Source organism: Populus alba, chromosome 14 (assembly GCF_005239225.2).
Source record: "Populus alba chromosome 14, ASM523922v2, whole genome shotgun sequence".
In the NCBI taxonomy this organism is placed as follows: domain Eukaryota; kingdom Viridiplantae; phylum Streptophyta; class Magnoliopsida; order Malpighiales; family Salicaceae; genus Populus; species Populus alba.
The window spans coordinates 9,550,116-9,666,560 of record NC_133297.1 but is presented as its reverse complement, the minus strand read 5'-3'; the positions used below and the strand labels follow the sequence as shown (position 1 = coordinate 9,666,560).

General features: G+C 34.0%; 13 protein-coding genes and 2 long non-coding RNA genes across 20 annotated transcripts; 6 read left to right on the top strand and 9 right to left on the bottom strand.

Annotated features, from left to right (window-relative positions):
* Positions 1-4,343: 4,343 nt before the first annotated feature.
* Positions 4,344-5,702, bottom strand: LOC118041864 (uncharacterized). The gene is made up of 2 exons (XM_035049380.2): positions 4,931-5,702; positions 4,344-4,786 (listed from the first exon to the last, which is right to left on the bottom strand). The coding sequence occupies exons 1-2, from the start codon at positions 5,700-5,702 to the stop codon at positions 4,467-4,469; spliced, it is 1,092 nt and encodes a 363-aa protein (XP_034905271.1). The 3' UTR covers positions 4,344-4,466.
* A 3,764-nt stretch (positions 5,703-9,466) lies between these two features.
* On the bottom strand, positions 9,467-10,910 carry LOC118041865 (uncharacterized). The gene is made up of 2 exons (XM_035049381.2): positions 10,141-10,910; positions 9,467-9,990 (listed from the first exon to the last, which is right to left on the bottom strand). The coding sequence occupies exons 1-2, from the start codon at positions 10,889-10,891 to the stop codon at positions 9,671-9,673; spliced, it is 1,071 nt and encodes a 356-aa protein (XP_034905272.1). The 5' UTR covers positions 10,892-10,910; the 3' UTR covers positions 9,467-9,670.
* A 4,790-nt stretch (positions 10,911-15,700) lies between these two features.
* LOC118041506 (ethylene-responsive transcription factor ERF071) lies at positions 15,701-17,110 on the top strand. Its single transcript, XM_035048879.2, has 2 exons — positions 15,701-16,088; positions 16,172-17,110. Exons 1-2 carry the CDS (start codon positions 15,914-15,916, stop codon positions 16,927-16,929), a joined length of 933 nt encoding a protein of 310 aa, XP_034904770.1. The 5' UTR covers positions 15,701-15,913; the 3' UTR covers positions 16,930-17,110.
* LOC140954538 (uncharacterized) lies at positions 16,929-27,108 on the top strand. The gene is made up of 10 exons (XM_073404445.1): positions 16,929-16,942; positions 17,968-18,068; positions 22,626-22,849; positions 22,964-23,935; positions 24,032-24,118; positions 24,614-24,844; positions 25,330-25,428; positions 25,585-25,969; positions 26,039-26,398; positions 26,654-27,108. Exons 1-10 carry the CDS (start codon positions 16,929-16,931, stop codon positions 27,079-27,081), a joined length of 2,901 nt encoding a protein of 966 aa, XP_073260546.1. The 3' UTR covers positions 27,082-27,108.
* A 2,780-nt stretch (positions 27,109-29,888) lies between these two features.
* Positions 29,889-31,334, top strand: LOC118041014 (protein EXORDIUM-like 2). The gene has a single exon (XM_035048106.2). The coding sequence runs from the start codon at positions 30,123-30,125 to the stop codon at positions 31,095-31,097; it is 975 nt and encodes a 324-aa protein (XP_034903997.1). The 5' UTR covers positions 29,889-30,122; the 3' UTR covers positions 31,098-31,334.
* Positions 31,335-31,782: 448 nt separating this feature from the next.
* On the bottom strand, positions 31,783-33,586 carry LOC118041015 (uncharacterized). 2 transcript variants are annotated; one of them, XM_073404294.1, is made up of 6 exons: positions 33,133-33,586; positions 32,948-33,035; positions 32,761-32,834; positions 32,592-32,648; positions 32,370-32,496; positions 31,783-32,049 (listed from the first exon to the last, which is right to left on the bottom strand). In XM_073404294.1, exons 1-6 carry the CDS (start codon positions 33,238-33,240, stop codon positions 32,030-32,032), a joined length of 474 nt encoding a protein of 157 aa, XP_073260395.1. In that variant the 5' UTR covers positions 33,241-33,586; the 3' UTR covers positions 31,783-32,029. The 2 variants fall into 2 exon arrangements, with proteins under 2 accessions (XP_073260395.1, XP_034903998.1); XM_035048107.2 differs by lacking the exon at positions 31,783-32,049 and having other exon boundaries at positions 32,183-32,496; positions 33,133-33,558.
* Positions 33,587-35,904: 2,318 nt separating this feature from the next.
* On the bottom strand, positions 35,905-41,833 carry LOC118041016 (kinesin-like protein KIN-14I). The gene is made up of 19 exons (XM_035048108.2): positions 41,394-41,833; positions 41,127-41,293; positions 40,893-41,036; positions 40,553-40,792; positions 40,383-40,454; positions 40,080-40,148; positions 39,911-39,988; positions 39,625-39,753; positions 39,458-39,539; positions 39,219-39,314; positions 38,963-39,136; positions 38,773-38,879; positions 38,489-38,667; positions 38,150-38,311; positions 37,798-38,051; positions 37,539-37,702; positions 37,280-37,438; positions 36,453-36,940; positions 35,905-36,364 (listed from the first exon to the last, which is right to left on the bottom strand). The coding sequence occupies exons 1-19, from the start codon at positions 41,512-41,514 to the stop codon at positions 36,232-36,234; spliced, it is 3,018 nt and encodes a 1,005-aa protein (XP_034903999.1). The 5' UTR covers positions 41,515-41,833; the 3' UTR covers positions 35,905-36,231.
* A 9,357-nt stretch (positions 41,834-51,190) lies between these two features.
* Positions 51,191-55,593, bottom strand: LOC118041017 (nicotinamide adenine dinucleotide transporter 1, chloroplastic). Of its 2 annotated transcripts, XR_012167785.1 has the most exons (10): positions 55,181-55,593; positions 54,977-55,078; positions 54,778-54,884; positions 54,051-54,099; positions 53,804-53,913; positions 53,015-53,109; positions 52,834-52,922; positions 52,662-52,756; positions 51,466-51,782; positions 51,191-51,392 (listed from the first exon to the last, which is right to left on the bottom strand). XR_012167785.1 is itself a non-coding variant. In XM_035048109.2 (9 exons), exons 1-9 carry the CDS (start codon positions 55,263-55,265, stop codon positions 51,546-51,548), a joined length of 969 nt encoding a protein of 322 aa, XP_034904000.1. In that variant the 5' UTR covers positions 55,266-55,592; the 3' UTR covers positions 51,191-51,545. The 2 variants fall into 2 exon arrangements, 1 of the variants encoding a protein (XP_034904000.1); XM_035048109.2 differs by having other exon boundaries at positions 51,191-51,782; positions 55,181-55,592.
* A 647-nt stretch (positions 55,594-56,240) lies between these two features.
* On the top strand, positions 56,241-57,131 carry LOC140954485 (uncharacterized). The gene is made up of 2 exons (XR_012167779.1): positions 56,241-56,585; positions 56,686-57,131. It is a non-coding gene; the product is annotated as an uncharacterized lncRNA (long non-coding RNA).
* A 178-nt stretch (positions 57,132-57,309) lies between these two features.
* Positions 57,310-60,807, bottom strand: LOC118041018 (protein DEHYDRATION-INDUCED 19 homolog 6). 3 transcript variants are annotated; one of them, XM_035048111.2, is made up of 5 exons: positions 60,493-60,780; positions 60,199-60,344; positions 59,248-59,325; positions 58,820-59,079; positions 57,310-57,650 (listed from the first exon to the last, which is right to left on the bottom strand). In XM_035048111.2, the coding sequence occupies exons 1-5, from the start codon at positions 60,569-60,571 to the stop codon at positions 57,542-57,544; spliced, it is 672 nt and encodes a 223-aa protein (XP_034904002.1). In that variant the 5' UTR covers positions 60,572-60,780; the 3' UTR covers positions 57,310-57,541. The 3 variants fall into 3 exon arrangements, with proteins under 3 accessions (XP_034904002.1, XP_073260327.1, XP_034904001.1); XM_073404226.1 differs by having other exon boundaries at positions 58,820-59,325; positions 60,199-60,323; positions 60,493-60,807; XM_035048110.2 differs by having other exon boundaries at positions 58,820-59,325; positions 60,493-60,799.
* Positions 60,808-62,443: 1,636 nt separating this feature from the next.
* Positions 62,444-62,849, top strand: LOC140954494 (uncharacterized). The gene is made up of 2 exons (XR_012167805.1): positions 62,444-62,513; positions 62,604-62,849. It is a non-coding gene; the product is annotated as an uncharacterized lncRNA (long non-coding RNA).
* A 2,409-nt stretch (positions 62,850-65,258) lies between these two features.
* On the bottom strand, positions 65,259-68,517 carry LOC118041019 (COBRA-like protein 7). Of its 2 annotated transcripts, none has more exons than XM_073404272.1 (3): positions 67,708-68,517; positions 65,893-67,310; positions 65,259-65,739 (listed from the first exon to the last, which is right to left on the bottom strand). In XM_073404272.1, the coding sequence occupies exons 1-2, from the start codon at positions 68,225-68,227 to the stop codon at positions 65,908-65,910; spliced, it is 1,923 nt and encodes a 640-aa protein (XP_073260373.1). In that variant the 5' UTR covers positions 68,228-68,517; the 3' UTR covers positions 65,259-65,739; positions 65,893-65,907. The 2 variants fall into 2 exon arrangements, with proteins under 2 accessions (XP_073260373.1, XP_034904004.1); XM_035048113.2 differs by having other exon boundaries at positions 65,259-65,729; positions 67,708-68,516.
* Positions 68,518-75,365: 6,848 nt separating this feature from the next.
* Positions 75,366-79,705, top strand: LOC118041021 (cellulose synthase-like protein D5). The gene is made up of 3 exons (XM_035048114.2): positions 75,366-76,441; positions 76,877-77,681; positions 77,770-79,705. The coding sequence occupies exons 1-3, from the start codon at positions 75,522-75,524 to the stop codon at positions 79,543-79,545; spliced, it is 3,501 nt and encodes a 1,166-aa protein (XP_034904005.1). The 5' UTR covers positions 75,366-75,521; the 3' UTR covers positions 79,546-79,705.
* A 5,040-nt stretch (positions 79,706-84,745) lies between these two features.
* Positions 84,746-86,482, bottom strand: LOC118041022 (probable galacturonosyltransferase-like 7). The gene has a single exon (XM_035048115.2). The coding sequence runs from the start codon at positions 85,999-86,001 to the stop codon at positions 84,895-84,897; it is 1,107 nt and encodes a 368-aa protein (XP_034904006.1). The 5' UTR covers positions 86,002-86,482; the 3' UTR covers positions 84,746-84,894.
* A 16,456-nt stretch (positions 86,483-102,938) lies between these two features.
* LOC118041023 (uncharacterized) lies at positions 102,939-103,352 on the bottom strand. Its single transcript, XM_035048116.2, has one exon. It carries the CDS (start codon positions 103,350-103,352, stop codon positions 102,939-102,941), a length of 414 nt encoding a protein of 137 aa, XP_034904007.2.
* Between the last annotated feature and the right edge of the window lie 13,093 nt (positions 103,353-116,445).

Genomic DNA, 116,445 nt, shown 5'->3' with positions numbered 1-116,445 from the left:
GTGGAAACATGATAAAATTAACCGGAGAACAAAATACAAAAAAGACTAGTCTTTAACTCCTTTTTTTTTTAAGAACAAAAATCAATGACCTCGTCGTTCATTAATATTTGGTGATACTGATACATCATTAATCTCCCAAGATTTAAAGAAAAGAAAAATCTTAATTGAAGAATTTTTATCACAAAACTCTCCCAATAATGAAACTGATCATCAAGACAAAAGCCCATAAACAACAAGAAGGAAATCAATCCGTTACAACAGCTTTAAACAACGTAAAAAATAGATGAATTGTAGTCACGGAGAGAGGACAATTTAATAACCAGCAGGGGCTGATGTAGGTTTCGTGGAGGTGTAGAAGAAAGTCCTCATGGAGTACAGTTTTATTTTCTTGTCATGGAGAATGTGATAAGCTGAGAGGGGAGAACCGGTGATCCCATAGTTCATATCTGTTGGAACGTTGCAGGTTTTCAATGGAGAGCTTTCAAGGTAAGCCTTGCATTCTGTGAGCTTTAAAGCAGGCAATGTTTTGAAGTAGTAACCCTTTGCATTGGTTGCTTCTGTCAAGCAGGAGAAAGGGACTTTCTTGTAACCATACTGGTCCACAGCAGTACACGCTATTCTTATCACAGCTCCTACACAAAAAAAAAAAAAAAGTTTTTGTGAGGAAAACATAACGAAAGAATATAATTGATCAGCAGCGTCTGTAAGAATAATAATACATGCGAAACAAAGTATTACATTGAATCCGAGGAAGAATAAAGAGGGTGTAGAAATTACCTTCAATAGGGGTATAGTTAGAGCCTTGTTTGCAGAGGACAAAACCTTCGATGCCGATTGGGCTATACTCATAGTCCAGTTTGTCATTACTTGGTTTTGGTATGTATAACTTTGGTTCCGGGAGATTTGGTTTTTGGGCATACCCATAATGTGGCGTGATAATCTCTGGCTTTGGTGCAGTTGACTTTGGTTGTTCGTAAACCTTCCCTTTAGGGTCATAACCATGATCGGGTTTTGGTACAGTCATCTTTGGTTTGGGAACTTCTGGTTTTGGTTTGTAACCATAATTTGGCTTGGCAGTGTCTGGTTTGGGTACGATCAACTTTGGTTTTGGGTCATTACCATAGTTGGGTTTCGGCATTGTCAATTTCGGTTTGGGAACATCTGGTTTTGGGTTGTAACCATAATTTGGCTTGGCAGTGTCTGGTTTGGGGATGGTTGGTCGGCCAACGTATGGTTTTGAGTCATACCCTTTGTGTGGTTTTGGTTCTGTGATCTTTGGTGTGGGGAGGGCTGGCTTCGGATTGGAGTCGTAATATGGTTTGTGGAGGGCTGGTTTGACAACGTGTGGCCGTGGTTTGGGGTCATAACTATACTTGGGTTTGGAAGTGTCTGGTTTCGATTTTGAGTTGTAAGTATGATTTGGCTTGGTTGTATCTGGCTTTTGGTCATAGCCGTAACCGCCAGCGGAGGCAATCACTGACAATGACAAGAGGAGGAATAAGGTGGCGGAGGAGGAATGGGTTAGAGCCATCGCAAAGAGGACTGGGATATATAGAACTTTAGATTGTTGATATGGGACGCTACCATCATCATGGCCTTTTATAGGACTGATTGCCCGATTGGGTTACTAATTTGAGAAATTATAAAATATAGGAAGGGAAGGGAGACTAATTGTATGCGCTATAGGAGAGGAGGGGTGAGCAACGTGATGAGCAATACCGCTGCACCAAGGACACATTGCAATACGGCATGATGGCTTGGACTTGGACATTATTATATTCGGCATTTTGATTCAGGACGTGCCTTTGCTATATGTCTTGAATTTTGTATACTTGTAATTAACAGTTTCTGGATAAAATACAATTCAATATTTGAATAGACATGACAGCTTAGGATATGCTTATTGCTTTATATAGAGTGGCAACGGATGCGCTAAGGTTTTTGCCTAGAGGTGAACCAAGCTGACATGAATAGTCTATTAATTTAGATTTATAAAATCTATATTATAGACTTAAGCTTCATTGTCAGAATGGTTTTTAAAGTTTTAGTCTTAATCCCCACTGTGTTGCAATCATATACTTCAAGTATTTTGGTTCTCAATGGGACAAAATTCTCTTAATGGTACGGGCAAGTCTGATTAACACTTTGGATTTGGACTTCTCGCTTTTGACGAATAAAACCCAAGGTAGCTATTAGTCTATTACCGATGACATAACTGATGAACAAGTCTCTGAAATGAAAGCCGGAGAGAGGTCAAACATGCTTAGTTTGACGCTAAGGAGGATAATTCCGGCGAACAACATCAAAACCTCTCAATTGTAGATGACAAATGCCAAGGAATTTATGAATTCAGTGAAGGATCAGTTGACAAGTCACTAGCAAGCACTTTTATAGAAGAATTAACTACCATGAAGTATGATGGTACTAGAGGAGTTCCTCATCATATTCTCGATAAGGCACATAAAGTTGCATAGCTAAATGCTTTAAGAATGCATGTAAATGATATATAGTTTTCTGTTTCAATTCATTCTGAATTCACTTCTTTCTCAGCTTGATCCATTCAAAATTAATTATAACACCAATAATTAAGGATCAATGAAGCATAAGTAAATAGATAAACATGTGTCTTTAAGAGCAAGTATGTTTAAAACATGAAAGAAACATACAACATTGCTGGTAACTCAAAGTAAGCAAGGAGGAAGGGAATGGAAAATAAATCCTACTAAAGAAACAAAATGCATCCAGAAAAGTTAATAAAAAATAGAAAGATAATTTTACTATCAAATGTTATTAATTTTTATAATAAGAAAGGACATGTAAAGATGGACTCCAACAAATTAACATAAAGCTTGGTTTGAAAAGAAATGTAATAAATTTTCTTTTATTTGTTATGAATCAAATCTTGCTTAAGTTCCTTTTAATACCTGGTTGGTTGATTATAGTGTTATTGCTCACATGAACAACACAATGTAGGGATTCCTTACAAGCCAAAATCCGAAGGACAGTGAAGGACTCCTCTGTATCGGGACTGGTTCAAAGGTGAAAGTGATAACTGTTGCAACCTGTCATTTACTCATTAAGATTGCTCATGAGATGGATATTAAAAACACCTTATATTTACCTTTGATTTCGGTTGTAACCAAAATTTTGAATTTTTTTTCTCAAAAAATTGAGATTTGGCTATGTCTAGGTCTAGATCTGAGACTTAGACCTGCCAGCGTAAATTGTTTTGGGTTAAGAGTGTGTTTGGTAAAATATACCCTTAAGCATTCTCTTTTTATTTCACACATTTTTGTTTTGATATTTAACCAAATGAATCCTTTTTGGATATCAAAAAAATTTGGAGGTTTTCATTGATTTACTTATGGGTCACTCACACCTTTTTTTTTCGTGTGGTTTTGTTGGTTTTGTTGTATATATGATTTAAGGACTTTTATTGCGAAATATGTATCTGATATGCAATACATGTTTTTTTCCTAAAAAAAATGAAAATAAAAAATAGTTTTCTTTTCTTTTAATCCAAAATTTGCAAATTTATTCATTACCGTCAAAGTTATGAAAAATATACCTTTAGCATTGCGCAATATTTACTAACACTAGAGTTAGAAATATTCATAAGAGAATATTTATTGACATCAAAGTCAAGAATATTATAAAAAGACTATAAGAATAGAACAAAAATAAACTTTTAACAATTTAAAGCAAAATCAGCAATACAGTCTGTCTCAGGTAGGACGCTTAAGGGCTTTGATACAAAGTTGAGAAGAAGTAAGAGACTTAACTTATTAGTTAATCAATCTTTTTTATTTATATGTGTAATGCAATACACAATAGTAAAGATAGAGATTACAACACTAGAGTAGTCCTATAATATTTCTTATATATATATACATTCTATAATATAAAGTCTTAAAATACAAAAACCCTTGAATTATATTAAAATTATGTGATAATTAATTTATTATAATTATCAAAATTAATATATAATTATTTGAAATCAAGTACATTTAAAACATTTAAATTTATTCATTTGTAAATAATTCTAAACAACTTATCAAAAAATAGAAATTAAATACTATAAATTAATTAAATAATAAATTTACTAAGCAAATGCCACGTAACTTAGTATTTCTAAACGCACACATTGAAATGGAAACATGATAAAATTAACCGGAGGACAAAATACAAAAAAGACTAGTCTTTAAATTATTTATTTTTAAGAAAAAAAATCAATGACCTTGTGGTTCATTAATATTTGGTGACACTGATACATCATTAATCTCCCAAAAAGAAATGAAAAGAAAAATCTTAATTGAAGAATTTTTATCACAAAACTCTCCCGATAATGAAACTGATCATCGAGGCAAAAGCCCATAAACATAAACAGCAAGAAGGAAATCAATCCGTTACAACAGCTTTAAACAACGTAAAAAATAGATGAATTGTAGTCACGGAGAAAGGACAATTTAATAACCAGCAGGGGCTGATGTAGGTTTCGTGGAGGTGTAGAAGAAAGTCCTCATGGAGTACAGTTTTATTTTCTTGTCATGGAGAATGTGATAAGCTGAGAGGGGAGCACCGGTAATCCCATAGTTCATATCTGTTGGAACGTTGCAGGTTTTCAATGGAGAGCTTTCAAGGTAAGCCTTGCATTCTGTGAGCTTTAAAGCAGGCAATGTTTTGAAGTAGTAACCCTTTGCATTAGTTGCTTCTGTCAAGCAGGAGAAAGGTACTTTCTTGTAACCATACTGGTCCACAGCAGTACACGCTATTCTTATCAAAGCTCCTGCACACACAAAAAATATAGTTTTTGTGAGGAAAACTTAACAAAAGAATATAATTGATCAGCAGCGTCTGTAAGAATAATAATACATGCGAAACAAAGTATTACATCGAATCCGAGGAAGAATAAAGAGGGTGTAGAAATTACCTTCAATAGGGGTATAGTTAGAGCCTTGTTTGCAGAGGACAAAACCTTCGATGCCGATTGGGCTATACTCATAGTCCAGTTTGTCATTACTTGGTTTTGGAATGTATAACTTTGGTTCCGGGAGATTTGGTTTTTTGGCATACCCATCATGTGGCGTGATAATCTCTGGCTTTGGTGCAGTTGACTTTGGTTGTTCGTAAACCTTCCCTTTAGGGTCATAACCATGATCGGGTTTTGGTACAGTGATCTTTGGTTTGGGAACTTCTGGTTTTGGTTTGTAACCATAATTTGGCTTGGCAGTGTCTGGTTTGGGTACGATCAACTTTGGTTTTGGGTCATTACCATAGTTGGGTTTCGGCATTGTCAATTTCGGTTTGGGAACATCTGGTTTTGGGTTGTAACCATAATTTGGCTTGGCAGTGTCTGGTTTCTTGGCAGTGTCTGGTTTGGGGATGGTTGGTCGGCCAAGGTATGGTTTTGAGTCATACCCTTTGTGTGGTTTTGGTTCTGTGAACTTCGGTGTGGGGAGGGCTGGCTTCGGATTGGAGTCGTAATATGGTTTGTGGAGGTCTGGTTTGACAACGTGTGGCCGTGGTTTGGGGTCATAACTATACTTGGGTTTGGAAGTGTCTGGTTTCGATTTTGAGTTGTAAGTATGATTTGGCTTGGTTGTATCTGGCTTTTGGTCATAGCCGTAACCGCCAGCGGAGGCAATCACTGACAATGACAAGAGGAGGAATAAGGTGGCGGAGGAGGAATGGGTTAGAGCCATCGCAAAGAGGATTGGGATATGGATCGACGATACCATCATCATGGCGTTTTATAGGACTGATTGCCCGATTGGGTTCCTAATCTGAGAAATAAAATATAGAAAGGAAAGGGAGACTAATTGTATGCACTGTAGGAGAGGAGGGGTGAGCAACGTGATGACCAATACTGCTGCACCAAGGACACATTGCAATCCGGCATGATGGCTTGGACTTGGACATTATTATATTCGGCATTTTTATTCAGGACGTGCCTTTGCTATATGTCTTGAAATTTGTATACTTGTAATTAACAGTTTCTGGATAAAATATAATTAATTGAAAATGACATATATAAAATAAAGGCATATATCTTGTTTTGCCTGCTGTTCTGGTTGTCTTGCAATACATTTCTGTCCAAACCATGCAATCATCACAGGTCAGTTTTTCCAAAGTTCAGATTTGCTCATGTCTGCATAATCTTAAGCAGCTGAAGTGATTGCCCTAGTTCAGAACATTTTTGCCTTACACCGTGCTCCATGAGAAGTTATGCCTGGTAGTAAAGCACTGGCTACCCTTTTTGGCCTTTTTAGATAGTATGAAGCATGTTGAAGCACAACTAGGTGTGGCTGGCTTCGAAGGTTAGGTGGTGCAAAAAACTCAATAACGAAGTTAATGATGATATTGTCAAAGAAGACGAGATGCCGATTCAAAACCCGTCTCTGAATTAAGTTCTGTACAAACTAAGATTAAGAGAGAAGAAAAGTTGACACCAGAAAGGTTGCGTACTTGTGAAAGGTTTTTAATCACCAGCCTCTTCTTTCTTCCTTTTTTTTATCCTGTTTTCTGCATTGAAAAGAGGTATCTTTGGAATATTATAAACAACCAGAATTTCAAGAGGAATTACCGTGGCACACTAGACAATCTTGCATATTTTTTATAAATTCGATTTCGTTTAGAACTAAAATTAATATCCTTAGAAGAATTCAAACAGAAAAATTGATTTAACCATGTGAGTTTAATTTAATTTATAGGGTTCAAACAGTCTATAAAAAAATAATTTAAGAGATCATGATAAATAATTAGACCTGATGATTATCTTTTTTACCCACTACCATCCTCTATAAAAAGACACCAAATAAATTATAATAAGTAACCGAATATATATAAACAAAGATTTCTTTATTGGATATCATGAATAATAATGGTATGTATTCGATTTCACTATATATTTTATTTTTGTATTAAATTATAGAATATTACTAGATTATTGGTATGTACGGTGCTATGGGTGAGATTAATTTTTTTAACATAAATTAATTTCCAAGCATTGCTATTGTTTCTTCTAATAAAAAAAATTATTCATAAACTCAAAATAAGATGCATATTGGATGACATCTTTCTAAAATATTAATATAACAACATATTGGATGATATTTTTTCAAATATTATGACGGTGACATATTGGATATGTCTGTGTTAATCTGACAAATCTGTAATTGGATCATGAAATCGAAATAACTCTATAAAAAGCAAATTAAAATAAATTATGAAAGTCAACTCCTAATCAATCTAATGTTAAATGATAAAATTAAAAAAAAAACATATTAAATTAAAAAATGACCCTCGTCAACTCATGTTAAGTCACAACTCTGGTTATAAGATGAAGATAACCTTATAAAAAACAAATAACAAAAAGTTATGAAATTCAATTTTCAACTAACCCAATGTTGAAAGATAAAATAATAAAAAATCACTTAAAAAGGGGGGGAAAAGTAATCCAAGTCAACATGAGCTAACCTATTAGACTTATAACATAGATAATAAGATCAAGATAACTTCATAAAATGCAAATAAAAAAACTATGAAGTTACACTTCCAACAAATCCAATATTAAATATTGAAATTGAAAAAAAAAACTAAATACATGAACCAAGATAACTCTACAGAAATTTTTTTTTTAAAAATTACAAAACTCAATTCCTAAACAACCTAATATTTAAGGATGAAAATAAAAAAAGAAGAAGATTGAGTTATTGGTGGGAGATATTGAAAAAAATTCAATTAAAAAAGGACCTAAAAATAAATCAAGTCAACCCAAGTCAACATGTCAAACCCGTGACTTGATTTATAAGATTGAGATAATCCCATAGAAAAAAAAATCAGAAATTTTTTTTATAAAGCTCAATTAAGAAAAAAACATAAAATAATGAATAGAGTCAACCTACTAAATTTGTGATCCATGATCCAGGTTATGAGATTCTGATAACCTTATAGAAAACAAAACAAAATAAAATATAAAGCTCAAAATTTAACCAATTTAATATGAAAAGATATAATAAAATTAAAAAAAAAAACTAATTAGAGAAACAATATTTGATGGCCTTGCATTATAATGTTGTTTTAAAGTGTAATGAAATAAATGAAATTTATCTTGTTGCATTGATGTATGAGGCATGTCTCTAGGGAAAGGATTTAGATATTAGTGAAGAATGAAGTTTTGGAAAAACTAGATTTCACTTAATTTGACTTGTTTATGGATGCATTACACTAAAGCAAATGAAACAAGGCATATAATGTGTCATAATAACAAATAGATTTCTTGATTTTATTCATACAGACATATATATATTGAACCACTCTCTATTTTATGTTTTACTTGAGAAAAATATTTTATTAATTTTAAAGAAGATATAGTGTTATGGTTATTTATATCTAATGCATAAGAAGTCTCAAATTGTTGACATCTATATGGTATTCATTACTGAAGTCAAGAGATAATTAGATAAAAATGTTAAAATTATTAGATCGAATAAAAGTGGTGAGTATTATGGTAGATACGATGAGTCAAGATAAAATCTTGGTCCATTTGCTAAGTTCTTAAAAAAAAAAATCAAGGCATTCGGGCATGATATACAATGTCAGGGATGTTGAAGTAGAATAGAGTTACTGAAAGACATAATTATGCTCTCATAGACATTGTTAGGTGTGCGATGATTTATTCTGAAGTACCCAACTTGTGACATCTCATTGAATTGCCTAGTAAATGCAAGAAAACCAATTGTAAATGGATTTTTAAGGGAAAGCGTAATGCAAAAAACAATATTTAATATTGTGTTTTTTTCTATAAAGTTATTTTATTTAAGTATTGAAGAGTTTTTGTATTCATCAAAAAAAAAAAAAATTTACAGGTATAGCTACCCTAGCTTACCAGGCAACAACGCACCTAGCTTACCAAATACTATTTACTTACTATCAGCTATTTTAAATTACTACCAGCCAGCCACTTATTATTCATTGAAAAACATTGTCAACCTTAAAACTAATCTACTTAAATCAATCCTCAACTATATAATATTATATTTATATTCTATTTTAACTATTAAAAATCTAAAAGACTTAAAATAAACTGTGAAGAAATATGAAGTCTTAAAATACAAAAACCCTTAAATTATATCAAAATTATGTGATAATTAATTTATTATAATTATCAAAATTCATATATAATTATTTAAAAATCAAGTACATTTATATTCAATAAAAACTTAAATTTATTCATTTGTAAATAATTATAAACAATTTATCAAAAAATGAAAAATAAATACTATAAATTAATCAAATAATAAATTTACTAAGCACATGCCAGGTAACTTGGTATTTATAAATGCACACATTGAAGTGGAAACATGATAAAACCGGAGGACAAAGTACCAAAAAGACTAGTCTTTAACTCTCTCTTTTTTTTTAAGAACAAAAATCAATTACGTCGTGGTTCATTAATATTTGGTGAGACTGATACATCATTAATCTCCCAAGATTTAAAGAAAAGAAAAATCTTAATTGAAGAATTTTTATCACAAAACTCTCCCAATAATGAAACTGATCATCAAGACAAAAGCCCATAAATATAAACAACAAGAAGGAAATCAATCCGTTACAACAGCTTTAAACAACGTAAAAAATAGATGAATTGTAGTCATGGAGAGAAGACAATTTAATAACCAGCAGGGGTTGATGTAGGTTTCGTCGAGGTGTAGAAGAAAGTCCTCATGGAGTACAGTTTTATTTTCTTGTCATGGAGAATGTGATAAGCTGAGAGGGGAGCACCGGTAATCCCATAGTTCATATCTGTTGGAACGTTGCAGGTTTTCAATGGAGAGCTTTCAAGGTAAGCCTTGCATTCTGTGAGCTTTAAAGCAGGCAATGTTTTGAAGTAGTAACCCTTTGCATTGGTTGCTTCTGTCAAGCAGGAGAAAGGGACTTTCTTGTAACCATACTGGTCCACAGCAGTACACGCTATTCTTATCACAGCTCCTACACACACAAAATATATATATATATAGTTTTTGAGGAAAACATAACGAAAGAATATAATTGATCAGCAGCGTCTGTAAGAATAATAATACATGCGAAACAAAGTATTACATTGAATCCGAGGAAGAATAAAGAGGGTGTAGAAATTACCTTCAATAGGGGTATAGTTAGAGCCTTGTTTGCAGAGGACAAAACCTTCCATGCCGATTGGGCTATACTCATAGTCCAGTTTGTCATTACTTGGTTTTGGTATGTATAACTTTGGTTCCGGGAGATTTGGTTTTTGGGCATACCCATCACGTGGCTTGATAATCTCTGGCTTTGGTGCAGTTGACGGTTGTTCGTAAACCTTCCCTTTAGGGTCATAACCATGATCGGGTTTTGGTACAGTCATCTTTGGTTTGGGAACTTGTGGTTTTGGTTTGTAACCATAATTTGGCTTGGCAGTGTCTGGTTTGGGTACGATCAACTTTGGTTTTGGGTCATTACCATAGTTGGGTTTCGGCATTGTCAATTTCGGTTTGGGAACTTCTGGTTTCGGGTTGTAACCATAATTTGGCTTGGCAGGGTCTGGTTTGGGGGTGGTTGGTTGGCCAAGGTATGGTTTTGAGTCATACCCTTTGTCTGGTTTTGGTTCTGTGAACTTTGGTTTGGGGAGTGTTGGCTTCGGATTGGAGTCGTAATATGGTTTGTGGAGATCTGGTTTGACAACGTCTGGCCGTGGTTTGGGGTCATAACTATACTTGGGTTCGGAAGTGTCTGGCTTTGATTTTGAGCTGTAAGTATGATTTGGCTTGGTTGTATCTGGCTTTTGGTCATAGCCGTAACCGCCAGCGGCGGCAATCACTGACAATGACAAGAGGAGGAATAAGGTGGCGGAGGAGGAATGGGTTAGAGCCATTGCAAAGAGGACTGGGATAGAGCTTTAGATTGGTGATATGGGACTTTACCATCATCGTGGCGTTTTATAGGACTGATTGCCCGATTGGGTACCTAATCTGAGAAATAAAATATAGAAAGGAAAGGGAGACTAATTGTATGCACAGTAGGAGAGGAGGGGAGAGCGACGTGATGAGCAATACTCCTACACCAAGGACACATTGCAATCCAGCATGATGGCTTGGACGTGGACATTATTATATTCGGCATTTTTATTCAGGACGTGCCTTCGCTATATATCTTGAAATTTGTATACCTGTATGGGAAAATAACAAATAGAATCTTGCTTTAGAGAGGCTAATAAAAGTGATCATTAAATGAGCATGCAGAAGGACCTAAACAAAGATTTAAAGTAGTTCTTACAGAGAATGAATATTTGGAAATAACTTCAATCCTTCTGTATGCATCAAGTGTTATTATTTATAGTTTAATATTGTGCACATATATTATAGACATGGTATACATTTTGAATTCTGAAATACAGTAACATTTAATGAGGTACAGCTATGGAAACTACTTTCAGCTTTGAATGTTATCTTCTGGAGATATGATTGAGTTCTCATTTGCATGATTCTTGGATGAAATAAATGTCGATTGAGTGGATTCTTCTTGCTGAATTTGTGCGTGATCTTTGACAACATCACTTGCTACGTTTGTTGCAACGTATACTAGTCGGTGCAGTGACTATTGAAATGGTTCCTACTAACAGATAATCCAGGGACGTTGAGCTAAGCAATGACAGTGGAAGAATATTGAATGTAGATTAGAGTAGAGAAGACGAAGAGGCGGAGGAGGAGAAATCAAGAGAGAGGGAATACATCTGGTGCCTCATTCATTCATTCTGTTTTTGCATATTCCAAATTCTATTACAAAACCAGCCTTTTAAGAAGAGCTAGCTACAATATTCTAGGCTCTTTCTCCTACAACACGTGTAATTAAAACAACTGTAAATAACTAAATTAACTAGCATCAAAACGTTGCGTTGGACAATATTGTAACATGCTGCGTTTTGTAGAGTCACAGTAAACTATCTTTGATTCAAGAGTACCAGCTGAGATACATGGATTTCCCTCCTATCAATTTCAATTCATAACATTTTTCCCCTTCATTTTCAGCCTATTCCTCGAGGTCAAATTATGGAAACCCGAGATTAAAGTCCTCGGCAAACTCCCATGTGGCATCAGCAGGAGATTGACTCTTCCAATGATTGAAGATCTGAGTTGCGGCTCGATTAATTCCTCTCTTTACCAATCTTCGCTCCACAATCGCCCAAGTGTTATATAGACAAACCAAATATTGTTGGTAGGTCTGCTGGAATAAAATGTTCTTTCAACAATGATGGTAATAAAGTTATATCGATCATTTGAGAAGAAGGTTTAGATTTTGATGAAGATGATGATGGTGCTAGTTTGGCTTCTGGACATGGTGCAACTACAATTGTGGATATTGGCAAGGATGACAGAAATTACGGTACTAATTCTTAAAGTGGGTGTTGGTAGTTATAATGGAGGTATAGGTACTTCAAATTATAATACGGGTAGTGAAGAATATGAGAAGATTATTAGAATATGGATTCTACTAAAAATGATGAGGATTAAAAAGAATTTGAATTCTTGAATGCAAATGATAGTTTATAAAAAGATACTTGTTTTGGTCAAGTATTGGATGGTGCAATAGACTCGGAAAATTAATGAAAATTAAGCAGTTATGAAGATGATGTTGAAAATTGTGAAACTTCTAGTAGTAGTTATGAAGACAAAAAAGATGAAAGTGGAAGGGATTGAAAGAAAAAGAAAAGGAAGATTGTTGATCCTAGCTCTTACTTTAAGGATAAGATATTTAAGGTAAGTATTGGTGGATCAATTAAATTGGTCAAATGTCAGGTTTTCAATCATATTTCTCATTTTAGAGATGTTCTTATAGAATATAAATTGAAACATGTATATCATCTAAAAAGGTACAATAATTAGAAGGAAAATATTGGAGCTATATGTTTGAGTAACAATTATATGTGGCAAATATATGCTTTTTTCGCTTCCTAGTAGCAAATATTTCATGATTAAATCTTTGTCAGACTAGCATAATTGGATTAGGTCTAGAAATAGAAATATAAAAACAATTAATTCTATTTAGATAGTAAAGAAGTTGCTTTCGATCACTAATTCAAACTTAAACATATTTGATGAAACACTTGATGCAATATTGAATGAGAAGTTTAAGATTAAGTCACATCTAATGCGCGCAGCTTTGAAGAGTTAGGAATAAGGATAAAAATTTCATGGAAAAAAGTCAAGAGGAGTTCTATAAAAAACTGCAAATATATCTAGCTTATGAAAAAATATGTATCTGGTGTGTTTATAGACCCTAACTACACAACTCTGAAATGTATTCATTAAAAAAAATTTAATGGGTGTATGCATGTTTGAATATGATGAAGGAATGATTTGTTAATGAGTGTAGACATTCATTAACAAATTTGCAATTATGTTTCTGGAGATTTTTTGATGATTTTTGGTGGTTTTTATGCACTTAAATGGTTGATGTTCATGGTAGAATGTGTGTCTTAAAGAGTAGCAAATTGTGCGTTTATGCTCCATTCCAGTGTGTGTGTACAAGGCTAGGCACCAACGGTAACATTTTCAAAAAAGTTAGCAACAATAAATAATGGCATCTTTGTTATTTTTATGTATCAGAAGTTTTTTCGTAATTAAATAAAAATTAATAGCAAACTTGTAAATAATTGAAAAACAAAATTAGTCTCATTTAAATGTCATGAGCATATAAAGTTCATGATGTTTTTTATAATTTACAAAACGATGGAAGTAAAGTGTAAAACAAAATAACCTATAGGATGCTCAAAATATATTTTTTCCATAAATAAATAAAATTTTGAGTTTTGTGGCGTCGCTAATTTCAGATTAAATGCTTTCACTGGCATTATTATAGGTGGTGGTTAAACTCTCCCTTGTTGGACCAGAGTTGAGCTTAAACGATATAGTGATCTTGTGGAAAAAATGGACTTATTGTGTAAATGATGTTGGATGGTGAAGGCTACCCTATAACAATCAGAAAAAGGAAAAAAAAATACATATCTACACCAATAATTGAAATTCCAAAAATCATAGGGGCTAAAAAAGAAAAGGAAAGAAAATAAATGGACTAAAAAGTACTTCTTTATGAATTTGAGTTTGGACATGAGACTTCTCTTCATTTTACATTTTGGTCCTCTTGTTTTGGAATGTTCTTTCCTCAACAAATATTTTGAAATTAATTATTAATTTGGACATAGAAAGCAACAATTAGAAAAAATATATATGTTAAAAACCTAATTCTTTAAGTATATATTAAAATTGTAATTGTAATGTAATGTAATAGATAAGAATTATCTTCAAAACGAATAATTTTTCTTTACACTCTCTTTTCCTTTTTCTTTTTACCAAAGAAAACACAATCAAATAATATTTTATTCTCCCTTCCATGACTATTAAGCTTTTCTCTATCTTTTTTATTTTTTTTAATTCCAGGAACAATTTCTAGTCTTTAATTTGTTGATGAGTTAATTTCATTTTATGGTTTTTATCCATTCTATCTATATATTTGTTCTCAATCAATCATATCCCTAACATTTCAATAATTTATCAATTAGATCCTTTTATCTATCATCATTAGCTTGAAATAATAATTTTTTTGTCGTGGAAACCTCAATTTTTTCAAAAAGATAAAAAAATATAGAAAAGAGATTTTTTATAAATAGTGAAACAGCATTTTCCCCCCTAAAAGATTGTATATAATTTTAAAATCCTCGAATTTCAAATTCTCATTCTATAGTGTTTTTACTGTTTATCTTAAGACAACAAGCAAAATCTAAAACTATCTTTCTCGATTACAAAAATATAAAATTTCAGTCTACAGATGGTTAGATAATTGTTTTGGAGGATGTTTAAAAATGTAGTTGTAATTATTTTAAAAGTAATTTTTACTTGAAAATATATTAAATGATATTTTTTTTATTTTAAAAAATTATTTTTTGATATTAATTCATTAAAATAATTTAAAAATACTAAAAAATTTTAATTTTAAGTAAAAAAAAACATAAAAAATTAAAAGAATTTCACGTGTTCATGATTATTATGGATAGATTAAAGTTGGGACTGTAAATGTTCATAAACAGGGGTAGAAGAAACATTATTTGCACCACATTTCCAAATATTTCATTAAGGATTCTTGAGATACAAAATATTGTGTGATTGATTTTTTTAAAATGTATAAATCTTTTAAAACGCATAAAAAGTTATATATAAAAGTCAGTTTTTCTTGTATTTTGTTGTGTGGATTCCACCAAAAAAAATCATACCTTATTGTATATTTATTTCTAACATTTTTGTATTTCAAGAATATTTAAAAAACATTAAAAAGAATATATATTTTATTTTTAGTGTTTTTATATCATTTTAACAACTTAATATTAAAAATATATATTATATTAATATATTTTTAAATAAAAATCAATTTAAAAAACAAACGAAATACTAAAATAACAAAACCTAAATCCTCGAAAAGAACAAAAGTCGCGAAGCTTAATTAATTAATTAATTAAATGCAATGACTCCTTTCTCCTCCCTCCGTCCCTGAAGGAATGACCTTGTCCTCGGCTTTTTTAGATATTTCTTATTTCCTTTATTACCTTTCAGGACCTTGAAAGATAAGCCTCGAATTTAACTAGAATTGACGTCCACGAAAGACCCAAGCAAAATAGGAAGGCGATGCCAGGGGAAGGAAAGTTCCAAAGCCTCTCCACTTGTTCGTACTGCTGTCACCCACCTACCTCATTCCTCACGCTACATATAGTCCTTCCATTTCAGAATCATTCTCTTAAAATCCTATTCGAAGTCGTCTTCATTACTCCCTCTTCCATTGTCTACTTTCCTTTACTATCAACAGATTTCTCTTATTATTATTATTATTTTTATCTAATTGAAGAAAGATGTGTGGCGGTGCTATTTTGGCTGGCCTCATCCCTCGTAACCGTGGCCACCGCGTCGCGGCTTCTGAGTTCTGGCCCAACTCACTCTTCAATAAACCCTGTCCCTTCGACACGTATCCGAGTCCTCTCCCCAAACAGGAGCCATTCACTCTCAAACGACCCCAGCCCACTTCAGGTACCAGTTTCTCTCATTTCATTTCTTGTTGATTTTTATTTTTTAAAAAGTTGATTTTGAATGTGGAATTTATGCAAAAACAGGGGATCATGAACAAGTGGAGAAGCCGAATGCCAAGAGGCAGAGGAAGAATCTATACAGAGGTATAAGGCAACGACCTTGGGGTAAATGGGCAGCTGAGATTCGTGACCCAAGAAAAGGAGTCCGCGTTTGGCTCGGTACATTTAACACGGCTGAGGAAGCAGCTCGAGCCTACGACAGAGAGGCTCGTAAGATTCGCGGTAAGAAAGCCAAAGTCAATTTTCCTAACGAAGATGACCATTACTACACGTCCCAAAACTCGAACACCAAGCCTTTCCTGTACCAAGCCCCCACTTGTCATTTCTCAAAAGGTTATGATTCTGGGAACGCTTATGATGCATACCAGATCGAAACCTTCCATTCAAATGGTTTAATTAACGAACCAATTGTTAGTTCTGGGGAGGATGATTCTAGGTCAGGTTCAGAGGAGGTGACAGGACTGTTGGGCTGTTATCAGAATGTGGAGAGCAATAATTATATGTGTCAAGTGAAGGTGGAAGAGGAGAAACTGGAGGAGAAGAAAGTGATGAACAAGGAGGTGGTAGTGGTGGATTTGGAAACTGGGGAGGAAGAAAGCGAGGTGCAGAAGCTGACTGAGGAGTTAATGGCGTTTGAGAATTTCATGAAGTTTTATCAGATTCCGTATCTGGATGGGCAATCAACGGCACCAAATGGGACAACCCAGGAAAGCCTTGTGGGTAATCTTTGGAGCTTTTTTGATGATGGTGTTGATGCTCCTCTCACTTCCGCACCTCTGTAATGGCGACGGCGCAGTATCTTGCTGGTTTTGTAGATTGGGAAATTGACGATTAATTATGTTAAGGATGTGTTGTTTTTAAGGATGTGTTGTTTTAATTAAGAGGAATTGAACTTCTTGAGTTTGCTGTCAAAATGTAATTTTTACAAGTTAACTGTCATTTGATGAAATTTCTATCCTTCAATTTCGTGTTTTGTTATGAATCTCAATTGCGTTTCAAACCCTTCCATCGTATCAATTCTACTCCAATCATTCTAACACGCGTTCAAGTTTTTATTGTGACATAAGATTATTCTAATGTAAATCCTATGATTCTCTTTTTATTTAGACTTAAAAGGGAGTTTTAACTTGATGATCCAATCAGTTTAGATGAATAATAATGTTAGCGCAACAAGGCCTAGTTGAATACGCATAATTCAGGTGAAAGATTTTAATTCATTTACAATTTTACTAAAATAATTGGACAGTACAAAAAAAAAAAACATAAATAGCACATGCGCAAACGTGATGTGCTCGCGTTACTTTACTGCTGCAAGACGAGGCGTCGCTTTACTGTTAAAATAAGTGAAAATGTATTAAAACAATATTTTTTATATTTTTAACATTTAACATGATTTGACATTGGCGTGTCCAAACATTTAACTAATTATTATATCAACAATGATGAAGTCATATGCTGAGGCAAATTTGAGGACCCTCTGACAACCTTCGAGCGCCACAAAATATTTTGAAACCGTTAGGATCTAGCAAGGTGGTCTGGGATGAATGGTTCGTAAAATTCCCTTCTAAATCTTATGTTTAGTTTAGAGCTAAAACACCGTTTGTTTTTATATTTCGAGAGTTTTTTTAAAAAAATTCAAATTTTTTTATTTTTAAATTAATATTTTTTTAATATTTTCAGATTATTTTAATACAATATCAAAAATAATTTCTAAAAAATAAAAATAAACTTTAAAAATAATCAAAATCATCCATCTGACCGATTCAAAGAACGGTACCCGTGAACGAATACTTAAATTAATTATTGCAAGTGCTTGGAAGGCATCGGAAAGTAGGGGACCAGGGGTCAAAGGGGAGGTTGAGGTTGGGGAAGTCAAACGCGGTGAAGTGGCAGTTGGAAGCAAGCCAAGCGAGCACAAAAGGTGGCATTCCAGCTGCGCTGATGGTTTTGGATTCCTTTCTTTGTTGGTCAGCTAACACTGTGACAGTGGGCGCCCCTTGCTTCTGCTTCATCATAAACTTGTACTCCTTTGCGTTGTTCTCTTCGTACGAAGAAGTACTTGAAGACATAACGCAGTACAAGCTACCAACGCAAATGTCCTCTTCACTCCGCAAAACGCCCACGTCTCAACCATGAATTCTGTGACCCTTTCGTGTGACGTAGAATATTATTAATTAAAAATTTATTAAAATAATCCTCTTTTTATTCTGAGCATCAGACTTTTAAAAATATTTTAAAAAATAATTTGATTTTTTAAAACAACAAAAAGTAATCTTAAAAGCAATTTAAAAAATAGATTAAAATACAAAAATAAACACTTACTAAGAGCATGTTTATTTTTACATTTTAAAAATATTTTAAAAAAAGTTATTTTTTTCTTTACTTTAAATTAATATTTTTTAGAATTTTAAATTATTTTAATATACTGATGTTAACAAAAATTTATTTTAATATATTTTTAAATAAAAAATACTTTGAAAATTAACTGCTGAAACATTCTTGAATATCTTCTAAATTATTATGTGTTTTGTATTGAGATGTAAGGTATTTTTTTAAAATAATATTTGATTGAAAAAGCATTGATATCGTATATCAGAATTATTAAAAAAAATATTAAGAAATATTAATTTAATGTATTATTAAGTATAATGTACTTTTCAAATACATTAAAAATATAAATTATCGCACTCGGAAAACTTAAGTAGCGGACAAGGCAAGCACATTAAAAGAACCGTGTCAGATTATTGACTAAACTAAGCTGCTGCGAATACTTTTTATACATACCAAATAATATCAGTGTTTTGTTATTTATTGTTTACCCAAGGATAAATTATTGAGAACTGCAGCAGTAAAATGATATAATTGTCTTTACTTAAAAAAAAAAAAAAAAGACTTATTAAGCATGCTATTGAGGATATAATTATCTTTTTCATAGAATATATTTATTATTAAAAAATTAATTGGAAATAAAATAACCCGTTAAAATTTTCTAAGGTATAGTATAAATATTGGTTTTCTCTTGAGGACATAAAATTTGAACTTGGCTATCAGACCTCAAGCTCTGGGAAATGATATAATTACCAGACACTTGACACTGAGATCAGGTATGACTGTTAAATCCCAGACACTTGGGTTTAAAAAAGCAACCACACCCTAAGCACTCCGATCAAGCATGATTGCTAGATCTCAACGTTATAGGTTTGGCAAGAGCACCAGACCCATGTTAATTGAGTCAAGTAGAGGCTGACATGTCCAAGAAAGTTGGGTTTGGCACCAACAGATCCAAGTAACTTAGGTTTATCGGGGACTTTAGATCCAATTAACTTTGATCTAGCTGAGGCGTCAGATCTCATGGTTTTTATAATTGTTGTTGTTGTTGTTATTAATAATATTAAATTTGAAAAAAAAATATATTATTATTATTGAAGAAAAACCATAGATTTGATTGAAAAGTAAAATTAAAAACTATAAAAACTTAGGTTAAACATGTTTAATATTATTATAAATTTATTATTTTCATTATTATTAATAAATTTCAAAAACAAATGTTGCTATTGAAAAAATCAATAGATTTAGTTTCAATGGTAAAATTAAAAATTACTATTTATATTATTATTATTATTATTATTATTAGACTCACAATGCTTATGTTTGGCATGTTTGTTTGACTCTACATCGCTTGAGTCTAGCATAATGTTCACAATTACTACTAGGGGTGTTCAAAAAAAACCGACCAACCGATTAAACCGAAAAAACCGAGAAAAAATTAACCGAAAAAACCGAACCGGTAGAAAAAACCGAATAAACCGATTAAAAAATTAAAAAAACCACTCGGTCCGGTTCGGTCTCGGTTTAAGAAGGCTTAAACCGATTAAACCGGACCAAACCGAACCAATTTAATTAAATCTAAAAATATATATTAAAAAAAACATCCTAAACTTAATAATTAATACCCCTTTCCCAAAACCTTTCCAGCTACCCCTCCCCTTTTCCCTCCCCTTTTCCCGGCTTTCCCCTCCCCCCACAAAATAAAACCCAGCACTCCCAATCCCCACCCACACAACCTTTCCCTCTAAACATTTCTAAATCGTGTGATTGCATTGGAATGTCCATCACAAGTGTAGAAGGAGGGTCCCACATCCAGGACCATGATGATTGTTATTACCAAAGCTCTAATTTTTTTCACTTAAATAAGAGGAGAGGACAGGACAGAATAGGACATGTTTTATCTTATTTAATTGATTTCGGTTTTTCTGGTTTTTAAAGTTAAAAAACCGACCCGAACCGAACAAAACCGGTTCGGTTTGAACCGGTTATCGGTTCGGTTCGGGTTATATTAATAAGAAATAGAATTTTCCGGTTCGGTTAAATTTTTATGTTAAAACCGGACCGAACCGGACCGTGAACACCCCTAATTACTACACTATCATAATAATTTATATTATTTATGAATCGACCCACTATAACACACATGCTATTTATTCTAGAAAATATTGTTTTTTTTATTATCTTTAATTAATATATTTTTTATGAATGCTTGTGATGTAATGCGTACAATCCAACTAGTAATTTCTGTATTCGGTCTTGGTTCCAATAGTCTTAATAAAATCAACTATTTTAATGTGATCAGATATGATTATTTTTTTAAGTGTTCATGTTTTAATAATACCTAAGCTTTTATAATAACTTTCTAAATAACGAAACATTCTAATATATTTGCAGTGGCTTTCATAATCTTAGATTACTACCATGTTTATTTTTGCAGTGAAAACATTTTTGTAAAAAAAATGATTTATATATATATATATATATATATATATTATTTTGATGTTTTAGTATTAAAAATAAATTTTAAAAAATAAAAAATTATATTATTTCAATATATTAAAAAAAAACTTTAAGAAACAATGAAAATGAAAATATAATATAAGTTCTTAACGAGGCAAGGAATCCGTTTTACAGTAGATGGACACATAATAATGAGAGAATGGCCTAAGCTTGGATTTGGGCCGATGATTCATCCAACCCTCCCTCAAGGCTACTGCTAGCTTATGTGGGTCCTCCCTGTTGGGCTTGATAAATTTGTGAAATTCCAAAACCACCCGCTAGGCCCAGACACGCTCTTTTCACAAACAAAATTGCAGAATTAACAGATACCTTCAGTGAATATGAAAACTTTGGAGATTCTTACGCAACGAGAGCCGCCGTGAGAAAAATATTAATCATTTATCTTTGATAAATATTGGTCCATAACTCAACAAGTGGATAAAAATTTCCTGGAGACGGATACGGATACGGATACGGATACGGATACGGATACGGATACGGGCACGATGTCCTTGATCTGGAAGCTCTCACGTCCGTGCAATTTAAAATGTTTTGACTTTTCTCTTTCCATAACTCTCCAGACCTGAGAAAATCTCCTCTCTTCCCATATTTTGCTTTAATTTGTGTTTGATTTTATGTTGACAGAAAGGGAAAGAAGAGGTCGAGCATGTTACAAGACTAGCGTCATAAACATTTAACCATGACTCTGGTCTCATGTAATCTAAGCTGAGAAGAAATCATTTGAATGAATATCTTCAAGACTCAAAATCTAGCATCCCTCGGCGTTGATCCAAGATTTCAACAATGTAGTTAGATACTATTTCACATAAAGAAAGGACAACTAGTTCTTCTACTTGAACTCTGAATGAGTTTGTATGTGTGTGTGGAGAATTTCCTTTTTCTTTCTTCGATAGAACATGTATTGAGAATTGGAGACTTGTAATAATATAGTAGCATGGGAAGATGGAAAATTTGAAATGAATTTATAAGCATTATATACTTCCTGCATATTCTTTTGAATGAGTTTAACATATTTATAATGCAAAAATAAATTCTGTATCATGACTTATAATCTGGTCGTGTAACATACCATTAAACTGGAGGTTGTTCTAGCATCACGATCACTTCAAACCAGTGAAGATTTTTTAGGGTCTTCCTGTGTAGGTGTGCAATTATCTTTATTGGGCACTTGTTCAGCTGAGAAGGCAGAAACAGATCTACCATTTAAACTAAGTTCATTACTGTTAGGAAATGAAGTATTCCTGTATATAGAATAGCAGAGTTGTATAAAATAGAAGATATGTATTAATTCACTTTCCATATGTAATTCCTAACGTGTCGCTGCTGAAGCTACAATGCAGCAACTGATTCCTGACTTGTAGGAATCAGTTGCAGCCTCCTTCTGTATAAGAATGTGATTCAGAATCAAATACAATTGCTTCCGCAAATTCAATCTTTCTCTTCATTCTTTTCATGGTATCAGAGCTGGCTTAGAATCCCGATCCATCACTGCAATTAAATCTCTAGCCTAGCAATTTTTCTTTAGTCACCATGGCCAACAATGAAATATCATCAGATCTAGAAACTCATACAGATTTTTCCAAAGGGGCTCTGTCAAATCCCTATTTCACTCACCATTCAGATCATCCAGGTTTGGTTTTGATTTCCAAACCCTTGAATGGAGACAACTATTCTACTTGGAAAAGGGCTATGACCCTGGCGTTGAATTCTAAAAACAAACTCAGCTTTGTTAATGGCTCAATCAAAGCCCCTTCAGAAGAAACTGATCCTGAAGGATATGCGGCTTGGTCTCGATGCAATGATATGGTCCATTCATGTATTATTAACACTCTCAATCTAGAAATTTCGGATAGTGTGATATACTACTCTACTGCTCATGAAGTTTGGGAAGACCTTCATGACCGATTTTCTCAAAGCAATGCACCCTGTATGTTTGAAATTCAGCGAGATATCGCCTGTTTCAGGCAGGAACAACTCTTTGTTTCAATTTATTACACAAAATTAAAGGGACTATGGGATGAACTGGCTTCCTACAGTGAGTCATTACATGGGGCGCAGCAGGATCAACAAAGATTAATGCAATTTTTGATGGGTTTAAATGAGTCTTACAGTGCTGTTCGTGGACAAGTCCTCTTGATGAATCCCCTTCCTTCGGTTCGGCAAGCTTATTCCTTTGTCTCTCAAAAAGAAAAGCAACGTCTTCTAAGTTCAACACACACCATCAATGATTCAGTCAACAGCGCAGCTATGGCGGTTCAAGGCAATCACAACAAATTTAATGACAGAGGTGAGCGTTCTTACCATTCTTTTAGATCGCAAGACAGATTGACAGATAATATCAATGAAGGGCGCAGATCTGAACAGCAAGACAAAGATCATTTCAGTGGACGCCGGTTTGAACAGGACAGACACCGTTTTGGACCTCGACGGGGACGACCTCATTGTACCCACTGTGGAGAACCGGGACATTGGGTCCAAACCTTTTATGAGCTCCACGGGTATCCAGCAGGGCACCCCAAGGCAAAGCACAATTCAGCAAGACGATTTAACCACATCAACAAATCGGAGACAATTTTTAATGGCAGGCCTGCAACCAACCATGTGTCAGAGAGTTTTGCTAAAGATAATGACAAGTCTGTTGTTGGCATTTCGAAGACACAGTTGAAACAGCTCTTATCTTTACTTAATGATAAAGGAGCCGAATCCAGTTCTCAAGCCAATGCTGTGACAAAACCAGGTTTGCTTAAAATTGCTTCACGCAATTGGATTATTGACAGCGGGGCAACAGACCATATTTCTTCATCATCTCAATTATTTTTTCCACAAGATAATAATTGCACATTGCCTCCTGTATTACTGCCTAGTGGGGAAACAACCGATATTGTTAAAAAGGGATCATTGCCTCTGAATTCAACTTATTATTTGCATGATGTGCTATGTGTACCCACATTTAAAGTTGACTTGATGTCAGTCAGTCGTTTGACAAGAGGTTTGAATTGTTCAGTAACTTTTTTCCCTTATTGGTGTATTTTGCAGGATCTGGCTATGAGGAGGATGATTGGTTTGGGTAAACAGCGTGATGGGCTATACTACTTGGTGGCAATTGCGACGAAGAAACCTGTGGTACGACCTACCCCACCACTACATCGACCAGCCTGTAACCTGGCCATCTCATCTACCGATCTCTGGCATCAACGCTTAGGCCATATTTCCCCTCATCGTTTGAGTTTCATTGCCCAACAATTTTTAAATTTTTCTGTTCAATCCAGTCATGTTTGTTCTATTTGTCCTTTGGTTAAGCAAAGTCGCTTGCCTTTCAATTCTAGTGTCATTTCATCTATAAAACCTTTTGAAATAATTCATTGTGACATTTGGGGTCGTTATCGACATCCTTTCATTTCTGGTGCTTATTATTTCCTTACTATCGTTGATGATTATACCCGTTTCACATGGATATTTTTGATGCAACACAAATCTGAAGCTCAATCTCTTATCAAACGCTTCTTCAGTTATGTTCTCACACAATTTGAATCTTCAATTAAAATTTTTCGAAGTGATAATGGTGGTGAATTTATATCACTTCGTTCCTTTTTTCAAGATAATGGTGTTATTTTTCAGCATTCTTGTGTTTACACGCCTCAACAAAATGGGGTTGTGGAACGCAAACATCGTCATATTTTACAAGTTGCTCGAGCTTTGAAATTTCAAGCTCAACTTCCAACCCAGTTTTGGGGAGAATGTGCTCTCACTGCTGTTCACATCATCAATCGACTCCCTTCCTCCGTGCTCTCCTTCAAAACTCCATTTGAACTTCTCTACTCAAAGCCACCTTCGTTTTCTCATATTCGGGTTTTTGGTTGCATTTGAACTTATGCTACAAAGTACGTCCTGCTCACAAGTTTGATTTTCGCTCCATGCCCTCAATTTTTATTGGTTATCCTGTTGGTCAAAAGGCTTATAAACTATTTGATTTATCTTCTAAAAAAATTTTCACTAGTCGCGATGTGCGATTTCATGAAAATATTTTTCCTTATGCCTCGGTCAAACCCGGTTTTCTTCCACCTCCACCCGTTGAATTTGGTCCTATTCCCCTGTTAAATCCTGCCACAACTTCTCTTTATTCCGTTCCCCACAACTCTCCTCCTATTACTTTACCTGCAACTTCATGTTCACCTTTACCCGCCCCCACACATTCCCCATCAACCCAACATCCACCCATCCTTCGCACCTATACCCGTCGCCCCAGGCCCTCTGACCCAATCCCTCCAGCTGCCCCATCTCCATCATCCACCACAACTATATTGCCATTATCTCCTGTTGTTGAAAATCCACAGCCACCCGAACCCACCCAACTTCGTCGCTCCAGTTGCCATACTGCTCCACCCGCCAAGCTCCATGATTTTATCTGCTCCACTGTTTCCTCCAACCAATCAGCCACCTTACTGCCAGGTCCAACCAAAGGTACGCGTTATCCCATGGCAAACTTTGTCTCATATCATCGTTATACTCCTGCCTATCATGCTTATGTTGCTCAGCTCAGCACCGTTCCAGAGCCTAAGTCTTATGCAGAGGCTGTTGTTCATCCTGAGTGGCAGCAGGCCATGCGCACTGAACTGAATGCTCTTCAATCTAATGGCACCTGGTCTCTCACGACACTTCCATCAGGCAAGAAGCCGATTGGCTGCAGATGGGTTTACAAAGTTAAACATCATTTGGATGGTTCTGTCGAGCGCTACAAAGCTCGTTTAGTCGCCCAAGGCTTCACTCAAATGCAAGGGGTCGACTACCATGATACTTTTTCTCCTACTGCAAAAATAATCTTTGTTCATTGTTTACTTGCTTTAACTGCAGCTCACGGTTGGTCCCTGCACCAGATGGACGTCCACAATGCGTTCCTCCATGGTAGCTTAGATGAGGAGATATACATGTCTCTGCCACCAGGTTTTCGGCGCCAGGGGGAGGATCATCTAGTTTGTCGCCTCCACAAGTCACTTTACGGTTTAAAGTAGGCATCCCGCCAGTGGTTTGCCAAATTTTCCGAAGCTATGCATTCTGCTGGTTTTATACAATCAAGAGCAGATTATTCTCTATTCACCAGGAAGCAGGGTATGTCTTTTACTGTCCTCTTGATATACGTTGATGATATATTGATCACTGGAAATGATCCAGGTAACATTGCTGCAACTAAACAATTCCTGCATAAACATTTTCATATCAAAGATCTTGGTGATTTAAAGTACTTTCTTGGAATTGAGGTGTCTACTTCAAAGAATGGAATTTTTATTTCACAACGTAAGTATGCATTGGAAGTCATTGAGGATGCAGGTTTGTCAGGTGCTGCTCCTATTAATACTCCTATGGAACGAGGCTTAAAATTATCGGACAAGGGCATCCTACTCAAGGATACAAACCGATATAGAAGATTGGTGGGTCGGTTGATTTATTTGACTGTATCTAGACCGGACATAACATATGTTGTACATGTCTTGAGTAGATTTATGCAGCAGCCCCGAAAACTTCATATGGAAGCAGCTCTTCGAGTTGTTCGATATCTAAAAGGAGCACCCGGCCGAGGCCTATTTTTCTCTTCCAAGAGTGACTTAAGGTTGAGAGCTTATTGTGACTCAGATTGGGCTGGTTGTCCACTCACTAGGAGATCTACAACGGGCTATTGTGTTCTTCTTGGACCTTCACTGATATCCTGGAGGTCAAAGCGGCAGAAAACGGTTTCGCTTTCTTCTGCTGAAGCAGAATACCGAGCAATGACAGGAGCCTGCTGTGAGTTGACATGGTTACGATGTCTACTGAAAGACTTGGGAATTTCACACCATGAATCTACCTTACTATATTGTGACAATAAAGCTGCGTTACATATTGCAGCCAATCCAATGTTTCATGAGAGAACTAGGCACATTGAAATGGACTGTCATTACATCCGCGACAAGATTCAAGACGGTTCTATAACTACAAAGCATGTCGATTCTGCACATCAACTAGCAGATGTCTTGACTAAGCCCTTGGGAAAAGAGATCTTTGTTCCTATGGTTGGCAAGTTAGGAGTGCAGGATATCCACTCTTCAACTTGAGGGGGAGTGTTAGGAAATGAAGTATTCCTGTATATAGAATAGCATAGTTGTATAAAATAGAAGATATGTATTAATTCACTTTCCATATGTAATTCCTAACGTGTCGCTGCTGAAGCTACAATGCAGCAACTGATTCCTGACTTGTAGGAATCAGTTGCAGCCTCCTTCTGTATAAGAATGTGATTCAAAATCAAATACAATTGCTTCCGCAAATTCAATCTTTCTCTTCATTCTTTTCAATTACCGCTAACTGGATCTTGATAAGACAGTGAAAAAGATTGGTTGTAAACGACCTTTCTCATTTATATCCCTCTTTGATAGTATCTTTTCCAATTCAGCTTCAATCTCAAAAGAAGCAGTTTTACGGTTCCTCTCAAAAGGTTGGTTGCCCTGGATAACTTCCAAACTAGCCTCAGAAAATTGTACTGCCATCCTACGTTTTTCTTAAACGGTTTAGGTGAACAAAAAATGAGACAAATTGTATCAGGTAACGAATTTAGACCCGACAAACCATGTACAATATGTACCAGGAAAGAACTCATTGAACCGTGCATGATAAATAAATTAAACGGATGCCCCGAAATTCTCACCGCATAGGCACAAAGGACACGTGCTGTAAATAACTTTAAGAACAATGAATATTCATGCTTGAGAATTTAGGTAAATCGATGATGAATCTGTCGGCGCTCATACATATCGGTTTTCACGAAGCAAGGAGGTAGCGAACCATACATGATTCCCTTTTACTGATGTACCCAATTAAAACCTTGGAAGGAAACTGTCACGTCGGCCAATCCAATTCAATCTGATGGCTGTTGATGTGTCATGCATGACAGCAATCCACGACTATTTGCCTGACTGTGTGGCGGTGTATAATTGGAGCCTGAAAAGAGCGAGCAGGTAAAATCATCCTTTTCAGTACACTACAGATAAAACGTGCAGATCAATACACTATTCCATGCATGTACCTGGGTTAAATCATTGGATGTTGACCTCAGTTCATCTTATCAATACATAATCATGCAGCTAACCATGCTTATCTTCAACATTAATTAGACGGAGCCCACGCAATTTGACATGTTTTGCTCATTAGACCGTGTATGCATAATGCATGGGCACGGCGACGTCAAAACAATTGCATCTATTGACCAATAATTGTGGTTGCATTATGAATTGTGTTCATTCAGTAGAAATCCACACAGTTTAGACAGAAGATTGGACAGTCGGTTAGTTCTTTGTCAATTGTCAGCCCATGAGACGTTTATATATGGTATAAGAAACAGTCCGATGATGTTCAAATCAACTGCAATATATACATTTATATACTCAGTAGGGATGAATGCAGCTAGATTATATATGTTGACCCGTGATCGAAGGTAGGAGGCGTAAATTTAACAATATATGTCTGCGTTCTAATGAATCGTCAAATCAGAAAGGAAAAAAATCAGCAATTGTAGTTGCTTTCTGATCCCAAAATTAAGGATTACTTATATTGCAAGTATCAAAATTAAAATGATTATAAGATTTTTGAGATATTGGTTCGTATAACAAATGAGTTTGTTCGAGTATGAGTTCCAGCTGAGGCCATCTAGATTCGAGCCAGCAGTCGATCCATGCAAAATCTCTTTCTTCGATTCACAATTGGATATCGAAAAAATAATGAGAATATAATGATCATTGATCAGTAACGGAGCACATTAGGGAGCAAATATTCTAATGCACGTGTTTATCTGCCCTCGTACGTGTTAATTCTTGCTTACAATTTCAAAGCTATCCATGCTTTCTTGTTTCTTTGTTAATAATTAGTGAGCTTAAATCCTTGCTGTGTGAAATGGGTAAATCATGGGGAGGCTGCCGTCAGCCAGACATTACGACTACGTACCAAGCGATGAGATCCATGGACCTGGGTGAAGCCTGCAAGGGCGGAGGCTATGGGATTTTTTCACGAGGAGACAGACTCAGAGGGAGATTCATAACGTGTTTGCACAAGCTGCCACTCCGTTCTTTTACCACCGCGAAAGCGGCGCGCCCTACCGGTGCGAAGTTGAAGGTTTCTGTCCACCTCTTCACTACGGTTCTTTTTCCTTGTTTTTTTTTAAAATCAATCATATACGTGACTAGAATCAATCAATCATATACGTATTTTTTTTGTGTTGGTTAACATGAAATGCTTCAATATTGTTTTTTTAATTAAATCAATCATGATTGATCAATCAATTATAATCGATCATAAATCAATCATATACGTGACTAGAATCGATAATAATATCTACGATGATTGATCAACCATATTGTTATGTACATAAAAAGTTTAAATAGAGTTTGCTATGTGTTTTCATATTTCTATTAATTTTGCTAGCAAAGTAGCCTTGGCATGTTGGTAAATGAACTAAACTTATTGACACAGTTTGTTTATTGACCCCAACATACCATTTAACAGCTACAAACACATTGGTTTTTGTCCTCGAACTTACCAAGAAGCCAAAACCTGATTAATTAAACTTTGCAATTACTTTTAGTATCATTATTCTTACTTAATCATATATTATTTTGAAAAGGAAACTTTGCCTTTATTGAAACATGTATAAAGCCAAATCTTTGTAGGGTCGATCATGACGGGATACGAGAAGAATGGATTACAACAGGGAATCTAGCGACGGGTCACTCGGACGGACAAGGGACCCTTGACACACAAGCCAATCCACAATTGTAATTGACCTCTTCTGCTTGAACGGCCATGGGATCTTGACGAGCTAATTACTCTGCTTAAATTACACAAAAATATAATGTCCATCACTCCGACAAGAAGCAAAGAAAATTAAAGAAAAACCTTCCAAGTTATACTGATTCTTTGACTTTTCACTACATTAAGGTCGGGTTAGGCAATCCCTTTTACCATAATGCATACAAATTAACCCTAAACTCATCAAACCTGTGAATAGTGCTAGCAGCTCTCTGGTCTCTTTATAAAGGGCCATCATCAAACTCTTATCACGGCACAAACTTGTTCATCCACAAAAACACAGAATCTTAAACCGAGCATGGCCAAAATGTTAGTCAGGTCTCTCTTCTGCCCCTTCTTCGTTGTCAATACCCTGGCCCTATCAGCATGGTCGTATGGGCTGAACCAAAGCCGAAACCAGCCTTCTTCCTTAGCCACCACATCCACCACAGTCGCGTACCATGGAGGCCCTCTCTTGACCCGACCGAGTGGCATTAACATCTACCTTATATGGTACGGGGCTTTCTCTTTGAAGGACAGAACCACAATCACCGATTTCTTTGCTTCCTTCAGTCCCAAGGGCCTTGTTCCCCACCAAGAACCCAGTGTCTCAACATGGTGGAGAACTGTCACCTCTTACAAAGACAAGGCTCATACCCCAGTTTCCAGGATTGTTAGACTCGTTAAACAAGTTGGCGATCCATATTCTTTAGGAAAGAACCTCAAGCGTGCCCAAATAGGCAACCTAGTCAACAACAACATAGTAATTAGCAACAAATTACCAATAGACTCCAATGCTATCTACTTGGTTTTGACTGCTAAAGATGTGAGCGTAGAGAAGTTCTGCATGGATTCCTGTGGTTTCCATGATAGCGTTTTGGTGACCCCTAAGGGAAGCGTGATAGTATATGCACATGTAGGGGACGCGGTGCAGTGTCCAGGTTTCTGTGCATGGCCTTATGCACTTCCAGCTTATGGTCCTCCAGGTCAGGCCCTGGTTGCACCTAATGGTGTTGGGGCCGACGGCATGGTTATCAATATTGCGACTATTCTTGCCGGAGCTGCCACCAACCCTTTCAGGACTGGGTACTTCCAAGGTGATATCTTGGCACCGCTGGAGGCTGTCTCAGCATGTCCGGGAATATTTGGTGATGGAGCTTATCCAGGATATCCAGGAAATTTGATGGTGGATAAATTTAGCAAGGCAAGTTATAACGTTTATGGTGCGAATGGTGAGAAATTTCTCCTTCCTGCGGTTTGGGACTTGGTGGGCTTGACCTGCAAGGTTGTTTGAAATTGAATTTAATTTAATTGTGATTTTCAAGGCCATGTTATGCAGAAACTGAAAAGAAGAAGAAGAAGAAGAAGAAGAAGGTATTACAGAGTCGACAAAAGTAACTACATGTCAGACTACTGTCAATATCCATATGAACGCCTTTTATTTACTTTTCTAAAGGAACTACGTGCCCCAAAAAAATGTCATTATTACTACAAGGAAATAAAAATAGTGATAATATATCACATTTGATTAGCGTGGCAATGATTGTTTTCCTGGAGATGTCACATCAACTACGAGATGACTCAGCTATTCTTTCAGTCTTCTCATTGCAACAATTTGCTGACATGGACCTATTTTGATTTCCATAGCTGCAGAACTTGCGATGTGTAAGGATATGCAGAATGTCAAAAACCTAGTACCCGCACAAGCCATACCTCGCTTATAATACAGAGATGTAAAACATTCTATCGTGAAGCTGACAGAAGAGTGACAGGTTACTGAAACATGCATGTGCACGGATACACTAGAGCATCGTATTACTAAACCATAAAAGCCATTAAATTACTCGCCGCAAAAATATTATTTCTTTCACCGCAGCATGTAATTTTTTCTGGTATAACTAGTCCTATCGGCTACAAACGAGGGAGGATTCCCATTATTAACCTCATCAGTGGCTATGGCTGCTTTTCTGAAAAATGAAAGAAGCCCGCTGTTGGGAAACCTCTAAGAATATTGTTTAACAAAATAGTGTCACTATTGACCACATTAGTTTGTACCAAGTGATTTAACATGTTGCAGAGTCAAAACAGAAAACCTTGTTGTTTGATGCTCGAAGTCTTGGGAATCAATTCACAGAAACTGGAAACTTTTTACTAGTTTGTCAATCGGATGGCCCGATCATTTTTTCAGGGACCACAAGGTTATCAAATTCTTCACTGGTGAGCACTCTAAGTTTCAGTGCAGCATCCTGCAGAGGTATTTATTGTAAGATATGATATTTGATCACCTCCAAGAAAGACAAATGGATTGAGCACCGATAGTATCACATGCTGTTATTACACACCAAGCACCCACAAAAACAGAGCATTAATAAAAATCCAATATCATAGAATAATTTTCTTCGCAGGAATGTTCCATTTCTTTACACCGAAGTAATAAAGCAAATGAGGTAAGATCTGATGCACCAAATACAGGAACTGTTACCTTACTACTTTACAACCTGAAAACTAATAAACTTGCTACTCGTAATACTCCATGAATCAAATGAAGAAGGGGAGCGTCATAAACCAGTCAATCGTGTCCTTTTTCTAGTACGTTGAAAAGCGTCCCAGTTGAGCCCAGATTTCACCCTTTCATCCTCCGTCATCATCCCCATTAACAGAGCTTGAAGATCCTCCAGAGTGCTACCCTCCTCCTAGCAAGACAGCACCACCCAAATTTCACCATAAATGTATAACTCATTCAGTAAAGACATTGATGATCTGTCATCAAACAAAAATATGAGATTACCTTTGATCTCACGTCTTCCATCATCAAAACCATTTCTTGCACGAAATCACAGAACCCCTGTTTCCAAGTTCCAATAGTGAATTCAACATCCATACTGTAATAAATGAAATATTTTTCTAAAACGAAGTGAATATTTGAAGAAAAAACATGATTTAAAAAAAAGGCTCACTTCATCGTCGTCGTCTTCAAGAAAACCCAACATTCCAGCATCGTAAATTCTCTTCTTTCCTTTATCAGATAGCACTGAAAACACATGAATCCATTATCAGCTACATATCCACCAAAATTTATACATCTTTAAGAAAAAAAATTGCTAAATCGCACGGTCTCTTTTTTATTTTGGGCAATGCCAGGACCTGAATAAGCCTCTTGAATTTGCTGAAACTGTCTCTTGGCTTGTCCAGCAGCTACTTGGTCTTTCAGCCACCGGTCTGGATGCCATTTCTTCCACACACAAAAATCCCATAGAAATCAAAACATGCACTGTGTAAAGAACCGCAATAAGTCAGCGAACAAAAACATCACAGACATAAATACGCACCAAAGCGAGTTTTCTATAAGCATCACGTATCTCTGAATCAGAAGCTTGTTTGCATAATCCAAGTACTGAATAATAACAAGGCCCTACTTCAGACATTTTCACAGGCATAAGCAGCTGTAGTAATGGTTTTCTCGGCTTTAATATAGTGACTTTTGGATTTATTTTTGGCCTCTGGAGCTATAAAGATACCGATAGAAAGGGAGATTGACTGAGAGCTACCTCAGAGATGGTTAGAGTGTTTGACATTAAGAGCACTCGACATGGGTGGTTTCTTCCATAGAGTTTTTCGTTTTTAACAAGGAAAGAGAACCGAGAGATCATAGAAGGTTCGGGAGACTTCTTCTTTAATGAAGTTTACCTGATATTTGGAATGTGGCCCCACCAATTTGCTGGTTTTGGACAGGAGATGATGGCCACAAATTTATCATCGATTCATGGTGGAATTGTGTGTGGTGGTCCGAGGCAGAGGATGGTCTGTGGCTTTTGTGGCCACTTACGTTCACTTGGAGGTGGAAAGGACTCGTTTTATTTTTTGTTTTGGTTGAAGGAAAGGTCTCATTTCAAGCATAGGCAGGCCACCTCCGCTACAGTTCTGCCTTTAATTATGTTACTTGAGTATTTGAGAAAATTAAAAAGAAAATAATTTATATTATAAGTTTTTATATTCTCTTCTCCTTTTTATTTTATCACCGAAAATAATTTAAATTTCAACAATCAATGTGGATTATTTTACCACTGAATATTTTTTATTATATTTTTTCAATAAATACTTTTTTGCAAATATATAAATTTGATTGTTTATTGAATAAAATTGCTTCGGTATATAAATTTCTTTAAAAAAAAAAAAAACTAAACAGTTTTGTATAAAAGTGAAGAATACTGGGTAAAAATCAAGGCGGTCCCTCTACTTTTGAGATTTAGCCGAATCAAACTCTTTACAAATAATTTGATCAGTATTACCCATGTATCTGCAATTAGATGAGACTTGAGACATGGTTTTAAAACCCAGACCAACGGCCTGAGCAGGCAAGTTGATGCAGGACCTGAGTGACCCGGGATTAGACTTGACCGAGTCTGGATAACATAGAAACCAGCTAGGAAATTAGCCTAAAAAAACCCAGTTGACCTAAAACAACCCAGCCCATATGAAAAGACAATTTCACTCCCAATTCCAAAAGATTGCACGAACCTTCTAGGCTAGCAGCCTAGAGATCTATCTAAATTCTAGACCAACAACGTATTCAAGTAACCCCCACCCAGGCCAGGCCTAGTATAATAAATAAATATTCAAGTAATGTACATAAAATACAAATAATTTATTATTTAATATTGGACGTGCAGATGATTCCATTGAGTGCGAGTATAATTGATTCACAATTAGAGGTGATCACAGTGTAGTAAAAAGTATTTTTTAAAATATTTTTTATTTAAAAATATACTAAAATAATATCGAGATAAAAGAATCTAAGAATTTATATTTGTCTGTGAAAGAGTTTTTTTTAGCACATTTAGCCGGATCTAAAATCCATCAAGATTTGATCTTGAGATTCCGTGTTCTATCTTGAGTTTTATGACATGTTGAAAATCAATTAATATTTAATTATTGTGTTCGCATCAATTTATTAATGACGAAAATGGAAATAACATGAGTTAGTGGATTGCCCCGGGTTGTCATGCAGGACAGCAATAATATTTTTATTTATGGTAGGTTTGTATATTATTTATTGCGAAATTGAACATTTTTTTATATTATATTTCAGAGTGACTGCTTTGCATATGACACCGGAGCCAGTGGTTGATCATGTCCAGGAGGCTCCCTCTGACATCTGGGCTCTTGGACGCATAGTTTTCGAGATGCTTACAGGGAAGCCAGTTTGGGATTTGAAGCCTGAAACCACTATTGAAAAACTCCTGAGAAAAGCTGGTGAGGATTTTCCTAAAATCCCTTGAAGGATGGGAAAGATTTCTTGAAGGGATTTCTAGTGAGGAAACCCGTGTTCAGATGACTGCTGAGATGTTACTGTATCATCATCCTCTTGTGTTAGGATTAAGCAGCTGCATATTGGTGGACTTCTCAGATGCAGGAATGGACTCAACAGTCACTCATTAGGGACAGACAATGAATTCAGGGCTTCCTCCTGTTCTGAAGGGTTCTTTCTCTTCTAGCGGATGATGCAGAAGAGGGTTTCAGTGCTGCAGGTTCTACTGTATTGGAGCCAATATCACAGGTTTCTTCGTGGCAGCGCCCACTAATCAACACCATCCCTGCTGGCTCACAGGAGTGACATAAATCCAAATTTTCTTGTCAAATAGGAGTAGCCAGAAGTTAATGGTGAGAAAATTTCTTCATTTTTCCCTGGAGTTGAAGAAATTATAGGCTTTACATGTTGTCAATATCTGTTCAGATTGTAGTTCTCTTGATCATTATTTCTGGTAAGCAATGAAAAATACAATTGATTATTGTTCTCTGCTGGCACCATCTTCATGCTCCCTTGTTTTATTTTATTTTATTTGATGTTGCTATTAGAAGGTTTAAAGCAGATGGTTTAACACAATCGAATTCCAGTTCTGTCTTTTCACCATCTTGTTTTCTTTTATGAACCATCCTTCATCCATTTGTTTTACCGGTAGTGTGCTCGTACAATACCAGAGGATTAGGGAAGAGCAACTTGTCAAGAGTCTTAAGCTATGGAGTCAGCTTCAAATGTCTAGTTTGACTCCATACATGCAATCAAAATCACAACTAAAATCCAGTTGAACTAAAACCCTTGATCTTAGAATTAAAATTTTAGTCATTGAAATCAATTTCGAGTTTACAATGTTTCACATAAAGGAAAGTGGTAATATGGAATCTGAAAAAAAAAAAAAAACAAAAAAAAATCTCTCTCGTCAAATCCAAGCAAGTCAGGACACATCTGGTGAGCTCGCCGAAGGATGACAACAAGCAACTGGAATTATTGCTGCATTAACTATATTATAAACAATACAATGGCTAAAAAAAGGGAACAGTGTAAAACTTTCCTTCTTCGCTCAGAAGGAAAAAAAAAATCAAAGTATATAAATAATCTGCAATCCCCCCAAGCAGGGGTAACAGCTTTCCTACTTCCTATTTGCAATCTTGCGTTTCCCGTCAACTGGAGCAGCATGCCTTCTGTTCCGTTGCAAGGGAACTCCACCTCCATTTGCTAACTTTCGTGATGGTGAAGGGCCTAGCGAGGGATTCAAGTTCTTGCTGCAAAAGTTGAAACTTTTAAGACAAACCTGCTAAATGAACTAAATGAATGAATTTGAGACGCCATTATAGATCACATCTACAGTACCTTAACTCTGGATTCCTTGCTGCTTTTGAAATTGCTTTGCTAGTTTTTGACTCAATCCTATTTGTCATACTGGTGAACTTGGACTGATTGAATTGCCATAGAAAATCAGGTTCTGATGAATCACTGGTGGCAGCATCAATATCATCCATGTCGTCATTATTAGCAAGATTGAGCTGGCTGTTACCCACTAACATATTAAAGGATTGTTCTGGGTAAATTTTTGAAGAGTCTGAAAGATACTTGTGGTAAAAGGCATCCGGCAAATTGCCATTTTCGGCTTCCCAGCATCCTAGAGATTTTTCAACCATGTTTACTGCATCTTGTTTGTTTACCATGACTTTATCTACCCACTCACCCGAGGCCATTTCCTTCTCATCCTCAGCATAATTTAGACTAGGGCTAATGACTGGAGGCCACGGAGGTGAATTTGCTAATATCTCATCAAGATCAAAGCTTTGTCTCTTCTGCCTTAGAGTAGATTTGTGAACCTGAAGAAGCAGCAGCACATCACAATTTATAGGAACCAAAATAACTGAACGGGTATAAAGATAGGGAAGAAGAAAGGAATCGACCCTTTAGAAATGTAAAGGAAACCTGACTATCAATGGTCAACAATCTTCTACACATTTTAACCCCCAATCCTATTCATAAAATGCATAAATTCTAGATACTCAAATATTTGATACTGTCATAGATTTTATGCCAAATAAAACAAAGTGAAACATGTAGCTGTTGTCCATGGTTTCAGCACTTACCACCAACTACAATTTTGATCGGCTTTATTTACGAACTATTTCAACCAACAATGATCGGAAAGTGAGGCTCACCTCTATGTTGCCCACATCACCCATTGGTTGCCGGAAGAGATTGCTATCATTTGCATCTCTGAGCCGATGGTTAGAATTGGATGGTGATGATTCACTTCCTTTTCTTCTGTGTTCCGTTTCTCTCTCCTTTTTTGCTAATGCTGCCTTTTGATTAGCAACCTGACGGATGAAAAGTTTTAATATAGATTACATTAAATTGTGCTGAATGGTTAAGATAAATGTCATGCAAAAATCAGAAAGGGGACAGAGAATGCAGTACTTGTTCTTTGAGTTCTTTAACATCTGTACTGCCCTTGTTCACCTGAGCTGCACCAAGTTCCACAGTGGCTACCCTCTCAGCAAACTTCAATGTACTAATTGTTTCTCCTAAAGCATCAGGCTCAGGGCTTATGTGAACAAACATCAGCGTCTTGGCTTGCCCTCCTGAAAGAAGAATTTCATTCCAAAACCATAATCATTTCCATGGAGAGAGAAACAGAAAAACACTACATTGAAAAATGTGTTTACTTTGACCGTACCAAGTGAGTCTTGGAGCAGTTGTGTAAGTTTGCTATTTCTATAAGGTACATGTGGATTCTTCTGGGCAAGGGAAGCGATGACATCACCCAAAGCTGATAGGGATCTGTTAATGTGTTGTGCTTCTTTTAGTCTGTCTCCGGTCACTTCAGATTTGTTTACTCTTTCACTCCCTGCCAAATCAACCAGATGCATACAGCCACGGAGAATAGTTCCGGATGCTAAGTCTCTTCCTTGAACATGTACAGTCAGGCAACTACAATTCACAAAAATATAAAAATATAAGTCACCCACACCAGAAGTCACAGCTCAGAGTCTTTGCAAACAGAAATATATAAAAGAACAAGTAGTCACCTATGCGAGCGACTACTACGATCATTAAGGGCTGTTGCACCTACTGCACGATTCCTGTGTCCAAGGTTCATTAGATCAATAACATCATATGTTGATGATACAGGAATGATGTTTGCATCCGGTACATTCAGACCTGTTTGAGAACTGTTACGAATTTCTAATGTGTCAATAAATTAAGGATTACACAATCTACTCTTAACTGTATAGAATACCAATGTCTGAATGACTTCTCATGTCTTTAATTTTTAATTTAGGTAGTTTTGGCAATAGCAGTAGCTGCTCATGCAATCCAGTTCATAACTAGTGCTTAACCAGGAAACAACACTTTGTAAAGGATATCTTTTGTTACTTCCATCAGTAACAAGGAGATCCCTGACTTGCTCATTGTAAATCTCTATCATTTGTACAGCAACGTTGTAGCAGAAGATGTCCTTCCTTTGCTCTGCTAGAAGAAACAAATCACCCAATGCCCTATAATTTACACCTTTGTTTTTCTCACTGAGATCTTTGGGCCCTGTCTGCAAACATGAATTATGAAGTTAAGAAAATTTGCATATTTTACAAATAAACATCAACGAAAACAAATTTTCTACATTCAAGTCATGCCCAGTTTCTCTTTTTACCATGGTGTATGTTTTTCCAGATCCTGTTTGACCATATGCAAATATGCAAACATTGTAGCCATCAAGAACAGACCGGATTAATGGCTGCATATCAGAGAAGACCTCCGCTGCAATGCAGTGCAAGTAAAATGTAAAAAGGAGTGTTGATTTGCATTAATCAGAATAAATTCTAAATTAAGAGCTAACCGACCTTGGGTAGCACATGGTTCAAAGACTTTATTGAAGCTAAAGGACTTGCATCCTTTTCCATGTTTTGACGCGGTGCTAATAGTAATATTCCCATCTTCAATGCTGTGCACAGTGCTCAAATCGTTTGATTGTCCAGACAAAAATGGTCTCACTCGACAATAAACCCGAATACTCCCTGGTCAAAACAAATATTAGGGCTTAGATACATTGTAAAGAAAAACATGATTCCTAATCTCTTGTGGGAAAGAGTAACTGACCCTTTAGGTCCTGCACTTGATTGTATAGCTTACGATTTTCCTCGAGAACCTTATGGTAGCCAGAAGCAGCATGAGCTAGACCATGGATGTGCATCCCTACGTTGAAAGACAAGAACTCCAAACTTAGATAGAAAGAATGCTTAATCAACTTTCCCCCCTACAACGGTCATGCTCATCCACTAAAAAGGAACATTCCTAAATAACCAAAAGAAAAATCAAATTTCTTCCTGAGTACCTACCAAGACTGTTAAACTCCTCATGAAATTTCATTTGCATAAACTGCATACCAGCTTTTGTTGTACTAAGTGTGTTTTTTAATTCCTGAAGCAAGGAATAATTAGGAGGAGCACTCTAGTTTATTAATCCGAAAAAGAAAATAGTGGAAAAGAATTACAACCAGTCGTACCTGAATATCTCTTTGTTGTTGATCGAAGATCATTTGCTGTTTCTGGGTTTTATTTTTTAATTCCTCTGCAATTTGGTTTTTATGAAAGCATTCCTCTTTCTTTATCAATTTGACATTTTTGTCTTCAGTCTACATGATTTCAACAACAGACATGAACCCCTTAGAATTTATCCTACAATTAAAAGCATCATAGGCTTCACAGTGGTAGTACTTTCTCATTGTTTTGATAACATTCTCGAACTTAGGAGGCCTTTCGCTATTCAGAAGATGAAGATTAAGAGATTACCCTTTTATTATCACCAGTAGATTTCAGCAAAAACTTGTTTCCCTGAGAGATGGCTATTTCTTTAGGAGCTTCCTTTGCCTATAACATACAATAGAGTTGCATAACCAAATAGTTAGACAAATAATTATCTTCTGCAAACTCATTAGTCTTGAATGATCAGCTGGCATACCATATCATATTGGCTTGCAATGCGATTCTCAAATTCCTCCACAACCTTACTGAGCACGGATTCCACCAACTATTGCAAGCAGAGAACATGTAAAATCAACATTAAAGGTACTTGCAATTTCTAAGGGTTGGTAGTATTTGAGGTCAGCAAATTTGGGTTTTAAGTTTTTGAAATTGAGGAAATGCGATCGACAATCAACCCATCAGCAAGTATTCTACCGAGGCAGATTGGCAGCCTCAAGACGCGGGTGTGCTCCTCAAAATGTTAATATAATGCAGCAGCAATGAGCGCATAGATTCTTACCATTGGAACTTCTTCTGGCTTCTTATCCAACAAAACAGCACGAACAAGCATGCTCAAGGAACCAGACCCAGACTAGAAATTAGGGGGAAAATGAAAAAAAAATAAGACATAAATCTGAAGCTGATTGAGCAAGCAAGTGCTTGAATTTAAAATCAGTTAAGCTTACCAACCATTTTATTGGAGTACTCGAGATCACTGGACAGAGAGTTGAAAGATTTTCCATTTATTGACAAGTTCCTGGATAATGAGTTCATGAATGGTTCCGAATTTTTTCTTACAAAAGACTTGGCTGACACTGTCGGTTTTACATTTCCACCAAATTTCCAAATCCCATTTCCACCAGTTTGTTTCCACTCACTGTATGATTTAAGCGCCAAAACAGTATTCACAACCCTTGCCGATTTTCCTCCCTAGGAAATACAATAAAATGAATCAGAGTTAGACAAATCAAGCTCTCCACATCCAATTCCAAGCAAAGCATCACTTGCATTTAGTAAAAGCAATACATACTTGTTCCAGATCAGATGCCTCAAAATTAGGAATCCCCATCTCATGTACAGCTACAAGGAAATTTCTTACATTTTCAAAGTACTGAAATGCAGATAATGCTGCTCCATCGGGTATAGGAGTAGCATCGCATGGACTCTCCACGACCTAAAATAATTAAAATTTAATTAATCACTAATGTCCAACAATTATTATTTGGAGAGGAAAAAAAACAGAGAGAAGGAAAATTGGCATTACCTTAGGCACACCGCCAGGTTGTATCTTATTGAGAGCATTGCAAAGAATGATTCCACTTCTCAATCCAAGCCTAAACTCTTCTTCAGATGGCTCTGCTGGCAAATCTTTAGCTGCAACCACTCCTACCATCTTTCTCAACCACCCCGCAGCTTCATACCTTCTTGATGCTAACAGCAAGAAATCTCAACAAAATTAACACTTCCCATAGACAATTCCGAGAAAATGAATTGTTCTATTGCAATGGAAAGAAAAAGGAAAAAAAACTACCGGCTTCTTCAGCTTTCCTGGACTCCAAATCGAGATCTCCGAGTCTATTACCATGTTGCTGCAGTACATCCTCCACTACGGACGCCACCGAAAAAGACAATGCTCCTCCTTCACCAGCCATTCTGTCGCAAATTAATGTTACGTATGCTGCTATATATTTCCCTCTTTTTCACTACCAAACCTGTCTCTATTTTAGTCTGTTGGAGCTGAACAAATTGAAAAAAACAGAGATAGATCGGAGAAGAGAGATATAGAAAAGGACGGGAGGAGGAGGAAGACGTTCGATGTATAATTTTTAAGATGTTAGTTTGATGCTTAAACCTCTAGAGAGAGAGATATCACATTCTCCATTAGCTTTTTTTTTCTGCTTTTCAGTTTTTATTTTTCTTTTTTCTTCCTTCTTCTACAAACAAAGAGAGCTACTCTCCTCCTCTCTCCTTTTGTGACTTTGCTTTATAGATGGATGGTATCAGTAGCAGACTCTCTCTCCCCCCCTGCCCACATCACTCCTCCTAAGCTACTTCTCCCGTACCTGTCTCCGAACCTCTTGGCTTCTAAACACGATCACTGCCATCGTGCTTCAGGTGATTTTACCAGCGCGTGCATGATCAAGGTTGTTAACTTTCTGATTAAAGGATTGGAGTGTGTTTTTCACGCTCTTAGCTTGGGTTATAGACCCAGTCAATTCGAGTGGCGTGAGAACTAACTAGCTCTTTTGAATAGGCTAGATAGTTATTTTGTGACTCCATAATATCTTTAGATCTTGCATGGCAACGTAGCTGCGAGTTTATAAAAAATTTAAATTTCTTTATTTAAGATTAAATTTTTATTATTATTTTCCTATTATTTTTAATTTAAAAATAAAAAAATATTTTTATATTTTTTTATATACAAATTACTTTAAAATAACTACCACCACAACTCTTTAACACTACATTTGATGTTTTGAGTATCATATCAAACCATTCAATTTAGATAAAATATTAAAAAGTTTTTTATATATCGAATTTGATGTTGGGCCGGCTTTATAATTAAATCTTTACAATTACAGTGTAATTAAATTACAAGATTTTTAAGATAAATGAAATATCGATTGAATAATGGTTTATTTTGGTGGCCAATCTAAAGAATAAAATAGAGATCCTTCCTTCCACTGGAGTTCAAAATTTAAAAAGGAAAAAAACCGTTCAAAAATTCAAAACTTCATTGATGTGATGGTAGGTGGGCTGTGTGTCGGTCCATCTCAATGACACTTAATATGTGTTGTATTTTTATGATTTTAAATTTGAGTCTTGTTAATATAATAATTACTAGAAATTTATATGATCATTAATTTTAGAACCTGTAAAATTAGTTAAGATACGTGCAAGCTAATCCAAAAATTAATATTAATAAAAAAAAAATATGCCATGTTTGATTTGAACGGCTCTTTTTTTTTTTTTTTTTTATCTCTTGTATTTGTGAAATTGGAAAAACCATCAAATAGTAATAATTTAAAAATAACAATTATGAGCATCGAGGTTTGTGGCCTAATGGTCCTGGCAATGAATTCCTTGTCTTTGAACCTTAGCGTGCATGTTTGTCGCCTGTACGGTACTTTACTTGTCTCGGCTTGCAAGATGTTTTGTAGGCTCGGAAATTAGTCGTGGTGCACGTAAACTGACCCGGATATCCTAAATTATCAAAAAAAAAAAATAACAATTATGAGAAGCAACACAATAAAACAAACAAAAGGCTATTTTTCAAGAAAATAATAATTTTAAACATGAAAGTTACCGTTTTTATGGTGCGGGATTGGAGACAAAAGAAGCACCACACATGTTTGACAAAATTTAGGTAACCATAATAAGCCTCTGGACGACAAAGTTCACAAGTTTGTCCGAAGCTTCCTGAAATCCCAAATGCAATATATTCCCATGCGACTAGCAGAAGCTCCGTCCACCGAGTCATGCTCCTGAATTTAGGGAAATTGGGCTAGTCAGGAACCCTTTAGATTGGAAAATGGGTGAGTCTTGACAAATAAATCCAAGGTCACATTCAGCTTGAACTCAGCTTCCATTTTCTAATTCAGCACCAAGAAAAAAGAGAGAATCTGGCACCTTTTTATGATTTTATGTGACTGAAGCTTGAATGACGCGAAATCTCATAAAAATAGAGACCTCCTCCTCCGACCACGAATTTTTCTTTGGAATCAAAGTAAAAGTAAACAGATAACTAATTAAAAGAAATTTATCTGCTCATGTAGGTTAATAGGTTGGGAGAGTCGGTGGCTTTTATTGTTTAATATTTTTTAAAAGTATATTTTATTTAAAAATATATTAAAATAATGTTTTTTGAATTTTTTTTATTAACAAATTAAAATCATTGTAAAACACTAAAAAATATCAATTTAATATTTTTTCAAGTTAAAAATATTTTAAAAAAAGGTTAAAAAAACAAGCTTACCCTTTAAAAAAAAAAATGCTCCAGCTTTATCTTTAAGAAAGTAAAAAGTTGAAAAGCAACCAAATATATTCCAGGCGTCTAATGCAGCCAAATGTTACATGAAAATGACACTCAATTGTTTGAGTGTAACTCCTTCTACTTTTGAGTTTTTTTATCTAAAAATATATTAAAAATATTTTTTAAAAAAAAATTCTTATATCAACACATTAAAATTATTACAAAATATTTAAAAAATCTATTTAGTATTTTTTTCAAGTTAAAAATATTTCTCTCTCAAAAACAAAATTAAAGAAAAGCTCTCCAACACCATCTTTAAGCAAGTAAAAGGTTGAAAAGCAACCATATATATATATATATTCCATGCGTGTAATACAGCCAAATGTTACATGAAAACGGCCCCCAATCGTTAGGCAGGGGGTAATTTTCAGATAGCGGAAAGGTGGTTGAAAACGGTTGCCAACCAGTTTTATGTGGAGTTTCATCATGATCGAATTAACCAAACGCCGCCTGACATGTCATGACGTTCACTGTATTTGGATCGGAATTTTGTAGCTCTTATCAGTTCAGATCACCTAATGATATTACTCATTACTTTGGCTAAAATGAAGCACGCTGATAGCTTTGTTTTTTAAAAAACAAATAAAAAAGAAGAAAAGAAAAATAAAATGTCGGTAGGTTATCTTATACCGAACATTGCATCCACGTCATATTATCCTTCTAATAAAAAAAAATATTGACTGTTGAGATTTTATTTATACATAAAAATATAAATATGTCATCAACTAGTTAAACTCTTTAGCACATCAAAACTATTAAAAAAAATAAAAATAAAGACTACTTTTAAAAAAAAAACCAAAATTTTCAATACATCTCTCTTTTATATAAGATGCTTTCAATTCTTCATCTCCACCTTAAATCATGATACCAGTTGCTTCAAGTCACCAAGAATAAGAAATCTCCCTTAAGATGTTTGATTCAAACACCAAAATGTGTAGGTATAAGACTTTAAAAAGAGAAATTCTGAAAGGTATAGTTTAACTAGTCAGGTTATAGGTTTACTCTAGAGGTACCAATTCGAGTCTCACAATTCTCAAGACCACTGAAAATTTACATGGTCATTAAATTCATAGCTTGTATGATTAATCAAGGTACTCGTAAGTTGATCTAGACACACATATTAATAATATAAAAAAAACATTATAAGTGGAGAGCTATGATGCCCCAAGTTGCAGGGTCAATTATTAAAAGATAAATATTGTAATTAACTTGTTTTTCATGTAGTGTTAGATAATTGAAAGTTTTTATCCTAGGTAAAAATTAGATCCATTTGATACAAGTTGGATTGACATGATGTAGTATAGCTAGTCATGAGTTGTGGATGATTAATAATTGTGGTTCCCCAACCATAAAAAAAAAAAAAAAAAAACCTTACCATAAAAATATTAATCTTGGTCTAAATAAGTTTGTTGTTATACACCTTGTTAAAAAAAACATATGATGTCGTCTATCCATTAAAAAAACAATTAAAGCCAAACGTATCTAAGCTTTTTTCTTTTAGGCAGGCATACAAGTTTATCCTCCTTGACCAAAGTGTATGTCCTCCCTTTTAAATGGTACTTTAATTTTTTTTTTAATTTAGAATAAAATTCACTATGAATAAAAATATTAAAATAATATTTAAAAAATTATTCAATTATATCATAGTTTTTAAGTAAAATTATAATTTTCATGGTAATATTAACAACTACATAAAATTTGAATCTAGTATACATTTTTTAAAAAAGTTTATCAGTTTAATTATTCTTTTTTTTCTATAATCATATAAATATTACCGAGTCATGATTCTTCATTGAAACGTTTTTTTAGATGATGATAAAGTTTTTATTTCTTTTAATTATCATAAAATCAAATAAAATTAAATTTCAAAAAATACCGCAGCATGGCATCGTGCGTCCTGCCTTGCCAAGTGACCCACTAGAAACCGGGTGGCTTCAACGTTCAAAAAATTCAAATGGATGGTTCGGTACCGAACCAGCCAGCTTTGGATTTCTAGTTGAGGCCCACGAGGCGCGGCTTTACCAGGTCCCACTTCACGAGCGATCGACCAGTATTTGATTATAAAAAGTATTCTATTCTAACAAAGTTATGATCGTGTAATTAGAAATGCATTTGAATTGGCGAATTAGAAACAGCCACGTCAATATGAACACAGTGCTTCCCGTTAGGTGGCACATTTCTATTGGATGCTTTAAAAATATGTTCTGCCAACTGCAACCTCAGCCCGTGACTTTTACCGTAAGGGGCAAACAATTATGATAAATAAATTATAGAACGATAGACCTTTCTCCTCTTATTGTTTGAATTTGGAAAAGAAAAGGAGAAAACTATCATTTTAAATAAAAAAAAATATTATCTAGAATAGGGATTTATAGTTAAAAAAATGTATAGAATAATTGAAAAAAAGCCCTGACAAAATATTTATTTAAAAAAAAAAACTCATTAGACTATATCTAGTAGGAACCCGTTCAAAATATCATCCTCTAGGGCCTACACGTTCAATGGAATGTTTGTGTGCATTATACAAGCTGCAAATTCTAGCCAATGACAAATTATACTATTAGCCAGAGTTTTTTTAAAAGTATCGAAAATGGAGAATGCTTTTTCTATTTTCTTAAACTTTACTCACTGAATATGAGGAAGATTTTAATTCTTCATCCTAAGAATAATATTTTTTAAAAAGTTGAAGATAAAAGCAAATTAATATTTTAAAATGGATGGCAAAAAGGCAATTGGCATATAGCATAAGGATAGATAGATGGATTTGAAAACTTCATATATTCTTTTTATTTATTTATTTATTTATTAACATGGGTGTTTGGATCAGTTTGCTTGTACTTCGATTAATCCTACGGGCCTTAAAGTTAACAATTATATAAGCCTCTAGTAATCATCATATTAGTAATTATATAACTTGAACCTTAGACCACAAAAAATACAAATTTTTAAATTTTAAATTTTTATGGTTAGACCATCTGCTACATGATTAATATCATATATTCTTGATATGGGAAAGAAGCAACTCCCATGTTCATGTGCTAATTGAATGCCTTGTATAGAAATGTCTATGCCAAAAACTGAAAGGTAGCTTTACAAATATTTAAGAGTTTATTGTAATTGATTTTTAAAATATTTTTTATTTTTAAAAATGAATTTTAGCAAATATCTACTTAGATTTGTCTATATTAGCACAACATGGAACATTCTCCCTCTAAATATAACCAAATCAAACCGGATTTTCACAAATTTTCTCTCATGTTCACATCATATTATAGTAAAAAATCAGTTTGAAGCCACCGTGATCTCATCGGAAAGATATACAGATGCTCCATACTCCATGCTATCTAGGATCCCAAATGACCTTTCAGCCAACGCATGATCCTCCTTTTTTTGTACAAAGAAAATTATTAAATGGCAATTAATTTTATTTCCATAATCATAGTCATGTATTGTACACAAAAGGTAGTTAATTGTTGAACTATTATTGCAAATGTTGTAGTTAAGCTTGAGGACTTACAATAAGATTTTCAATTGCTAATTAAAGCAACAAAGAAGTAATCATCTTTCCTTAATTTCCCTTAATTTATCAGCTTCACATGTATGGTGAACCCACAAATTTGACCCCTGGCTTCTTCAAATGATCATATTCATGAATTACAATGAAGGTGCACATCACTTTCTGGTGCGGGAATGTGCAGATTCATGCCGTGAAGATGGTGAGCCACATCATATAATGGGAGCACATGCATCATCTTATCCACACAACTCAATAAAATGCCCATCTTTTTATTCATTTCCATTTTATTTTCTTGTTGGCTTCATGTTGTAGTTTACTGTTTACAATGGTGTCTAGATTTTCTTTACGGTTTAGAATCTATTATAAATACGTACCAATTCTATCTTAATATAGTAAAAACTAAAATTCCTCGCTCCTCGTGTCTATGAATTTAGATATATTATCGAACCAAGATAAATCTTGTGTTGTTTTTAGGTTTTTTTCTATTATAAAATTCATCAACAATTGCTGCAATTTTTTTATAACAGTTAAGAAACCGGATTGGCCAAATGCATGATTATGTGCATACTGAATGCTCTGTAACTAATAAAGGCACAAAGGTTTACCCAATTTGAGCAATATACAAGCAAGATATATAATAGGAAGAAGAACCACCAACCTCAATTGCCTACCATTTGGTGCTCCTTTCTTTTTTAATTTTAGTTTGGCCAAAGGGATCTGTTGAGAATACTTTGTCATCCTCGTAATTTTCTTTTTTCATGGGGGCTCCAGCCTCCGCAGGGGAAGCAGGGGCCTGGTCTGGAAGGCTAAATAACTCCCACCTGTGTGCACTAAACAGAAACAGTGGCTTTTCAAGGGCAGCTTTAGGCTTTCCATGGAGGGGATGAGCACAGTAAAAAGAACAAACAGTAGCCATGTCATGGCAAAGTTAAAGGCACCTAGCAATCATTACAATTATTATTCTTTGCTGGCCAGAAGGTCAAAAAAAGAAAATATCTATCGCAGGTCCATCTGGAAAGCAAGCACCAGCGAAATCTAACAACAAAACACAGTTAAAAACTACTGAGAGAATGTCATGTAATAAGATTAAGGAAATACATATATAAAACAAGCCTTTACACCCAAGAAATGGCAGTTTGTCAAGGAGTCTGCAACAGAGTGCTTCTTGTTTAAACATTTGGGGTTAGCTCCAATCAAATACAACGAAAGTGGAAGGTATTAAGAAAAGAAGAGCACAGGAGGAGCATCATAGACTGTTCCTCCTTTTTTCTTGTTTTATAATTATGGGTGGGCCAACCAGCATTCCCAATGAATCATGAAACCATTGCACTCCTTATTCTCTGTTTCTTTTTTTCAGGGCTCTATACTTTTGAACCGACCAAGCTATGATGAGTGATGAGAGGGCAGTTCTTTGCAATATCAAAGACTGGCCACCTACCCACAGAGAATTCCAAGGTGAAACCAAGGCTTCTGCCCATTCTTCTACGTGATCTGCTTCATGGAATGTCTTTTTAAAACCTTAGCCGCCTCATTTGTCAAAAGTGTCTTGACCAGCTTTTGATCATATTCAATGGCTCGGCTTTCCTGCTTCGATCAATAACTTAAACTCAGTTTTCCAACAAAATGGGAAAAACAAGAGAGTTCCCTTGCACGTAGAATGTCAAAAAAGGAGTTCTCGATTAACCGACTTTACCTTCGGGCTCTAACTCTGTTGCCTTCATGTTCGAACGAGGAAATGAGGCTCATAGGATTCCCTTTTTCAGATAATGAGTTGTCAAATTGTGGGCACTGCTCCCTTTATTATTACACTAATAACTGGCACCAAGGAATAGAAATGAGGAGAAGATTTTTCAAATCATGTTCTTTGTTTTAGTCCTCGAGCTTTTCAGTGGGGTATTAACTTTTTTAAGTGGCAAATAATTCAGTTCTCTCGCTGGGATAAGGATTTTCCCTCCTAATCTGAATAATGAAGATTTAATTTGCAAGTAAGCTCTTGAGATAAACCTTTATACGGGCTATCGTATCAGGAATAGAGACTTTTGAGTGATTAGACACTTGAGTTCTCCAACCAAGCCAGGCGATCCTTTCCTGTTCCCCCCCTTATTTCTTTCTCTGTACTGAGAAAATATACACAGATCCCTTGATTCAGGCAGCAAACAACACCAAAGCTAAAGGTTTCTTTGGCTCTTCCGGCAACCAGCACTGTTACCCTGCTGCATATTTCTTCGTTATTTGCCCGGCGACTGGCAAACTGGGAAGAATCCATGCCTGCAAGGCTTGCTCAAAGAAAATTCAAGAGTGCAATTGAACCTAATTCCCAGACCCAGCTTGGTCTCTGTTAATTAGTGTAAGGCCCGCTAACAACGGATCCTTTTGCAGGCTCACACAGATATCCAAATTCTGTGTTGGGTTTCACAACTTAAGCCTGTGGATGCTAGTGGCCCTCGCAGTCGCAGTCAAAGATTTTGCCCATTTACAAAGGCAGGCCTACATTTCTTACTAACTATCAACATAACAATAACAGAAGAGAGTCTGTACTGTTGCTCTAGACCGAGTATCATAGTGGATTAGACATTCTTATATATTGTTTATTATGGTCAAAACGAAATCATTTTGGATTGTTTTATTAAACATTTTAAGTGATCTTTTAAAATCTATATTCGATTTAGTACTTCACACTAGTCGTGTACACACGCTACACCGCAGTGTTTTTTTATAGGTTAAAAATGATGTTTAAATAGTACAAATGCTTTTTTAAGAAGGGAAAAAAATATGTCACTCAAGTTATAGAACAGATTATATTAAATAAATTGATTTTATTTCAATCATACGATAAAAAATAGATAGTAACAACAAATTGACCAAAATAAATAAATAAAATTTGAATGGCTCCAATAGCCAATACAAGGATTTTTGAAATTTATTTTATTATTTTTATTTTTATGTTTTCATAATATCAAAAATAATTTTTAAAAAATAATAAAATAATAATATTATTTTAATGTATTTCTAAACAAAAAAATACTTTAAATCATAACTGTTATAAGAATCCCAAACAGACTATTTAATTAGAAGGGCAAGGGCAAAATCATCATCAATGTTCTGGTGAACAGTGTCCATAAATCCTTGTCTGTAGGATCTTCCAACTTGTTAATTCGATGTTTGTAAGGACCATTTCCTAACATTTATTTTGTTAACTTTTGATTCTATTTATGTGGGAGAGAGGAAAAAATTGAGGAGAAGCAAGGAAAGAGAGAAGATAACAACAGTGGTTCTTTCGAAAATTATCATAGTAAAAAAATGTCAAAGAGGTCGTATGAGTGAGTTGAATAGATTGGTACGTACGAAATACTTATACATGGCCGAAAAGTGGAGATGGAAGCCGAAATATGTATTCAATTTATGACCTATGGTTTGTAATAGTATTTTGAAAGTTGGTAACGGGTTTATGGTGCTTGTTTGAATAAGTTTGAAGTACTTTTTTTATTGAAAAATGTGGGAAAATCGATGATTTGTGAATTTTAATTTTAATTCTTGAAAATTTAATTGAAATTATAAAATACAAAAACATGATTTGTGAGAAGGCTTACAAAAAACACAGGCTCATTTCTTAGGACTTTCGGCTTACAACAACACACAGGCCCATTACTTAGGACTTCCTATTTTATTTTATTAATATGTTTAAGAATCCTTTACGAGATTATAATATGAAATCTTTAGAACCCTTGTTAAGAATTTAATCTTTAAAAATAACTATGGGGATGCCGCGTGTGAAATCTTTAGTAGACGATGTTAAATGATTTCTGATTATTATTCATAAGAGAATGTTCTGATATGAAAATTTCACACAGCATCTCGTTTTTATCATCATTATCACTGTCAGTGTAAATTGATATTCACCCCCCCCACTGACAACTTCTTGTTGCAGAATTTCAATGAGGGATGTGGGCATCAATGCATCCAGTTTTTCTAAGAACTACCTGAGACAATCAAGAATACATAAATATAATCTAGGGAAAGGATTATCACAAAGACATCATGACACTGACTGACCTCATCTGCTCTTCCATGTTGCAGTTCAAGGCAATGCGAGCCATATCTATCCATGCAATATTCTCAAATAAGATCCATCTTCACAATGTGTGAGGCTGTGGATCGGGAAGGAAAAGGGTGACAAGAAACCTGTGAATCATCTCAAAGCTAGTGAATGTAATAACAGCAGCGGGGGTTGTTCTGATAAGGTTGGTGGCACAACCACGGTAAAATCCAGGGAGACCCTCTTGTTGAAATACTTTATTTATGCAATCAACCACACCAGAGTAACGCTTTTCTGAGTGGAAGCCTTGTTCTTGAAGCCTTGAGCGTACTACCTACAAAATCATGAGAGAATAAATTAATCTGTAAGAGTTTCCTGTCAACCAAGACAACTAGCTACTAATCCTAGTCAAGCATTTAGTGTCTCATAGAAAGTAAACAAGCAAGAAGCTTACAGGAGTTGGTGCGTGGAGCTGTGGGCTTATAGAGATCCAAGAAAGTCCGTACAAAGTTAATGGCCTGGAGAGGATGTGATTTCTATATGGGCAATAGTGTTATTTGGGATATCTTTTTCTCAGCATTCTTTTTTGGTGGCGAAATGAAATAAGGGAATTTTTTAAAGCTGTATCCCATCACTTCACAGGATTTCCAAGGGAAGTCCTTAAGCATTGGCATTTGGGTTTTTTTTTGGTCAGTGAGCACAATTCTCATATTTACCTATTTCAGGTATCTTTTTAAACGATGTCACAAGCTCATAAAACTGAAACTTGAATGCTAAGTGATTCTTACTACCCGCAAAAGCTTCCGAGGGTAAGAAACAGCATCATAAGATTTTTATTTTTAAAGATAAAAGTGACTGCACTCTTCATTACATAACAAGTTTGAATTTTATAAAATGCCTATAAACAAAACAATCTCAATAACAATTCTACAATCACAGGCAGCTTCGAAAATACATTTAAAACTTGATTCTGATTGCTAAAAAATGACATGGAACTTCCAATTACAAGCAAGAAGTGTTTCATTATCCAAATTTTTGCACTTTAAAAATACATACAACCCCCATAAGAAGACCATCGAAAGATTATAGAGCTTCCTGAACCTTAGAGAAGGTGGGGAGCAGTTGAGCACCTAGTACCTTTATATTCTTCATGCTGATTAGTGAACATGGATATATTAACTAATGAAATCAGATTATTTTTTCAAGAACATACCTCATGTGGATATGTCAATGTCGAAGCAAATATTTTGGAGACTGATGAGGCAACAGCAACATCACGTGCACCTAGGTTATCCATTGTGGTATTACCTGGAACAAGAAATTAACTTGAAAAAAATTCTTTCCTCTTTGAAATTACAAAGAGAGTAAAAATGATTATAAATTACCTCGGGTGGCCAAGTACATTTTGATCTTCTCATATGTTGGAAATTGGATGGCAACATGACTAACACCAGCCAATGCAGGTATAAGACCACTGATTGCCACACAAGATATCAAATCTCACCTTCAAACTAAAGACATAAATATCTAACACAATCCAATGATATTCTTTGTAGAATTCAATACCTGTACAACCCACGCATGCCTTCCTCATGAGCTATTCTTCTCAAAGCAGACAGTGTACTCCTATATGGAACGATACCTGCTCTCATTCCTTGAGTCTGCAGAGCAAAAGCAAACAATACTGTGAATGCTGACCTCCTCAGCTCCTTGAAACACGCATGCATCCACTCATCTTCCCAGCTAGTGGCCTACTAAAGGATTCTATGTTCAATTTATTTCTTCTCCTATCCTTTCCACACCAGAACAAGTCATTTACATGAATAGAAGATTTAATTATCATTACCTTGTACAATGCACAAATTTCAAGGTCATGACTTAAGTACACATGGCACAAACATATTATGTAAAATAAATAAAAAATATAATAATAATCACAAGCAACTAAATTAACAAGAAGAAGAAAAGGAACTCCTAAGCACATCAATCTAGCTAATGCTACCTGGTTTCACACAGGCAAATGCATTGTTGTTGACTGGACAAGTAGGATATCTTACTCTCAGAAAATAATAACAAATGTGAACTCGAGAGGAGGTCCTCCCCTCTCCATCATGTGAGCTCACACTTGGCCCATCCTTGAATGTGCATCATGGCTGTGGGCATGGCATGTTCATCATGGAAACAAACAAAAAGCTTGACTCAAATGAGCTATATGCATCATGCTAATGATACACGGTGTAAGAAAAGGAAACCTGGTCTAACTATTCTTTAGATGCTTCAATTGGTGAGTTCTGGGTTAATTAGTATCTTTTTTACAATTACAGACAAAATAAGACATGAACTAAACAAACGCACTTGAAGTCTTGTCTTTACAACCCAAAGAGGATTTGTGAAAATAGTTGTTGCCGCTCCAGCACCAGAAGCAGCTATCATGTTAGCACCTATTGAAAGATGATGACTTTCATCTACACAAACAACACAATCACGAGCTCGTTAACACTAAGAAAAAGTTAACTTAAGAAAAAACTATGCCACAGGGAAAAAAGAGAGCAACAATCAAGTTTTGCTTTAACACCCGTAAAGGTAGCAAATCAGCACTAACCATTGGAGCAAAGAAAGCTTTTGAACTGTTCATATATCGTAAAATAAACCTGCAAAAATTATAAAATTAGGTCATTCAGCAGAAGAAAATTCAAAGAAGCATGCTCTGCCAAAAAAAAGGAAGTCTTCAAAAGCTGGGGGAAATGAGAATGAGAATCAAAGATTATAAATTTGACCAAGTACATTTCATTATATTAAAAACTCAACCTGCGGCCTCAGTTCTCACTAGTGATTACTTGTTCTGAGGATAAGAGAACCAAGTCAATGAAGGGCCTAAAAGATCCAACACATTGTGGCACTAAAATAGCTTGTGCTATAGCACTGAATTCACCAAATGATTTATGGATTGAGGAGAACGACAAGTTCATCATTATTTATTCAATCTTGTGAGTGGATTATTTTCTTCTTTCATCATTTTCGCTCAATATGTTTCTACAATTCAAGCATCTTACAAGAAGGCAAACAAAGTTAATTGCATAATAACAGAGTTTATAGGTGTTTTTTGCCCCCAGATTCTCATAAGCGAGCTCTGAACTACACTTGCAAACATTATCAAACACTCCGCACAAACTAATATGTAAATTCAAGTCAAGTGCTTTAGTTTTACACCGATAAATAAATGTTGTAATGTACAAAGCAAAAGTCAGAAACAAAATCACTATTCTTGAAATTTATGTTTATAAGAAATGAGCAGGCAACTAAATTGAGCAAGTAATACTACAACTTACAGCCCAATTAGGAAGCAATGCTAGCACAGTTGGAGCAAGCCCCCGGTACATGCCGCGCAGCCCCTCCCTCCGAAATATTTGTTCCAAACTACCAACTATAAGACTCCCTGACCAAAATTAAAAACACTCTGTAATTCATAAGCAAATTACACGGAACCTGCAAAGAAGCTAATTTTATTTTTATTTTTTTAAATCTAACCTTTAATACTACTAGTAGCAACATCGTACTTAGGCAGACCATGGACCTGGAACCTGGTCTTGATAACATCTAAAGGACACACAAATGTAGCAGCAATAACTCCTGCACCCAAATTATAGAATAATAATAAAAAGAAGAACATCAATGTTTCAAGTAATTGATCTAAGCTGGAGAAAAAAAAAATAAAGAAAAAAGGGATGGTACCTGCAGCAGCACCAGCGCCGGCGTTGCAGAGAAGACATTGCTTGGGATTAGTAGGGGCATGAGCATGAGAATCGGTGGTGGGCATTTCTTGTAAAAAGAAGAAAAAAGCAGAGACTTGAGAAACAGAAAGAAAACAAAGAATCCTCTCTCGAGAGGGAGTTTGCAGACAGGCAGAGTCGCATGGCCAGAAGATGATCCTCTGTTTTTTTTGCTTCTCGAATCCGTCCGGCTCTTTTAGAGTTTTGCTTAATAATTTTGACAAAAACTCGCTTCAGCTCTCTCCTCTTTAAAGGAGCTAAGAAATCGAAGTAGAGGGTAGGTGTCGATAGGGTGGAGGGAAGAACATCTCCCTTGTATTGTAGGAAGAGATAGCGAGAGATTCAATTCACTGTGTGTGCGTGTGTGATTTTTATTTTAATAAAGAAATCCGTTTCTGTGGTCTAAGCTCTGATTGATTGGCCTATCATCTCTCAGCCGGACGTTTCGCCGCACCTGGGTCCCACTTTCTCTGACTATTTTTATTTTTATTTAAACTAGGTTGTAATTTTCATACTCGTCATTATATATAGTTTTTCACTGACCTCGTCAAAAATAATAAAAAATAAGAAAAGTAGAAAAAAGTTTTTGGCTGCTGGTTAATATCTGTTTTCTTTTTTATTTTTTCGGGAATTAAATTTTTTATTTCTTTACATAGTATTATTATAATTTAAAAAAAACATCATAATACAATGGTTCTCATAAATTTTATAAACTAATTATTAAATAAAAAAATACATGTAAAATTAAATATCTTAATAATTATTATTATTTAATTAAATATATGTATAAACATTTAATTTATAATTAAAAAAAATTATAACAAAAAAAGCACTTTGAAGAACTTACATATTATTTTTTTACTAATTTTATTTTTATTCTTCTCTTAACAAACGCGGTCAAATAAACCTGAATATTCAATTGTTTTACTTGGAAAAAAAGTCCGGCCCGTTACGAATTGCGGTCAAATAGCCAGTTAAAATGAGTAGTCGCTGTATGACGTTGAAGCGAGAATTATCACAAAAAGACTATGATATCATAACATGCCGGTACATACAGATAGATACACTGCATCTCATGACCCGGCCTGTCCCATATTATTAAGAGATCTTTGTACATTATGCAGTGATCAAGAGAGGGATGAAAGACGCTGCTTCTCTGCTCAATATGCAGAGCTGTAAAATGATTTCAAGATTGCCAACTCTTGTGGAATGCCACAGAGCTCTCGGCTCCCGCTGCATCAAGTTCTTTTGGAGTCTGCTCGTACAGCTTCAAGACCTGGTGTGCATAAACTGAAGAACTGGCGTCAATTATAAAAAGTAATCAAATTCTGCTGCTCCCCACAAAAAGTCTCGTGGGGACGAGGAAGGTATGGCAATTACTCATTTTCTGTTTTTTTTTTTTTTTTTCTGGGGGGGGGGCTAAAAGCATCGTATAAAGTTTGAAATTGGAAGGTCTTTTGGCCGCAGTTTACAGGAGGAGGAGCAAAGACCCCTCAGCCAGCAGACTCGGTGAATGCAGCAAAGCAAGTACTCGTTTCAGTTTCTCAGTATTTTGAACCTCTCCATTCTAAATTAGAAGGTGTTTTAGTTTTTTCTTCATCCATTCTTCGTTTGAGGGGAAGGAGTTATTTTCTAACTAAATGGGTGTCTGCTGAAATGGAGTGATCGCTTGGGTGCTCCATCAGGCCGTCTCTGAACTTTTACCAGCTTCTTCCTCACTAAGCTCCTCCCCTTATTTTCTTACAGAGCATGATGCATCGAGTACCTTGATTGTCAATTAAAACCAAGATTAAAGAGATGCGCCACTGCTTGCTTCATCTCTTCTCATCCTATGTGGCTGTCCAGTGAGAAAGAGATATTGTAGTTCCAGTGAATTGTTAATAAATGATGTATTTGGAAGTGTTATTGCAGTTTTTTTAAAAAATATTTTTTATTTAAAAATATATCAAAATAATATATATTTTTTAAAAAATATATTTTTAATATTATCACATCAAAATTATCTAAAAACATTAAAATACAAAAACAAACCCAGCAGCAATCCAAACCCATGTAGGTTAACGCGCAAAATATTTGAATTTGAAACATTGCTGGAAGAATAACCCTAAATTTCAATTAAGCACAAGGAGCTTTGAAAATTAAAGTACATAAAATTCTGGCTCCGATCTGGCCTTACGGATTCCATACAATTGTGGGATACAATTCAGTGCTGCATCTAATCTAGCTCTCTTGGTCAAGGTATATTCAACATAGACAGCATTGAAAATAGACTTGTTTTGTTATAATCTCAAGTTGACATCAACAACGCTTATATCATGTTTCATCATAGGCCATCATCGAATATGGTGGACAATAACAGTCCCTGTACGAACTCACTTCTCTTTGCCTTCTCCATGTGTTCCTCATCCGACAAAGGTGATATGTGATCATTCCTGCAATCATAAAAATACTAACGGAGTTGGTATTGCAAGAAAACGATAAAGTAGCAGTATTGATATGGACGACCTTTGCTGAATCATGATCCTCATCCTATTCTATCTTACAAGAAAGCATGAAAAAGTGCAAAATCGCATACAGCATAAGACAATAAATCAAGCAACAGGAACTTCAAGATTGCATTGAGCTTGGAATCAGGCGTAGGGCTTTCTTGTTCATCATGATTGCCCCACTTGGATAATGTTCCCCCCTTCCTATTTTGGAATGTTTGATTACAACCTCACAAGAGTTCAGTTTTATTCTTTCCACTCACAGAAAATCCATGCGCTTGCTATAATGATGGTGGTGCGACCCTATCATATGGCTCTCCCATCATTTTTAAAATGTCATATGCATCCAACTCTTCTTCTCATCATTGTTCACTAACAAATTAGCAGTGATTTGCACTTGTAACATTGGATATGCTGTGACCCACCAATCACTTATATCACCCTTTCCAACATGATTAAAACTCTGTTTAATTGAATTGAATTGAATTCAAAAATTTTAATGAAATCTCATGTTTAGAATCCTTTAAGTGTTAAGAGTTAAATTCCAAATGGAACTCAATCTCTAAAAATACTGCAAAAGTAAATTAGAGGTCAACCCCTATGATTTATAATTCCAAAAAGAAAAAATTTAATATTAAATCTAACTTTTCCAAAATACCCATGAAGAAATAAGACAAAGATAATGAGGTTAATATAGGAAACAAAATGAATTAAATTCTATCTTTTCTGAAAATATAAATTTAACTTATTTATCAACTGAATTTAAGTCGAACACTATAATTGAATTTGGTTCCAAACAACCTATTCATATCACATCAAAATTAATTCAGCTAAAAACTTATGAAAAGCTTTGCAGATCCTAACATCACGGCCCCAAACAGGGAGCGGGACACATTTTTTTCACCATTTTCAAATTCTCTCTTTCCACACTTACTTCACTATTTAAGCTAACCTTGTGTATATTATTTCAACCATCTGTGAACTGCCATGCATTTTTTTTTTACCTTACCAAATAACAAGTACTTTGATTTTTTTTTTCCAAAGACAAAATAATAATAGGAACAAACATTAGCACACATGTGACTGATGTCATAAAGCATAACCAAACAACTAACCTTTCCAACAGTTTCTCATCTGAACTTTTCTCTTCTATGGTTGCTTTACTTGAACAACTAGGCTGTACACTATCATACTTCTCAGCAGGGGATACATTGCAAAGAAATGACAATAATGGATCAGGTGCCAAGTTGGAGGAAGAAACCACCGAGGATGATCCGCTAAGTAATGATTGCAAATACCCATCCTCCAACTCCTTCTTCAGAAAAGAATAATTTGAGTGTGATTCTACTCTCCCAAGTTTCAATTTTTGCAAACTGTAATTTATAATCAAGGATGCAGACATGGCCTCAAGTCTAAATAAAAGAACTAAGAGCAATTCAACTGACTGTAAAAGGACAGGATGCAGTAAGCAAAATGTAAAGTAGATATCAAGTAAATGAGGTGAAAAGGTGAATAATTTCCAATAATCAAAACAAAAGGATATCTTGTAAATGGTTCGATGTTCTGTTGTTATGTGATCAACCATATCCATTCCCACTTTGGTGAAACAAACAGGGCATACCTGCAAACACATATTGGTGATTATGAGCAAATTGTACTTCAAGACTTGTATATCAAGCTTAACTAGGCCAAAGTGAAAAGATCCTCATTTTACTGATGGTAGTAAGTATTAAATGAACCTCATACATGCATAACAGATCACTTACTCCCCCTCCTTTCTCTTAACAAAACAAATTGATATCAGTTCAACATATTCATCCAGATGTATTTTCTCATTTCAGGTATTACCTCAATAGAATCAAGATAAATTCGTAATTCAAAGAAACGCGATCCATTATATCAGTGCAAGAGAAATGAAGTGAAAGGCGATAACCTAATCCAAATGAGAATGTTCATGTGCAGAAACTTGAATAACAAATCATGCATTAGTAAGAAGCTTGAGACCCTGTTGAATAAAAATGCAATTTTCAAGGAAGATTAATGTCAACACTTACAGTACATGAGCTTATGGTATATAAGACGAAAAGACTTCCAAGAAGAAGAAGAATGTATTATGATACTTTACAATAACCCTTTCCTTTTGTATCCACACAAACAAAAGTAGAAATAGGATTCAATATCAAACTAGTTCAACACCTCTTTAATAAAAAGCACATGGCCCAGATTACAAACGCTTAAAAGCTAAGTACGAAAGGCATTGAACAGATATAAACCAAACTTTTTCACCCGTAGCTACTATTAAAAAGAGAAAGATGGCCAATTAATGGAACCGTAAACCGATCCCTCTTGATTCAATAGGTTCTACTCAGCAGTCAACATAGAGCAACGAAAAGCATTAAATGGTTACCCAGCGCAAGCAGTCAATATAAGGCAGCTACACAATAAATAAAAGGAACGTGATATTTTTAAAGAGTAAAAATGTGAAGTAAAATACCCCCGACTTGGCTTCTAAATAATGTTCTTCATCGATGTGGAAGCACAATTCAACTAAATCAAAATCATCTGTACAATAAGGACACGGATACTCCGTCCTTAAATCATCATCTTCTTCTTCTATATCTTCAAAATCAATACAAAGATCTGTTTCAACAACAACCCACCTTTTACAATTAACAAAAGTAAAAAATAAAAAATAAAACCCTAAAAGAGAAAAAAAGAAGAAGACAACAGCAGGAAAAAACCAAACAGATATAAAAATGATAGAAGAAAAAATGAATCTTAAACATACCAGAAAGAGACTTGAGAGCAGATTGATAGCTTCTTGAAGAAGAAGTGGAGAGACCAAAGCTCCATGTATCATCTTCCATTTTAATTTAATTATCAGTTGGATAAAAATCAATTAACTTCCTGTCTTTCTTTTAATGGCAGATTTCTTGATTTTCTATCTGTGGAAAAAAAGAGTAGCAGTAGAGCAGTAGAGCAGGAGCAAGAAGCAGCAGCCAAAGAAGAAGAAGACGAAGAAGGCAAGTGAAAGTTTCAGAGAAAAGACGGAGGTGGTGTTGATTAATAAATAGATTCTTAATGGACACGAATTCCGATTTATCAAATTACCCTCGGCCTTCCGTTTATTATCACAAAAAACTACGCTCAGCCCTCAACCACCTATTTATCTTGTTGAGGTCGTTTAGACCGACAAGACAGTGGACTTCTTCCACGCCGGTATATTATATGACTTTCAAGTCCCTAAAAGGTTTGACGCTATGTTTCGAAAAATTTACTTGTTAATTAAGTTCTGTCTTGTGGGCCTGTGCTAACCGACCTGGGTTGTCTGGTCTTCTTCGGGTTTTTTTTTTTTTTTAATTACCTTTGCCTTTTATTTTATTTTTACAGTGGTTATTTTCATTTTTAAATGTTTTTTTATTTTTAAAATTTGTTTTTGATATCAATATATTAAAATGATGTAAAATTATATAAAAAAAATTTAAAGTAGAATCTTTTTTAAAAAAATTAAAAATATTTTTTAAATACAAAAATAAACGCAATCTAGAAATATTATCTTTTGAATCAGCTCATCAATTACAATTTAGAGTTTAGATCCTTCTGATTTGTTGAGCTTGATTGATTTGAGAGGGGTACCCATGCATGCACTAGTCTATTCAGAAGAAATGGATTGGGACATTCCTTCAAGTATTGGATTTTATTCTCTATTTTTTTTAGAACATCTCAAAACGTATTTAGAAATTCTAAATCACATCCCTTCATCAAGTTTGTTAAGAATAATTAATTGAATTGGTTAAAAATCTGCTGGTTTCATCTCCAAATTGATTTTAAAACAAATCTCAAATCATTCCTCAACTATATGACATTCTAGTAAATTAACCCCACATGTGATAGATTTGCTGGACATTAAAGGATAGTTTGATTGAGGATTTTCGACATGTTGAGATACAATTGAAAAAAAATAACGATAATTATTTTATATTTAAAGGATTATTTCAAAGTTTATTTAGGATTTAATTATAATTAACTTCAGTATATTTGTTAGACTTCGGATAATATGGTTTAATATAATAAGTTAATCAGATAATTTATTGATTGAGATCAGAACTTGTTTTTATTTTATTTTATTATTAAAATAATGTTATTTTTTATAAATCTTAACAACATTTTAAGTTTTGGTACCTGCCAAAGTAACTTTTTAATGGAAGACAAAGGAGCATATATAAAGCAAAAGTGTTTTTTATTGGGTATTTGAAAGCATGGTAGTGGTTGTTTTTCAAAGTACTTTTCATTTCAAAATACATTAAAAATATATATATTTTTTTATTTTTAAAAAATTATTTTTGATATAGTACATTAAAATGATTCGAAAATATAAAAAATATATTAATTTTAAAAAAAATAAAAGAATAAATAATCTTTTTTAAAAGCACTTTCCGCAGTGTCAAACATTGCTGGACCGCTCTGATTGATGAAATTGGATAGCATCTAAGTTCAAGATTTGTTTTTACATTCAAGACCAAATTGAAAATGAGCATATAATTTAGGTTCTAGTTTTAATGTTACCATCGAAGAAGAAAATGAATGGAGTAAAGGACGTGAAGACTAGCTAAATTAAAAAAGGAGGGGGATTGGGGGCTAAGATAAGCCTAAATCACGAGCAAAGCCCACCCAAACACCAGCCCAGTCGTGATCCAGAAAAACGAGAAAAGCCCACCCAAAGTTAGCTTTGATTGGCTGAGAAAGCAATTCAAAGCTCCTCCGTCGCCACCCAAAAAGACTCCTATTTCCAGCTCCTTCCACTTCCAGGTAACTATCTCATCTCTTTATAATAAATTAAATTTGATCGATTTCTATAAAATTTTGAATTTCAGTGCAGTAGCGATGCTTTTACTATAGGTTTGGCGCCGGTCTGGGTGGATGACCGTGAGGAAGTATCTGTAAAATTTCAAAGAATTCGAACCAAAATGGGGGAGTTGGTTAAGGCGCACGCGAGAGCCTTGATGCCAATCGAATAATTGAAGTTCTTACTCTGAGGAATATATTGACTTTATATGTTTATAATTCATGTATAAAGTTTAGATTTTTGTTGGATATTTTTTGTTCAGCATGTTTTTATAATGATAAATTAAATATCTTTATTTATTAGTTTATATATATATATATTGTACCTTGACTAGTTTATCTTGTGATAAAGAAAATTAACAATGAAAATAATAATATAGATTAATTGTGAAATAGGATTTTAGTATTTTTAAGATTCAAGATAGTTTAAAGTCATATTTTATCTTTTAAAATTATTTTTTATATAATTTGGATAATTTGATGAATATCATTTATCTTACTGAATTGATCTATTTTTCAATTAAGGAATCATTTAATTATTTTTCATAATAGTTTATGCTATATCACCAGTACAATTATGCTTTTTGTTTATTTTACTTGTACTTTATAAGTTTTGTTATGTATACATTGCTGTTCATATATATATATATATAAAAGTTAGTGAGAAGAGTATATAATATACCTTATTCCACACTCAAACCAGCTAAATAAAGCACTTGAAGACCTGTTTGTTTATGCGTTTCAAAAATAATTTTTTAAAAAAATTGAATTTTTTTTTATTTTTTTATTAATTTAAATTAATATATTTTTAATGTTTTTAAATCATTTTGATTTACTAATGTCAAAAATAAATTTTTTTTTTAAAATTATTAATATGTATTTTTACATGAAAAGTAATTATAACCATACTGTCAAACAAACTTACATAAACTTGTAGCGTAAAGCTCCCAATACCTGATTTTGATGTGATGAACCCAGCCCTTTTTATTTTATTTTATTTGATGTGGTGTTCGGATCACCTTATAAATTTTAAAATTCACAATGATATAAATTTTTAATAATTATTATATTAAAAATTATAAAACGTGAACATAAGATAATAAAGAATAAATATTTTGATTCCAAGTTATTACCAATGTCAGTGGTCGATGAACCCAGCCTCTCGAGTGGATGGGAGAATATATAGTTTTTTACCTTCAATGATGCTCTGCTTCCTCCTCATTCACATCCAACGAGAAGGAATAATACTCTAAGAATATATAGTTTTTTACCTTCAATGATGCTCTGCTTCCAAGCCTCCTCTTTCACATCCAACGAGAAGGTATAATGGTCTAATAGATTCAGGACTCAATTTACTATCCATTTCCATCCTATTGTGATGTGATCGCTACTGAATCTGTTGTTCCTATCATGATATTGCCTCTGTCTTCCAGCCATCTAAGACATGGATAATAGGGTAGTGGGATGAGAGAAGTCTTGTACTCTTTGTTGAACATGGCAAATAAGAAGGGAGGGATTTTTGAAGAAGGATGGCGCTCATCAAGCTAGAACGCCTACGGATTTCAATACACAAGGAGTCAAACTTTGTGTTCAGTGACTTCCTTCTCCCCCCCCCCCCCCCCCCCCTCAACCATTGTTGAATAGTTGTTTTTTATGCTTGATTAAATGGGATCATCTGGTTCTTTATAGTATCCATGCTTTATCCTGTGAAAGCTCTAGCTTCTGGAGCTTTAATGATGTTTTACACAAATTAGGTCAGTTCTTTACAATATGATGATCATAAGAACCTTCTTAAATCCAGAATACCAGAATTAAGTCAATACTCATTAACAAGATCCTCTTCACTTGATTTTCGTCTCAACTGTGCATCTCTATTAGATGCATCCAGCCAAAATGTTCTATCGGCCATCCATCGCTTATAGAAGATTATAGGGCCCAAGGAAATTTTGCTCTTCATTCTCGAAGCCTTCTAGTTTGTAATTTTTGTGAGATCTAGGCTGACACTATGCCTCAGTTGAACTGTGATTCTTTATTTTTCCTCCAACAATTAGATCAAAGTGAGATCTTGCAGGAACCATTCTTGGAGGTTAGTTTTCTGGGAATTCACTCATTTTCCAAGCTTTTTGAAGGTCATACAGTTCAATATTCACCATTTCTTAAACAAGAGTAGGGTAGGAACTAATTAAGGTTCTTTTGTCCTCAACAGCGCACCGAACCACTTGATAGGTTATAACCCCACTGCCTGGCAATCTGATAATGATTCTTCAGTGAGGAGAGATCCTGTTCCTCTTTGATCTGTAATATTTCTCATGCGATGCTTCCTCCTTCAAGGAAAACCAAGATTAGATACCATCTTATTCATATTCGAAACTTGGTTTAATGTTTCTATTTTGGGCAGACATTCATTGATCATTTAACTAGCCTGGATCCCTCTCATCAAGCTGGCTATGTCTGATTTCTCATTTTGATCAACATTGTACATATTTGGACTGAAGGGCTAGTGTGCGAATTGATAATCTTTGATGCGAGCTGAATTACCAACCAGAACAAACTCGATGTTGCCTGTGGGCTTGCATAAATGCCATTTGATAGCTTATGAGTTGCGTTTAGACAAAGCTTATAGTTTCTTCATTGTTAATCTGTGCACTTTTAAATCTTATATAGTGTTTGTTTCTGGTGGAAATTATTAACAAGCAATAAGGAGGTTGAATGGATGAACAAAATGGGATGAATTAGGTGCTCACCTCGTTCTTTAACTTCAATGAACATGAAAGATTGAGAAGGAAGAAATAGACTGTTGGAAATTTGGCCATTTCCCCCTTGTTTCTTTGCTCTCAAATCTCTAGACATGGTGTAAATTGTATGTAAAATACAGCCCAACTGATAAACCGAGTACTTGATGGACATAGATTAAGGAACAGAACAAGGCAACTCCATTGCCTTGTCTCCCACATGGTTTAGCTCCTAGACCGTCCAATAACCAAGAAAAGAAAAGGGGCAAAACTGCGGCTCTAAAGCACAGAAAGCACATAAGAAATGGAAAAACAGAAAAGTTGCTTTCTTCAAATGCTAATTACACGCTTGATTGCCAATAAGAACAAGTAACAATGTCTCTTCTTGTCATAATTTGTGGTCACAGCACCATGGTGGTCTATCACAGAAGCCAACAGAACCTCCAATCTGTAATAAACTAATAATGGTTTAAATTGTAAATACAACCCGATCCAAGTTGCCAAACGTGTAATTTGGCGCTGCAGACTAAACTGAGCCAATAAATCAATCCAACAATCAAGAAATTAGCAGCTGCTTGATACATTTTGAAGAAAAACAGAAGTGGTAATACCTGCATTATAGGCAATCAATGAATGAACAATAGAGCCAAAACTATAACAAAGGCGAAAGGAGCTGCATTTGTCTTATGACCACTGCTCGGACGTATTGCTGGGAGAGCACACTCCTCACCGTTAAAGATAACTTTGGTTGGAAACCCATCCTCACCAGCCACGTTAATGCCAGGGGTTTTTTTCTTAGTGAATGATATTACTGATTGCAGCATGCCAGGAACCCGAGGATCCTTTCTTGGGTTGTCTCCATCTCTTTCTGCCAGAAGATAATTCAAGTTTGGAAAACCTTGCATAAATAGTGTATTGTTGGATTCAGGCAGGGCACTTCCATTGAAAGAGTAGAACTTCTCAAAGCCCGGTGCTGCTTTGTCTAATTGCACGGCGGCAAACCAATCTGCAAAGGCATTATCACCCCAGTTGAAAAGAGAGATCCTTGCATTCCAGCCACCTCTGTAATCTGAAAGAACATGCCAGTTTATGCTAACTCCACAACTATCTCCACATGGAAGAGGGTTTGGCACAGTCATCCTTTTAATTCTTGCCCATTCCAAGGCTTCGCTAGTCCGGTTCTCAAATGGGAGTAGAAGAGTTGAATATGGTAGTAGAAGAGCAGTTTCATTAGCACTGCAGGTTTGGCTAGGCTTGGTGTTGCAGCCACAAGCACAGGTACTACATGGAACAACAGAATCATTGTAAAAGGCTGAGAACGACACACAACATTTTGGGCTCTGGTCCTTGAAATGTGTTATGTTGCAAACCACTTGCCAACTGGCAACTGCTGATCTTTTTGAAGGCAAACCATTTGGATCAGAGAAATGGCTTGGACTCACTGGTATTGGAGGGCCACATTCAAAGTCTGAATTAAATGTCCCATTGATCTTCCAGTTTTGTGGTGGAATGAGAAATGACCTGTTCAAATATGGTGGCATTTTGAACACTTGCATCTGGAAAACTGAAAAAGATTTGCTCGGATCCATGGTAGGTGATAGAATTGTTCCATTTCGACAACACAGGGGGAACAAGCCAAGGTTTGTATCGTTTTCACTTGTTGGAGGAAGGTCAATAATTGTAGGCAATTTCTCGCAACTCAATGCTTGAGAAAAATCCATGTCCAGATAGTACTGACCTTGGCTGCCATAAATACAATCTCTTGTATCAACAACAGAAGGATAAGCTCCTTTCATGGCATAGATAAATTCTTCACTCATCCACTCCCAGCTTAATTTCCAATTGTCAAGACGCCCAAGAGGATTATGATTTGAAATGTTAACCTGTGCCCAATAATAATTCTCATATGTTCTGGTTACATCATACATGATTATAACATCACCATCTTGGCGTGGCTGGAAATTATCTTCCAGATTGTTGTCTGGTCTAGAACTCACATTCCTGGTGCAGCACAAGTGCATCTCATTTCCTGTAAAAGTCAGAGAATAGCCCATCGTCAACGACAAACAAGTTCAAATCTGTTCTTCGATGACAAAAAGAATGTGAAAAGATTGACAAGAAGTTTGGACATAAATATCCTGAATTTTGCTTCTCATCTACAAGTCCCAAATATCAGAGCACCACACCATTGTTAGGCTACTGAACAGTAGTATATAAATATATAAATTTCTATTTCAACACAAAAGCAATACGCACAGGGTATTTCTATGAAATAATCTCCTCTAAGCAATTCTTTGCAATTTCTATCGCAAATTCGAAATTATAACAAGTTCTTTTCTCTGAAATAAATAAATAATCTTGATAGTCACGCGCAGACACAGCTTAATACTGAACTATTCTTCATTGACATATGAGAAATTACATACCTTGCGTTGTGGCAGCAGGGCAAGTATAGCCATCATTAACAAGAGTCAAATTATTTGGCAGAGGAATACCAGGATCTCCAACTCCAAATTGGGTGCCCACCAACTCGACCCGAACCTCCATCTGGGTCAAATCTCCTGCTGTATCAATAGCAGTCTTGAGGTCGGTCTCAGGAAACCCAACAAATTCTGTACCGTTTCCAACAAAACCAGGCAGAGGGGTCCCATCAGCCAACACAGCATTAGTTGCGGAAGTCAAGCGCTCTTTATATCGAAACCCAACATAGACCCTCCACGACTTGAGCTCATCCCGTCCGTTGTTGAGCACCGTGACAGTGGATTCGAACCTGTACGCTTGGTTTGTGGGATCAAAGGGGCGTATAGGACGACCTCTGTTGTAGGTGTAGGAGACGAAAACGTCGTTGCAAGTGGAATTCGATGGTGGTGGTGGCGCCTGAGAGAGAGAACTGTACGCAGAAAGTGAGATTGTAACGAGTATTACACACAGATTTCTGATAGCCATGGTCTTTGATGATGAAGAATATTACAATTAGTTAACAAGAAGAAAGAATTAATGAAGGGTGACAGTAGCGGGCAAAGAAGGAAGGAAGTGGAGTAGCTAAAGAAGTTTGGCATGGAATTGGTAAATCAAAGTGGCGTGCCGGCAAACCATAAGGTGAGCATGAGATCATAGAGAGAGGAACTGGTCTGTGTAGTTTTGAATATTCTAACCGTTAATAAGAACTTTGTGTGAGAAAGGAAATGGATGGAAAGACCAGGTCGCGTCAAGTGGCAGCGGGTCGTTGTTATGTACAGACCAGTGTTTCGTCAGTTCGTGCTTGTTTAGGCTTAGCTTATTCCCAGTTCCTATGCAATTATATTTCTCCTTCCAGCAAATTAGCGTGTCTTCTAATCTTAATTATATTTTTACCAAGTAAAACTTTCAAGCTCTCTTTTCCTTGAATAATCTTCTTTTTTCAAAGGCATGGATGCGTTTGATAGCGTAGGAATGGTTACTTTTTAAATAACTTTTCGTGCTGAAATGCATGTTATTAATATTTTTTTTTATTTTTTAAAAATTATTTTTGATATCAACACATCAAAATAATTCAAAAAATACAAATTGTATTAAATTTTAATAAAAAAAAGCTTTTGAATTTTTTGGAAACGCAATTTCAACCGCATTCCCAAACACTACCTAAATACCATGCTTGCCAGACCAATTGTGAAATATTCTGACAGTGATAAAAAAAAGTCTCATATTCGGATGGAATTATAAGGATATTTCTCCATATAATATGATTAAATTACTAGCCATCTAATTTATTTATTTTTTTAGGAGAAAAACCATTCATCTCATCGCCTATTGATCTTCCATACATCCATATATATATATATATATATATATATATATGAAGCACTTAATTCAAACCAAATCCAAGGTTGAGTTTTTGAATTGGATATTTCATATGAAATTGAAAGACTCAACCTTGGATTTGGTTTGAATTATATGCTTCATTTGATAATTTCAATCGAACGAATATATATATTCAAGTGATGCTGATGTATATAGCATTTATTTCTATAAAATATACTTGGTCATCTAGAATGCCATGACTGCTAGATAAATATTATATTCGTTTCAAGGTGTATTTAAATATTATTTCTTCTTCATTTCCTAGCTATATTCAACATGATTTCAGGTGTATGTATGTGTATCCCCACCAGCATTAAATATTCTTCAAATATTATTTCCGATTTGAAGTTTTAAGTTTATTTAAATTTAATTATTTTTTATGGCACATGCCATGTTTTTATATAATCAATTTGAATTCACAAAGCAATTTGCATGCCCTTTTCAATTTGCACGAGTCTCTGTCAAGCATCGAGCTTTTCTTTTTTAAAGAGACAAGGCATATACTTGATCTAGAATCACTCATTTTATTTTTTGTTCTTACAAAGGAAAGGCTCGAATTCAAGCTAAATCCTTTTAAAAAAATACCAACGCATCTTGAATCTTTTTCAAGATATTTGGCGATATTTGGCGCTTGCCTCTGTTCTAAAAACAGAGTTGTGGGGTATTTTTTTATCAACGTGTTATCCAGATTGATTTACATATACCTCAACTAATCTCATGAATTTTAAAATTAACAATCAGTAACAATAAAAATTCTCAAAGTTGTGGGGCATCTTCATAGGACTGGATTTAGCTTGGAAAGGAGGGTAGGTCTAAGCAGGTGGTGTCGGAGGTAGATTTACTCTTGCGGTGAGGTTGAATATTACTCAGGGGGGTAAGTCGAACTACTCTTATTCCCATTTGAAGAGTTCCGGGCAAGTTCAGATTCCTCATGTCTGTAAAAAAGCTAACAGCTGCGTGGATTGCCTCATAATTACGGTCATTCTCTGGAGATTGCTCGTTCCTATATGTTGTGATTGCCGTGTATTGTGTTGTGTTCTATACTGTGATTTTGTTCGGCATATTGCCTATTCACATACTTCTCATGACCTTTTTCTTTGTTAAGAGCTTGCCAAGAGAAAAACATGAAGAGTTTTCACGGAGTTTCTAATTGTCATAAGTAGTTTTAAGATTTGATCCAGATGAGAAATGTACCTGGGGCGGAGAGCATTTTCAAATAGAGTGGAGAGTGCTTTGTGGCAGCAAAAGTTGTACTGTAGTGAGGATTGTGCAAATGATAACGGGGAATCAATGATAAAAAATTCCAAGATGAATACTTAGGAAATCATTATACAGAGACTGAGATTTTGCATGTACGCTTCATTTAGAGATATTGAGATTTTGTTGGGGACATGGAGATTTTATTTAGAAACATGGAGATAAGCAATATTATACAGAAAAATATACGGAGATTATTCAAAAGATAATATTGTTATTTTCATTTAAAAAAAATCAAAATATCTTCTTATATAAATATATAAGTGGAGATACAATTTCTTAAAATTATCTTATCTTAAGTAATATATTATGGGATACACCGACATCATTCCTTTTATTGTTTAGGTTGCATTTTCTTCTTTATAACAAGTTAGACATAACCTTTTGGTGATCAATTCTACCATATCTCTTTTTAGAAAAATAAATTGTTTATATATATTTGATGGTGCATGTTGTCACGGGGGCGTGCCGACGCGACGTCGTCTGGCGACGGCGGAGGCTCTTTGTCGTGCCTCCTGCTGTGAGGTGTGTTGTGTGTTGGGAATGGTTTTTTGATTTAATCATAAAATTATGATTAATGTTTAGGAGTCGCCACCTAGTATTATGGTCACTAGGAACCTATGGTCTGCGAGAGTCTGAGTAAGGGACTGGTTGTGCAAGTGGAAGACGCATCACCCCCAGTGCACCCTACCTAAGGTAAGCTGCATTGTTGTTTGATTGTTTTTCTAGGTCGGGTTTCTATTCGTTGGTCTTTTCTAAGGCCCAAGGCAGATCTCTCTTCATGAGAGAGTCTCTACCTTATCGGGTTAAATCCTAACTGTTCTAAAGTCTGAACTTTAGCATCGTATTTTTACACTTTTGTATCTTTAATACCTGAGGGTGTAATTTATCGTGTAATTTTATACCCCACAAATATTAAAGTCTACATCTAGACCCCTAAAAGATTGGAAAAGGTTTTTGATATTTTGGTCAAATCCTAATGGATAATCATAAACTGGTTACAATATCTATTTTAAAAAAAAAATGAAAAAGATGCAATTTTTGTTTTTTGTTTTTACAAAAAATATGCTTGAAAAATTTTAGGATTTGGCCGTATGCAACAAAATATTTTTTTAAAAAAAATGTTTTGAATTTTTTTTTGAAATATTTCGGAGAAAAACCTGGTATTTTAATACAGGATTTGTATTTTACAATGTAAATATACAACCCGATATTATGCAAAATGGATAGAAAAATATTTGAGAAAATCACAAATTTTTTTTAAAAAAAGATTTTTGAATTTTTCGGATTTTTTTTGTTTTTTTTTTAAATAATATAATAATATAATATATAATATAAAATATGTGGGCTGGGCCGGCCCAGCTAACTGGGCCAAGCTCAGTCTTGGAAAGGTGGGCCGACATCGGCCCAAAATGGTTAGGCCAATCTCGGCCTAGAACATTTTTTTGGGGCCGGGTTGGACCCCGCCCAAACATTTGGGCTGGGCCAACACTAGCCCCGCCCAAATGAAATGTTAATTAATTGCAGAACGTGAACAGTGGTTCACGTTCTGCATGCAACCGAATGGTTGCAGAGACGGTGGATGGGCGGAGGAGAAGACTACCGTCAGCGGTGGTCACGGGTGTGATCGCGAGGTTGAGCTGATGGCAAGGCCGACGTCGCTGGGAGCAACGGCGGCCGAAGTTGATCACGGGGAAGAAAGAAAGATTCTGCAGAGGTGAGGGAGAGGGGGAAACGATGGCGGTTTCAGGCGTGGAGGTGGCCGGATTGTGGTTGGGATGGATACCTGTGGTGGCGCTGGTGGTGGAGAAGCTGGTGGTGGCTTCGTTTGGTGGCTGGAGCGGCGAAGAGAGAGAGGGAGAGAGAAACTGCAAAAAAGAGGGCAGTGGAGGCTGGTTTTTTGTCAACTTTAGACCCGATTTTCTCCCCCCTAGGACATCAACGGAGCCTTTATTTATAGTCGGTGTAAGAGGGTAATCTCGTCTACAACGGGGTAAAATTTTAGCCATTGATTCAGTTTGGAAGGATCCCAATCGTTGACCCAAAGTAGGCATCCTGACTTGTCAATTCTGCAAAACAAACTGCCTGAGTGGGCATGTTTAGGCCGGCGCCGGCGCCTTTCAGTCTGAATGACAGCATATCGGCGCCGGCAAGTTTGGTTAAATTTGGTGGACGTTTGATGCATTAAATGCACCTGCAAAGTAGCCTACCAAACCAGTTTTGTCCGAGTAAAAGAAGAAGACAATGAACAGTGACCAGACGACGCGTCGTCTGGTCCTCATTTTTTTTTAAAACGTAAAACGGCGCCGTTTTGGACTAAATTAGAGATTTAAACTGAGTTTCAACTTAGTCCTCAAGCTTCCAATAGCTTTCAATTGAATCCCTAATTGACCTTAAACTTCTGATTTAATGCAATTAAACCCCTTATGAACTTCAATTGGAACCCCGAAGTTACGCGCCTTTTACAATATGGTCCTTGGTCTCGGAAATTGAAAATTTAATCCCTAATTGACCATTAAACTTTCAATTTCTTCAATTTCACCCCCGGTTTTTGTTAATTGAACCCCCATAGTTTTCCGCCTGTTGCAGATTGGTCCTTGGCTCCGAATTTCTTTAATTTAGCCCCTAATTGACCCCAAAACTTCAATTTTCTTGCAATGTGGCCCCTGATTTCAATCAATTAACTTGGTAAAAATTAAATTTGGTCTTTTAAAATTCCAATCTTCTCAATTAAGCCCAAATTAAGCTCCCAAACTTAATTTTTCACCAATTAAGCCCCAAATAAAATTAATTTGACCCATTTAAAGTAATAATTAAGTCCTTGCACTTAATTAAATCCTTCAATTGGACCCAAATTAATTTTTAAACATAATTAAAATTTAATTTGGCCCATGATTAAATCAAATTGGCCTATTAAAAATTTAATTATGTCCTTAGACTTAATTTTTCAATAATAAAGCCTCAAATAAAATTAATTTAACCCATTTAAAGTATAATTAAGTCCATGCACTTAATTAAATCCTTTAATTGATCCAAAATTAATTCTCGAACATAATTAAAATTCAATTTGGCCCATGATTAAATCAAATTGACCTATTAAAAATTTAATTATGTTCTTGGACTTAATGTTTATGCAAATTTGTCCAATAATCATTTAATTTGACCTTGAATTTGCATTGTTTTCTCATTTTTTAGGCATAATGGAATACAATTAGGCCTTAAATTTCCTCCAAAAATTGCAGCTCAATTCCCCAGCCTACTTTCTTCATATTGTTAGCATTTATTTTATTTTTTTATTTTTATTTTAAAAAGTTACTTTTTAGGGAATAACATAGAATTGGGTTATGACACATGTAATGGAGTTAATTATGTCATGTAGAAGGAGAGTGTCAAAGTTCTAAGTTCAAAGATGTTGTGTAGTTAGAACAATTTCGGTAAACACTTTCATTCGATGAATGATTTATTGAAGACATTAAAGAGTTGATGTACATGCTATTGGAAGGTTAATTACTCTCTTTCATGTTTTCAAGTCATCAACTATGAAAAGAGCTTTTAGTGATGTGTAAAATAAAAATGAATTGACTTTTGTTTAGTTCTCACGTATAATAGTTTCACTTATGAAATTGAAAAAAAATAAAATTAAATCAGCCTTTTAATGATTGATGCAATGAGATTTAGAGGAATTTTAATTAAATTAGGTTAGGTTAGTTCCTCAATTCCTATAAAACAAGTTTTTTTATCAGGATATTGGACCTTCTAATAGTTAACTTTGTAAATCATAGAAGAAAAATAATTTATAAAAAATAAATAAATAAAGGTAAACATCGCAATAACAATCCGATCTTTGCAATTGAGCAGTAAGTGTGTGCGGCTATGTGTAATGAGGCTGCAAAGTTGTGTTGACATGGCACGTGCCCTAAAATAATTAAGTGCGCACAAGAGCATGTGGATTAGACAGTTTGAGCAGCATGCTAGCACGTGACAAATTCCATTAGGTCCAAGCCCTCTACCTTAGGTCAAGGCCCGACCTAACTTGACCGAACAACTTTGTTGTACGGCTTGTCTTTTAGACCAAGGCCCACTAAAGCTAACGGATAAGTTTGAACTCTCTAGATTCTAAAATTGCACGAAAATACGACAGTAAAGACAATCGAGGGATGAGTTTGAAAAGCTTTTTACATGTCCCTTTTGAATAAAGTAGCTATTTTCTTTAGTGGTTTTAGCTTAAGATCATTCCTTACTCCTTAATTATATATACATAAACTTGATTTGTTCTCGAATATATGTTTTATTTTATTTTAATTTTTTTGTATCTGTTTTGAACTTTTAAGAAAAATGGATTCCTCATGTAATAATAGTTTTTTTTATTATTATTATTTAATATGTGTTTGAAAGTGTGGTGATAATTATCTTTTAAAATATATTTTGTTTAGAAATATATCGAGATAATATTTTTTATTTTTTGATAATAATATATTAAAACGATATGGAAATATAAAAAATTTAATTTTTATTTAAAAATATTTTTAAAACAACATGTGTAACTTTGAATTACATTATCACATGCAGTTTGTAACATCTTACCATTTTACATTCCGATCTTATAATTGGATTTTATTTTATTTTCTTAAACCTTAAACAATTATAATGAGAGTCAATTTTAATAAAAAAAAAATTACAAGGAAGAAGGAAGAGAACTCCATTGTTTCCAAATAGATACTCTGGCGACGTGGACACGGTAACTTGTGGAATCAAAGAGCACCCCAACGGCTTTTACTTTAAGAAAACCCATCCATTAAAAATATATAAAATGAGAAAAGCCATTGGACCTACCCTTTTGACTTTCTTCCCAGCATGGACCACCCGACCGTTTCATTCAAAATCTAACCGTCAGATCACTTCTCATTTACGGTTCAGATTAAGCGACCGTTGTAGTGATTAAACCCCAACCCTTTTCCAAAAGCCTCAAAAACATTCAAATCGAACCGTTGCCATCTCCGTTAAAGATCTTCATCTTCACTTGAAACTACTTAACTTCCTTTGAGTTCTCTTCATTTTACATTCTCTTACTTTCCAAACATACAAGCCTCAGCATTCGAATGTGCCACTCGTGAGAGATTTTTTTTTTCAAGCAACGAAGAAAATGGTGAAAAGGGCTAGTTCTCCATGTTCATCTCCAGTGACCATAACAGTCTCCTCAGGAGGCAAAGGAGGAGGAAGTAGAAGCATGGGCTTAACTAGTCCAGTACCAAGAGCTTCCATTTCAAACAACCCAAATTCCCCTCTTAGCAACAGTAGAAACAGAACCCCAAGTGGAGGCAGATACTGTTCAATGTCCAGAGATGATACCACGGAGGAGATTAATTCAGAGTTCGTCTCCTACACTGTCCATATACCTCCCACTCCAGATCACCAGAGCTTCTCAGCTTCACAGACAAGCCTAGCTGAAGACATCACTAATGCTGCCAAACCTGAGAGGAGTTTCATTTCTGGTACTATTTTCACTGGTGGGTTCAATTCTGTCACACGTGGGCATGCAATTGACTGCTCAATGGAAAACAACGAGTCTCTGAAAACTGGGCTTGTTTGTGGAATGAAAGGTTGTGATGAGAAAGCAATTAGGGGAAAATGTGAATGTGGGTTCAAGATTTGCAGAGATTGTTATTTAGATTGTGTAGGGTCTAATGGAGGGGGTCATTGTCCTGGTTGCAAGGAACCATACAAGGACGCTGATGATGAAGAGGAGGATGACGATGATTATGATTATGATGAGGCTAAAAGTGAAGCAGATGATCAGGCACTACCATTGCCTAAATTGGATAAGAGGCTTTCACTTGTGAAGTCGTTTAAGGCGCAGAGCCATCCTCCTGATTTTGACCATACTAGGTGGTTGTTTGAGACGAAGGGGACTTATGGTTATGGAAATGCTGTGTGGCCTAAAGATGGGTATGGTGCTGGATCAGGAGCTAATGGATTTGAGCCTCCTCCAGATTTTGGAGAGAGAAGTAGAAGGCCTTTGACCAGGAAGGTTGGGGTTTCTGCTGCAATTCTCAGCCCTTACAGGTAAAAGCAAAAAACCATACACTTGTATCTATGATTTTGGCTATATGGCTAGATATAAACCGGAAAGAAAGAAAAACTTAATCATTAATGCTACTCACCATTTGATTTTCATGGTTTGGTATTTGGTTATATGTTTTAGATCACATATGTGCTGGTTTGATATTCTCAATTTATTGGGTTACTTATGGTTTCAGAAGATGGGTTTTATGCTAATTGTCGTTTGGAAGTGGGAATTTATCACTCTGTTTGTAATCTGTATGGATTATGTGATTATTAGTGATTTTTTTATGTGTAAATAATGTGATTTTAAGTGGTACTGGATGATGAACAACTCAATTTGTGTTGTTAAATCAATTTCAATACGATTTTTTTTGGCGCTGCACCGCCTGTGTTTTGATTAGTATCTAAAATATGAAGTTATTTATTACTATGCAGACTACTGATCATGATACGTCTTGCGGCTCTTGGTCTATTCCTAACGTGGAGAATCCGACACCCCAATCGCGAAGCAATGTGGTTATGGGGGATGTCCATAACTTGTGAGTTATGGTTTGGTGTGTCATGGATTCTTGATCAGCTCCCTAAGCTCTGCCCTGTAAACAGAGTGACTGACCTCTCTGTGCTGAAACAGCGCTTTGAATCCCCCAGTCTTCGAAACCCAAAAGGCCGATCAGACCTTCCAGGCATTGATGTGTTTGTTTCCACGGCTGACCCTGAAAAAGAACCTCCTTTGGTCACTGCAAACACCATCCTTTCGATCCTTGCAGTTGATTATCCGGTAGAAAAGCTGGCTTGTTACTTATCAGATGATGGTGGATCTCTTTTGACGTTTGAAGCTCTGGCTGAGACAGCTAGCTTTGCCAGAATTTGGGTTCCTTTCTGTAGGAAACACAATATAGAACCCAGGAACCCTGAGGCTTATTTTGGGCAGAAACGCGATTTTCTTAAGAACAAAGTGAAACTTGATTTTGTTAGAGAGAGGAGAAGAGTAAAGAGAGAATATGATGAATTTAAGGTGAGGATCAATTCACTGACGGAGTCAATTAGGAGAAGATCAGATGCCTATAATGCCCATGAAGAGCTTCGAGCGAGGAAGAATCAGATGGAAATGGGGGGCAATCCATCAGAAATTGTGAAGGTACCAAAGGCTACCTGGATGTCAGATGGTTCTCATTGGCCGGGAACTTGGACTTCTGGAGAAGCAGACCACTCAAAAGGAGACCATGCTGGTGTAATCCAGGTAACTCTCTTGCTTATCGGTTTGTAAATTTTCTAGAGAATGAGATGTTGGATGGAGTGTCCTTCAACATATTTGCTTTTCTTTTCAGGCTATGCTAGCTCCTCCAAATGCAGAACCTGTTTTTGGTGTAGAAGCAGATGGTGAGAACTTGCTTGACACCACAGAAATTGATATCAGATTGCCAATGTTGGTCTATGTGTCTCGAGAGAAAAGGCCAGATTATGATCACAACAAGAAAGCTGGGGCAATGAATGCTTTAGTGAGAACCAGCGCAATCATGTCAAATGGTCCATTCATTCTGAATCTGGACTGTGATCACTACATCTATAACTCCTTGGCTTTGAGGGAAGGGATGTGCTTTATGCTTGATAGAGGTGGTGATAGGATCTGTTATGTTCAGTTCCCACAAAGGTTTGAAGGGATTGATCCAAGCGATCGGTATGCTAACCATAATACAGTATTCTTTGATGTGAGCATGAGAGCTCTTGATGGCCTACAGGGTCCTATGTATGTCGGGACAGGTTGTATTTTCCGCAGAACAGCTCTTTATGGGTTTAGTCCTCCTAGAGCTACAGAGCACCACGGATGGTTTGGTAGGAAGAAAATTAAACTGTTCTTGAGGAAACCCAAGGCCGCAAAGAAGCAAGAGGATGAGATGGCTTTGCCGATCAATGGGGATCAGAATAACGATGATGATGATGCAGATATTGAGTCTTTGCTTCTGCCTAGAAGGTTTGGGAACTCTACTTCTCTAGCTGCATCCGTCCCAGTTGCAGAATACCAGGGAAGGCTGCTTCAAGATTTGCAAGAAAAGGGTAAACAAGGAAGACCAGCTGGCTCCCTTGCGGTGCCTCGTGAGCCTTTAGATGCTGCAACTGTTGCAGAGGCAATTAGTGTTATCTCTTGTTTCTACGAGGACAAAACTGAGTGGGGAAAAAGAGTAGGATGGATATATGGTTCGGTAACAGAAGATGTGGTGACTGGTTATCGTATGCACAATAGAGGATGGAGGTCGATTTATTGTGTAACCAAAAGGGATGCATTTCGAGGCACAGCACCAATTAATCTAACAGACAGGCTCCACCAAGTCCTTCGATGGGCAACAGGCTCGGTAGAAATCTTCTTTTCACGGAACAATGCTCTATTTGCTACTCGCCGGATGAAATTCTTACAGAGGGTGGCATATTTCAACTGCGGAATGTACCCTTTCACATCCATGTTTCTCATAGTTTATTGCGTCCTACCTGCAATTTCTCTTTTTTCTGGCCAGTTCATAGTCCAATCCCTCAGTGTGACCTTTCTAATCCTCTTGTTGGCCATCACCATCACCCTATGCTTGCTTGCAATTCTAGAAATCAAATGGTCAGGAATCACACTTCATGATTGGTGGCGAAACGAACAGTTTTGGTTGATTGGTGGAACAAGTGCCCATCCTGCAGCAGTTTTACAAGGACTACTGAAGGTTATAGCAGGAGTTGACATCTCATTCACTTTGACATCTAAATCTGCCACGCCTGAAGATGCAGATGATGAATTTGCTGACTTATACGTGGTTAAGTGGAGCTTTTTAATGGTCCCTCCTATTACAATAATGATGCTGAATCTGATTGCAATTGCAGTAGGAGTTGCAAGAACTTTGTATAGCCCGTTTCCACAGTGGAGCAGGCTCGTTGGAGGAGTGTTCTTCAGCTTCTGGGTTTTGTCCCATCTTTACCCCTTTGCCAAAGGCTTGATGGGAAGGAGGGGAAGGGTCCCAACCATTGTCTATGTGTGGTCCGGATTGCTCTCCATCATCATTTCTTTGCTGTGGGTGTACATTAGTCCTCCTGGAACACAAGACTACATGAAGTTTCAGATCCCTTGATCTGTAGTTTTGTATCGTAGGTGTAGCTTTTGTGTAAGCAGATGAAGTTCTCTGCTTCATCTTTGTATCACTGTTTAGTTTCATCGCTTTTCTATCCATTTTAATCAATTGATCTTGAACCTATTATTTCTATATGAAATTAATGTATATTGGTTTCTAGAGATACTTTGCTACCATGTTTCTGAAATTTGTTCCGTCAGAAAAGGTCTGGAACCGAGTTGGCACTCCCTCATACTTGAACTGTGCCAGCGTAATAAGGGTTTCATTTTAAACTTGTAAAAACCTTTAAATCCAGCCCGCTGTCTTAGGTTTAAAGAAGGCATTTTAAAGTTGCAAAAACCCACTGGTTTTCATCCATACTGAGAGTTCTCCAAGATCTGGCGCTTCTGTGTGCTTCTGCCAGCCTTCGTTGGTTCTTAAACTTCAAAGCAGATAACTTGAAAGCAGATAAGTGTGTTTGTTAAACTTGAAAGCAAATAACTGTGTCTTTGTTTAGTCTTAGCTTTTGTATTTGCGAGGTAAAAAACATAGTTGGTTGTTTGATAATACACCAAACTATATTTTATAAAGTGGGGTCCATAAAAAAATTGAGCTTGAAACGTAGTTTTTGTCAAGTAGTTTTTAACAGTGCGTTTGTTTAGTCTTAATTTTAGCGTTTGCGGTGTAAAAAACACAGTTAGGTGTTTGATAATACACAAAACTGTGCTTTATACTGTGGAGCCCATAAAAAAATTGAGTTTGAAACGTATTTTTTGTGAAGCAGTTTTTACATGTTTTTTTAACTGAGTTTCGTGAAACTCTATCTATTTTTGCATTTCAAAAGTATTTTTTTCAACAAAAAAAAAATCTTTACTTTAAATTTTTTTTTGTATTTTCAAATCATTTTAATGCACTAATATTAAAAAAAAATTAAAAATTAAAAAACATATTATTTTAATGTATTTTTAAATAAAAAACACTTTTGAAAAGTTACCACAACCAAACATTTTATACATGTTTTTTGCTGCACATAAACATCAACCATAATTTTTACCAAACACGTATCTAAATACAACTAACCACACCTAATCACACTTTTTTAAAACTTAATTTTTTAAATTACAACCACAAAAGTTACCTAAAAAACAAACACAACTCAGTGTGTGCTCAACTCCATTTACAGCAGCTTTATTGTGTTGCAATGAGACTAAGAGCGTGTTTGTCTACACCACAACGATTACGTTTCAAAAAATATATATTTGGTTAAAGTGGTAACCGGTGTTTTTAAAATATAGGACCCACCAAAAAAACACATGAATGTAGTTTGGCGAGAAGAAAGATGCACCTGCTTTGTTGGCACTGTTCACTTTTGTTAAGTGAACAGTGTAGAGTGAATTAATTCACTCTGCACATTTGTTAACACGTAACAGTGCAGTGATTTTATTCCCTTGAACTATTCACGTGAACAGTAAAAAAATCTAATTTTTTTTAAGTGTATTTTATTCAAAAAAATTAGTGTTTAACATTATTTAATGACACTATATAAATTAGAAAGAAATCGCATGATGGCGTAGCATTTGCAAAATTTGATCATAATCCCAATTTTGTTCCTAATGATATTTTACCTGATTTTGTTGTATGCTCAAAAAACCATGGAAACTGTAGTCCTTGTCGGATGTATATATTTATATATATTTGGTTGAAATTAAGGTTAATTTAATGTGTTTGGTTAAAAATGTTTTTCAGATTAAGGTTATAAAATAACTAAAAATGATATATATTAATATTGATACTTTTTAATTTAAATTTTGTAGATTTAATTATTGTTATTATATCATGAAATAAATAATATTATATATAAAATATTTTTTATTGTACCATTAAACTATCTACAATTCCATCACGTACAAAATCAAACCGACAATAACTACAGTTTCTATGGTTTCTTAAGCGTACAACAACATCAAATAAAATATTATTAGGAATAAAATTAAGATTGCGATTAAATTTTGTAAATGTTACGTTATCATGCGATCTTTTTCTAATTTATGTAGTGTCATTGAATAATATTATAAACTAATTTTTTGAGTAAAATAAAATTTAAAAAAAAATAGATTTTTTTTACTGGATCTGCATGATTCAATGCATTTAAGTTTGGGCTGGAACCAATCGGCTATGAACAGTAAAGACATTCTCTACTATTCACTATTCACTTTAAGAAATTAACAGTATAACATGAATTAATTCAGTCTGTACAAACAGACACTAAAGAAAGAAGCATACTGATGCTGCTTTCGAGTAACCTGCTTTTTAAACATAAATTATAATAAGTTTCACAGACAGTAAAGTGTAAACAATGCTTTATAGGGGATAATAGGGTAAACTGTACTCGCAAGAATTGCCAAGAAAGTAACTTGATCATCAGCTTCTAAAGGCTCTCTAAGAAACGAATCTTGACTTGCTTACCAGGCTACAGCCCGGCTAATTATAGTCTTATCGCATAGGGCTGGCTGCTATTTTTCCTCAACTTTTGGAGTTGGGGTGGATTTACTGCTGTAATGTAGTTTCTCTTTGTTCCATTTTATTTTCCTGAATGGACTAAAATTACAATTTCTTATGCCCCAAAGAGCATCCTTGTTGATGGCTTCACTCATTTCTGAATATGCTTCACAAGTGACATGACCCACTTGAAAGGAGCAGATAGCTGCTGCTTTGTGGTTTTTGGCTAGCCAGAGTTCAATGTGGTGGCTCCCTAATATGTACAAATACATGTGGTGGTGGACCATTGATGGCTGATGGTCGTTTCTTGCTTATCAACCGAATTTGCTTTCTATAGCTGTAAAGGCTATCAAGACCACGAGTTTCTTTTAAAGATGTCATTCTTTCTTGCTCTTTTTCTTCTTTTGTTTCTTTCTTGAGCTTCTCACATGCCACAGATAATGGTTTTGGCCTCAAAACGAAGACGACTGCCTGGCTTGTAAAGAAGCACTGCTAGCATCTCTGCTGAGGTGAAGGTAGTGGAACCTCTGGGAGTGCCCATTTTTGGTGTTTCTTTCATTCCTTGTGTAAACTATTGATCATGATCTGGTTCGTTAACACTCACTACCTGTCATGATTTCCAAATAACGAAGCTAGTTCTAGCCTCCGAGATGAAGAAATCGTGTAAAAGAGAATCAAGCAACTTGGCTTTGGCGGTTTCTAAATTATAGACATTCTAAAACGTGGCGTTTCCTTCAAAATACTGATAGTTTCTTTGCTCAGTGTCGGCAGCAACGTCACCCTCACATGCATATCTTGTTCAAAATAACATCCAGCAGAAGTCTGTAGTTTATGCCAAGGGACAGGTTTTGCTTTGTTTTATTCTGAGTTTTATATGGTGTTCATAACAGGTGAATCAGGTACGGAATCAAGCCATATCTTACAACATGTTAACAGGTCTTCAATAGGACAACACCTCAACTGGGGCTAGTAAGATTGTTGTTTTTTCTTGCTCCTTTTCCTTTAACTTGAAATGATATATAAAACACACAAAATCACACATCTACCATCGACGCCGCCCACATGAACAACCTACTCTCTCCAGAACCCCCCCTAATAAATACTCGAAGCCTCGTGTATTCCGTGCTCCGGAACTCGTACTTCCTTCCTCTCTTCTAGAACCATCTGGCCTCATTGAATCTCAATTGAAATACTCTTAACAATGGATTCCTAGCATATGATTACAGATAACTTGTGACAGCGAAGCTGTCAAAGTCAGATTGATCTTTTTTCTGTGATTCCAATAACCACTCAAGGCTGATGCCAAGTCTTAATCAGCATTATTACTATACAAGGAAGAACGGATCGATAATTTATCTGCTTACGAGCAGAGGCTAAAATGAAAGAATCCAAGAAATACCATCATTGATAATACAGGTCACAGGGTAATCCTTTTATTTTCATACTTGATAAGATTGTTTAAGGACAACTCAACTCAATAATGATTAAGCAGCTGATTCCAGGAGAGTCCAAGCAACTGGCCACGTGTGTGATGCCACGCCGAAAGGAATCGGGTCCCCCCTCCCTACTATGACGCTTGCTCCGCAACAATGCCATCTGGGCATGACACAAAATAAATTTGATTGCCCAGCTTCCAAGCTTTGTCTATGCATTTCTTAGCTCACTTGTTGGCTGGATAAATTATAATTATAATTCTTACGATCACTTCAAGTAGCAGACTTGTCACAAAATACAAACAAGCAAGGAATAGGGGGGTTGCCACCGAAGTGCGCAAAGGAACAGAATCGAGAGATAGTTCACACGTCTTACGCCGCTGCCACCAAGGCAAGGACAAGAGAAAATACAGCCCGTGAACTTCTCCGAGATTCTTCCGATTTAGCTCCTCCAGCCGTGAACGATAACTAAGTTTTGGCTCACATGCCACCAGTCCATGGCCCTTTCACTACTTTTTGTTCATCGCACTCCACCAACAAGCATGTCAGCTTATCGTTCAAAACATTTCTTCTTCTTCTTCATTTGCTAAATTCAATAGTACCATTTCATTTTGACAAGAGTTGATTACAAATTCTAAGAAATGATGTACAAAAAAGCTAAAGGATGCGCGAGGAAAAAGAAACCTAGCACAACTCTTTTCCAAGTCCCTTTCCTAAGCAGTGTTCTACATTACTCACGTGGCCTACCATTTGTCCAAAAAGAAAACCAAAGGTGCCCTCTGTAAAGTCCTCCCTCCTAATCACAGAGTGCCACATTTTCCCAAATGCCCTCTCACTTTGTCGAGAAAATCAATGTTATCACCTTCTGACTCTCCCCACTAGCCTCACGGGTACTGATTACATGGAAGAAATTCCCAAGAGCCTAAAACAAAACAAAATGCACAAGACCAGACCGACACCGACCAAAACGCTAATAATTTACAATTGCAATTTGCAACTGATCCAGTAATTTAATGACATTAAAACGCACAATTTGGCCATCTCAAAAATATCTCCACTTCAATGCCCACTAATTTGTCTATTCCGTTCAATATCAACAGCTGTACCCCTCCATTGAAGGACAAGCTTTCTCCCTTCCTTCTGCAGAGATGTTCTGTTTTTATTACACTAATTGCTGCAGCTTTTAACCAAAATCCCAAAAACCACCGAGCACCACCGTAACAAATTGAATGTCTCCCTTATTTTTTATATATATATTTTTATTTTTCAAAGGCAGGAATAATAGGATAGAATACAAATCGCCTCAGAAATGATTTGATATTAAAATCAAAGAAAAAAAATGAGGTCATAGGAAGAACGAAATTAAAGAACAAAAAAGAAAAAAGAAATTAACAAAAAAAAGTTCCTGACGGGTAATAAATTTACCGGCGAGTAGAATTTATAATCGTGAGTGTCCGTACAAATCGTATGGTGACCACAGGAAATCAAGAGGGCACGGTTGCTGTGAGTCGAGCCTGAGCCACGGCTTTCCGCTACCTGACCAATGCAATAGACTATACGGACCCGGATGCAAGTCCCGGCAACTACCCCTCACATTATCACCACCTAACCCATGCTGGTTCCACCGGTGCTCAATCGGCGCCACATTTCCCGCAAATACCAAAAGATACGGCGGCAAGGAACCCAAATCGTAGATCCGGTCACTCTTCTGGACCTCCATCCACCTCTCAATCCACTTCGTATATTGGGCATGTCTCCATTTCACCAGATCTATCACCATCACTCCAGTGTTAAAGTAACAGGGTTTCCGCCCCCGAAATGTCCCTGAAAACCGCTTATCAGACCAGAAACCCGAAGTGAAATACTTTGTGAAGTTGGCATGACAGTATTCTGGAGCTCCGATTGTTCTAGAACCCAAATTAGTACCCCACAGCTTTGCAATATCATCAACGACAACTAGATCAGAGTCCAAATAGATCACTCTTTTAACACAGGTCTCTAGCAAATCAGCCAAATAATTCCTGGCGTAATTGAGTGGCTGCTCAAGCGCTTGCCTAACTGAAGTCGAGATGAGGCTGCGTACAATCTCCGGATCGAAATAATACACTTTGAACTTCAATTGAGGGAAAGTGGATCGAACTAGGGATTCCAGATTGGTCTCAGAGACTAAGAAATGGAAGAAAACATTCTCTGGACACAAAGAGTTAAGCAAAATTGAGTGAACAGCCGCGATTGAACCACGAAGATACTCCACATCGAGAGTAATCGCTATGTGAACCAAAGAAGGATCACAGACACTGGTTTTGCCCCTGATTTGGCGGTCGGAGAAGCGGCATTCATCAGCATTGCGGAATATGGTCGACCTTCGGAAGGATAGTTGAGGGAGGTAATCGGGAGGGGAGGGGAGGATGGGGAAACGGAGGTAGCCGTCGAGATTGGAGGAGCGAATGGCCTCAGCTGGGGGGAAGGATTGGATAGAAGGAGAGAGTATAATCATCACAACTGCGGCAGAGAAGAAGCCTGAGAATCGTAGAATCCAAAGCATCTTTGCACCATAAATCCCTCTTCTCTTCTTCTTATACTTTGATTTAAAATCAAACCGATCTGCCACTATTGAGATAAAGGACAATCGAAGGAACGCTAGGGTTCCTTTGAGGTCCGCCAGAATTGTTGAAGACTCTACAGCAAATGATAGATTGAATTAAAGGAAAGGAAAGGAAAGTTTCGATTCGATATCTCTCTCTTTCCCTTTTCAATGTAGAATTGCCGTGAGAACGAAGCGAATAGAGGAATCCATGAAACGAACCAGGGCGTACAATTAGGCCCCCTGGTGCTAGCGTGCGCCACCGAGCACTCTAACCCCCCCTCCACCTCTTTACTCGCACCCACCCTATCCCGCAAAGAAAAAAAGGAAAAGATGAGAGGAGCAGAAAAGAGAGACAGAGCAGTAGAGGAGCAAGAGGCGCTTGCTTTTCTTCTCTTTTTTCAGCTTCGCTTTGCGTTTTCCACCGTAGAATAGAAATGCCAAACAAACTATTAGCTATTATTTTTTTTATCTTTTGGTAAATGAATACTATAAAATGCAGTACTAAACGGTGCGAAGAGAATTTTAGGAAATAATATATATTCATTTTTTATTAAATGGATATGTTATGTGTTTGTATTTACAGGAAGTAAAATATATATATATATATATATATATATATAGTAATACGAATACTAGCATTGATTGGGTTTGGTTTCTTTGGAGGAAACTTCCAGCTGTCCTTGTCTTCTGTCACAATTACGATTGCGTCCCCGGACCTGCACGGACCTTCTTGTTTGCTACCCAGAACTCGTTATTATAAATATATTAAAATAATTATACTAAAATAATCTGAAATTAAGAAAATACAAAAAAATATTTTCAAAAATACTTTTAAATTTTTAATTTTTTTTTTTGTCTTTTGATTTTTTACCACTTTAATTATATTAAAATAATTTTTTATTTTTTTATACAGTGATACCAAAATTATTTTAAAATACTTTTAAAATATTAATTTAATATCATTTAAGATAAAAAATAATAATAATAATAAATAAATATGTAACAAACAGAACAGCTGGGTCCACTCTTCTTCGGTTTTTGGGACTATCGGATTAGCCAACCTCATCCATTGTTTCAACTCTGAATTACTCTTCGGTTAGAAGTAGTCTTCATTATTCTTAACTACCAAGTTATGATAACAATTTCGCTGTTTAAGTAAAAGGAAGAAAAAGGATGAGAGAGGGAACCAGAATAAGTCCTCGTTCATCGTTTACTTCCAGTCCTTAGCGCGTAGATGTATCGGAACTTTTTTTATTCAAGAAATTTAAGGAGGGATGGATAATGTATCAACGTCATGTTGACTTATTAATAAAAGGTGCCTTCCCCTTATCCAATTATTATTATTATATTATTTTTAAAGTAATTTTGGTATTCCATCATAATTGATTGTTTTTTGGTATTTTGGTATTATTATAATTGATTGCTTTTTTAATGTTTTTAATTTGAAAAATATATTTAAATAATATATATTTTTATTTTTTTACTAACATATTAAAACAATAAAAAATTAATTTAAAAAAAAAACATAGCTAAACCATGAAAATAAACAAGACTAAAAACATAGATGTGTGCACAAATTTTTATAATCTTCTGGCTTTGAATTGTTTTTTCATGTTCTATAGAGATATGCTATATTATATCTTATTACTTTAATTTTAATTAATAAAAATCAATCGTTAAATTATATGTGTTTTTATAAATTTTATATTCAAAGAATTTTTATTTTAGAAGATATGTTAGTCAGCTTATATAAATTTTAAAATTAAAAAATGTTTACCACATATTAAAAAATAATATAGAACTATTTTTAAATAAAATAATTAATTGACATGCTACTCAGTCACCAAAATTTTGATTTATGGGTATGTCTCCATAAAAGGTTTTTTTTTAAAAAAAAAAGAGTATTCTTCATTTTGCTTTTGTGCCGTTTTTCAATAATATAGAGCACAACGTGAGCAAGTTTCCGGGATAAATCGCACAACTCTAATTTTTTAAACGATTAAGATATTGTTTGGCATTATATTTTAAAAATATTAAAAAAAAAATTTATTTTTTATTTTATTTTAAATTAATATGTTTTTATATTTTTAAATTATTTTGATGTGATTATATTAAAAATAATTAAAAAATATATTATTTTAATGTATTTTAAAATAAAAAAAAAACTTTCAAAAATAATTGTAATCATATCCCAAACACGTTCTAGTACTGTACATGTAACGATGAAATTTTTATTTGTGACAATCCATCTTTTCATGTCTACTCTATTAATTATAAAATTTATTGGTGTGAAATTTAGTATAATATATTTGCATGCGCAATGTTTTTCTTTTTCCATGTATGTATGTGAGTTCAAGGCTAACGAGACTTAGCCCACGATTAATAAGGGGATTTCTCAACTACCTTTTATTTAAATGTAGTTGATATTTTACTGTCAATTGGAGAGTATTTCTACCCAATCAGGTCCTCTATTCTTATTAAATGTCCAACTTGGTAGCAAGGAGAATAACCATTCATGATAAAATAATAATAATAATAACCATTCAACACGAAGTAATATATTTATATTCAATTAGTTATATTAAAAAAATTCGTAAACCTTGAATATAATACAAGAACGGTTTTTTTACATGTTTTTAGAATATAAAATACACATTATTTGTATTATGTGACGTTAGTCTCTCTGTAAAGTCATGCCAATCTTTAATTGAACCATGTTTTTCAAAATTAACTAAACACTTTTAAAATTATAATTAAAATAAAATATGATTTCAAGTTTTCAACCATGTCCTGTCACTCTACCACATACATCCATGGAAAAAAGTTATCTAAGAACATGTTCAATGCAAATCCCACACACTATATGCCACGACATCAATTAAACACAATTAATCATTAATTTAAAACCATTAATCTTGTTACTTTGTTTTAAATACTCTGTCAAGTGTCAACTGCAAATCACTATCTCAGGGACCTTGCACTCATCTACGCTTCAACTACCAAACCAAATACTGCAATAAAAATGATAGAAGACCTGTTCCCTGTAAGGCGGTGATCCGGTGCTGCCATGTCGGCGTGCTTGTTTTAAATCACTTAATATAAATAAAATATATTTTTAATATATTATAGTACTTATTGGTCATTTTACATCTAAAAAACACAACAAAATAATGTAATATTTAGCTATTTTAAACATTTTTAAGCACAGCACGGCACCTAGTTACCAGATACTATACTTACCCCCAAACCACGTCACCAAACAACACATTACAACGTAATAGCCACATCATGGCATGACACGCAAAACAACACAATCCCTTTGAAAATCATGGTACCAAAAATATGGCAAATCAGCAAAGGCCAGAACAAATATCAAGGAAATAGAATAATTTAAACAAAAAAAACAATTGAAAATACAGACTTCAACACAATGATTTTGACTAAAAAATTCAAACCATGAATTAATTTTTATTCTGATCCTAAACTAACTCTAAATACAAACAATAAACAATATCTTAACTAAATATAATAAAAAAATTAGGGTTTTTTTGCCTTTTTTTTTTTCAATTCTATTATAAGTTATTATTGAATTTATTATTAAATATTGATTTCATAGTAAACTCTAAACAAACCTAAATATCTTATTATATTTAGCAAGGGTTTGTTTTAAAATTTATTAATTAGTGTTTGTTTTTAGGATTTGTTTTTTAAGTACCCGGTCATGGTTTGAAGTTAGGATATTAGTTAGAGTTGGAATTTGAAGCTAGTTTAGAGATGGAGTCTTTTAGAGATGGAGTCAGGGTTAGTTCATGGTTTAATTTTTTTTAAGGTCGTCATTATTATTCCTAATCTTAATCGTGTATTTCTAAAAATGTTTTTTCTCTCAATTGTATTTTTAATAAAATTATATATTTTTTTAAATACTTATTTATCCTATGCTATTCTATGAAAACTTTTAGGCAAGTGTGCAGGAAAGAAAATGTACCTGCTTTTGAATAGATTATATGTTTTTTAAAAAGCGCGGTTGGATTAATACCTGCTTTTATTGGCCTAGTCAAATCAGGTACCACTTCTAAAGAAATGTTTTTTAAACAAAGCAGTTTACTTTGGTTTTCTTTTTTTCAATAAAAACACAATTGTATATCGCGTACTTTATTTTTCCAATTAAAATGACAACTTTCTCCATTGATTTTTTTTTTTCAATTACACATGCCAAATACGCTATTCGTTTTGCACAATTCCTTTTTTAAAAAAATACATTGAACTTCTTATAGTTTATTTTTTTATTTTATTTTTATATTTTAAAAAATTACATTTTATATCCTCAATCAATCTAAAATTTCAAACCACGTGAAATAACATTATTACCCTCATATATAAACACAAAACAGCCACTCTTCATCCCTCGTTTTTCTTTCTCTTGATGATATTCTCCCTCCTATTTTATCAATTCATCACTCCTCGCTTGGATCCAAATCCAAATTCTAATCTAGATACTCCCAATTGGATGCTGCCCTGTGTCCAGATTGGATCTTCAATTTTAATTTTTTCTCATGCAATCCTCTATAATTTTAGGATTAGGGTTCTTCTTCGTTTCTAATGTGAATTCGGTTCCATCTTGCAAGATATTCACGTGTTTCTCGATTCAAATTCCTGCATGGTAGATTTGGGGCTAGCTTGATCATTGGAAGTAGAAGGTTGTTTGCTGTTTATCACTCTGGGTTTTAGCCATGAAGTTGAATTCGCCGTGCCACCTGCAGTCCATGTATTTTGTTTCACGAACAATAGTGTGGTTTGTTGCACTGGAATTTACGCAGAGGGTAGTGAGTTTGATGTTCACTGTGATTGTCAAAGAACCATCTCAATTCGATAACTTAAGCTGTTAGAGAATAATTTATATTATTCTCTAATACATCCTCTCAAGTGAAAGCTCTTTGAACTTGAAACTTGCACAAGGCTATATTATTTTCTGCTTATTTTTATTAAATAAATAAGGATAGTGAGATTCGAACTCGTGAGCACTAGGTCATCAAGACTCTGATACCATGTCAAAAAAATATCTCAACACAAAAACTTAAATTTTTAGATGATGTCCCAAAATATGATTTATATGATCATTAAATTATTGCTAGCAACAGTAGCTTATTAGAATTAGTTGGGCACGGTTGTTGAAGAAATTAGTTGTTGCCTTTTATTGTTTTACTATAAAATTTGTGTCTTGAATGACACAAACGAGTCATTTTTTGAGATATCTAGTTTATTGTTCTTGATAGGTAATTCCCAGTCTCATATATTGGGAACGCTGTGTAAATTAACCGTGTTTTATGAAAATTTATTTTTTTCACTAAAAATTATTTTTTTATGTATTTTTGATTGTTTTGATGCGCTGATCTCAAAAATAATTTTAAAAAATAAAAAATTATTTGGATGTATTTCAACATAAAAAATATTTTAAAATACAACTACAATTACAATCTCAAACATTTATAGTTTTAATTAAAGCTATTAGTGTAGAGGGAAATTATGAATTTGAGGTTGATTTTTTATTGCACACCGAGTGTTTGATAAATATAAAGTTTTAGTTTTTTTTTTTTTGACAAAGTTATAATATTAGTTTGATAACAAGGTATTAATTATTATTTTGATGAGCTATTTTAGTCATGAATAGAATGAAAAATTTATAAATGATTCAATATTTTTTTGTTGATTTTTTTTTAAATATCAAAGTTGGAGGATATATAATGTTATAAAGTTATTAAAGTTTAAGATGTAAAGTTAAATTTTTTCAAAATATATAAACAAAGTGAAAAAAACCATCAGACTATTTTTTAACATAATATTGATTTTATTAAAATGATGTGCTTATATATATATAATCATTTATTCAATTTTTTTGTCTACTTAAAAGGATTATTCTCACAAAAAATAATTTTTCATATGCTAGTAAGTGAGTTTAAGAATTAATAAATTATTTAATATAAATAAATTGTATTTATCATTCTCTGGCTGAAAGCAAAAGTAATGAAGCAAGAAGTTTAGCGTACAAAAGCAACACATTAACTAGTTATCAAATACCATAGCATAGCACTGCACAGCATAATATTACAAATTTAAAATACCAAACATGCCCCGGCTGTTGTTGCCCATCGAAACCATGACCAAAATTATTAGTATAACAATGCATGCCCCATGCAATTAGTTTAATACTAAATTATTGGTCTATATCATATTATTTTTTTTCCAATATTAAACAAAATCTTAGGATGATGCTGTGAAATACAAAACTTAATGCATACTGGATGAAATACTCTTAAAAATATTAAAACGATAACATATTAAATTCAATTATAGTTAACTTATAAAACTTGTGATCTAGAACATGAGATAATAATAATTTTATAGAACCAAATTTTAAACAAAAAAGGAGTTCAATTTTGTCAACAAACTATTAAAGACCAAGAAAAAACATTCAATTAGAAAAAAACCAAAAATGATATATTTAAGAAAGTTTTTTTTACCGTGAAGTGAGCATAACATACTTTTATTTAAACAATTGATTTAATTTAATTCAAAATAAAAAATTCTTTAAAAATACTAAGTTTAACGAAGAACAAGAAATCAAAATACTTGAGATAAATTAAAAGAACACATATTAATTCGAAAGAGAAGAGAAATGAAGTGTTAAGAAATTTTAGAAGATCCGGGATGAAAGTTAAAGAGAAAATAGAGAGAGAAAAAAGCAAATTAGCGGGAATTACGTCACACGTGTCGCCTAAAGGATAATTGTGTCGGAATTGAAAAACACCAAGGAAGGTTGTTTTTGGCTACCTGAAACAGTCGCGTGTGCAACTTATATATAAAGTGACTTACTTGTTGGCTTATTTTGTGCATACCAATAATTTTTTTATATATTTTTAATTTTTATATTTTTTTAAATACCAAATTACTCATAAAATCAACTGGTAATCACATGGAAAAAAAAAAAGTTAGTATGAAGAAGCCCGAAGGCAAAGGATTAAAGTTTTGATTTTAAAGAGAATATAGCAATGATAATATGTAAAAAATATTAAAAAGACCGATGACTCCCAATATAAAATAGTAATTTTACTGTTTTAATCAATATTAAATTAAAGCATATCTACAACGCTTCTCCGACGTCGTTTAGGTTTGAATTAATTATTGGTGATATATGTTTTTTTTTTCTTCCAAGAAATGCAATTTGAAGTAGTAAAATGTAGATGCACAGTTGCTATCGTGGACAGTTCGAATGACAGGACACGAGAACCAATTATTTAGAAATCGACAGGCTAACCCTGATGGACCGGGTCCCGCAGAATCTATGGACCCTCTATGACTTTTTTGTCATTTAGCTCACTTAATAACATGCAGGCACCGTTTGTCTAAGTAACCGTCTGATTTTTTTAATTATTTTTTAGATTATTTTAATGTAGTTATATTAAAAATAAATTTTAAAAAATAAAAATAAATTATTTTATTACATTTTCAAATAAAAAAACACTTTACAAAACAACTATTAACATAATTATAAACATAACCACCATAGTTTAGTTTAGAAACTTATTTTTATGTCTCAGAAAAAGTTTATGATTTTTTTTTTCTTTTCTTCAGACCATGATATAAGTAAAAAAAAAAAAACAATTGCACAGGAATCGAGACAGTTAAAAGAGCGGGAGGAAGGGAAAATGCTGGATTACATGAAGAAGGAGATCCAGGGGACAGGCATCGGATACAACAGCAGAGGTATCAGGCTTCTTAAAAGATGTTTTAAGATAGTGTAGACCAGCTGGTTTGGTCAATCCAGTAACAACAGTCCACGTTGATGAGAAGTGTAGCCAGTGAGGTCACAGTCCCATTTATAGAACGCAGGTGTACGGTGCGCCTGCGTCTTCTGGGCAGCACAGCTGTTCCTTTGCTCCACATGATTATACCTTGCGAAGCGTGTCCGGTCCAACCCCAGCCTGGCCTCTCGGTCGAAAACACGGGTCGGGTCTCCACTGCTGGATTAAGGTGTACCGGCGAGCCCGTTCTCGTCTTAATGCTCAGGAGGCAGGGGGTACGGAACCAATGCGTAGTAGTGCAGGATGCTCATGTTAATTGCAGAGTGAGAATTAAGAAGATGGTTCAAGATCCTCTACCTTCTTGTTTTATCTTTTTTTTTTTAGTTTAATGTGGGTGTTCGGGCCAGCTTGCACGCACCTCGACTAATCCCACGGACCCTGAAGTTAACGACCATGTAAGCTTCCAGTGGTCATCATATGAGCAGTTTAGGGCTCGAACTTGAGACCACATGGAGCAAACCTCTTAATCCCAAACTCTTACTACTAGACGACCACCTAGATAAAAAGTAGCCTCAGGAAAATATAAGAGTAGCTTCTAAGATGCAGCTAGCTCTATGAATTGTAGCCGTACTGCATGGGCTAAAAGTGTTACGTAAATGTTGACATTAATAATAACAAACTAGAGAGAAATATCAAAAAGATAAGAAGAGGATTGTTCAATACAATCAAGCTTAAGGTAGGCTGGATTAAGTTTGGTTTGACACCAAACATTAAAAAAAAATGTTAACTTAAATTCAAAATAAGTTTGGTTGGTTGTCTTTTGATACAATGAAATTGACGCAAGAAAAAAGAGAATTGAACTAAAAAATAGGCTTGGTTTGAGTATGGTTAAACCGACTCAAAACTATTTGCCTAAAAAATAAAGGTGGATAAGGGGATTAAATGCAGCGTATTAAATAGTTTTTACGATTATAGAGTATAATATTTTTGATGTAAATATATCAAAATTAAAAAAAATATTAATTTAAAACTTTTTTAAAAAATTAAAAAAAAATCTTAAAAAATACAGTGAAATCACACTCCCAGATATTGCGTAATTGCACCATGGTAAATGCAATTTGCCAGCTGCCACTGCAATAAGTGATATAAATAATGGGGGCACCGTTAATTAAAGGAGGGGGTCCAAGCCGAAAAAGAAAAAAGAAAAACAAGAGGAGCTCTTACCATTCGGGAGAAGGCAAGTCAAAAAGGAGAGAAAAGTATTTCCCACTCATCTGCACCTCCACACAAATCAAAAGTCGTCCCTCTCACCCCACATTTTCCCCATTTCCGGCACACCCACCATAAAAAAACCAATTAGAATTTTTTGTCATTATAAAAATTAAGTGATGATTTTTTCCCTCATAATTTTATATTTTTCACATGATTTAACTCGCCATAACATTAACCGTGAACGATAAAGAATATCATCATAATTTAATTAAGCAAATAATATTAAAAAGACAAAAAATCCCCTACCTTATATATTTTTTGTTTTTTAAAGTAATATATAAAGTCATTTTATTCTGTGTATTAATTTATCATCAATTAATCTTTTAATGCTCAATTACCTTTTTAGAAAGATTATTTTATCCTGGATTACAAGCTTTGTCGATTTTTTGTTTGATGGAACAAAAGTTTCAGTCCATAGTTTCAATGAACATTTAAATATACCTTGGTTCACAATGATTTACAGTGTAATGGTAATAATATAATTAAAATGAAGTCGGATTGTTAAAGTTAACGTGATCAATGACGTACTAGCAATGACGTCAGATCAACAAAAGGCAAAAAAATATGTCACAGCCAGAACAATACAGTGAGCGCAAAAAAAACTCAAATCATTGAGTTCATAATCAATGGAATCTCAATTGCCTTCATGCTGCGCACGTTTCAAATTTTTTTTGTATTTATTTATTATTAAAAAAATTAGTTAATAAAAGATACTTTTTGGTTAATAAAAAATAATTTTTTATCAAAAGAAAATTTGGTTTGATTTTTAGTAAAGGATTTTCCTTTAATTTTAGACGGAAAACACTTTTTAAAAGTCGTGAAAAATTTAAAAATATCATATTATTTGTTGATTATGTCAAATTTGATCCTCAAACTTTTAATTGCTATATATTTTGTTTGAATTTTTTTTTTAAATTCATCCCTTAAAATTTGATTTAATTTGATTTTGATATCATGTTTAATTTTTGTTTTTATTTTTATAATTATTATTTACTTTTCTCTTATTATTTTTTTAATTGAAATTTTTTATCTATCAAATTTAGTTCTCATTCTTTTAATTGTTACTTATTTTATTTAAAATAATTTATGAAATTATTATTATTATTATTATTTTAATTTCATTATCTTTCAATTGTTTTATATGTTAGATTTGATCTCTATTATTTTAATTATTATTTATTTTATTTGAGAAAATTTATGAAATTACATTTTTTCAATTTCATTTTCATTCAACTTTTTAATTTGTAAGATTTATTTCTTATTATTTTAATAAATTTGAAAAAAAATAAAATATTAATAAGCTATTTTTCAGCTCATTTTTTATAATATAACCAAACAATAAAAAATATTTTCCAACTTACTTTCCATGATATTAAAAAATATAAAAAATAATTTATTTTTCAAAAATTCACTTAAAAAAAAATTACATTCATGGAAACAAACCGCTTTACCATGTTTTCTTTCAGGGGGACAGAAGTATCAAAACAAAGAGATTTCCCCGAAATAATTTTAATTTAAGTATTTGATTTGTTATGATCATATGCAGTGAAAATATCCGTGTGCTTGGAAGCATTTGCAAAAGATGAAGCAGAGCATAAATTGTTATAGTTTAAAAATCCAGCGTAATCTAGAGCTGAAACCAAATTAAGTTTTAAAAAAATAATAATAAAAAAAATCCATTATCATTTAAAACAAGTTTAGTTAAAGATATAATTTAATTGGTTAAATTTTAAATTTATTTTTAAAAAATTAATAATTTAAGTATTATAAATTTCGAAACTATTAAAAATTTATATGACTTATAATTTTAAAATTTTAAAAAATTAATTAAAAAATATATAAATTGTAATAAAAAAAAAAAAAAAAAAGAAGTTTGGGGGTGGGACAAGGGAGAATGGTGATGGGACATCGGACAAATGGAAGCACACAAGATTTCCACTCTTGCGTTTCATAAAAGCCGAGGAAAGTAAAGGAGAACAATCACCTACTTTAGGTTCACTGTATAACCCATTATCATATCACGATCCACTCCACCACCTAATTTGATTGGACGGTTGATTGGATCTAGCCATGTGACATTTTGTCATCTAAAGAACTGTTTCTTGTAATTATTCAATCTTTACCAATAATAAACCACGAACAAGAGTTTATATATTATTATATGTAAGAATTTTGAATGAATGTAAAGGAGAAGAGATTTACCAAGCATATAAGTTTTCTTCATTGTCAAAATTAAAATCATTTCAGAATTGTTCTTTTTTTTATTGACAATTCTAAAAGTTAATTTTAATATAACTTTTAAAATAAAATTATGTAATTTTTTGATTTAAAGGTACACAATTCTATTTCAATTTGAATTTTAACAAGCATAATTTTCCATTTATATCCTAACATTTTCTCACATGAATTAAATTTATTTGATCATAATAAAATACAAAACATATACGAAAATAAAGAGTAACAACGTAAAGTACTTATATTAGGCAAGATAGCTTTTGGTCCTGAATCTTTTTTAATGAAAACTATCGGATGCACTCAATTAGGAAGTAAATATAATGTTTTGAATTGTTCAATTTTTTTTATGTAAACTCGGAAAATAAAAATCACACAATTCCTCTTCTTACAATTTTGATTCTTATATTTGTGTTTATTTTGGCTCTATACACATCCTAATTTCAGAGAATACTTTAAAAAATTTAACATTTTCAATTTTTATAGAAGTGGTCTTGTTTCACACTCACATAGATAATTATTACCAAGAACATCTTGCAATACTCCACTTGACTTTATCAAACTATAAGAATCATTACAAGCTTTGTTTATCCTGGTTTTCACTACATGTAGCACTTTTTATCATATAAATGGATAATATTACAACTACTGAATTGACACATAATTTAAATATTTATTTAAACCTAGATCTTGAGATTTCCAATCAATTAGGTTAGGTTTTCATCATGTAAATTCTTTGAATATATGGTAATATAGGCTTTAATTATCCTTTAATTGTACATTGTCAATAAAGATAATCCCATTCGAGAGCAACTACCCTACAATATTGTATATTTGACAATTGTACAAAGATTTATTGTTATATATAATATTTTATGCCCTACCAATAACAAATTGGCTATTGCATTGTATACAGATTGTCAATATAAAATCTTGGCTAACTTGGAATATCCTTAAAAACGTTTAGAAGCTACTTTGTTTGTTTTCCATCTTTGTCTAAAGCTATAAACTCAAACTCATTAATGATTTAGGATATCCATGTTTATTTAGAGAATTTTCAATAGGCCATAACTCCTCCAATAATAAAGATAAACCTATTTTATGGATTTTAAATCTTTAGTATCGGTTATCCGATTAGCATCACTATACCCTTCAAGTATAGATTGGATATCTCGTGTGATACAATCTATATTTTGACTTTCTTTGATGGAGAAACCGTAGTTTTTCTTAGACACCCCTGCACTTTCATGTATTTATAGGATAGTGATTGACCATTCCAAAACTCATATAGTGTCTTGTTCAATTTCTTATAAGGTATTTTATTCAGAATATAATTTACTAATAAAATATCCTTTCTTACAAGTTCCGAGATAATTTTGAATTTATCAACATAACATCACCATTCCTTTCAATGTTTGGTTCCTGCATTAGACACCATTGTCAATCTATTTTTATTATCTTGATCTTCTTGTTAAGTTGGATTTCAACCTCACTTTTAAAATGTTTAGCAATTTTTAAAGCCTTGTCTTTACTTCTTAGCAAATAGACATACACAATATCTTGTGTAATCACTGAAAAATACATTTTACAACTTTTAGTTTGTACAAATTTTAAATCATAAATATTAGTGTGAATCAGTTTTAAAGGGTTACTTGTTATATCTATGAAATAGATTAGAAGACTCTAATCAATTAAACAAAAAAAAAATCTTTATTAGTTTTCTTGGCTTTTTGCTACAATAGTTATCACATTAAACTTAAATAACTCATAAGATAAATATCCTTGTTTATATACATCTCATTTTTCGTGAGAACTAGCTTGTTGGACTTGAGAGTCAAATTAAACCTATTTTTAGTCAGTAGCAAACATGAAACCAAATTCTTTTGAATATTAGAAGCATGAACCACATTGTTCATATATTTTTTTTTTCTTATAGATATCTTCCTTAGCATTACCTTCACATGGCCTAGGATTTTTCACACAAAAGAATTTTATATGAACAATTATTTTGGTTATCTTCATAAGCAATTGTTGCATACTTGGAAAATTATTCCTATCAAAGATACATGATGGCTCCAATATCAATCCACCATTTTTTAGGATTGTTTAATCTGACATAACTACAATAAGCTTAGTAGCTTCCCCGTCAACTTTCTCAATAATGTTGTTTTATGCATTCTTCCCTTTACTCTTATGGTGATTTCTTTGATTTTTACAAATAAAGCAAGTTTCTTTGAACTTCGTTTTGCCACCGCTCCTACCATTAGAATGCATGGGAGAACTTGCTTTGTCATGCTTTCTATTTAAGTGTATACCACTTTAATTATTTTAGGTTTTCTCCTGCGTGGAGAATGTTTAGGAATCGGGTTTGCCAACAGGTCAATTGAGACCATAAAGATTATCGGGTTAATCGGTACATTGAAATTATTAACACTGGTTTTATCCATATGTTATTTCAATAATAAGATTAACTTTGCAATTATATATCTGAAATAATATTAATTAAAATAAACCATAAAAAATTAACACACTAATTTTTCAAAAGACAATTTAATAAATGTGTTTAATGATTAAATAAACATCTCTTTTTTCTTTTTTCTTTTTTTTGTATCTATCCATAAATATACTGCCTGCAAATTTCAAAAAACATATTGCAGTCAAAGGTCACGGGCTAGGCAATTTAATAAATATCTTAGTTTAAGATCTATAAGATTAGTTAAGGTACACGCAAGTTGACTCGGACATCCATATTAATAATAATAAAAAAAACACCTTGGTTATGCAAAACAAAAGCACTTGTACAATGCAAACTGTTACTTGATGAATGCACAAAATTAATTTTTCAAAGGCATCAAACACCTTGCAGCACCCAGCAATGGCTGCTGGGTTTTCTCCAATTGTCTGGGTTCAAATCCCAGCATATATATATGCAAAGAATTCCTCTTAGAAGAGTAACAATCCAAGACCAGATCCCCCCCCCCCCCCAACAGAAAACATTTTTTTCTTAAAACAGAAACAATATAATTTAAAAATAAACTTCTTAAACAAAAGAATTCAGTACTTAAATAGAAATGCATTTAAAAGATATTCTTTCACCAGTAATTATTATCCACATATGAAACTTTTTTTTTCTATCAATATAACAACAAAAGGAAAATATCACGCAGCACAAATTAAATTTCTTTCCCCGCAGAATCAATACAACAAGTATGCAGGGAATACACAACAGGGAATTTAACAGAAGATATATACTTTACTTTTCCTACTAGAATCATTATTTTCTTTTATCCATCTCAACACATAATCATTTTTTTGGGACAAATTATCTATTCCATGTATAATCTTGCACATACACACAACATAGATATCAGGAAATAAGTTGTTCCAAGATTGTTGAAACACTTTAAATAGTTTATAAGATTGTTGTTCCTCTCTTATGATTTGGTTTCTTCAAAATATAAAATATGCATATAAATCAACAATCGAAAGAAAAATTAACTTATTGTACTTATTCATAAAAAATAAACTTGAAGCAGTGACCAACTCATTAGCATTGATACAGGGTGATTGCAATATTATTATCCAAGCTTATCTAATTTTTTTATTCTTGGTATCACAACCAAGAATAAATATCGAACCAAAACTTGTACGTTACTCTTTGTAAGAATTTTGATCAAAGAAATATAAAGAGAAAAGTTTTAAAAAAACTATAAGTTTTTTTTATTGTCAAAATCATGTCATAATTGTCATTTTTTACAGGCTACCCAGACAATTAATTTTAACATAACTACAACTTTTTAATTTTAAAACACACAGTTATACAATTTTCATCCATACCTTAACAAACCGCCGGGCCTAAACTTGGACCGGGCAAACCATTGGTAACTTTGTATATGTGATGGCTAAAGAGGATGGCTGGTGAATCTCAATTCTAATTCACATCGACCTAAATTTTTAATGGCTAAATAGCATTTGCTGATTTGCATAATATATGATATTATACATAAAAGGGTCCTCTGCATTCCTGCAAGAAAATTTTCCGAGACCGACGGGTGAGCTGCAGCCATCACTTATTACGCATCACGATGAGTACCCAATTAAGTCGAGACAGCTGAGGAAAAAATGAAAAACATAAAGACAACAAAGCAATCCCATTGCAATTTGTCTTTCTCAACCTCTTCGGTATGGTATTTGGCCAGACCAATAAAAAATAAAAAAGCATCTTGATATTTAGTTAGTTAATTACCGGTTCCTATCAAATAGTTTGGTAGGTCAGGTCCAAATTTGACGGGTTTGTAAATGGAGTTAAAATGCGAGTGTATTAAAAATTTAAAATACCATAATTTCTGGGGCAATGGAACAAGCGTGGAAATTAAGAATTTGTGTCAGCATTTATATACCCAAAATTGAAATAATATTTTAATGGACAATGTTATTTTGGGAGAAGAGAGTGGGAACTAATTTAGATGCAAATGTTGAAATAATATTTGCTTCCGTCCTAACCAGTGTGATCACCCCACCTAGCCTGCATGTTCTTGAAATGAAAGCATCCTTTAAGATTACCGAATCATGAGGCTTCGAGTTTTTGGTATGTATTCTTAATAATTTCTTGAAACCTTTTAAACATTAATCTTCAATGCTATAGAACTATTCCTGGATACTCTCATTGAACAGCTTTAGAGATTGCCCTCCTCTCTGTAAGCTAAGCCACCGGCAGGATTGGGCTTTCCGGTGCACAGAACATGTCTGCTGGTCGCAACAAGTGGAGAGTTTACGACGTTCCCATCTTCAAGATTTCTAACAGCCATTTTGCTACACTTCAAATGGTCAATTTTATTTCGATTTTTCCTTAAACAATTTTCATGTTTCCTTATTAATTTGGTCGCCTTTGTGAACAAGACGTAGTGCCGGTTTAGCATTAAGGTGTAACCTGTTTTTGAAAAAAATTCAATTTTTTTTTTTTGTTAAAATTGAGTGTGGTTTATATTTTTTAGATCATTTTGATGTGTTGATATAAAAATAATTTTTAAAAAATAAAAAAATATTATTAGCATACTTTTCAGCATAAAAAGTTATTTAAAAAACAACCAATACCACACTCTCAAACATCCTCGTAGATCAGCTATTAATATTAAACGACTTTGCTGCTTAGTGGTCACTCTCCTGTCGAGGACCACCAAGCAGCAAAGCCATTTAATATTCATACCTGGTCTGTATCAAGAATGGGGGATTGGCATTTTCATGCGCATTACTTGCATAATATATTTATTTCATTTTTTATTCACTAATTATACAACCATCATGAAAGATGCCTGATCCCTCTAACCATTAGTAAAAAAGTAAGAAATATAAAATCTTCTCTTTCGTGAGTTCTTGATCTGAGCGAGAGAGGGGTGACTAGAAAACTAGGTTTATTGCCAACTGAAGAATTAATCTACTTAGTGCAATAACAAGGACATTATATTATGAATCCGAAAATAATCTTTTCCCTCTTTCCTCTGGGAGATTTATGGAATAATGAACAATTTCCTTTTGGATTGATTTATTTGACTATTAAAAAGGAAAAAAAAAAAAAAAAAACTCCACTGCCAGCTATTCCGAAATAGCAGTAAGTTTAGACATGGAGCCAAACCTGGCTGCGTCGCGTGGCACCAACTGGCCCTGTGTCATCACCAACGACTTGTAGATCTGAACGATCATCTTCTCATCATACTCCTTGACTGGGCGGCGTGCACCAAACGCGTCACCGTACCCTGAAGTACCTATTGCCCTGGAATTAGCAAGCCCGAGCATCATCTTCACGTAGGCGTCCCGCAGCCAAACAAAGAACTTCCTCGGAGAGGACATTTTGAGGATTTTAAGCTTCGGCTTGATCTTGATCCGCAAACTAAACCCCCTCCCCCTCGAAGTCGAACCACCCGAGCCTAGCTCCACCGGCCGCTTCCTCCGAATCCGACCCGACCCATTTATCCTCTCGTACCCTCTCCTACTCCAGTACCCTTTCATCTTCGTGTACATGCTAGCAGAGATACCTTCCATATGCGGTGTGTTTCTGATTTACTCTGGTTTCGTTTTGTTTTTATGCAGTTGATCCTGGAGAATTAAGGGGCAAAGAGAGTAGTGGGGTGGGTGGTTGAAGGTTGATAAATCTGGGCACATAAGCTTTGAGCCACAACTCCCACCATGCTTTATATCGGTGTGGAAGCCATTACAATAAATAAATATGAAATACAGTAATATAAGATAAGGGTGGCGATTCATAAATGAAAGATGCTAATACGTACCTGAATTTCATGAGGCTGTCTCTCTCTGTATTATCGATCCATTGAATGACTTTGTGCATCTCACGTGCCTGAAGCAGAAGATCACGGCCCTTGGATTATAGCTCCATTCAGTCAATGTAAGCAGTTCTTGTCCACGCTCCTTCGAGGTCCCTGCTTTATCCCACACAGCAAGTGAAAACTATATCACCGTCTTTATTTACCAAAGAAAAGCCAGTAAATAGACGTGGATTAGTTCAGTTTTGGTGTTTTAAAAGTGTATTTAAAAAAAATTAATTTTTTTTATTTTAAATTAATATATTTTTTAGTATTTTTAGATTATTTTAATATGCTGATATTAAAAAATAATTTTTTAAAAATAAAAAACATTATTATAATATATTTTCAAATAAAAAATATTTTTAAAAAACAATTACAATCACACGCTTTTAATAACCTAAGCACACATTCTTTTTTATTTAAAAGTTTTTAATGCGTTAGAAAGACAGAATTGTTTGTCAAATTGTTTAACATATTTATAATACCTATTTTTTCCCCCAAATTACAAAAATGAAATCTAATTGTTTACTGAATAGTACAGAACAAGTTTATCTTTTTTAGCCTTATTCAACTCTTGAAATATTTTTTTTATCTAGCACAAGATGCATATCAAAAATCCAATTCTAAGAAAAAGTCTGGATAAGTTAAATAAATATAATTTTTTATCTTATTAATTATTGAATTAATTTAAAATTTTGTGAACATGTTCTACAAGTGTCTGGTCCTCTTTGGATCAGCTTGCTAGCACCAACCTAAACTGTAAACATGTCTAGACTTGGTTAACGCTTACTCTTTTCATAGACATGTTCCTTGTTTTGTTGAATTTTTTTTGAATAAATAATTTATTAAATGACTGTTAGAGTTGAAAGCATATTTTCTATTGAAAAAAATTCGTCGTTATTATAAGATAGGGTCTGCAATTTGCAAACTTGCTTATCATGTTAGAAATTATTAATTAGTACCATGTTCAAAATTATAAAATTACTATTGGTATGCTTATAATTTCATGAAGACAAACTATGAGAAAATTGTTAATTTTGAAGAGATTTTATACATTATAAATCTTGATTAGCGTTACTCAGAACATTATTGAAGCACAAATCTTGCTCGTATCTATACATGGTGGAACTCCAGTTGCCAAAATCTTTATGATAAAAGATTGAAGCGAGGTGCAATATATATATAAAAATGGAGTTTCACTAATTAATGGCGAGCATGATTGCCACCTTACAAATTAACAAGATGCCTAGAAATGAACTTAAAATCCCTTAGGCCAGCGAAGCCGAACAAAAATCAACAGAACGATCACCGGAAAACAGTAGAAATAGACTTCAATACAATCTGGGTACTGGTTTTCTCCTTCATTCACCGGAATACTCTTAATTTAGTCACCCTGAAAGGGGAGAAACTATTCTCGTGAGACCATGCGAGGTGTCTTGTTGCTATAAAGGCGAGGTTTCAAGAGGGTATGTTCCACCAAAAATCCGAATAAATTCACTAAATTTCACACTCAAGTACAAACATCTATTAATTCCACCCTCCCACTCAACCAGAAAATCAAGCATCCGTCCACATCCGCCATAAAAATGGCCGCAAAGACTCTAGCTGCCAACACACCATACGTGATATTAACCAGAAAAGAAAAGAAAAGAACCTAAATTAAAGACTTGGGTGGTCCAGTCAAGATTTTATCAAAAAAAATAAAATTTGCACTAATATTAAATCATTCCAAGTAATACTTAATTAAATTAAATCAAGAAAAATATGTTTTGTCCATAAATTAGCTATTTTTTAAATTAAAATTTCTATCCTTTTTAGTTAAGAGAACCAAAGTCGAAAATCATATCCCTCCTCATACTAGATTACTTTTTGTTTCTCTATATATTTAACTCACAAAATTTAACAAAAACAACACACTTTTTTTTTTTTTTCATTTATTGTAGGGTACTATCCATCACACAAATTTAACTCAACTTTATCTCAACTACTAAAGCATTATTTCAAACTTTAAAAGATGCTGGATTTAATATTTTCTTTATGTATGTGCAATTTATTTATACGCAATAAAAGATTGATTCACCTCGTATAAATGCTTCATATAAAAGGTTATATGTTGTTTATGTAAGCAAGAAGGATTGATGACACTTTACTAACACTATCATTATAATTTATTTAACTCAGCAATAGATTTTCAATTTGAAGAGTTGAATTCTAGATTCAATGATAGGACAATAAATAAAAGATGTATTATTTAAGATCTTAGCTAGAGCATTATCATATTGATGTGATTTATTATAAGATCTTTCAGAAAATGTCTATCATTTTCAAATTACGTCGAAGATTAATTGAAATAAATAAGTCGTAACACAATCATTTGATTAACAAGTTGAATCATCTTATTTTAACTTAAAATATGTTAAAAATATGTTTCACAATAAAATGAAAAAAAAGTTCTTGGCATATTTTATGATGATTTATATTAAACAAGAGTTTGCTGAAAATATCGATTCAGATTTGATTATAAATGAATTTTATTTTACAAAACATCAAGGGTATAATTTCAATAATGAATTTATTTTCACTTTTACTTTAATTTTATGTACTTTAATATTGATATCTCTTTCTCTCACACACATACAAATATATACATACTACATTTATAATTTTATCATTTAATACACACACCTCAAGTGTGTGTGTGTTACTATATATGTTTTATTTTATATTGAATAATAAATAACTTTTAAATAATAAATACTCATATGGATATCTTAATTAATTAGGTATGAGTATGTGAGAGTTTTTGTTACTCATTTATGAATATAGTTGAAAGTAGACTTTTAAATACTTATTGTCATCCTTACAATGAATAAATCAAACCAAGAGAAAAAAGGAAAAAACTTCTTCCTAAAATTTCAGATGAAAAATTTAAAGTTCACAAGTTTAATGTCCAGTGCAATGAAAAACAATAACACCAAACGTTTTTTAAGATGAACACCAACACTGAACTTGATATTTATAGCATCGATTGGAAAAAAAACTGGGCAAACTTGGGAAGGGAAATGAATGTTCTTTATCATTTTCAATGGATTCTGAATTTAATCTTATTTCTTCTTCGTATATCTATTTATTTTAAAAATGAAACCCAAAAATAACCAATAAAGCGTCCTTCTGTTTTTAAAATGAATTAAAAAAAAAAAACAATAACTGACTTTTTTGTCAGCAGTAATTGCTTATTTGCAACGCCGATACGTGAGTCTGGGGCTAATTAATTAACATTGGAAAATTTGGTTGGTTCTGAAACGTTTAGAGGGATTGCAGCTGAAATGAGAGCAAATGCATTTGGAAAGAAAACCTTGGTAGATGGAAGGATTCATGCTCTCACTTATTATGAGGGACCACAGGGAATATTGGAAATCAGTGGCTGTTTTCTGAATATAAATGTTCTTTCTTCACCATTTGTCCATCGAATGCTGTCAAGTGTCGAGCGTTTTTCTTTCAATCGCATTCACGCATGAATTAGGGAGAGGGAGAGAAGAAACCTGGGGTTCCACACCATAACAGTGACAAAGATGCAATCAGTACTACCTAAAATGGAGTAAGTTAGAGTTGTTCTCACCGAATTATCTTTCTTCTTTTCCAGAAAGACCTTGAGATCACTTCATCTTGTTGAATGTTCTCAAGAAATTGCATTATTCTGAGGGGAGAGAAGACATTGAACAAGGAAAATGGCATTTACCAAGCCCAAATAGAGCAATGTATGCGTGTGTGTTTTTTTTTTTTAATAATATCGTAAGATGACGCATAATGCTAGAATAGAAGGAAAATAGCGAATACAACAGGTTTACGAGCTGCATGATCAGGCTACTGCCTATAGGACTTGATTTCTTGGAACTAAATAATCGGAGCCCTTGGCTTCAAATGCAATCCTTGCGAATTTCTCCCGTATCATTCTATGATTTGTTTTGTCATTTCTTGTTTTTTTTTTTTATAAAAAAAAAAAACAAAGAAAGGAAAAGGTGTAAAACACTATAAATCTTAAATCCACTAGCGCTGTTAGTTTTCTGATTATAAATGATTGATGAACACACTCCAACTAAGCAAAAAACGAGTGTTATTTTCTTGTGGAGCTAGCACAAGTCATTATCAATCAACACCATTATCAGTTTTTAATGAATAATAATGACAAACACAACCAAAAGAAGCAGATCTCAACACCATGATAATAATAATAAAAAAATAGCTTGGCTGGGTCACCAAGCTAATTCCTACTCCTTGTATGGGATGATTAAGCATGAAAGCTATATATTAGACTATAGATGAAAACAATGTCAAGTATAAAGCCCTAGTAAATAAAAGATCTTAACTATAATAGGTTTCTAGTGAATAAGTATAACAAGTTGAAGGATAGAAAAATTGATCCTTATGAGGTATTGCAGAAGATATATGACAATATTTATATGATTCATCTTCCTCATTATATAAAGACTTTTGATGTCTTTAATGTCCAACATTTAGACTTTTTATTTGGAGGAGAAAAATAACTCTAGGACGAGTTCTCTCTAACTCAAGAAGAATGATGCAGTCAAGTATGCGATAATGAGTGGATTTTAGTCAGGTGTGAGTTTGCCACAACTAAATAAGAATTTATCTAGAATGATTATGTGAATGGACTAGCAGATGCATTTTTAGACCAATAAAGTATGTCAAAACCCAAGAGAAGGTATGACTATGCCAGACAAGAATAACATCTTAAAATGGACATTATTTTTAATTCGACTGTTGGATCACGCGCAAATATTTACAGGAGTTTCTAAAAGTTGTTTTTCCTATAATAGTCACTGCATCGCTATATGGATCATCAAATCTTATTATATCAAAAATCTTGCCGAAACTCCTCGATTTTGACAGTTTTTGTGATTTTTCTTTTTATTTTTGGATTTTATATTTTTTTCCTTTGTAATTTTAGATTATTTTTGTTTTTTGTTTTTCTAGTTAAAGTAGAGTTTCTAGTATATTTAAGGCTTTATAAACCATCTAAAAAGTTAAATTTTATTGTTATTATTTTAGAGAAAATAAACTTGTAAATTTGAAACTATGTATGCAGCTCTTTTCACCCATTAAAACATTATATGTTATTTGTGTAATTGTTATCTTTAGTTTTCGTATGAAACAGAGTTCCTCTGATTTGATCACTTATATGTGTAATTCTCTATGTTTCTTTATCTGGGTTTCTCTTGTTTTGTCCGTGAGTTGTAGAGAAAGAGGAATATATGGGCTGTTAGTTAATAGTGGTCTAGTGACGGTAAGCTCCCTCTTTACGGGTTCAAACCCTCCCTTCTAAGTATTTGAGCTTTAAAATGTCCTATTATACAAGAAAGTTAGAATAGTCCCTCATCTTTGTAGTGGTATCTAATTTAGTTCATGCATGTTTTGTACCGTGATCACAAATGTTTTTTAAAAATATTTTTGCTTAGAATTATATTTAAATAATTTATTTTAATTTTAATATTAATACATAAAATTTATTAAAAAACAATCAATTTAATATATATATTTTTAAAAAATATACTTTCAAAACAATACATCACACAGTTAAAAACACATTGTGAAATAGTTAGTTTGTCGTGGTAAATAACTCTCATGCTCCGCTAAATTCTAATATCCCGACTATTATCCAAGCCCTTACTGTGGATTGTAGATCCCTTATGTGTAAAATGGGAGTTACAAATTTAGTGAATTAACCTTAGTTAATTTAAGTGTCTTTTTAAAAGAATATGAAATAATATTTTTTTAAAAAAACAAATTGAGTTTTTCTAATGATTCTGATTGGACAAGTCCTAAATTAACATGTTACTGACTTGAAATAATATTTTTTTAAAAAAAAAAATTGAGTTTTTCTAATGACCCTGACTGGGAAGGACTAGATTAGCATGTCACCAACTTGACCAGCCGTGCCAAGGAAAAAAAAAAAAACATAAGAGTGCCCCGTTATTATGTACAAATTATTCATATTTTTTCTCTATGATATAATAAAGGTCATGCCCGGCACAATAAAAACCTTCACATCGCTCTGACGATTCTAACAAGAAACCTCTCTGAGCAAAATGATTTCACGGATGGCTGTAGGAGAGATGCCGCAGCTACATCCTTGGACATTGTTTATTATTATTATTTTATCAATATAAATGTTTAGACCAAATTATATATGTTTTGATTAATTTTATAAAAATTAATAATTATATAAGTTTTTAATAGCTCTAAAATTTATAAGATTCAAACTATAATTTCTAAAATTTAAATTTAAAATTTGAACAGTTAAATTATATTTTTTATAGTTTTTATACACCAATAATAATCATTCGTGATTATTATTTGTGTTTGTTTCCGTGGGCTTTCCACGATCCGCAGGAGACTAGGCTTTTGCCAGCAACACAAAAACATGTGCCTTCAACAATCTTACGTATAAATGGAATGAATGATTTTCACAGATAAGACTAATTTCAAAATCTTTAGCAGAAAGATTTAAACCAAAACCAAACTGGTTTTCACTGTGAAAGATCTACCTTAAATCACATCTGAGTAAGACTCGAAGTTCGAATTAGTCTCAGGAGCCCTCGTCCTCGCATCTCCTCCATTTTAGAGGGGAAATAAAAATAGAACGGTGGCATGTGCGAGGGCATATATTCAAGCCGTCTCTCCCCGGGGCCACCGCCCTCGGTTGCCAACCAAACAAAGCACATGGACCTCCAGAGGTGCAAAACTCGACTGTAATCCACCTCCCACGTCGTTACCACCTTTAGGAACCTTGCCAGTCAATCATCTCCGTCTCTCTGTTTTTTTAAGACGAGGATCTTCTTAAAAGAACCTCTAAAGCTTGACCCCATCTTTTCCTTCGCCTTCAACGCGCAAGGGAGCTGATAAATTAATGATGGCACATATGCCAATAAGAATCCAATCTACTTTCACAAAGAATTCGAGACCATGCAGTTTTTTTAATTTTTCTTAAGCATTAAACAATGGATTTGTTTGATTGGTTTAACAGAATGGAGACTGCTTAGGGATAAGAGGAGATTATAAATTAATCTTTCTAGTTTTGCAAAACGAAATAAATAGTTATTCTATTTCCAAAAACTAATTAATTAGATTCCACATTTTATAATCTATTTATTAATTAATTTTGTCCATTTCATGTTCTTTTTTATTATTATTTTAAAGATTGATGAGAAAAGAAAATATTTTTTGAAATAAAAACTTAAAAACGATCAGTATTGGTTAAGGGGTTAATTAATTAATTTCTAAAACTAGAAAAACAACTTAATTCATTTTGAAAAACTAAAGAGACTAATTTTTAATTTACTCTTAGGATAAAACAAAAGGCAAATTATGGGTTTAGCCTAGAATAAATAGTAAATTCAGAGATTATATATGAAATCTAAATTATAATATATTCTCTCAAACCTAATTGATTTCAATTTCTTAAAATGGATTGCTGATTTTTTTTATTTGTATTTTATGTTTTCTTACTCTTTTTTTTTTTCTTTTCAACTATGGATATTTCCTAACGTTATTAGAAGATGTATACTGCTGGTATCATTAGCACTTCAGGATCTTATTTTTAAAAAATAGTTAATTGGAAAATCCTTGATTTATGATAATATTAAATAGAGATGAAATCATAAAATTATAATAAAATTAATTTAAGTATAGAGAATAACAAACAACTAATTCAAAAGATGAAAATAGCATCATCCCTTTAAGTGTACCGATAATATTTAAAAATTAATGGCTATTGTTTTTTAAATTATTTTTTATTTAAAAATATATATATATAAAATATTTTTTTAATTTTTAAAAATTATTTTTAATATAGCACAACAAAACAATCTAAAAATATAAATAAATAAATTTTAAACAAAAATAATTTTTGAAAAAAATTATAAAACACTTTCACAGCAGATACAAACAATCTTTTCCATCTTTTGTATCTCACGGAGAATACTTCTTTTCACATGAAAATCCCAACTATACATTATTTTTTTTATTTGAGCAACAAAAAAATACATCTTTCGAGAATTACACATGTAGCATGGTGGTAGACATTTCTCTGATCCCCGCAGCCTTCATCTATCCTGCTTCTTCTAGCCCGTAGCAAAAGAAAAGCTTCTGCGTCTCATCAGGCATTTCTAAGTAGATTTTTTTATATATATATATATAAAAAGGGGACGATAAATTGGATGACTTTCTAAAAAAACATCTGTAAGTACAGAAATTAACTGATTTTTTTTTTTTTTTTTAATTAGGAAAAGAAAAGAAAAACCTCTGCATTTATCGGTTACTGAGTTTCTGATCAATTTAGAAGCATCAGAGGAAATAAAGAAAGAAAAAGAAAAATGAAAAAAACAATGGGGTTCATTTTCAAGAGAGGAGAAGACGATGGTGGAGGGTCATAATAATAGTATGGAAAGTACGGAAGTATAGGGTTCGGTGGCGGAGGCGCTGGATAGTTACCATACATTGGCGGCGGATAAAATTCAGCAACATCAGCAGGTGGTGGCGGAGAGGAGTACGCGTACGTGGGCACTGAATTAGGTGGCGGTGGCGAGTAGTAAGTTGTGCCTGAGCTTGGCATTGATGGTGGCGGTGGGGAGCCCGAGACAACCGCTGGCGGACAAGTAGAGACAGGGGGTGGTGGTGGAGGAGGAGATGGAAGGGGTTGACATGGGTTTTCACAGGCAGAGCACATTGTACATTGTATTTGGTCCTTGGAAACTCCTGTAACGTTCGACGTGGTTGATGAAAAGTAATCGGTGTGCAAAATGAAGAGAATTAAGAATGATACTGATAGGGAGTTGGGGTTAATCATTTTAATTTCTAATGATGGTGATAGGATCCTTAGAAACTGGTGTTGTTGTTCATAAGATTTCTGAGGGAGGGAAAAAGGATTCGGAGGATTGAGGATGGGAATTAAGAATGGTGCTGAAAACAAATGGTGGTGGTTGGTATTTAGCAATGAAGAAGGGCACACCGGCCATGTGTAAATGTATTGGTGATTGTACAATGACCTGTTTTTTTTTTTTTTTTTTTTTTATCTTCTACGCCACCATTATCAAAAGACGAACAAGAACAAATTAAAAAATGGCAGCCCTTATTCCTTCCATATTTTGAGTCAATCCACCGACTAGGGTAGCCAGTAAGTATTACGAGTGCAAAAGGGAACTGAGGCCGGTTCATCCCCTCCCATGTGTCCTCCTTTCCGAGCAAATAAAACCGGCACCAGAAAAATATCATCGTGACAACGCAATGGTAGAGGCACTGCACAAATTGCACGATGCCACCACAATATTTGATCGATATTTATAAAGTATTCATTGTTATTATAAATTGTTGATTGAATACAAAACTTGTTACTGTAAAATAATGTTAAATGGATTGCACAAAAATATACATATGGGTTTTCACGATTCGAAGATTTCAGTAATAAATTTATATGAATAGCAGGATATAATAATAAGATTGGCAGAATTTCATACATATATATTTTTTTAAAAATAAAAAAATAATAATGTGCTGAAAAAAATGAAGGGGAAATCCTCAACTAGAAGATCTAGGATGGGACAAAAAGATAAATTTATAGTTGTACTTGGTTGAGCCCAATATACAGAACTTCTACATTGTATACTTTTTTATAATCATTTTTAAATTCATGGCATTGTCATTAATTACTACTACTTTATAAAGTAATAATGTTCTTATTAAACTTGAACTTATTTCTTCTAAAATACATGGTAACTAAAATAAAGTAATAAACACAATTTAAAAAGTTTATTAATATAACCATTATTTTATCACTACCATCGTATCATTGTCGACCACACCACTATCACTATTATTTTTTTATCAATATAATCATCATTGTATCACCATCTTTTCATAATTTTTCTATGTTTTTGCTATAACCAATATTATACCCATTATTAATATTATTATTACCATAACAAACATAATCACTGTAACCGATATCATTACTGTCATAACTATCACTACAAATGTTATCATCATAACTACAATTGTCATCATCATTATCTTTACCATAAATATCATAAATTCTTATATCATGCTATCATCAATAAAATAATAATATCAATTAATATCATAATTATTATGAATTATATATTAATTTTTTTTTAATTTTTCAACAAAAAAATCATAATTGATTAAAATTAATTGAGACCCAACTAGTTATCCATTGTGTTTTTAGTTTAAACTTATTCAACCTAAATTAACACCTTTAGTTGTTATTAATTTCATACATAATTAGTTTTTTCTCAAATTTCCAACTTCACCATAAAATTATCATAAAATTATTGGTAACCATTAAATTACCCATCATTTCTTCAATTCTAATATACCTAAGTTACAAAATCACACTCGATTTCATTAAGTGATAAACTAAATTAATTTCTTCCAAAACCCAAACAAACTCTAGAATACAAATCATATATTAATAAAAAAAATTGTCATTATAAAACAAGCAAAACACTTAAAAATAGAAGAAAAATATAAATACTACACACAAATTTTAGTAAATCAATTTAAAACATAAATGAGTTGGTTTGTTTACTTAATGGAGCGGAGTTTGACAAGACATGTAATCAAGAGAGAAAAGCTTATGCTATTGGAGAGAGGTTGCAATGAAGATGGCAAGTTGGCCAGATTTGTAAGGAGGGCCTACTGGGATTTGATGAAATGGAAGAGAGAGAGAGAGAGGATTGCTGTAAAATGAAAAATAAAATAGGGACAAGTTTTGTATTAGGTAAAATTTGTATATTGACTTTAATATAACATGCAAAAGCTTGGATATAATTTTTTTTTTTTTTTGTATCTTAGGTTAAGAGGGTTTCATCATGAATTTTGCAACTTAGATATTATTTTTTAGCTTATTCCCTTCAAGTAACATGCCTTTTATTTTTCTGTTCTTCACCTAAAAGAATGTTACGTGAACCTTGTATGCTGCTGGAAGTTAAAGTTTAATTAGCCAACCATCCTTCCTAACATGATTTTGTAAGAAACATAGGGTTTTTTGTGTACAAACAAATATAAGTATTTCTCAACGAATTATTTTTTAAATATATGCATCGTCACAACATATTTATGATGATTGTTTTTATTTTTTCACTTCTCACATAGACATCTAATCTCAAACCCACTAATATTCTTTGAATTAGAAAGTAAAAAATAATAAAACCCCTAAATATTTTAAGATAATATTGCATATACAACCCTTCTTTAGAATCTTGAAATATCCTAGAACAATCATTCATTGCTCATGAAACCTATATAAAATTTTAATAACAACTTTTTATGAAAAATAAATTTGTAATCCAATAACTAATTATCAATTCTACACAAATTTTATTTTCCATCAATATGTGAACTAAACAAAAAATAATTAGCACCAAACTAATTATCCATCATTTATTCAATTCAAACTTATTCAACCTAAATTAATACATTTTAATTATTATTAATTCCATAAAAATCAATTTTCCCTAAATTTATAACTTAACAATAAAATTAACAAAATATAATTGATACCCTTTGAATACCTATTATTTCTTTAATTATAAGACACATGTATTATAAAAAATCAAATTTAATTTCATCAAATGACAAATAAAATCAATTTTCTTCAAATCTTAAACATACCTAAACATACAAATCATGCATTAATACACAAAACTATCTAGGAAAAAGCTATAAAACACTTAAATATACAAGTAACTAAAAAAACTAAAAATAAATTTTAATAAATTTACTTAAAACATAAATGTGTTAAAAAAACTAGATGGGTTACTAACTTGATAGTGCAAAACTTAACATAAAATGGAACCAATAGCAGACACTATTGAAAAATAGTGGTCGATGTAGGCAGGTTGGGTGGTCAAATTTGTAAGAGGAAGGCTGAAATTTATGGAGAATTTAAGAGGTGTCTTGTGGGTTTTTAAGAAGTGAAGATTAAGAAATGGAGGGAATAAAAAACTGCTAGGTTTTAATTCATTTAAAATCATTGATAGAAATTTCGTTAGAAATTTTGTAAGTATTATTGACATGTCAAATTATCGTTGAAATTTTTTATGAAATTTTAATTAATTATTATTATTATTATTATTATTATTGTATTCTATCGCTATTTCGGTCAGAAATGACTGATAGAATATTTTTCATAGATGGGCCAAAAGGAAATAAGGAAAGAAACAATTGAAGGAAGAGTTTAAACTAATCAAAGACAAGACATGCGTCTAGATGTTACAGTCAAACTCAAGCATGAACTGGATTGATGTGAGGAATGAAAAATGAAAATTACTTGCTGAATTCGCATTTGGGATTACAGATTTATATATTTTACTATCTTAAATATGTATAACATGCTTGAATATTTATTGAACAATTACAGGGGCAGGAAACAAAGAAATCCTTCATACATAGAATTGACTGCCAAGCGCTAAGCCATATTTCTTCTTTTAGATTAGCAGTTCCAGGGCCTGCTGCTTTGTTAAATGGAATTTCCTCTCCTCTGAGTTCCAAGCTGCCTAAGAGGTTAATTTTTAGAAGAAGCATAGAAAAGTAAGCGAAAGAAAAATACAGAGAACAATGGACTGCAGCTTCAAATGAACGGATTTGAAAGAGAAAGAAGGTGGTGGGTTGTTATTGTCAAATGGAAAGTAAGGCACTGGATTGTTCCCGTAACCACCTGGTGGTCCCTTAAAGAAATAGCC

Excerpts from the sequence above, each read along its gene's own strand:
- LOC118041864 (XM_035049380.2), bottom strand. The coding sequence starts at position 5,702 with ATGGCTCTAACCCATTCCTCCTCCGCCACCTTATTCCTCCTCTTGTCA. Across the intron at positions 4,787-4,930 it reads TAACTATACCCCTATTGAAG|GAGCTTTGATAAGAATAGCG; the intron begins GTAATTTCTACA and ends TTGTGTGTGCAG.
- LOC118041865 (XM_035049381.2), bottom strand. The coding sequence starts at position 10,891 with ATGGCTCTAACCCATTCCTCCTCCGCCACCTTATTCCTCCTCTTGTCA. Across the intron at positions 9,991-10,140 it reads TAACTATACCCCTATTGAAG|GAGCTGTGATAAGAATAGCG; the intron begins GTAATTTCTACA and ends TTGTGTGTGTAG.
- LOC118041506 (XM_035048879.2), top strand. The coding sequence starts at position 15,914 with ATGTGTGGCGGTGCTATTTTGGCTGGCCTCATCCCTCGTAACCGTGGC. Across the intron at positions 16,089-16,171 it reads ACGACCCCAGCCCACTTCAG|GGGATCATGAACAAGTGGAG; the intron begins GTACCAGTTTCT and ends ATGCAAAAACAG.
- LOC140954538 (XM_073404445.1), top strand. Across the intron at positions 18,069-22,625 it reads AAGCCAAGCGAGCACAAAAG|GTTTGGTTTTGATTTCCAAA; the intron begins GTGGCATTCCAG and ends CAGATCATCCAG. Across the intron at positions 26,399-26,653 it reads CAAGGGCATCCTACTCAAGG|CTACAACGGGCTATTGTGTT; the intron begins ATACAAACCGAT and ends TCACTAGGAGAT.
- LOC118041014 (XM_035048106.2), top strand. The coding sequence starts at position 30,123 with ATGGCCAAAATGTTAGTCAGGTCTCTCTTCTGCCCCTTCTTCGTTGTC.
- LOC118041015 (XM_073404294.1), bottom strand. The coding sequence starts at position 33,240 with ATGCCTGTGAAAATGTCTGAAGTAGGGCCTTGTTATTATTCAGTACTT. Across the intron at positions 33,036-33,132 it reads CTTATAGAAAACTCGCTTTG|AAATGGCATCCAGACCGGTG; the intron begins GTGCGTATTTAT and ends TGTGTGTGGAAG. Across the intron at positions 32,649-32,760 it reads TTGAAGACGACGACGATGAA|GGGTTCTGTGATTTCGTGCA; the intron begins GTGAGCCTTTTT and ends ACTTGGAAACAG.
- LOC118041016 (XM_035048108.2), bottom strand. The coding sequence starts at position 41,514 with ATGGCTGGTGAAGGAGGAGCATTGTCTTTTTCGGTGGCGTCCGTAGTG. Across the intron at positions 39,989-40,079 it reads TTGCAAGCCAATATGATATG|GCAAAGGAAGCTCCTAAAGA; the intron begins GTATGCCAGCTG and ends TGTATGTTATAG. Across the intron at positions 39,137-39,218 it reads TCAAGTGCAGGACCTAAAGG|GGAGTATTCGGGTTTATTGT; the intron begins GTCAGTTACTCT and ends TGTTTTGACCAG.
- LOC118041017 (XM_035048109.2), bottom strand. The coding sequence starts at position 55,265 with ATGCCCACCACCGATTCTCATGCTCATGCCCCTACTAATCCCAAGCAA. Across the intron at positions 54,885-54,976 it reads TGCTACTAGTAGTATTAAAG|GGAGTCTTATAGTTGGTAGT; the intron begins GTTAGATTTAAA and ends AATTTTGGTCAG. Across the intron at positions 53,914-54,050 it reads AAGCTTTCTTTGCTCCAATG|ATGAAAGTCATCATCTTTCA; the intron begins GTTAGTGCTGAT and ends TTGTTTGTGTAG.
- LOC118041018 (XM_035048110.2), bottom strand. The coding sequence starts at position 60,571 with ATGGAAGATGATACATGGAGCTTTGGTCTCTCCACTTCTTCTTCAAGA. Across the intron at positions 59,326-60,198 it reads ATTTAGAAGCCAAGTCGGGG|GTATGCCCTGTTTGTTTCAC; the intron begins GTATTTTACTTC and ends ATGTGTTTGCAG. Across the intron at positions 57,651-58,819 it reads GATGAGAAACTGTTGGAAAG|GAATGATCACATATCACCTT; the intron begins GTTAGTTGTTTG and ends TTATGATTGCAG.
- LOC118041019 (XM_073404272.1), bottom strand. The coding sequence starts at position 68,227 with ATGGCTATCAGAAATCTGTGTGTAATACTCGTTACAATCTCACTTTCT. Across the intron at positions 67,311-67,707 it reads CCCTGCTGCCACAACGCAAG|GAAATGAGATGCACTTGTGC; the intron begins GTATGTAATTTC and ends TGACTTTTACAG.
- LOC118041021 (XM_035048114.2), top strand. The coding sequence starts at position 75,522 with ATGGTGAAAAGGGCTAGTTCTCCATGTTCATCTCCAGTGACCATAACA. Across the intron at positions 76,442-76,876 it reads GCAATTCTCAGCCCTTACAG|ACTACTGATCATGATACGTC; the intron begins GTAAAAGCAAAA and ends ATTACTATGCAG. Across the intron at positions 77,682-77,769 it reads ACCATGCTGGTGTAATCCAG|GCTATGCTAGCTCCTCCAAA; the intron begins GTAACTCTCTTG and ends TTTTCTTTTCAG.
- LOC118041022 (XM_035048115.2), bottom strand. The coding sequence starts at position 86,001 with ATGCTTTGGATTCTACGATTCTCAGGCTTCTTCTCTGCCGCAGTTGTG.
- LOC118041023 (XM_035048116.2), bottom strand. The coding sequence starts at position 103,352 with ATGAAAGGGTACTGGAGTAGGAGAGGGTACGAGAGGATAAATGGGTCG.